At 51.6% G+C, this 101,646-nt stretch overlaps 3 protein-coding genes across 14 annotated transcripts; 2 read left to right on the forward strand and 1 right to left on the reverse strand.

Moving 5' to 3' along the window:
* Positions 1-10,247: 10,247 nt before the first annotated feature.
* Positions 10,248-11,916, forward strand: PPY (pancreatic polypeptide). Of its 2 annotated transcripts, none has more exons than XM_030799721.1 (4): positions 10,248-10,303; positions 11,070-11,260; positions 11,504-11,575; positions 11,766-11,916. In XM_030799721.1, exons 2-4 carry the CDS (start codon positions 11,070-11,072, stop codon positions 11,788-11,790), a joined length of 288 nt encoding a protein of 95 aa, XP_030655581.1. In that variant the 5' UTR covers positions 10,248-10,303; the 3' UTR covers positions 11,791-11,916. The 2 variants fall into 2 exon arrangements, with proteins under 2 accessions (XP_030655581.1, XP_030655580.1); XM_030799720.1 differs by lacking the exon at positions 10,248-10,303 and adding an exon at positions 10,450-10,537.
* Positions 11,917-31,352: 19,436 nt separating this feature from the next.
* On the forward strand, positions 31,353-84,015 carry MPP2 (membrane palmitoylated protein 2). 7 transcript variants are annotated; one of them, XM_003270761.4, is made up of 13 exons: positions 31,367-31,642; positions 34,618-34,681; positions 40,740-40,858; positions 55,842-55,994; positions 56,144-56,293; positions 56,686-56,913; positions 57,611-57,742; positions 57,851-57,956; positions 58,042-58,110; positions 58,348-58,509; positions 59,216-59,418; positions 59,797-59,925; positions 61,225-63,849. In XM_003270761.4, the coding sequence occupies exons 2-13, from the start codon at positions 34,651-34,653 to the stop codon at positions 61,399-61,401; spliced, it is 1,659 nt and encodes a 552-aa protein (XP_003270809.2). In that variant the 5' UTR covers positions 31,367-31,642; positions 34,618-34,650; the 3' UTR covers positions 61,402-63,849. The 7 variants fall into 7 exon arrangements, with proteins under 7 accessions (XP_030655545.1, XP_003270809.2, XP_030655544.1 ...); XM_030799684.1 differs by having other exon boundaries at positions 31,385-31,642; positions 40,740-40,840; positions 61,225-63,850; XM_012497733.2 differs by lacking the exon at positions 31,367-31,642 and adding an exon at positions 31,883-31,981 and having other exon boundaries at positions 61,225-63,850.
* CD300LG (CD300 molecule like family member g) lies at positions 75,620-92,549 on the reverse strand. Of its 5 annotated transcripts, none has more exons than XM_003270764.2 (7): positions 91,935-92,549; positions 90,329-90,664; positions 86,230-86,331; positions 85,197-85,434; positions 83,919-84,031; positions 82,075-82,127; positions 75,620-77,451 (listed from the first exon to the last, which is right to left on the reverse strand). In XM_003270764.2, exons 1-7 carry the CDS (start codon positions 91,975-91,977, stop codon positions 77,338-77,340), a joined length of 999 nt encoding a protein of 332 aa, XP_003270812.1. In that variant the 5' UTR covers positions 91,978-92,549; the 3' UTR covers positions 75,620-77,337. The 5 variants fall into 5 exon arrangements, with proteins under 5 accessions (XP_003270812.1, XP_003270814.1, XP_003270815.1 ...); XM_003270766.2 differs by lacking the exon at positions 75,620-77,451 and adding an exon at positions 80,999-81,441; XM_003270767.2 differs by lacking the exons at positions 75,620-77,451; positions 86,230-86,331 and adding an exon at positions 80,999-81,441.
* Between the last annotated feature and the right edge of the window lie 9,097 nt (positions 92,550-101,646).

Consider the following 101,646-nt stretch of genomic DNA (forward strand, 5'->3'; position numbering starts at 1 on the left):
GTCCCTCCCCCACCCCGTGAAGCCAAAGACGGCTGGGGGACGAGTCGGGCACCAACACCTGGGCGTTTCCCCAGGAGCTGCATTACTAGCGCCCAGGGCTGGAGTGGCTGGAGGTGAAGTGTAATCCAAAATGGGGCTGTGGAGGAAGAGCCATGTGGGGGTGAGATGACTGTATGTGTGCTGGCCGGAGAGACAGGCCATTTCTACCGTCCCCCTTTCCCTGAGTAGAGGAGCAATGGGAGTGTGGAGGCTGCCCTATCCCCAAGAAACCGCCCTTCCCCATCTTGCTGAATTCACACTCAGTGGATAAGTCACGAACTGTTCTTTCTTAGTGACAATGCCACAGGGACACCCTCCATGTACCCCCCTCCCTTGGACTAGCTGCTGAAGCCTAAAGGCTCTGTGGATGTTTAAACTGGAATCCAACTCGAATCCCTCACCACTCTGCACCTATTCCAGAGCCTGCCTGCAGACTGATCTCCCCTGACATCCACCCTTCCCTGCCCCTTTCCTCCAAGAAGCTTGCCTTGATTGCCCAATTGCACTCTTCCTGCCCTCTCTGGCTGCCCAGCTCTCAGGGCCTCTGCTCTGTTCACTGAGAGTTCTGTCTACGTCTCTGTGTCCTGTCTCCCTCCTGGGGCCTCAAGAAGGAAGGGCCTATGTCTCCTTCCTGGGACACAGCCTCCTGTATCTGTGGGCTCTCTTCTGGGACTCCAGTTCAGCAAGACCTGCCCAAATCTGAAGCAGGGCGCGAGGAGATGAGGGGGGAAATCAGGTTGAGGTCAAAGCCTGTGACCCAGAGAGAGGAAAAACGACAGGAAGGCTGGGGGCATCCTTGCAGCGGATCAGGGTATTTTTTGTTTTGTTTTGTTTTTGTGTTTTGTTTTAGAGATGGAGTTTTTGCTTTTGTCGCTCAGGCTGGAGTGCAGTGGTGCGATCTTGATTCACTGCAACCTCCACTTCCTGGGTCCAAGTGATTCTCCTGCCTCAGCCTCCCGAATAGCTGGGACTACAGGTGCTTGCCACCATACCTAGCTAATTTTTGTATTTTTAGTAGACACGGGGTTTCACCATGTTGGCCAGGATGGTCTCGATCTCCTGACCTCATGATCTGCCTGCCTCAGCCTCCCAAAGTGCTGGGATTACAGGCGTGAGCCACTGTGCCCAGCCTGGATCAGGGTTTTTAAGGACTATTTGCAGTTCAATGGTTCTGGAAGGAGAGAAGACTCTAAAGCTGACTCTGCCATAGCTGCAGAGAAGTTCCCTGCTTGGACACAGGGCCCTTGGGGGCCACAGGGCTCTGACACCCACCCTCCCCTGTGCTGCCCTCCAGCCTCCCTGGAGGTACAGCTGAAAGGGTGAGGCAGAGGAGGCAGGTGGAGGTCACTGGCTATGTGGATTCCGATGCTCTGCGCCTTTGCCCAGGCCACTCTACCTCCTTGCAGAGCCCTTTCCCTCTCTTAAGCTTGGAAGATACTCTCAGGATAGTGGTCACCTCCTCCCAGAAGCCTCGCCTGATTTCTTGGGGATGGGGTTAGTTTCTTTGACTCCCTTTCCCCACTCATTATCTTAGACTCACTTTCCATCCTATTTTGCCTCCTGTCTTCTCTCCTGCAACAGGACAGGTGGGACGAGAGCATACAGTGGCTGCCCGGAGTTTTGGTTCATTGTGTGGGTGGGGAGTGGGAGGACATGTCTGTGTGTTGGTGTCCATGATCCCCTGTCTATTGGTCTGCCTGGGAGAGCTATAGTCAGTTTAAGGCAGATGGAAGAGAGACCTGGTATGAATTAGGCATGGCCACAGACAATTTCTGCCCAGCTTGACAGGTCTCATTGACCATCAGTGACATGGGTCCACCTCATGTTCATTTTGAGGAGTGTTGAGCAGTTTAGGGTAATAATATTATTAATAATAATTATTAGTATAATAATAATGACAATAGTAATAATTACCTTTTTCAAAAAGCACTTATTTTTGTGCTAGACACTGAGTTGTTTGTTTTACATATATCATGTTACTAGGATATTGATTTGGCTTAAAAAAAAACAGGTGGAATTAACAGTGGCTTAAACAAGACAGAAATTTATTTCTCTTGCATGAAATGTGAGTGGCACCTGGGGAGTTGGCAGTTGTGCTCCATGAGGGCATCCAAGAGCCCAGGCTCCTCTTTTGTGGCTTCCCCATGCCCTCATCTATGTCATTTACAGGACTGAAGATAGCCCACCATGGCCTCATCTGTGTTCCAGCCAGTGGCAAGAGAGGGAAGGGGAAGGCAGGCACTCTGGTTACTATGTTGTATAATAAGTTACCCTAAAACTTGGCAGCTTCAAGCAACCATTGTACATCACTCAGGATTTTGTGGGTCAGGATCAGGAAGTGCTCCCCCTGGCAGTTCTTGCTTTGAGTCTCACATGGGGATACTACCAGAGGTTGGCAGTGTTGTGGTTAAGGATCCACTGGGCTGATGCCTGAGAAGGCTCATTCGCATGCTAGTGCCGGCTGTTGAGTTCAGCCGGGGCTGTTGACCATTGTACCTACATGTGGCCTCTCCAGCCTGATATTCTTGGGGTAGTTGGACTTACATGGTAACTGGTCTCCTGCTTGGAGTATTTCAAGAGAATCAGATGAAGGTGGCATTGCTGGTTAGTTTGCTAGGGCTGCCATAACAAAGAACCACAGACTGGGTGGTTTAAACAACAGTTCTTGTGGCTAGCAGTCTGATATGAAGGAGTTGGCAGGTTGATTCCTTCTGATCTGTTCCAGGCCTCTCTCTCCTTGCCTTGAAGATGGGTGTCTGAGCTGTGCCTCTTCATATCATCTTCCGTCTTTGCATGTCTGTTTCTGTGTCCAAATTTCCCCCTTTCAAAGGAGACCAGTCCTACAGGATTAGGGGCTCACATACTGTAGTATGACCTCATCTTTTTTTTTTTTTTTTTTTTTTTTAGATGGAGTCTCGCTCTGTTTCTCAGGCTGGAGTGCAGTGGCATGATCTAGGCTCACCACAACCTCCGCCTTGCAGGTTCAAGTGATTCTGCCTCAAGCTCCGGAGTAGCTGAGACTACAGGCACGTGCCACCACACCCGGCTAATTTTTGTATTTTTAGTAGAGATGGGGTTTCGCCATGTTGGCCAGGGTGGTCTCAAACTCCTGACCTTGTGAACCACCTGCCTTGGCCTCCCAAAGTGCTGGGATTTCAGGCATGAGCCACCGTGCCTGGCAACCTCATCTTAACTAATTACATCTGCAATGACCCCATTTCTAAATAAGGTCACATTCTGAAGTACTGGGAGTTAGGACTTCAACATATGAATTTCAGCAGGGACACAATTTAAGTCATGACAATCATTTTTGTGACTCAGCCTCAGAAGATATGGCATCATATCCCATATTCTGTTGGTCAAAGCAGTCACAAGTGCACTCACATTCAAGAAGAGGGGACACAGACCCCACTGTAGAATCACACATGAGATAGGAGATACTTTTGTGTCATCTTTGAAAAATATAATCTGCCATAGTCAGGCATATCCATTCCTAAAAACGGAATGGCAAAAATCACTTTAACTCTCAGTCCATTGGCTAAAGCCTAGTCTCATGGCCCCACTTAGCTGCAAAGACAACCTATGAGATGTCTTTAGCTGAGTGGCTGTGTGCCCATCTCAAGCTCTTTGTTTTTAAAATTTTTTTAAATTTATAAATGGATTATCTTTTTTTTTTTTGAGACAGAGTTTTGCTCTTGTTGCCCAGGCTGGAGTGTAATGGCATGATCTCGGCTCACTGCAACCTCCCCGTCCTAGGTTCAAGTGATTCTCCTGCCTCAGCCTCCCGAGGAGGTTGGATTACAGGTGCACACCACCATGGCCCAGCTAATTTTGTATTTTTAGTAGAGACAGGGTTTCACCATGTTGGGCTGGCTGGTCTTGAACTTTTGACCTCAGGTGATCCACCCGCTTCGGCCGCCCAAAGTGCTGGGATTACAGGTGTGAGCCACCGCTCCCAGCCAGATTATCTTTTTGTTATATAACTAACCTACATATGTACCATCTCAAGGTCTTTGATGATGAAAGGAGAATGTGGATATTTGGGCACCTGACATTATCTGCTAGGAACATGATGTCCTTTGAATGTCATCTAGAAATCATTTGGGCCTATCTCTTCATTGAAGCAATGGGAATCCCAAGGCGGACAGGGAGAGAGGCTTTCAGGAGGCCGTAGAGTGAGGGACAGAGGTAAGATATCTCACCCTGAAGCAGTTCTGTTTCTACTAAACGTGAAATCTGAACTCTCTGCCAGAAACTCAGGCTTTTCGTAACACCCCTTCCTCCTGTGGTGGCATTTCCTGCAGTTTCTCAGTGTGTGCCCCTAAAGTGCTCAGCCTCACTGCCACAGAGCCCTGCTTCTATGAAATAGCATTTCCCCCTGCCCCCAGCCTTCAAGGCCACTTAGGCCTCATTTCCTCCAGGAATCTTCCTGCCCTGCCCTCCCTGTTTACCTCCCCAACACTGTTTTGTTTTGTTTTTTTTGAGACGGAGTCTTGCTCTCGTCACCCAGGCTGGAGTGCAATGGTGCCATCTCGGCTCACTGCAACATCTGCCTCCCAGGTTCAAGCAATTCTCCTGCCTCAGTCTCCTGAGTAGCTGGGATTACAGGCACCTACCACCATGCCCGGCTAATTTTTTGTATTTTCAGTAGAGACGGGGTTTCATCATGTTGGCCAGACTGTTCTCAAACTGTATTATGTAGCTTGGTTTAGTTTCTATTTCAGTAAGAAAGAAGCCTTCCTCTTTGAGAAAAATTTGGAGCGGCAATGATAGGATTTGCTGTTGCAGACACTGGAGACAGAAAGAGAGAAATGCTGAACTCTCCCTGTGTGTCTTCAGGAGGCCCTGGAGGCAGATGGAGTTCCCAGGGCAGAGAGAAGTGGAGGCAGAGCCCAGGCTCCAAATTAGTGGAGTGAGCCCCCACCGGGTCCTGAGTTGGCTCAGAGTGGGTGAGACAAGGGGCTCAAGGTATGTGTGTGCATGTCACAGCTATCCCCAGCCCAAGGGTTTCTCCAGGGCATAGGTCCTGGCATCTGGGGGCAGTTACCCCCCAATCTATCCCTTCCTCTGCTGCTGCCATTTAATTTTGGAATAAGACATTGGCCTAAGAGCTGGGCCAGGCTCTGGCCAGTGGTGGGTTGGGAGTGGGGGGGTCTGCAAACAGGGATGAAGCCAGGCTGGAACCATGTGGACCTGGGTTTAGTCTTGACCCTTCCTGACTCCCCTGTGACCTTAGACGGCCTCAGCTACCTCACTGGGCCTCGGTTTTCTCATCTGATAAGGGCGAGAAGTAATTTCTGCTTCCCTCACAAGGTAGCAAAGAGGCATTTGTAAGATGATCTGTGAGTAAGGTTCTGAAGCTCAGGGCTAGGTGAGGGATGGCTGCCAGCTTGCTGCAGGGCCACAGCCAGTTTCTTCCCCTTTCTGAACTTTCATGTCCTCACTTTCAAAAAAAGCCATTCTGGCCAGGTGCAATGGCTCACAGCTATAAGGTGGGTAGATACTTGAGCCCATCTCTCCAAAAAAAAAAAAAAAAAAAAAAATAGCAGGCCATGGTGGCACACACCTGTGGTCCCAGCTGCTTGGGAAGCTGAGATGGGAGGATCCCTTGAGCCCAGGAGACATCGCTGTAGTGAGCAATGATCATGCCTCTGCACTCCAGCCTGGGTGACAGAGTGAGAGCCCGTCTAAAAAAAAAAAAAAAAAAGCAAGCCATTCCCTGGCTCCTCATGCAGCTTTGACCTCTTTGTAGAACCCTTGCTTCTTCATCACCTCCCACTGCCCCCATGAGGCCCAGAACAGATGTGCGATGAATGACCACTCATTGGTTGATTAACTGAAGGCAGCAGGGATTGCAGTTAGACAGCCAGGATGGGGGGTGGGGCGGGGGAGTGTGTGTGATGGAGGACTCGGTGCGTGCCAAGCTGCTGCCGTGGGGTCATGTATGTGGGGGCCCCCATTCCCTTTGCTCCTTTATCTGCCTTCATTCACTCTGTGACCTCAGGTGTTTCTGGGGTGTTCCTCTCCTAGTCTCATAGCACTTACTCCATCCCCATCACTGCCAGTGGCCATCTGCCTTGTGCCAGAGGGCATGGTGTTGGCAGGGGAAGAGGTACCACTTTCATCTTCATTTAGTGGGTCTGCAGGCCAGGAATTGGTGCTTTCTTTAAGCAGGGCTCTGTGGCAAGCACTATGGGAATATTACTGAAAAGAGGTCCTGCCCCAGACCCCAAAAGAGGGTTCTTGGGGCTCACGCAAGAAAGAATTCAGGGTGATTCCGCAGAGTAGAGTCAAAGTAAGTTTATTAGATAAGTAAGGAAACAAGGGCCAGGTGTGGTGGCTCATGCCTGTAATCCCAGCATTTTGGGAGGCCAAGTCAGGAGGATCGTTTGAGCTTGGGCAAAAAAGTGAGCCTCCATCTCTACAAAATCAATCAATAAATAAAAGCCTATGGCTACTCCATAGGCAGAGCAGCCCCCAGGGCTGCTGTTTGGCTATTTTTATGGTTATGTCTTGATCGTATACTAATAAACAAGGGGTGGATTATTCATGAGTTTTCCAGAAAAGGGATGGGGATTTCCCAGAACTGAGGGTTCCGCCTCCTTTTAGACCATGGAGGGTAACTTCCAGATGTTGCCATGGCATTTGTAAACTGTCTGACGTTGGTGGGAGCATCTCTTAGCATGCTAATGCATTATAATTAGTGTATAATGATCAGCGAGGCCAGGTGCGGTGGCTCACGCCTATAATCCCAGCACTTTGGGAGGCTGATGGGGGCAGATCATTTGAGGTCAGGAGTTTGAGACCAGCCTCACCAACATGGTGGAACGCCATCTCTGCTGAAAAAGAAAAAAAGAAAAATCAGTGAGGGCAATCAGCGGTCACTTTCATCACCCTCTTGGTTTTTGCGTGTTCTTACCAGCTTCTTTACCTCATTCTATCAGCAGAGTCTTGTGACCTGTATCTTGTGCCAGCCTCCTATATGGTCCTGTGACTAAAAATGCCTAACCTCCTGGGAATGCAGCCCAGCAGGTCGCAGTCTCATTTTACCCAGCCCCTGTTCAAGATGGAGTCGCTCTGGTTCAAATGCCTCTGACAGGAACACATGAAGATGAGTGAGAACCATTGCTGTGTTCTAGACATAGTGATGTAGTTAGGCTTTGCATCCCCACCAAATCTCATCTTGAATTGTAATCCCCATAGTCCTCATGTGTCAAGGGAGAGACCAGGTGGAGGTCATTGAATCATGGGGGCAGTTTTCCCCATGCTGTTCTCGTGATAGCGAGTGAGTTGTCACGAGAGCTGATGATTTTGTAAGTTGCTCTTCTCTCCTTTGATCAGCACTTCTCCTTCCTGCTGCCTTGTGAGAAAGGTGCCTTGCTTCCCCTACGCCTTCTGCCATGATTGTAAGTTTCCTGAGGCCTCCCCAGCCATGCTGAACTGTGAGTCAATTAAACCTCTTTCCTTTATAAATTACCCAGTCTCAGGTAGTCCTTTTTGTTTTTTGTGTGTTTTTTGAGACGGAGTCTCACTCTGTTGCCCAGGCTGGAGTGTAGTGGCGCGATCTTGGTTCACTGCAACCTCCATATCCCCTGTTCAAGTGATTCTCCTGCCTCAGCCTCCCAAGTAGCTGGGATTGCAGGCATGTGCCACCATGCCTGGCTAATTTTTGTATTTTTAGTAGTGATGGGGTTTCACAATGTTGGCCAGGCTGGTCTTGAACTCCTGACCTCAGGTGATCCGCCCGCCTCAGCCTCCCAAAGTGCTGGGATTACAGGTGTGAGCCACTGCGCCTGGCCTCGGGCAGTTCTTTTCAAAGCAGTATGAAAACGAACTAATACACATGGCCATGCAGTGTAGAAAGCACATCTACTACCACTTCCTCCTGGATTGTCACCACATCCCTGAGAGGACCCAGAAGAGGAATCTGTTGTTTGCAAAGGAGAAAAATGAAAGCTACAGTTTGGTTGACATTTGTGGAGTACTTGTCATTTCTTAGGCACATAGGTTTACCTCTGCTACAGGATAGAACTATAAGTGGCCCTGGCATCTGAGTCAATCCCTAGATCCACTGTCTGTCGGGTGGGGCTGGGTCCCCACATGAGTAGCAGCCAGAACAGGTCCCTCCAAGGCCATGGTCCTGTGGGAGCGCAGATCCTTTTAACTAGGGTTAGAGCCTGGCGCCCTCTGGCGGCGAGCTGCAACCTCTACCCGCCAAACCCAAGGTCAGGCTGAGATCAGCCACCAGTTCACACCCTTGTTTTGCAAGTGGAAAGCCTCAGTTCAGAGAAAGGCCCGGGCTTGCTGAGATACAACGACTTTCATATTTGCCTTGTGGAATGTAAGTTGTCTGGTGAAGTGTTATTGCTCTTCTTGTTAACAAAAATCAAAATTGAGAGGGTCAAGGCAGAACACTGATGTTTGCTGAGCCTTCCTTTATTCTCCCTATCTTGAGATGCGCGTGATGAGCCCATTTTACAGAGAGGAAAAGTGAAGCTCAGAGAGGCTAAAGAAATTACTTTCCAGCCGGGCGCGGTGGCTCACGCTTGTAATCCCAGCACTTTGGGAGGCCGAGGCGGGTGGCATGAGGTCAGGAGATCGAGACCACGGTGAAACCCCGTCTCTACTAAAAATACAAAAAAAAATTAGCTGGGCGTGGTGGTGGGAGCCTGTAGTCCCAGCTACTCGGAGAGGCTGAGGCAGGAGAATGGCGTGAACCCGGGAGGCGGAGCTTGCAGTGAGCCGAGATTGCGCCACTGCACTCCAGCCTGGGCAACAGAGAGAGACTTCGTCTCAAAAAAAAAAAAAAAAAAAAGAAATTGCTTTCCCAGCCTCACACAGCCAGCCAACGGCAGAGCCAGGATTTGGACCCAGGTCTGTCTGACTCTAAGTCCACCCTGCCAGATCCCTGGAGTTTCACCTCCAGTCCCCTCTTCCCCAATAGTCCCCCCCAACCCCAACTTCTTGGTATACTGATCTGGGACAGCAGAACGTCAGCAGTCAGAAGTCCTTAGCTCCATACTAGGTGTCACCATGCCATTCAGACACAGCCAGTTACCACTCCTTGGCCTAAGCTGGGGAGGGAGACTGGGGGTTGGGAAGAGACGCTGGGCGGGGGAGACTCAGCGGATTCTGGTGGGGATGGATTAGTGGGGTTGAGAATCTAAGCCAGAATTCGGAACCTCGGTAGCTATGAGATCTTGAGCCAGCGTCTTTACCTGTGTGAGCCTCAGGCTTCTCAGCCAAAAAGTGGGAAATTATACCAATACTTTGACAGCCCCACTTGGGAAAAAAAAAACAGTCCAGGTTTGGAGTTAAATTTTGGAGTTAGATTTTGTTTCAAACCCTGGATCGTCCACTGACTGGCTGTGTGGTTTGGGGCCAGTGATTTGACATCTGAGCAGATTTCAGATCCTGAATCTGTAAAATGGGTTGTTGTGGGGATTTAGTGAGGTGACTGAGCTGGCAGCACTTTGGAAAATGTGAGGCTTTACAAATGAAGCTGGTTTTTAGCACTTCCCTGGAATGGGGGCTCTGAGATGGGGAGGGAAGTGGCTACTGGAAACTGGCACCCCCTCAACCTTTCCCCTGAACCCAGGCACATGAGTTCTCATTCTGCATCCTATGCACCCACCAGATGGGTTTCTCCAAGCCTGGCACCCCACTCCTTTCCACCTTGCCTGAGGACCTGAGGCCCCTTCCCTCTTCCCACCTTGTTCTAGTTGCAAGCTGCAGAGGATGGCCTGACTTTCCATTCTTCACCCTGGAGGCTCTGGCTGTAGCCTCAATCTTCCAGCTACAGCCTCAGTCTTCTGCCCCAAGAGAATCCATTGGATGATTTGAGTTGATCTTTGGGAGGCAGGAGAGCTAGTTCCAAGGCCTGTGACCAAAACCTTTCAGTCACTCTCAAGTCCTAGAACCCCATCTTTCTTGAACCAAGCCTGCTCTGGTGCCCAAAGGGAAGGGATGTCAGTGATGGGGGCCCACAGGAGACTTTTACTGTGGTCCAGTTTTATCTGTTATGCTGCTGGTCTGGCACCCACAGCACTGCCCTGTCCGCCTCCCGTCTCTGGCCTCAGTACTGGCGTTGCCAGTATTAGGAGACAGTGAGAGGAGGGGCGAGGGCTTCGGAGCGAGAGAGGCTGACAGGAGGCGGGGATTCTGGGGGGCTGAGGACTATAAAGCGGCCCAGCCGAGGGCAGAGGCCCATCCGGCCTGAGGCAGGTGCTTGCTTGGTCTAGTGCCCGTTTACTCTGGACTCCAGGTAAGTGGGCTCAGCCTGCCTGGGGCTCTGGGGGCCTCCCCCAGGCTGGGGCCTGGGATGGAGAGGAGTTGGTGCTTTGCAGGGCCAGGGGCCTTGGGAGGCCTAAGGTCCTGCTTGGGTCTTGCTTTCTGCATCTGGACAGACCTGTCACGCTAGAAGAGCTGTCTGCTGACTGCACATGTGTGTGCACACTTGTGTGCATGGCTGTGAACTGGAATGTGTGACTGTGACCTTGTGAGTGACTGGGGTCCCTGTGTGCGTGCCTTTGCCGGTCTGTGCAGGACGACATGGACAATAGCGTCTTTTCCAGGACCCGTATCTGTGTCTCTATCGCAGGGTGGAGCGCCAGACCCACAAGGCTATGGATTTCTGTCCTTGGCTTCCCGAGTTCATTCTGTGCCCCCCACCCTGTGGGTGACCTGGCATGCCCTTATTCCCACTAGCTGCTGCCTCCTCGGAGCCATGAGGCCCTGGATGTCATGAGTCCCGTGTCTCCAGGACTCATGTCCCCATTTTCTCTGCTATACTTTTCTAACCTGTGAGGCCCTGGCTTGCTGGGCTGCTCACAGGACAGGCTGTCCGTGCCTTCAGAGCAGTGTCTAGGAGGTGGAGTGGTCAGCTTGGAGTGGCCCTTTGCTCTGCCCCCTTGTCCCCAGGCTTGGAGAAATGGATGATGGGCTAAGGGGCTGGGTAGATGGGCCCAGCTTCCTGGGCACGGGAAAATCTGCAACCCGGGCTCACCACCTCCCCTCTGCTTGCTCCTCAGATGGCTGCCGCACGCCTCTGCCTCTCCCTGCTGCTCCTGTCCACCTGTGTGGCTCTGTTACTACAGCCACTGCTGGGTGCCCAGGGAGCCCCGCTGGAGCCAGTGTACCCAGGGGACAATGCCACGCCAGAGCAGATGGCCCAGTATGCAGCTGATCTCCGTAGATACATCAACATGCTGACCAGGCCTAGGTGTGTGCCACAGTCGGGGAGAGAGATCCCAGCCCCTGGGACCCTGGGCCCACTCCACATTCCTGGCCACACCCTATGCCCAGCCCCAGCCCCTTCCAGGCCTGCTCTTGGGAAAACAGGGCATCTGTGCTGAACAGGCCTAGACCAATGTGCCCTGGGCAAGATGGTGCCTACAGGCAGATATGAAACAGGTGGGCTGGCACCTGGGCACAGTGCTTGCCCCTGCTGCCTCTTCCCTCCCAGGTATGGGAAAAGACACAAAGACGACACGCTGGCCTTCTCAGAGTGGGGGTCCCCGCATGCTGCTGTCCCCAGGTGAGTTTGACTCCCTGCCCTGTCTGTCAAGCTCCTTGGGGCTGAAATGGGGGTGGTGGGACTGAATCAGGGCTTGGAAAGGTGTAGTGGGGGGTGGAAGAGGGAGAACAGGAGCCCAGGGCCAGCCTGAGGCTTCCTGAGGGCACGAGGCCTACCCCCTACACTGCCATGTTCTGCCCTATCCTCACAGGGAGCTCAGCCCGCTGGACTTGTAATGCCACCTTCTGTCTCCTACGACTCCATGAGCCGTGCCAGCCCAGTTCTCCCCTCCGCACCCTTGGCTCTGGCCAAAGCTTGCTCCCTGCTCCCACACAGGCTCAATAAAGCAAGTCAAAGCCACAGCCTGTCCTGTGTCTCTGTGGACCCCTGGTGGGGGCAGCAGGAAGCACCAAATGCATGGGAGAGAAAGGGGAGGACAGGGCAGAGGAAAAAGGGATCATCCAGAACGTTGGAGGGGTCATCAGAGTCACTCAGCTCATCCTCTCCCCTCCACAGAGGGACAAGTGGTGGCCAGAGGAAGGCAGGGACTCCTCTGAGCAGATGGTCCTTCATGGTCCTTCAGCAAGTCTGTGAAGCAGCAGTCTTGAATCTTCCCAGTTCAGCACCCGTAGACCTTCCCGACACAGCCCGATGACAACCCTTCCCCAAGTGCACCCCTCACCAGTGCCTTACTGCAGCCTAGGCAGCAGAATCACCCAAATTTATACTAAAGCGTCCTTGGCATGGGGGCAGGGGCACAGCCCAGCCTGGAAGAACGATTCTGGTGCTACAGCAGTCATGGCTGCATCCAAGGGCCTGAGCTGCCGTCCAGAAATTTGGAGAGAATGGGCTGCCCTGAGAGGTAGTGAAGTCCTGGGCACAGGAGGTATTCAAGCTGCTGTGGAAGGGGAGGAGGCTAGATTAGCTGAGAGTTCCAGCCACCATGAGTCGAATCTGTAGACTGCATACTCCAGCCCTGGGAGGACAAGGACCTGGATCCTGCCCCAGGGAGGACTTCCCAGATTCCCAGAGAACCCATCTTTTCCTGGCCCTTCTCAGGCACCCTGAATAGGTGGGGACAGTGCGCGCGTGAATGCGTGTGTACGTGCGTGTGTACAGGGGAGAAGTGAGGGAACTAGAATGTTTCCAGTTCCTAGAAAGGCTTCTCCTGCCTCCCCCACATGCTTGGCCTGAAGGGATGGGGTTATGGGTTTGGAGGATGAGGGGTCCACTTTCCTGGGCTCAGCACCTTGCACAGAAATGGAAATGACACCACAATTGTGTTTCCCCTCAAGTCCTACTCCATCTGGTGTGTGCAAATGACCTGGAAGTAGAACCAGGTCCTAAAAGGCAAAGAGCTTCTAGAGGATGCAGCTGCTTGGCTCAGATTGATTTTTTGTTTGTTTTTGGAGAAGGTCTTGCTCTGTCACCCAGGCTGGAGTACAGTGGCATGATCACAGCTCACCATAGCTTTGACCTCCTGGGCTCAAGCGATCCTCCTGCCTCAGCCTCCCAAATAGCTGGAACCACAGGCACATGCCACCACACCCAGCAAATTTTTTTATTTTTTAGAGACAGGGTCTTGCTATCTTGCCCAGCGTGGTCTCAAACTCCTGGGCTTAAGCGATCTGCTCACCTCGGCCTCCCAAAATGCTGGGATTACAGGTGTGAGCCACTGTGCCCGGCCTCAGGTTGATTCTTAAATCCAAGGGATGTCTGGATAGAGAGATGGTTTCGTAAGAGAACGGTTTGAGTCTGGGAGAGGGAGCCTGAAGTCCCAGCATTTTCTCTGGCAGCTTAAGGGGATGGGCGGTGAATGGGGAGAGGAGTGGATACTTCTTAGGGCCAGGAGTTCGCACCCTGGATGTGAGGGTAGGATCAGAGCAGGGGGCTCTTCCCCAACCAGGTCTCTCTGACGGCCATAGGAGCCCCCAGAAGAGGGAGCCACCCTCACACCCAGCTTCTCAGGGACAGGCCCTGGCCAGGCTCCACCCTTACTCCTGCTCTGCTCACCCAAGAAGGGCTTAGAAGTCCAGGAGGCAAAGGCGGCCCCCTATACTCTGCATGCTGAGGGGCAAAGGCACCTCTTCTTGTTCCTGTGCCAACTCTGACAGTCCAAGCTGGGCTGTTTGGTAGAAACTTGAGCCAGGTGGGAGTTGGGGTGTGTCTAGCTGAAGCCCCTCCTTTGAGGTTTCTTCTCTCACCTCTGCTCTCCCTCTGGATTAGAGCCCCCTACACTGGTTCCGTCTGTGCAGGACTACAGGGGCAATAAGTGTCTTCTCCAGGACCCGTATCTGTGTCTCTACCACGGGGTGGAGGGCCAGACCCACAAGGCCATGTGTGGGTGGCGTGGGGGAAGGTGGATGGGTTGCCAGGGGAGGCAGGGGAGGACCCCCAACAGCTGAGGTCTTTTTCTCCCACAGCAGAAACTCCAGGGTCCCCCTTCCCCTTCGATGGACTGGTCCCTCCCTGTCCCGAGGCCCACAGAAGTTACTGAAGCAACAGAAATTTGTCTTTATTGTTTTCATTGAGGGGATGAGGAGGGGTCCAGGGCCCTCTCAATATAAAGGGGTTGGTGGGCGGAGAGGCGTCTGGAGGCCAAGGACCAGCCTGGAGAAAGAAGCCCCCCCACAGGGGTGCTGTGTCTCCCGACATGCCGGCCCCCAGGAGCTTCCTCTGGCTACCACCCAAGCTGCCCCCGGCCCCGAGGCCCCCGGCTCGGTGCCCAGCGTCCAGGCTGTCCTACCTGGGGCCCCAGGAGGAGGTCGGTGGTCGGGGTTCCGAGGTGTTCAGCCACTGGGGGTTCGTGGTGGTCCACGGAGGGGGTTTCGTGGCTTTCGATGGGGAGGTGTTCGTGGCATTCACAGTTTTCTTGCGGTTTTTAGATTTCTTGGCGCTGGGAACAAGTCTTTGCAGTCATGAGGCCGCTCCCCGAGCCCAGCTCGGGCCGCGAGTTGCGTGGGGGTGCCTGGGGGCGTCCGTGTCGCCCCCCGGGCCCCCTCACCCCCCCGCTTTCCTCCTTCTCTCCCTCCCTTCCTCACGCCCTCCGCCGGCCCACCTGCTGTTGAAGAGCTTCCCCACGTACTTCTTGATGGAGCCTAAGTTCAGCCAACTGGCGGCCCTGGGCTGCTGCACTTGCAGCTCCTCGCCCAGGGCGCCCTCGGGCTGCTGCACTTGCAGCTCCTCGCCCAGGGCGCCCTCGGGCTGCAGCAGCAGCAACACGAGGCCAGCTATTGCCAGAGCGAATGCGCAGCGCAGAGCAGGCGTCTGGAGGGGGCGGGGCAGACAGCCGCGGGCGGTCACGTGATGCCGGGGCTGGGGTCAGCGCGCGCCCGGACTGGAGCTTGCAGGTGTTCCGCGCCGTGGGCAGGCTGGGGTGTAGGGGCGCTGAGACCGAGGGAGGTGTCTATTTCTGGGACACTCACAGTGCACGGACGCCGTAAGGGACATCCTGGTGCTCGGAGGAATGGTGCACACCTGGACATGCCCGGTGATGCAGGCAGAGCATCGAGGCGCGGTGGCTCACGCCTGTAATCCCAGCACTTTGGGAAGGCGAGGCGGGCGGATCACCTGAGGTCAGGAGTTCAAGAGCAGCCTGGCCAACGTGGTGAAACCCCGTCTGTACTAAAAATATAAAAATTAGCCTCGCGTGGTGGTGGTGGGCGCCTGTAATCCCAGCTACTCTGGGGGCCGAGGCCGGAGAATTGCTGGAACCCGGGAGGTGGAGGTTTTAGTGAGCCGAAATTGCGCCACTGTACTCCACCCTGCCCAACAGAGCCAGACTTCCTCTCAAAAAAAAAAAAAAAAAAAAAAAAAAGAGAAAGAAAAAGAAAAAAAAAGGAACAGGGAGACACACCCTAAGGTGGTTGCATGAGAACGGCATAAAGCCATTGAAAATCAGCTCCCTAAGCCATTGAAAATCAGCTCCCTAACCGCACCGACCTCTCTCCCGCAAACTCCTTTCTTATCCCCCTCCTTTCTCCCTGCTGTTCCCGCAAAAGACTTCCTCCAGGCATCCTCATGGCCAGCTCTGTCTCCCCTTGTAAGCATTAGCTCAAAATCCACCTTTTAAATGGGTCCTACCCTGACACCCCTATTTAAAATTGCAACCCGGCCGGGCACGGTGGCTCATGCCTATAATCCCAGCACTTTGGGAGGCCGAGGTGGGTGGATCATGAGGTCAGGAGATCGAGACCATCCTGACTAACACAGTGAAACTCCGTCTCTACTAAAAGAATACAAAAAAAATTAGTCAGGTGTGGTGGCGGGCACCTGTAATCCCAGCTACTCGGGAGGCTGAGGCAGGAGAATGGTGTGAACCCGGGAGGCGGAGCTTGCAGTGAGCGGAGATTGTGCCACTGCACTCCAGCCTGGACAACAGAGCAAGACTCCATCTCAAAAAAAAAAAAAAAAGTTAAATGTGCCCATGTATACCCTAAGTTAAAAAAAAAAAGGAAAGAAATCTGGAAAAAAAGAAAAATGATAAATTAAAAAAAAAAAGAAGACAATGCTCCCAGCACCCCCATCATTCAGGAGTTTCCAAGGGTTTTAGGAGCTTTGTGTTAGGAACTGGGGGCAGAGACCAAATGTATATTTCTTCTTATGTTCCACTACCCCAGATGGGAAAACAGAAATTACTCGAGATATTTCAAACAAAAAGGGGTTGTATATAGGCAATTAGTGCTTATCATTGGAGGGGCTAGAGGTGGTGAAGGTTGGGGGGGAGGGGGTTGCACCACTGGCTTTCAGGCTACTTTACCACAGCTGATTTCCAGAGGACGGAAGAAGTCAGGAAACTTGGGAAACCGCTGCTGAGGTCCTTGCAGTCCCCACGGTCCCCAGGCTGGTGACTGGTGGGGGAGTATGGAGTCCAGCTGACCACCAGAGCCTGCATGCCTGCTGGTACGGGGGAGGAAAGGATGACTTCTACCTCCTTTCCACATCCCAAATTCCATGTGACTACATTCTATTGGCAGCACCCCGCTGGCAAGGGAGCCTTGATATGTGCTTCCTGGGCTTCTGGCACCTGCACAGAAGGGGCTGAAATTGGTAGGTGTTTGGGTGTCCGAGGCTTTGCAAAAGAAGAAGGCAGGGAGTCTATGGTGGAGTCACATGGTTGAGACCTAGCTAAGTCAGAGGCCTGGAGAGGTGTCATTCTAGCTGGGCAGCAGGTGACACACAATCATCCCAAGTTGATTGGAGAAACATCTGGGATTGACCCGGAGTTTGTTCTGTAATGTTTTCACTGGAATGAAAGCTGAGCAGTCCGTAGGCCATATAGTATTGGAGAAAACATAGCCCTCATTCAAAAAGGCTGCCAAAGACAAGGTGTCCACAGGGAAACTCAGGGGTTTTGTTTGTTTGTTCTGGGGTTTTTTCTGGAGACAGTCTCACTCTGTCACCCAGGCTGGAGTGCAGTAGTGTGATCTCAACCTCCACCTTCCAGGTTCAAGTGATTCTCCTGCCGTAGCCTCCCAAGTAGCTTGGATTACAGTTACCCACCACCACACCTGGCTGATTTTTATTTTTTGTTGAAACAGAATTTCACCATGTTGGCCAGGCTGGTCCTGACCTCAAGTGATCCTCCTGCCTTGGCCTCCCAAAGTGCTGGGATTACGGGCATGAGCCACCACACCTGGCCAGGAAATTCAGTTTCTGTGGATCTCTAGCCTTGAACATCCTTATACGCTGCTTTAAATGGCTGATCCTCAATGCCTCCCTTCCAACTCACATGCTCACTCCCCTACATCAATCTCCCAGAAAAAGGAACCTATTGTATTCACTTTTTTTTTTTTTTTTTTTTTTTTAGAGACAGGCCTCACCTTGTTGCCCAGGCTGGTTTTGAACTCCTGGCCTCAAGTGATCCTCTGGCCTTGGCCTCCCAAGTTACTGAGTTTACAGGCGCAAGCCACCACGACTGGCGAAGCCTGTATTAAGCCCTTTTATGCTCACTCTGCGGTACTGCAGAGAGGACAGGGAGGAAGCAGAGGTGCCCTGGCATCTTCAGCTGGAGGTGAGCAAGGTGCTGAGGGTGGGAGAGGCCGGGCGCCTGGGGATGGGAGTCAGGACCGCACCTTCACAGGGACGCTGCCACCCCTACCCCAGAGGTCAGGGTCTCTCGCCCAGCTCTGGCTCTGAGGTCCTGGAGGGAGGGAGATGCTGTTGCGATTCAGAAGATCAGGGGAGGGCCACCCCCATTCGAGAAGAGTGAAAATCCTGAACCTGAAGCAGAAGTGGAACCGGTCGGAGCCCAGGCTTTAGAGGGTGGCGTTGGGAAGAGGGTCTGGCGCCGCCCTGTGGACTGTTGGGGCTCTCAGGGCTGAAGGCTCCGAAGACCGCGACGTGCGAACCGTGGGGAGGCTCCATGTGGATGGGGGCCACAGCCCCCGCCGGAGCCCCCACACTAGCCCTGGACTTCTCCACCGGCTTACGACATGAGAGCTCAATAAGCTCCTTATTTAACGCACGGTTGTATCAGGTCCCTGTGGGAGCCACTGGCCCTATAGCCTAATAAAGGAGCGGGTGCACGCATTGGATTGGTGAGCTACCGCCACGGCAACGCGTCCTAATCAACCATCCTAAACGGCGGCTGGAACAAGGTTCTCGCAGGCCTGTGCTTGGGCTTGAACGCTGGGCCGGCCGCTGCGCTCTGTGGCTCCCTGCAGGCCTGCGGATCGGCCAGGGGCTCCGCTCCTTCTGGGCCGAGGCTGAAGAAGCAGCGGCTGCACCAGAGAAGGCCTTCTGGGTGAAGGTGGAAGCGCACGGGGCCCGCGGAACCACCTAAGGCAACTTCAGACGTGGGCTCGGAACTGGCAGCCTTTCGTTTCTGCTTCATTCCATGGCCAGAGCAAGCCACGTGGAAAAGCCAGAAGCCGGGGGGCGGTGGTGGGGAAGTACCCTCCACCCACAAGGAAACCATGGCAAGCAGTGGGTGCAGGTAGAGCTGAGGAATTGGGGCCGATAGTTCTATCTATCCCGGTGAGTGACGAGACCTGCTTTGGGGATTGCACAGTCTGGGTCTGCCCTTGCAGTGGTATCTGTCGCTGTGAAGACTCCGCCACGGGTCGTCATCAGGTCAGGGACCCTGACAAAGTAATAGTTGCATCTTCCTCTGCACACAACCCTGTTCCCTTCCCCCTCATGCCTAACACAACACTCCCTTCCCCCACCATGCCTAACAGAGAGAAAGGAGAGAGACAGTTCTTGAGCCGGGTTCTTCCTGCTTGAGCTTGGTGTGTCAACCAAAAGAGTCAAACTCTGTAAAATATTTGAAGGGATTTATTTTGAGCCTGCTATGCATGACCAATGGCCTATGACAGCCTTCAGGAGATCCTGAGAACATGTGCCCAAGGTGATCAGGCCACAACTCAGTTTTATGTGTTTCAGGGAGACATAGGACATCAATAATATATGCGACATGTACAGTGGTTTGGTCTGGAAAGGCTGGACAACTGGAATGGGGTTGGGGAAGTGGAGGACTTCCAGGTCATAAGTAGATCAAAGATTTTGATTGGCAATTGGTGGAAAGAGTTAAATTATTGTCTAAAGACTTAAAATCAACAGAAAGGAATGTTTGGGTTAAGATAAGGGATTGTGGAGACCAAGGTTTTATCATTCAGGTGAAGCCTCCAGGTGGCAGGCATCAGAGAGAATAGACTGTAAATGTTTCATATCAGACTTAAAGAGTCTGTTCTATCAGTAAGTCCAAAATGAGGGATGGTATAATCAGGCATGGCTGGGCTCCCCTTCCCATCATGGCCTGAACTAGTTTTCAGGTTAACTTTGGAATGCCCTTTGCTAAGAGGAGAGGAGGAGTCCATTCAGATGGTTGGGTGAGCTTAGAATTTTATGTTTGGGTTTCAGATGGCATCCAGTACCCCTTCCCCCAAGTTTGGGGCCCCTCCCAAAGGAGATAGTCCTGGGTCTCTCCTCACATCCTTGGGGGTCTCAGAACTGCAGACTCAAACCTTTTGCCTCAAGGAATCCCTTTGATGATTTGCATAAACCCTTGGGAGGCTGAGGGTGCTGCTCTGGAGCTGAGACACAGCGAGTCAATCTCCCTCCATCCCCCTTTTGTCTTGTTCTCACCCTGAGGCTGCAGGCCTCAAGTTTTTTGGCTGGATTCTTCCCAAAGCAAGTTGGGGTAATCACCTGATGGGTTCTTCCTGCCTGCTGCACAGACAAAACCAATCCACTGAGACCATGGCATTGCAGTAAAGAAAGAGTAATTGACACAAGACCGGCCACACAGGAAATAGTTATTACTCAAATTGGTCTCCCCCAAAACTTGAAGATTAGTTTTTCAAAGACAGTTTGGTGGGCAGGGCCTAGGGTAGGGTAGAGGCGCTGCTGATTGGTTGGGCATGCAGATATAGGGGTATGGAAAATGGTCCTTGAGTGCTGAGTCTGCTTCTGGTTGGCAGCCACAGGACTGGTTGAGTCATGAGCCTCGGTGGAGCCAGAAATGCATAAAGAAACATCTTTCCTTATGCAGATGTTTATCAGCTGTGCTTACACATTCCTTTGTAAGGACAGGACAGTCTCCCCTAAGTTAGGGGACAAAAGTGACTCCTACTGATGGCATTAGCTCTGCCCCTACTCTCAGATGCAATGCCAGGGACTGTGAGGACCAGAGACCATGGAGCTGCTGGCTGGGTGTGGTCAGGGGCCAGTGATCAGCCTCTCTGAACTCCAGGTCCTTAGTACTAAACAGAAGCCCCTTTTGCAGGGTGGGCACTGGGAAGCATTGTTGGGGCCATCCCTTGTTGGTGGCCTCTTCTCTTCCATCTCCTCTGGGTTTTCACGGCTTTTTCAGGAGCAGGCCTTGCCACCCTGAGTGCCCTCCACAACCACAGCTACCTTCTGAGGAAAGAGGCCTCGGGGGTCCTCTCTGCATGGAGTTGCCGAGCAGGCCTCGCCTGGCCGTACATGGGAATCACCTGGGGAATGTTACAAACCACTGTTGTGTTGCCCTGCCCCCCAGAGATTCTGCACCTTGTATTAACTGAGCACCTAGAGCCAGGTGTGGTGATGCACACCTGTAGTCCCAGCTACTCAGGAAGCTGAGGTGGGAGGATCCCCTGAGACCAGGAGTTCAAGATTAAGCCTGGGGAACCTATTGAGACCCCATCTCAAAATTAATTAATTAAAAAATACTGAGCACCTACTTGATGGCCAGCACTGAACTACGTGCTGGAGTTACAGTGATCACTAAGATATAATTGTCCTCGAAGAACTTCAGTCAGGTGGGAATAGATATTTATTGAATGGAATAATATTTCAAGAAATATCTACCAAGAGGCCACTTCTTGGAAATCCCTGTTGGAAAGAAGATTTTTATCTTTTTTATGAGCAGAGTGCAAAGTTGTCTCTTTAGATGGATGGATTTGAAAGGGAATTTAGTAATCTAGTTCCTATCCCCCAAACTCCCATTTTACAGATGCAAAAACCAAGGCCAAACAGCTGAGTTTTCTGCCCTGGAGGAGGAAAGTGGTCTCTGAAAGCCAGAAGACTCTCACATTACAGCATTCCTGCCAGCTGCTGTCAAGAGCTGCTAAGCTGTCCTCAAGTCCTGTGTCTGATGTCAAGCTAATAACAGATTTAGGGTGCATTAGTAAAGGTATCTTAATCAAGTCTAGATGCCTTCGAGATTAGACTCAGCCATGATGAGCAGCTAAGGATTAGTAAGAAAGATTACAAATTGTTTCCAGGAATTTATTTCTTTAAACACTGATTATATGTATAGTCTTTTTTTTTTTTTTTTTTTTTTTTTTTGAGACAGAGTCTCGCTGTCGCCCAGGCTGGAGTGCAGTGGTGCGATCTCGGCTCACTGCAGGCTCTGCCCCCCGGGGTTCACGCCATTCTCCTGCCTCAGTCTCCCGAGTAGCTGGGACTACAGGTGCCCACCACCACACCCAGCTAATTTTTTGTATTTTTTGTAGAGATGGGGTTTCACCGTGTTAGCCAGGATGGTCTCGATCTCCTGACCTCGTGATCCGCCCGCCTCGGCCTCCCAAAGTGCTGGGATTACAGGCGTGAGCCACCGCGCCTGGCCTATATGTATAGTCTTAAGTCAAAGTGTTGTTTATGTTCAGCTGTTTTTGTGAGTTATCACAGTTTTGTCAATTGAAAAATAATTGATGGAAAACTAAGTCAATCTCTTTACTAAGCTTTTTTCTAAGCTTACCCACTAAGCGTGCCTCCACCACTCACTTTCTGTGTGATCCTGGGCAAGTCATTGAACTCTTCTGACCTTCAGCTTCTTCATCTATGAAATGAAGGTAATGATAGTACCTGCAAAGCGAGGTGCAACATCTGCAGTGGAGCCTGAGGCCAACTGCCTGGAGTCAAACCCCAGCTCCACACTGACCCGTGTGATGCCTTTGGACAAATTATTTGACCTCTTTGCTTGTTTCTTTATCTGAGGTCTGCTGCCAAGAACCTGCAGATTCCCAGTCTGCCTTGGGTGATGGCGGGTGCTCCTACAGTCTGTACTGTTGAGGGTGGGGACAGTCCCCCACAATGGCTCTGACCTGGAAAAAGGCAATTTTGGGGGAGGGTTAGATGGCAGCTTCTCCCCTTCCCAGGGCTCCACATCTCCCCACACCAGTACCTCAGGGAAGCGAGCTGGAAGTAGAGGTGCCAGAGGGCTTGAAGCCCCTATGGGGTGGCAGGGAATAGGCAGGAGGTCCCATGCTCTGTCCCCAGGCACCTCAGAGAGGAGAGGTGCACAGGGTGAGCCCAGGGTGGGTAAACCCCAATGAGGAGGGCAACAAGAAGATCCCTGTGGGGCTTGGGGGAGGCTGGACCTGGGCAGTTGGTGCCAAGCAGGGCTGGGGACAGAGTCGCTGGGTGGTCAAGGCAGGGGAGGGGCAGAGAATAGCTCTGGGACGGGCTGTCCTGCATTCCTAGGAAGGGATATGGCACCAGGGCACGGCCTGGGTGCCCAGGGCTCCCCCATCATGGCTCACAACGCATTTTTGTCAGGCCACGCAGTGGTCACAGAGCCTGCGAGGTGGATATTATCCTGCCCACTTAACAGCAGGGAAAGCCCAGGACAAATGGCTTGCCTGAGGCCACCCAGTGTTCTCCACAGCCCCGGCCACCTCTTCTGTCTGGGCTCCAATCTACTCGGTAAGCACTGCGGTGGTCCAGGACAAGCAGGGAGGGAAGCAGCATAGGATGTGTGCGTACATGAATGTATGTGTGAGTATGTGTATGTGAGAGTGTGTGTGTCTATGAGTGTGTGTGTATGAGTGTGTATTTGAGTGTGTGTCTGTGTTTGTGAGTGTATGTGTGTGTCCAAGAGTGTCTGCGTGTCCAAGAGTGTCTGTGAGTGTATGTGTATGTGTATGTCAGTGTATGCGTGTATGTATGTGTGTACATATAAGTGTGTGTGTGTATCTGTGTGTGTGTGTACATGAATGGGTAAATGTGAGTGTATGAGTGTTATATATGTATTTGAGTGTGTGTGTCTGAGTGTGTCTGTGTATGTGTGTAGGCGTATGTGTGTACGTGTTTATGTGAGTGTGTGAGTGTATATGTATGTGTGCCTTAGTATGCGTGTAGTGTATGTATATGAGTGTGTGTGTATGTGTGTATTTGAGTGTGTCTGAGTGCCTGTGTCTCTGTGTGTATGTGAGTGTGTGTAGGGATATGTATGTGTGTGTATATGTGAGTGTGTGCGGTGGTGTATGTGTGTGTATTTGAGTGTATCTGAGTGTGTGTGTGATTGTGTGTAGGGTGAGTGTGTGCATATATGTGAGAGTGAGTGTATGTGAGTGTGTGTGTCTGTATATGTGAGTGTGTGCACGCATGCATGGTGTATGTATATGTACAGCTCTCCTCCAGGTCACTAGTTCAAGCGGGGACACTCCTCTGATCTGTCTCCAAAGAGCAACTCAAGTGCCTCGTGTGGTCCCCAGGGCGTCTAACTGCGTCTGCTTTCTGCTTTGATCCCCTCTTCAACTCCTACTGTCCAGAAGCTTCCTGCACTCCCTCACCCACTCCCTCATCAATCTCTGTCCTGTCCAGGGTCTACAGGGACACTTCAAATTATGGTTGGCTTGTAGGGGGGGCTCCAGCAATAGACATTGGGTCATTGGGGTGGTTAGCAGGACTCTCCCTACTCCCAGGGTTTCCACTGACTTTTAAAAATTATTATTATTACTACTATTACTATTATGAGAGATTGGGGTATCACTATGTTGCCCAGGCTGGTCTTGAACTCCTGAGCTTAAGGGGTCCTCCTGCCTCAGCCTCCTGAGTAGCTGGGACTACAGGCATGTACCCCACACCCCGATGCACTGACTTTTGCAAACTCTTCCCCACTTTGGCGATGGGCCATCTGTTACTGGCCCCTCACATGATGCCCATATCAAAGCCCTTGGCACTTCAGTGGAGGCACTGGAGGGAGAGGAGGAAAAGAGAAGTGGATGGCACAAATGGATGTGGGCAAGGTGCCAGTAAAGAGTGTGTGGGCAGCGAGAAGAGGACATGCTATCTGTAACAGATACCTGGGGCTCCAGAAGCCCTGGGGTGGATCCTGCCTTCCGCAGGAGAACCTGAGGTCAGCCAGGACACAGCAGACAGCCAGAGATAAGGACTAACCACCCATGGCCCGCTGGCACCTAGCTAGAACCTGCCTAGACCTACTCCCAGAAGGGAACTGCGTTTATGGAACACCTTCTGTGTGCCTGGCACGTGGCAGCCACTCTACCTTCGTCCTCTCCCAAAGTTGTTATCCCCATTGTACAGATGAGGAAATTGAGGCTTGGCAAGGTTATTTAACTGGCTTAAGACACACACACGAAGTGGCTGAGCCAGGATTTCAACACAAAATTGTCTTTTTCCAGAACTTCCCACCCCAATAGGGAGGTGGGCAGACTAAAATCAGGAGGCAAAGGAAAGTGCAATTGTTGGGCCAGGTGGAGAAACAGATGCTGCTTCCAAGGGAGGTTTTGGGGCTCTGCCCTCTAGAAAGGCAATCTGACATGAACGCAGGCCAGGCTGGTGGTAATGGTAGTGGTAGTGGCAGAGGGGGCTTCAATTTCTGTCTTGAGGTTGTGTGACGAGCAAGAGGCCAGGAAACTTGGTTCTTCACGGAGGCCTTGGTTTAGTCCTGGTGGGAAGGCAAAGCTGCCTGGATCCATTCCTGTCTGGATGCCCTGTTGAGGCGGGGACTAGGGAGGATGGCATAGCTTTTCCTTTAGAACAGTGGTTTCCAAAGTGGGTGTGCACCTAGGGGCGTGCAAGATGATCCTTTTGGGTGTGGGAAGACAAAATTGGAATTTCTATTTATAGTTAAAAAATTAATCCTGGCCTGGTGCAGTGACTCACACCTGTAATCTCAGCACGTTGGGAGGCTGAGGCAAGTGGATCACTTGAGCCCAGGAGTTTAAGGCCAGCCTGGGCAACATGGCAAGACTCTAGCTCTACAAAAAATTTTAAAAAAATTATCCAGGTGTGGTGGCATGCAGCTATGGTCCCAGCTACTCTAGAGGCTGAGGCAGGAGGATGGCTTGAGCCTGGGAGGTCCAGCCTACAGTGAGCTATGATCATGCTACTGCATTCCAGCCTGGGCAACAGAGTAAGACCCTGTCTCAAAACATGTTTATTTATCGGCCGCCCCGTCCGGGAAGAAGTGAGGAGCGCCTCTGCCCGGCCACCCCGTCCGGGAAGAAATGAGGAGTGCCTCTGCCCGGCCGCCCCGTCTGGGAAGTGAGGAGCACCTCTGCCCGGCCGCCCCATCCGGGAAGAAGTGAGGAGCGCCTCTGCCCGGCCGCCCCGTCTGGGAAGTGAGGAGCGCCTCTGCCCGGCCACCCCGTCTGGGAAGTGAGGAGCGCCTCTGCCTGGCCGCCCCGTCTGGGAAGTGAGGAGTGCTTCTGCCCGGCCACCCATCGTCTGGGAAGTGAGGAGCGCCTCTGCCCGGCCGTCCCGTCTGGGAAGTGAGGAGCGCCTCTGCCCGGCCACCCACCGTCTGGGAAGTGAGGAGCGCCTCTGCCCGGCCACCCACCGTCTGGGAAGTGAGGAGCGCCTCTGCCTGGCCACCCCGTCTGGGAAGAAGTGAGGAGCGCCTCTGCCCGGCCGCCCCGTCTGGGAAGTGAGGAGTGCCTCTGCCCGGCCGCCCCGTCCAGGAAGAAGTGAGGAGCACCTCTGCCCGGCTGCCCTGTCCGGGAAGAAGGGAGGAGCCCCTCTGCCCGGCCGCCCCGTCTGGGAAGTGAGGAGCGCCTCTGCCCAGGCACCCATCGTCTGGGAAGTGAGGAGCGCCTCTGCCCGGCCGCCCCGTCTGGGAAGTGAGGAGCGCCTCTGCCCGGCCACCCCGCTGGGAAGTGAGGAGCGCCTCTGCCCGGCTGCCCCATCTGGGAAGTGAGGAGTGCCTCTGCCCGGCGCCCTGTCCGGGAAGAAGTGAGGAGCGCCTCTGCCCGGCTGCCCCATCTGGGAAGTGAGGAGCGCCTCTGCCCGGCTGCCCCATCTGGGAAGTGAGGAGCGCCTCTGCCCGGGCGCCCCGTCCGGGAAGAAATGAGGAGCGCCTCTGCCCGGCCGCCCCGTCCGGGAAGAAGTGAGGAGCGCCTCTGCCCGGCCGCCCCGTCTGGGAAGAGGTGAGGGGTACCTCTGCCCGGCCGCCCCGTCTGGGAAGTGAGGAGCACCTCTGCCCGGCCACCCATCGTCTGGGAAGTGAGGAGCGCCTCTGCCCGGCCGCCCCGCCTGGGAAGTGAGGAGCGCCTCTGCCCGGCCACCCATCGTCTGGGAAGTGAGGAGCGCCTCTGCCCGGCCGCCCCGTCTGGGAAGTGAGGAGCGCCTCTGCCTGCCACCTATCGTCTGGGAGGTGAGGAGCGCCTCTGCCCGGCCGCCCCGCCCGGGAGGAAGTGAGGAGCGCCTCTGCCCGGCCGCCCCGTCTGGGAGGAAGTGAGGAGCGCCTCTGCCCGGCCGCCCCGTCCGGGAGGAAGTGAGGAGCGCCTCTGCCCGGGCGCCCCGTCCGAGAGGAAGTGAGGAGCGCCTCTGCCCGGCCGCCCCGTCCGGGAAGAAGTGAGGAGCGCCTCTGCCCGGCCGCCCCGTCCGGAAGTGAGAGCCCTCTGCCCGGCCACCCACCGTCTGGGAAGTGAGGAGCGCCTCTGCCCGGCCACCCACCGTCTGGGAAGTGAGGAGCGCCTCTGCCCGGCCACCCACCGTCTGGGAAGTGAGGAGCGCCTCTGTCCGGCCACCCACCGTCTGGGAAGTGAGGAGCGCCTCTGCCTGGCGCCCCGTCTGGAGAAGTGAGGAGCGCCTCTGCCCGGCCGCCCCGTCTGGGAAGTGAGGAGCACCTCTGCCCGCCGCCCCGTCGGGAAGTGAGGAGCGCCTCTGCCGCCGCCCCGTCTGGGAAGTGAGGAGCGCCTCTGCCCGGCCACCCACCGTCTGGGAAGTGAGGAGCGCCTGTGCCCGGCCACCCACCGTCTGGGAAGTGAGGAGTGCCTCTGCCCGGCCACCCCGTCTGGGAAGTGAGGAGGCCTCTGCCCGGCCGCCCGTCTGGGAAATGAGGAGTGCCTCTGCCCAGCCACCCACCGTCTGGGAAATGAGGAGCGCCTCTGCCCGGCCCCCGTCCGGGAAGTGAGGAGCGCCTCTGCCCGGCCGCCCCGTCTGGGAAGAAGTGAGGAGCGCCTCTGCCCAGCCGCCCCGTCTGGGAAGTGAGGAGCGCCTCTGCCCGGCCGCCGGGGAAGTGAGGAGCGCCTCTGCCGGCCGTCCGGGAAGAAGTGAGGAGCGCCTCTGCCGGCCGCCCGTCGGGAAGTGAGGAGCGCCTCTGCCCGGCCGCCCCGCCTGGAGTGAGGAGCGCCTCTGCCCGGCCGCCCCGTCCGGGAAGAAGTGAGGAGCGCCTCTGCCCGGCCGCCCCGTCTGGGAAGTGAGGAGCGCCTCGGCCCGGCCGCCCCGTCTGGGAAGTGAGGAGCGCCTCTGCCCGGCCACCCATTGTCTGGGAAGTGAGGGGCGCCTCTGCCCGGCCACCTATCGTCTGGGAAGAAGTGAGGAGCGTCTCTGCCTGGCCGTCCCGTCTGGGAAGTGAGGAGCGCCTCTGCCCGGCCGCCCCATGTCTGGGAAGAAGTGAGGAGCGCCTCTGCCCGGCCGCTCCGTCTGGGAGGTCTACCATGGAGGCCAGAAGCAATGTGGGGGCTGGACGTGGTGGCTCACACCTGTGGTCCCGGCACTCTGGGGGACGAGGCGGGTTGATCACTTCGGGCTAGGAGTTCGAGACCAGTCTGGCCAACTTGGCGAAACATGAAAAATACAACAGACAAACCAACCAACCAACTCAGTGACAACAAAACAGGTCTACCCTGGAGTCATACTCTAATTTTTTCTATTTTCCTCCCTTTCTGATCCTTTATCCCACTTTCTTTTTCTTCCTCTTCCTTCTCCCTCTTCTTTGTCAAATAGAGGATTGAGTTATTATCACTGATCCACATAAAGTCCCTCTCTACCTTATTTTAACTCCCACCCCCCATTTCTATTCCCCGACTTCCCATGTGTAACCTTCCTAATATGTTTGATACGCATCTTTTTGTTTGTATGTATTTTTAGAAAATGTTTATTGTTTTTGTGTGCAAAAAAAATTAATAAAAAAAGAAAAAGGAAAAAAAAAGAAAAACATGTTTATTTATTTATAAATAAATGAAAATAAAAATTCATCCCTATGTGTGTGATTTCTAATATGCATACTAATTAGTTGAATAACACAAATATAGTTTATAGGCAAATATTTATATAATTTTATATAGTCCATTGAAGGCTCTAAATTTTTTTTTTTTTATACGGAGTCTCGCTCTGTCACCCAGGCTGGAGTGCACTGGTGCAGTCATGGCTCACTGCAACCTCTGCCTCCCGGGTTCAAGCGATTCTCCTGCCTCAGCCTCCCAAGTAGCTGGGATTACAGGAGCCCGCCGCCACACCCGGCTAATTTTTGTATTTTTAGTAGAGACAGGGTTTCATCATATTGGCCAGGCTGGTCTTGAACTCCTGACCTCACATGATCTGCCCACCTCGGCCTCCCAAAGTGTTGGGATTACAGGTGTGAGCCATGGCACCTCCCCCAAGTTTTTTTTTTTTTTTTTTAAAGTATAGTCCATAAATAAGGTTTCCAGAACTACGCACTGGCCAGTCATAGGTGTGGAGGCGAAGCACCTCAGAGGGTGGGTGTAGATAGACTGGGAATAGCTGTTGGTGGCCCCTGCTGGTCATTATAGGAAGTGCAACATCACTCAGTGCAAAGCCTTATCTGCTGGAAATTTGTTAACACTCTTGAGTTTTATTTTTCTCTGTGCCTTGACTCCCAAAACTCTGGGCTGAACACCACCATAGGAATACCTTGATTTTGGGGGAAGGAGAGATACTACCTGCGCCCTTATGACCTCTGAGGCTGAGGCAGGGAGGAAGGCAGAGCTAATTACAGACCTCAGAGAAGGAGGACTCATTCCCCTCTTGAGGTAGGGGGCAGCCCTTAACAGCTAGGGGATGCATTGCCGACCCTCAAACCTGCTTGCCTTCCCAGCTACTCCATTGCCAACAATTAGCACCTCTATTCCTTTGGGGAACAGCTTAGGACACACTGCACCTTTATTATGGCATTTAACTGTGCTACCAAGAAGCGCTTTTTGTATCTATGTAACACACTCCTTCCCAACTTCAACCCCAGACTGTGAACTCTAGGAGGTCAGGGCCCTTATCTATCTCAGTATCACAGAAAGTGGTACCTTGCCTGGCACAGAAGAGGAGCATCCTATTCTGCATCAAGAAATGTTTCTTCTCATTCTGTAATTGCACAAGGCTGTTGTGAGAATGAAACAATTTGTCAATTGTAAGGTCCTGAACAGATGTGAGAGGCTGGCATTCTGCAAGGCCTTTATTAGAGAGATACTTGTTGACCGAAGAATGCAGCAGGGCAGCTGCTAAGAATAATGAGTTGGGCTCCACCTCCCCAGGTGGGCCGGAATCTGAGATCCCAGCCTGTCCTGAGGATCCTAAATGGAATGGAAGGTTTGATGTGGGTTGCTATGGAGGTAATAATTGCTTGACTGAGAAGTAATTAATATCTTGTAGAGATTCAAGAGCCTTCCTCTTCCAAAATACAAATAGCTGAGTGATTTCCAGCCCAGAGGTGGACAGGTGAGAGTGGAGGGTAGCCTTTATAATGGAAAGGGGAACTCTTCCTGAATTCAATTAGAAGGATTTTCTAGGCCAGGTGCAGTGGCTCATGCCTGCAATCCCAGCACTTTGGGAGGCTGAGGTGGGCAGATCACCTGAGGTCAGGAGTTCGAGACCAGCCTGACCAACATGGAGAAACCCTGTCTCTACTAAAAATACAAAATTAGCCAGGCATGGTGGCACATGCCTGTAATCCCAGCTACGTGGGAAGCTGAGGCAGTAGAATCGCTTGAACCCGAGAGGCAGATGTTGTGGTGAGCTGAGATCGTGCCATTGCACGCGAGCCTGGGCAACAAGAGTGAAACTCCGTCTCAAAAAATAAAAAAAAAAAAAAGAAGAAGGATTAGAAAATCCTTCTCGCAGATAGAGGAGAGATGCAAGCAATGCGCTCCAGGAACCCTCTTTGTTTAGAGACCAAAGCCTGCAATTCCTGTCAAAGCTATCTGGGTTCGATGACTTTCTTCTCTCAATAAAAGCCTGGGTCACCTAAACAATGTGGTTTTCAGCAGTTTGGCCGCCTCTGTGGCTTTTGCCTATATCCAAACTTATACCCTTGGAACTCAGGGGAGAGCTGAGTCTTGGGACCCAGGGACCAGTCCCCTGCTTTTGGGATAGATGCCAATTTCTGAGATTTCCAAGCAAGTTTCCAGGGTGTAATCCATTTCTTTTCTTTGTTTCTTTTGAGACAGGGTCTCATTCTGTTGCCCAGGCTGGGGTGCGGTGTTGCAATCTCGGCTCACTGCAGCCTCAGCTTCCCAAGTAGCTGGGACTACAGGCGCGCGCTACCACGCCCAGCTAATTTTGTTTATTTTATTTTTTGTAGCGATGGGGTTTCACTATGTTGCTTGGGCTAGTCTCGAACTCCTAGGCTCAACCGATGCTCCCGCCTCTGACTCCCAAAGTGTTGGGATTACAGGAGTGAGCCACCAAGCTCAGCCAAAGATGGAGTCTGTTTATGATCTTAGGAATCCAGTTAGCAAGGAAGAGGGATGACTCCCACATTTTGCTAAGAGCAACTGTACTGGGTGACGGAACGCCGAGGTCGGAGAAGTAGCGTAGCTAGCCCCAAATGCTAGTCGCACTGCACAGAGCCTCCCGTATTTGGAGGCCCAGTATCTTTTACTAGCAGATCTGGGGTGGAGCCGGAGGCTGGGCGAAGGCGGGCCAGTGGGTTTAACCCTTTATTTACTTTTTTGGCTGGGACTCTGAGGAAGGCTAACCAGTTACTTCTTTATTCCATAGACAGGGAAATGGACCAGGCCTCCCTCACCCAGACCTAAAATAGGCTCTTGAATCCTTTCAGGAAGACATTTCCTCTTTTTTGCAAAATTTCTGGAAAGTCTGGAATCCAGATATCCACCCTCCGAGTCCTTAAAAAGCTGCCCCGATCCCGAGGCCTTCTGGGGCTGGTATCCTGCTTCCTGGGAGTCTCTCTAAAGTCCTCCTATTCCTTTTCTCAAAATGGAAGCAGGATAACGAGGAAAAGTGAGGCACGCCTGGAACTAGAACGCGGGTCTAAGCCAAGAGGGGTGGGCGGAGTAATCAAGCCGGTCTCATTAGGCACTTTTACCATCGCCCTTTTAAGGGATCCTTGAGAGCCGAGGGACACCAGCAGGTACTGGTACCAGTCCTGCCTCCCTAACCCTTCCCAGTGGGACGCCAGCAGGGCGTCGTGTTCTGTGCGGTGTCTCCCAAACCACTACCTGGCTGCCCCCCCCACCACCAGCTGCTGGGAAAGACTACTTCCTCCGAGTTGTGCCGGCCTCCGCTTTCTCCTCCCCTCCCCTCTCCTCCGGGCCTCCGCCCCCTCGCGGAGAGGCCTCGCCGCTTTAAGAGCCGGGCTAGCGATTGACAAGCAATAAACGCTGAGCGCCCGGCTGCGCTGGAGCCGCCCGGAGCTAGGGGCTCCCCGGGGCGCAGGTAGGCGTCCCCCGGCCCCCGGGCCAGCACCCACCCCAAGACCTCCGCCTCCTTTTCGTCCTGGCACGGCACTTAGGACCCTATTCACTGGGTTTAAACTCCACAGGCCCCTTTCACCCAGGCCCGTTCCCTCCCTCTCCACCCGCCCCTGGGCCCTCTTTCTGGGGTGCTGGTTGGGAGAACCAAGCCCCGCCGCCCATTGACACTGGTCCCCGCCCCTGCGGTAGGGGCTCCAAAGTGGCTTCAGGCACCAAGGTGGTGAGCTGTGAGGGGCCCGGGTATGCGCGCGGCCTCCCCGGGGGCTGTGCGGGTTGGGGGGACTTAGAAGCCCGGCATTACGTAAGAACCGTGCTGTTAGCGCTTCCGGGGGTTGGGGAGCGAGACAGAGGTTGCGCTGGGTCCCGGTAGCCCCCTGGTCCCCGTAGGCAGCCAACACCACAATTTTCCCTGGGAGGGGGTCCGCAGAAAGGGGCGCGCTGCTTCTCCCGCTTCCCAGGCTGTAGCGGGGCGGGTCGGGAGCCAGGGTTAGGGTCTGGAGACTTGGGAGGGGACCGGTGCCAGAAGCGAAGAGCCAGGGTTAGAAAGTTAGGTCAATTAAGTGGGGGGGAGGCTGCGGATAAAGACGGGGTGGGGGTTGGTGGCCGGGGCAGTCATTTAGTGACCTCATCCCTGGTCTCCGGCGGGCGCGCAAGCAGAGAGCCTTCTTTGATGGCTCACAACACGCCCCTCTCCCCCAGGTCCTAGCGTCCAGGGTGTTAGGGCTGGGTCCGTTAGGGCAGGGGTGATCTGACTGTCCAAGCATGCACGTCCTCCTGGCCTTTCGACCCCATCCTCTGGCCCTCAGTTCTGTCCAGACCTCCCCGCGACCTCTCGCTCTCCAAAGCGCCTTTGTCAGACCTTTCTTCTCCGCACCTCTTTGTATGTGTATGGATGGAGGGATGGGTGGGAGGTTGGAAGAAACCTCTCCCTTTTGCTGTTGGTCCGCTCGCCTACGGACACTTTGGGTGATGTGGATATCTCGGAGGCAAAGCTGAGAGGACATCTGGGCCCAGGCTTTTGGAAGCCAAGGTGCAGGTTCCCAGATGTCTGGGTGCAGGACGTTGGCACGGAGCCAGGCTAGCTTGCCTGGCACTGCCGTTCTCCTGTGGGCACAGCCAGGCCCCGCCCTCTCAGAGGCTTGGACGGGCGTGGGGGAGCAAAGCCAGCCGATGTCGTGGGAACCGACTCCCCGGGAGAAAACCCAGGCAGGCTGGGCAAGACTTCTGAGCGCAGGGATTTCATACAGGATCCTCCCTGCCTTTTCCCACCCTCCACGCTCTAGGGAAGGAGGACTTCTGGAGTCTCTTCTCTGACCCTATGAGGGAGAGCAGCGCCAGCCAAGAGAAGGCTCCAGGTCATCAAGGCCTGGGAGCGGGAGGGAAGGGATCCCTCCTCCCTGCTCTCTGGGAGTAGAGATTGGCACCAGGGGCACAGGCCAGCACAGTGGATCCTGGGCATTTCTTCCAGCCTGGGTGTAGCCTGAATAGGGGTGTCCTTCCTCTCCCTGAAAGCACCTTTCTTCCATGTCCTTAGGGACAGAGCTGGGAGGAAAGGGATCCATCCCCCTCACTTTTGTAATTTCTGTCATCTGAGCTCAGGTGACCGGCTCAGGCCTGAGAAGGGAATGGGAGCAGAGAGGGTTTTATTGAAATCAGGTACTAGTCCTCCGGGAAGAATCTTCTTTGGAGGGAGGTGGAGTTGCTGTGGTTCCCCCATCCCCAGGACTCAGCAGGCATTCAGTCCTAAAGTGGGCACTGCCAGATGCTTCCCCCAACTCCCCACCCCTGCTGTGAGCCACTGCCTCCTGTTGTCATGGCAACTGGGAATTAGGGTTTTATCCAGCAGCACATGCCCAGGAAGGCAAAGGGAAGAAGGGTGGGGGGTAACCCCCTGCCCTCTCCTGGGAGAATGAGGGAGCCACTCCTAGCCTGGGGAGGCCCTGGAATGGAAACTGGGGCTGTAGACTCCATGCTTGGTTCTGCCCAGAGCACTTGGTCTCCTTGTGCCAGCTCTGAGCTAAGAAAGGGAGAGAGGAGAGAGAGCAAGCCAGAGGGGCCATGGAGAGGTAGATATCACTTCTGTCAGCCCCCCAGATAAATGTCTGTGGAACATCGACGCTTTGGTAGGCCTAGGTTCCAGAAGCAAATAAAATCAATGTGATTCTGGCTCTCAGGGAGTCTGGGAGTACTCATGTTTTCTACTTTGGCTCAAATTATGGACTCTTTTATTATTTTTAAAATGACTTTTTTTTTTTTTTTAAAGACAGGTTCTTGCTCTGTTGCCCAGGCTGGAGTGCAGTGGTGCAATCATGGCTCACCATAGCCTCTACCTCCTGGGCTCAAGAGATCCCCCTGCCTCAGCCCCACAAGTAGCTGGGATCATAGGCACGCACCACCACACCCGGATAATTTTTAATTTTTTGTAGAGATGGGGGTCTCACCATGTTGCCCAGGTGGGTCGCAAACTCCTGGGCTCAGGTGACTCTCCTGCCTCAGCCTCCTAAAGTGCTGGGATTATAGGTGTGAGCTACCTTGCTCAGCCAAATTGTGTTCTTACATCTATAAATTCTACCTGTTTCCTCTTCAAAAAAAAAACAAAAAAGACAGCAGGAAGAAACACTTTATTTATATACTTATTTTTGAATCATAAAACCTGGATTTTCATTTTAGCACTCCTTATTAGCTTTGTGATCTTGGGCAAATCAGTTAACCTCCCTTATCCTCCCTGGTCTCCTCCTCCTCAGAGAAATAGGCAAGTAATACCTGCTCTTCCTGCTTCCCAGGACTGTTGGAATCATTGTTGTTCTCCAACCCCCACTGTCTGGGCAGCACCTTCTCCCCTACCTTTCTGGCTGGTCCTGAAGGGGAGGCTCTTCCTATTCCCTTCCCCATTGCTTTGCCCTTGTATCCGCTCATCCTCCTCTCTCCCCTCTCCAGGAGAGACGTTTCAGAGACCTTGCCTCCTTCACCATGCCGGTTGCCGCCACCAACTCTGAGTCTGGTAAGAAGGGGGTGAGGACGTTAGCTTATTTCAGTGGTTCAGAGGGTGCCAGGGGAGGACTGAGGGGTGGGCACTTGCACAGCTCCAGATAAGAACCAACTGGCTCCACTGCTGTCCACCCTACCACTCAGCCATTCCTTCTGGCAGCTGCTGTGACCATCTCCTCTGTGTGGGTTCCTGTGCTGGAACGGAGAAGAGAAGGAATAAGACCCATACCTGCTCCAGTGTAGGGCTGGAGCACAACTCACCTCCATGGAGGGCAGGAGATGCATGCTCCAGAGGTGACCCATACTATTGCTGGAGGGCAGTGACATAGGACCAGGCCTTCAGGTGGTGGCCCTGGAGCTGGGCCTTGGAGAATGGCTTGGGGGTGGAGGGATTACAGCAGCACAGCCTGGGGCTGAGAAGTCCATAATCGCTGCCCACTAGGCCAGCATATGCCAGAGGTGGACAGGGGGTACTGGGGGTCAGGAAGCTGTGAGTGAAGGAACGAGAATACCAGGTCAGGATACCTGGACGTGGCTCTGTAGGAGGCATTAGGACAAGGGAGTGGGCCACTCAGACAAACTAGCAAAGCCTCAGTGGCAAACTGCTTAACCTCTTGGAGCTCGCATTTCTTCTGTAAAGAGGCTGCTGTGAGACGCAAAGGCTATAATGGGAGAGCACATTACTTTTAGGAATAGTCATAATTATTATGCTGCTGTTGCTGCCGCTGCCACCAAGTTGTTGTTGTTGTTTTTGAGACAAGTTCTGGCTCTTTAGCCTAGGCTGGAGTGCAGTGGTGCAAGCTTGGCTCACTGCAACCTCTGCCTACCAGCTTCAAGCCATTCTCCCACCTCAGCCTCCCGAGTAGCTGGGACTACAGGTGTGCATCACCATGGCCAGCTAATTTTTGTATTTTTTGTAAAGACAAAAATGTTGCCCATGCTGGTCTCAAACTCCTGAGCTCAAGCGCTCCACCTGCCTCGACCTCCCAAAGTACTGGGATTACAGGTGTGAGCCACTGTGCCTGGCCTGAGTTGTTATTTTGGCATTAACCCTGTGTCCTTGAAACAGTCACCTCCCTTTGAAGACCTGAGATTTCCCTAAGATGAGATGATGGGACAAGATCAGTGTTCTTAACTTTTTTCTTTTTCTTTTTTTTCTTTTTTTTTTGAGATGGAGTCTCACTCTGTTGCCCAGGCTGGAGGGCAGTGGTGGGATCTCGGCTCACTGCAACCTTCACCTCCCAGGTTCAAGTGATTCTCCTGCCTCAGCCTCCCAAGTAGCTGGGATTACAGGCACCTGCTATCATGCCCGGCTAATTTTTGTATTTTTGTAGAGACTGGGTTTCACCATGTTGGCCAGGCTGTCCTGACCTCAGGTGATCCACCCGCCTTGGCCTCCCAAAGTGCTGGGATTACAGGCATGAGCCACCACACCTGGCCTGTTCTTAACTTTTATTGGTCCTGAGTCACTTAGAATCTGGTGACAGCAGTGAGCCCTCATCGTAGACATATATATCCATGCACAAAAGGTACATTCCACTCTAGGGGCTCATGGATTCCCGTAGTGCACGCAGTACCCCAGAAAGTTAAGTTCCCTGTGCTAGAGGCCCTCAGAGGCCCAGGCAGCTGGGAACTGCTATGGTTCTGCTCTGAGTTGTCTGAACTTCCCCGTGCCTGGATGCCTCCCTCCTATGCAGCTCCTTCCCTTACTCTAGGCCCCGCTACTGCCTCTGCCAGAGGTTCCAGGGCTGCCACTTTGGGTAGAATGATTCCTCTGTCCCTCCTCTCTGAGAAAGTGAAGGGAGTGAGCCAGGGCCTAAACTGTGGTACACTTGTCCAGGAAAGGCCTCTTCTCCTTGCAGTGGAGGGATGGCACTAATGTCCCCAGCTTCTGCAGCATTGGAGGGCTCAGTCCCCCATCTCCTGTCCAGCCTGCTGGGCTCCCTGGGGTCTCCCCGCCTCTTTCAGCCTGCCTAGGCCCCACTGTAAGCTGCTTAGGCATTAATTAAATCCACTCCTGAGCCTGTGCTTAATGGCCTCTCCATCCGGGGCTGTCCAGTAAACCCATCAATAGTACCTGACTGGGGCGTAGGAGGAGGAGGAAGCCCAGCAATTTGGCTTCCTTGTTGCAGACCACTTGATGGGGGCATGGTGAGGGAGGATGGGGGACAGGGAGTAGAGCCTTGGGATGTGGCGGTGGGTTCTGCTTCCTCAAAGGACTCCTGGGGCTCCTGCTCCCCTTCATGTTGTTCGAGGGGCTGCTCCTGGCTTCTCATATTCAAAGGAAGAAGTACAAAGTGTTTCTCTTCCTTCAGGCAGCCTCTGTCCTATCCCGAGCTACATTAGCTCCCAGCTTCAAAAATCTAATAGTGGGTTCTGCCCCTTATTATCTGGTGGTCATTATACTTCCCACAGGATAGAGAAACAGCTGTGTCCCTGCCTCTGAGTTCAGGCTCCCCTTCCCTCCTCCTTCCCTGGCAGATCCCTGCCTTGGACTCTGCAAAGTGCAAAGCTAACAAGGTCCTTTTTCCGCCCTTTCCCAACGGTCAGTATGGTTGAAGGGAGGGAAAGGGTATGGGTGTATTCCTCTTGCAGGGAGACCCCATATCTACTTTGGGTAAAGTCAGGGGCCCTTTTCCTGAGAGTTGGGAGATAAATGGGCAGTGGCACTGGGCTGAGAACTTAGAGATCCTGAACCTGGCATCTCCTGACCTGCAGCCTTGCTCCCTCTTCCCCTGTCACCAGATTCCCTCCCTTTTTGGATCAAGGCTGGGATATGTTGCTGCTTTCAGGTGGAGCTGTCCCTTTAAATCTCTTCTCCATCCCTGGGTTACTGTCCTGGTGTGTAATTCTACTGCCATGGCAACCAGGGGTGCAATGCGACCTGGTGCCACTCCTCAGGGAATGGCTGAGTGGAGGCTGCAGTACCCTGATGGTGGCCTCTTGGGCACAGGATCTCAGAGGAATGGGGTCACCAGGGCGGAGCTGAGTCCCTCCCTTCTGCCCACACTTTTCCCTGTGTGCAAATGTGCCCTCACTTTTCCTTTCTGGGGAACTGAGTTCCAAGATGCCTGACTTGCTTCCTGGGCATCACCCCCTTCATCAAAGGGAAGAGCTCATCAGAGATGGGGGAGGGGAAGAAGCTGCTGTGAGGCGAGGGGTAAGCAGGGCTGGGGCACCGTCCCTACCCACAGCGATGCCATCTCCCCCACGTACCCTGCCTCCCAGTGGCTGACCAAGGGCGGGTAGGGGGAGGCGTCTGAGGCTTGAGGTATTTGCCCCATGCCCAAGTGAGGCTGCCTTCCGGTGGAGGGCTGAGTCGTTCTTGGGGACTTCCTTCGACTGAGGGACCACTGTAAAGGAAACAGGGCCTGGAGAGGGGACTGAGAGCAGAGGTCAGAGGGCATAGGGAGGAGGTGGCATGGGGTGTATTAGAGGAGGGGCTTCTAGAGAAGAGGGTACAGGGACAAGATGGGCTAAGACTTTTCTCCCTCGGGTCTCCTGAAGTTGGCTGTGAGGGGAGGGTCTCGGGGTACCGCGCCAGTCTTGAAGGGGCAGCATGCCTACCCCCTCCCCCAAACCTCCTGTTAGCCCCCTCTTCCCCATCCCCACCGACACTGACATGCTGGGGATCGGGCAATCTGTGGGACTAGGGCTCCCGCCTAACACCCTTCTCCCACCGGGTTACCGCCTGCTCTGCACGGCGCAGCGCCAGTCGGGGCTTTAGCCAATCAGCAAGGCGGTCACGGCGGCTGAGCCTTGCCATTGGCTGGTTCCTCAGAGGGCGCTCCCCGACTCCCGCCTTCCCCAGCCCCGCCAGGCTCTGGCTGGGGAGGTGGCAGACTGCGGCGTATAGGACGCTCGCGGAGTCCCAGAGTCTGGGGGCCGCCATGGCAGGCAGCCCAGGCAGCGGGGTCTCCTTGGAGGGTATATCCCTGGAGTCTTCTGAGGAAGCGGAGCTCCAGAGGGAAGGTAGGGAAGGGCGGGCCAGATAGGGGCGGGGCAGCTGGCCCCTTAGCCTACCTTCCTCCAGCAGAGTCGGGGCATCTGGGGAGGGTGGCCTGGGAGAGGTCATCTGAGGGCACCTTCAGGAGAGCTGTCCTGGGCAGAGGGCACCAACTCCCTTGGCTCAGTCCTCCCCCAGATAACTGACGGAGGGAATCTGGCATACCCTGGCAGGAAGGGAAGGGTCCCTGCCCTGGCCTCTTTCAGAGCCCACTGAGGGCCTCGCAGGTCTCTGACCAATGCCCAGCCCTGGCCTGAGCAAGAGGGGTCTGAAGGGCAAGCTTGGATTTTTTTTCTGGAGAAGGCAGGGAGCAGGAGGAGGAAGGAGATGGGAGTGCAGGAGTCCCTGAACCATCTCTGCCAGCTCCAGTTCCAGTGCCCCCTCCTCCCCACTCCTGTTCCTTCCTGGAGGAGGGGACACTGACAAGAGCATTGAGAGGCGCCAGGGGTGCATCCTCCCCCGTCCTCCGTGGCCTGGGTGCTGTTATGCAGATGTAGGCATGGGCGGCATGGTGGCAGAGTAATGATACCCCTCACCCATCTCTGCCCCCAGCTGGGCACATTCTGCTTCTCACTTCCTTTCCCCGGAACTTGCCACAGCCTGGAACTCCCACCTCTGCCAGTGAGTGAAGGCAGCCCCCACCTCAGGTCTCAGGGGTGTTGTTGCGGCCCAGCTGCAGGTGTCATCGTGTCCTCCGTTATGTTCCATTCCGGGCTGAGAGTTTGCTTATCCCTGTGATGACTTGGTGTGACCTCGGCCTTTGGGTCACACCAAAGCCTCCAGTGCCTGTTTCCCTAGCTCCTGCCAGCATTCCAGGCCTCAGCTTTGACTTCCTATCATCTATGTTAATTTCTCAGTGATTACAGATCATTGTCACTCAGAGCTGAAGGCCTGTAGACATCATCTAGCCCAATCCATCCATTTTACAGGCAGGAAAGACTGAGGCCAGTGAGGGACAGTGACTTGTACAATGTCACACTGAATTAGTGGTGCTTAGACTGGAGGCTCTGCAGGCCCTGGCGCCTGTGTGGCTACTTGCTTGACTCTGGGCCTGTACTCAGGGACTTGCTCCAAGTACTGTCTGTCTCATCCTTGAGCCTGCCAGGTACAGGTGGCTGAGCCCTGGGCTTCAGCCCATCTAGAGGTTGAGTGAGGAGCTTGTGGCTTTCTTTTCTTTTCTTTCTTTTTTTTTTTTTTTTGAGACAGAGTCTTGCTCTGTCGCCCAGGCTGGAGTGCAATGGCAGGATCTCAGCTTACTGCAACCTCCGCCTCCTGGGTTCAAGCGATTTTCCTGCCTCAGCCTCCCGAGTAGCTGGGATTACAGGCGCCTGCCACTATGCCCAGCTAACTTTTTGTATTTTTAGTAGAGATGGGGTTTCCCTATGTTGGCTAGGCTGGTCTCAAACTCTTGACCTCAGGCAATCTACCCGCCTCGGCCTCCCAAAGTGCTGGGATTACAGGTGTGAGCCACCGCGCCCGGCCAGAGACAGTCTTGCTCTGCTACCCAGGCTGGAGTGCAGTGGTGTGATTTCAGCTCACTGCAATCTCTGCCTCACAGGTTCAAGCAGTTCTCCTGCCTCAGCCTCCTGAGTAGCTAGAATTACAGACCTACACCACTATGCCTGGCTAATTTTGGTATTTTTAGTAGAGATGGGGTTTTGCCTTGTTGCCCAGGCTGGTCTCGAACTCCTGGCCTCAAGTGATCCACCCAACAGCTTGTGGTTTTCTGGTACAGGGCAGGACCTGGAACCTGACACCTGCTTCCCTTTCTCCCTTCTCTCCACCTCAGAGTCTCTTCCAGCTGCCTGGAGCCTCCCACCTGCTCAGGCTGGCATTACCTAGGGTGGAGAGAACAGGCCAAGGAAACTGTCCCCTTCCTCCAGGATCCCTGTCCCAGGCATTCAAGGGCCTGGGGTGCCTGTGCTGGGCAGGGAGGGGAATGTTGCCAGGGAGGGGCTGTCTTCTGTGGGACATGGGGGTGGGGAAGTTGCAAGTATTGTGGTGTGATTTGGTCTTCTGTACCCAGCTGGTACCTGTATATCTCACTGCCCATACCTTCCCCCAGCCATGCAGCAAGTCCTGGACAACTTGGGATCCCTCCCCAATGCCACGGGGGCTGCAGAGCTGGACCTGATCTTCCTTCGAGGCATTATGGAAAGTCCCATAGTAAGATCCCTGGCCAAGGTACAGTGCTCCAGGGAGGTGGGCACAAGGGCACTGTGCTTGGGGAGGCACAGTAGGGGATGGGGTATTAGCTACAGAGGGCCCTGGGAATGGGACATGTGGCACAAGAGGCCCCCCTGAAGGGGACTGTAGAAGAAAATCATGCCCAGATGATGACCTGAGTGGCTGCAGGTAGAGGGGGCTGCCCCCACACCTGTCTGGTGAGTGCGTGGGTGGATGTTTAGTGACTGCCAGCTTGTGGAGTGTGTGATTGGTGTGGCCCAGCATGCACATGTTGGAGAATCTCTAGAATTCATCTTGCCTGTCCTTCTGCCTTTGGGCATTTTGTGTGCATGTCTTTCTAAGGTCACCTGCCATGTATCAGGTTGGGGAGAGATTCACTAAAAGAAAATTATAGGACAATTTGGTAATGACAGTGATAGAGGTAGATACACTAGGCATTTTGGGAGCATAAAGGACAGGTGCCTAACCCAGCCTGGGGTGGGCGAGGAGGGCTTCCTGGAGGAAGGACCACTTGAGCTGAGTGGAAGAATGAGGAAGAGGGGGAGGGCATTCTGGGCCACAGAAGAGCTTGAGCAGAAGCACAGAGGTAAGAAAGAGTCAGGAGTGTGCAGGGGATTGGAAGTGCTGGTGTGAGGCTGAGCCTCAAGTGTGAGACAATGCGAGCTGTGCAAAGGTTGGCAGGTCTGGAGGGCACTGGGGGCTGTGTGTGGGTGCTTGGGCGTCCTTCTGTGAGTATCAGGGAGGCTTTATGGTTTTTTTTGTTTGTTTGTTTTGTTTTGTTTTGAGAAGGAGTTTTGCTCTTGTTGCCCAGGCTGGAGTACAATGGCGTGATCTTGGCTCACTGCAACCTCCACCTCCTGAGTTCAAGTGATTCTTCTGCCTCAGCCTCCCGAGTACCTGGGATTACAGGCATGTGCCACCACGCCCAGCTAATTTTGTAGTTTTAGTAGAGATGGGGTTTCTCCATGTTGGTCAGGCTGGTCTCGAATTCCCGACCTCAGGTGATCTGCCTGCCTCAGCCTCCCAAAGTGCTGGGATTACAGGCATGAGCCTCCGTGCCTGGCAGGCTTTACAGTATCTAAGCAGGGATATGATGGCCAAATGTGGGTGTTTTGGCAGCCATGTGGAGGACTGTTGGGGTGTTATATCTGAAGTTGGAGAGGCCAGTTAGCGGCTCTGTAGTGGGTTGAGTATACGATGCTAAGAGCCTGAACTGGAGCTGTGGTCCCAGACCTTAGGGTAAACTGGTGGAACTTGGTGTTTGGCAGTGAGGGCTAGGGGACAGCAATGCACCTGGGATCCTGCCTGAGGGAGTGTGGAAGGATGCCCCCTGTCCTGAGGAGGGGAGGTGGTGATGGTGCCCATGGCTGCGTTGGAGGCAAGGCTGGGAGCTGTGGGAAATCAGACCTAATTGCTCAGATTTCTTGGTGAAGGTGGAGCAGTCCTCTCCTGGGAATTAGGGATCAGAGATGGAGCAGGAAGATTCAGAAGGGAAGGTTTAACTGGTCACTGAAGGGGAGAAGGAATTAAATGGATGGGGACCTCGACTGTCCATGTCAGGTGCCCGATTTCCCAGGGTGGGGGTGACTCTATCCAGAGAGGAAGAGAAAGGAGCGGGGGCTTTGGTCCAGGGCGTGTACTGGCCTGGGGCTGTGGAAGTCGGATGCAGGGAATTGTGAAGGGAGCTGGTGAGAGAGGCTCGGAGAAAAAAGGCCCAGGCTGGAAAGAGGCAGAACAGGGAGAAAATGGAGGTGAAGGCTCGGTGGCTCTCTGAGGTCACAGAGTATTTGAGGGGTGATGGTGGGGATATAGATGGAAGAGAAAAAGACCAAGGTCAGAGGAAGGGAGGTAGGAGGTGAAAGTTTTCCAAGGAGGACAGTTCTAGGGATGCCATGATAATGTAGGATGGGGCTGCAGTGGACAGGTAGGTCATCAGTGTTGAAGACACTCAGAAATGGAAGGCTCAGGAATGGGATGGGCTTGTACACACACCCATTGGCATGTAGGGCTATGGCAAGGCATCAAGATGGGGAGAAGACTGAGGCAGTCCCCAGGGTTTTCAGTGCATGGTGGTGGAGGTGACCAGGAAGTCGGCAATGACATCAAGGGTGGGGAGAAAGAAGGTATAGCCAGGTGGTGGGTTTTCTATAGAGCGGGGACTCTGTCACAGGCTGGCTATGGCCGGCCCTGGCATGGGATGTGGAGGACCACGTCCCACTGGAGTGGGGATTGCTGCTGCAGGGGACACCGTGTCCTTGGGATGTAGCCTGTTCACGTTATCTGTGAAATGGTTGAAGACTTGGGAAGATTGTTAACAGCGAAAGATGAAAAGTTGCAGAGGTTTAATAGTGGGAAGTTCTGGGGAAGAGAAAACTGAGCAGAATGGAGGAGATTGGAGAATGGCAGGGTGCTTTTCATTCAGCAATAGAAGATCCTACTCATTTACTAAAAATAAAGACAAGAAGCCAGGAGTAGGGGCACACACCTGTAGTCCCAGCTACTCTGGAGGCTGAGGTGAGAGCATTGCTTGAGGCCAAGAAGTTCAAGTGCAGTTCGTGTAACATAGTGAGAGCTTGTCTTCGATAAATAAGTAAATAAATAATCACAAGGAATTATACACATTTCAGACATAGAGACGTTCCATGAAGGCAGGAATGTTTGTCTTTTTGATTCACTGCAGTATCCCCAGAGCCTACAGAATGCCTGACACATAGTAGGTGCTCACTGAATATTTGTTGAATGAATAAATACAAAAGAGTATAAAAAAATAACATAACAAACTCCTGAGTACCCATCTCCAAAATGTTAATAATGTTTGTTTTGACTCTTGCCATTTCTTAAGAAATAAAAAGTATGAGGCACACAGCACGGTGTGTCTTACAGCTTTAGTCCCAGCACTTTGGGAGACCAAGGTGGGTGGATCACTTGAGCTCAGGATTTCAAGACCAGCCTGATGAACGTGGTGAAATCCTGTCTCCATAAAAAAATAGAATTAGCCAAGCATGGTGGCATTCACCTGTAGTCCCAACTACTCAAGAGGCTGAGGCGGGAGAGTTGCTTGAGCTGGGTAGGTCGAGGCTGCAATGAGCCATGATCACGCCACTGCAGTCCAGCCTGGGTGAGAGTGAGACACTGTCTCAAAAAATAATAATAAATAAATAAAAAGTTTGACACAGTTAATGCCTCTCGCCTTCCTCATTTTCACTGCATTCCCTTCCCACAGGTAACCACTGCCTAGAGATTGATGTCATTTCATTGAATGTTGGCTTATGTTGCCTACATATGTGTTTAGCTGTAAACAATATACCTTTGTGGGAATTTTTTTTTTCTGTCTCCCAGGTTGGAGTACAGTGGAACAATTATAGCTCACTGCAGCCTGGAACTCCTGGGCTCAAATGATCCTCCTGCCTTAGCCTCCTGAGTAACTGGGACTACAAAGATGTACTACCATGCCTGGCTAATTTGTAATTTTTTTTGTGGAGGCAGGGTCTTGCTATGTTGTCCAGGCTAGTCTCAAACTCCTGGCCTCAAGTGATCCTCTCAGCCTCCCAAAGCACTGGGATCATAGGCATGAGCCACCATGCCTGGCTCTACCTTTGTTATGTGTGCTTTTTTTTTTCCTCTGGAGTCTCACTCTGTTGCCCAGGCTAGAGTGCAGTGGCGCAATCTCAGCTCACTGCAACCTCCGCCTCCCAAGTTGAAGCAATTCTTCTGCCTCAGCCTCCCGAGTAGCTGGGACTACAGGCATGCACCACCATGCCTGGCTAATTTTTGTAATTTTTTTTTTTTTGAGATGGAGTCTCACTTTGTCACCAGGCTGGAGTGCAGTGGCACAATCTCAGCTCGCTGCAACCTCCGCCTCCTGGGTTCAAGTGATTCTCCTGCCTTAGCCTCCCAAGTAGCTATGCCTACAGGCACTCGCTACCATGCCCAGCTAATTTTTGTATTTTTATTAGAGATGGGGTTTTACCATGTTGGCCAGGATGGTCTCAATCTCAGGATGGTCAAGAGATCCGCCTGCCTCGGCCTCCCAAAGTGCTGGGATTATAGGCGTGAGCCACCTCACCCGGCCATTTTTGTATTTTTTTAGTAGAGACAGGGTTTCCCATATTGGCCAGGCTGGTCTCGAACTCCTGACCCCATGATTCGCCTGCCTCCAAGCCTCCCAAAGTGCTGGGATTACAGGCGTGAGCCACCATGCCTGGCCATTACGTGTGCTTTTAAATTTTATATAAATGAAATGATAGTGTAAGATGCTTCTGTTCTTGAGATTTCTATTTCATACAAGTAGTACAGCTATCGACCTAAGTATAGATATAGATAGAGTTAGGGAGATTCATTTGAACTGTGGTGTGGTGTTCGGATACAGCAGTTCCCAACCTTTTTGGCACCAGGGACCAGTTTTGTGGAAGACAATTTTTCCACGGATCAGGGTGAGGGGGGTGGTTTTGGTATGCAACTGTTCCACTCAGATCATCAGGCATTCGTTAGACTTCTCATAAGGAGAACACAACCTAGATCCCTGGCATGTGCAGTTCACTGTAGGGTTGGCACCCCTATGAGAATCTAATGCCACCACTGATCTGACAGGAGGTGGAGCTCAGGCAGTAATGCTTGCTCACCTCCTGCTGTTCACCTACTTCCTAACAGGCCACGGACCAGTACTGGTCCATGGCCTGGGGGTTGGGAACTCCTGTTCTAATATATGAATAGAGCTGTTTGTTTATTGGTTCCCCTCCTGAGAGAGGTGTATGTCACTGCTGATTTTGCTCTCTTAAAAACAGTGCTGCAGTGAACATCCTCATATCCATCTGCTTCTGCACGCATGTGGGGGTTTCTCTAGAATGGACACTTGGCAGTGAAATTGATGAATATGTGCAGTTTTGAACCTCAACATCTGTAACTTTCCAAAATTCATTTCAGAGTTGGGTTTATGAGCCCATATCACCTCTGGGTACTTTAGCTATTGTCTCCACAGTGAGACAGTGAGACTCTGCTTTGGGATGGCAGATTCTCAGAGTGAGACAGCCCTCTTGCCAATACCCTTCAAAGCAGGGTCCCCCTTGATAGCATTCCTCTCTGGTCCAGTCCACTCGACAGTCTGCTTGACAGCTCTCTAATGATGGGTTTGCTGGCTGGCTGGCTATGTCATTCACTCATTCGTCCGTCCATCCATCCATCCATCCATCCATCCATCCATCCATCCATCCAACAAATATCTATTTTGCACTCACCACATAGCAGGCACAGTGCTGGGGTTATGGCAGTGAACTGCCAGATAGTTTGTTTTCCTGATGAAGCCCAAGTCTGTCTTCCTTTCACTGGACCCCACAATGCCCCAGTCCTGGGACCTCACAGTAAAGCCTAATTGAGAATGAACCAATGTGCTGTGTCACATTGTAAGTAAACTCCCTTCTCTAGAAACGTTTTTGGCGAGAAGCTGGTCAGGATTTTTTCCAAGAAATTCCTGGTATGGTTCCGGATTCATAGAGCACAATAGAAGAGAGTATGGACGTTTCTTCCCCTCTGAGACCCCCAGTACGAGGCTAATGGGCTAAGGCAATCCAGTGACTTCTCTCTCCCTGTAGTTGTGAAACAAACAGGAAGTGAATCTCCATAAAGGAGCCTGAGCTCATTGAAAAAAAAAAAAGCCATACATTTCTTCTGTCCTTGTATGGGTGATCCTTTGCAATGTAAATTTGCCACTCCTCTCATCAAAGACATGTCTCTCAGAGCTCCCTGCATTGGACAATGGGACCTACTTCCTCCTTCTCACCAATTTTAATCATTATGTATACACAGACAAATTTCTAACCTAATAGACAAAGCACTGTGATCAAAGATCCAGCTGCAAAAACTTGGTGAAGTGGCCCAGAAACCCACAGGAATGAAATCAGATTGGAGCCACATGTGGTAGCTGTTGGCCTCCCACCCTTACGCTGTGGAGCTGGGCTTGACACTCTCTGGGGATGTGGCAGACAGTGTGGGAGGGGCCAGGCTAGGTAGATCTGGGACCAGGGAGGGGCAGGGCCTGAGGATACAAACCCAGAGGGTTAAAGGCCCTAAGGGAAGTCAAGTCTGGCAGAGAGATCAGAAGTCCAGGCGGTTGGCTGCACACAGCAAGTGGTGGCCCCGGCAGGTGGCTGGCATCTGGGAGGGCTGACATGGATCCAGCAGCAGGTGTTCCAGCTGCAGACAAGGCCAAGGTGAGGAATCCAAGGCAGGGAACATTCAGAAATTCAGAAAAATTGTTATTAATGGGGACAGCCTGAGAAGCATGTGAAGGCTGGTGTGAACTAATTCACATGAGATGAAGAAGAAAGAACACAGGGCTTGGAGTCAGAAGATTCCACTGACTGGCTTTGTGAGTTTGGTGTATCTGTCAACCTCTCTGAACTTCAGTTATTTCTTATGGGGGAATTTTTTAAAAATTAATATTTATTTATGTATTTATTTTAAAAGAAAGGTGAGGTCTCACTATGTTGCCCAGGCTGGTCTTGAACTCCTGAGCTCAAGTGATCTTCCCACCTTGGCTTCCTAAAGTGCTAGGATTATAGGCGTGAGCCACCATGCCCAGCCCAGTTATTTCTTTTGAGAAGTGGGGAGAATGATACCTATCCCTCAGAGTCGTGGTGGGGCTAGGTGGAGGTTATGGAAGTGGAGGTGCTTTTTTTTTTTTTGAGACAGAGTCTTGCTCTGTTTCCCAGGCTGGAGTGCAATGGTGCAATCTCGGCTCACTGCAACCTCCACCTCCCAGGTTCAAGCGATTCTCCTGCCTCAGCCTCCCGGGTAGCTGGGATTACAGGCCCATCATCCCCAGCTAATTTGTGTATTTTTAGTAGAGACAGGGTTTCACCATGTTGGCCAGGCTGGCCTCGAACTCCTGACCTCAGGTGATCCACCCGCCTCGGCCTCCCAAAGTGCAGGGATTACAGGCGTGAGCCACCACACCCGGCCAGAAGTGCTTTTTGAATCAGAAAGAGTTGTTATAATCTTAGCTTCAGACTGGAGTTCACAGGGAGGCCTCTTGTTCTGTGGGGAGGCTAGGGTGGAAGACCTGGGAAAGCAAGACAGGGCCCTAGAAGAATAAAGGTCTAGGGAGGTCACTAAGATGGGGGCTCTGACAAGGGGACATGACAAGCAGAGGGTATAGTGGTGAGGCCAGTGTATCAGTTCACTTTTGCTGTGTAACAAACCATCCTGCTGTGTCATGGCTTAAAACAACTGTGATTTAATTCCCCGATTTTGTGGGTTGGTTGGGTTGTTCTTCTGGCCTGGTTGTTCTTGCTTAGCTGGGGCTGGGTGGTCCGGGATGGCCTCACTCACATATCTGGTGTCTTAGCTGGGAAAACTGCAATGTCTGGGATGGCCAGACCCCTTCCCATGTGGTCTGTCATCCTCTAGGAGGGTCTCTCATCCTCTAGGAGGGTCTCTCATCCTCAGCCACCTTCACGTGGTGGTCTCACAAGCAAGGAAGGACAAGCCCCCAGTCACGAGCACTTTCTAAGCCTCTGCTCACATTTGATAATGGCCCATTGGCTAAAGCAAGTCACATCTGTCAAACCCAGATTAAAGAGTTCCTTTACTTTCTGACACACTACTCTCTGGGACATCTTTCAGCTTTTAATTTCACTATTTAATTATGAACCAGGGCTTCAAATAGGAATTCCCTGTCTTTTGCCATGATCGGGGGGTTGGAATGGAGGGCAGAGGGAAAACTTTTCAGTGAAATGACTGTGTAGTGTTTGCATTTGCAGCCTGCTACAGCTCTGGATTGGGAGCAAACAGAACAGAGTGCAGGCTGGCCCCACTACGAGCTAGCTGTGTCTCCCACCCAAGCTTCTGGTTTACCATGAGCTTGAGCCCCCTGCTTTGCTGAGGATGATTTTCAGAGCAGAATGAAATGAATGGCTACCACAGAAATTCAAATCACTCTTCTAGTTCTGGGCCATGTGTCACTTAACATGAAAAAGAAGAATAAGTCTTAGCAAAATAATAGTGAGTAAAAAAGTAAGGGAAATAATTGTACACTTAATGTTAAGTGAAAAAAAATCAGACCCCAGGGATGGATAAAGTCATGATTTCCCCCTTTTTTATGTCATAGAAAATATGGCCGGGCGCGGTGGCTCACACCTGTAATCCCAGCACTTTGGCATGCTGAGGTGGGTGGACCACCAGGTCAGATCAAGACCATCCTGGCTAACACGGTGAAACCCCGTGTCTACTAAAAATACAAACAATTAGCCGGGCGTGGTGGTGCACGCCTGTAGTCCCAGCTACTCGGGAGGCTGAGGCAGGAGAATGGCGTGAACCCGGGAGACGGAGGTTGCAGTGAGCCAAGATTGCGCCACTGCACTCCAGCCTGGGCAACAGAGCGAGACGCCATCTCAAAAAATAAAAAAATAAATAAATGCATTTGGACAGACACGATTCCCTTTTTATTAACTATATTCATTTCAGAAGTATGTAGAATACATACAGACACATTAAAACTCTTTAACTGGGAAGCCAGGGAATGACAAACACACTAAATCAAGATGGTGCTTTCAGCTGGGCATGGTGGCTCATGCCTGTAATCCCAGCACTTTGGGAGGCTGAGCCGGGCAGATCACCTGAGGTCGGGAGTTCAAGGCCAGCCTGACCAACATGGAGAAACCCCATCTCTACTAAAAATACAAAATTAGCTGGGTGTGTTGGTGCATGCTGTAATCCCAGCTACTCGAGAGGCTGAGGCAGGAGAATCGCTTGAACCTGGGAGGTGTAGGTTGCAGTGAGCCGAGATTGTGCCATTGCACTCCAGCCTGGGCGATAGAGCGAGACTCTGTCTAAAAAAAAAAAAAAAAAAAAAAGATGGTGATTTCTGCAAGTGGGAAGGGTGAGTGGGGCATGTGGTTAGATGTAGGATATTGACAAGAGCTTTGTTTTTTAGTTTGGGTGGTGGGTTCTCTTAGATCCTTGTTATATCGTTTAAAAAATCTAATTTAGGCCAGGTGTGGTGGCTCACGCCTGTAATCCCAGCACTTTGGGAGGCCGAGGCAGGCAGATCACCTGAGCTCAGGAGTTTGTGACTATCCTGGGCAACATGGTGAAACCTCGTCTCTACTAAAATATAAAAAGTTAGCCAGGGGTGGTGGCGCATGCCTGTAGTCCCAGCTACTCGGGAGCCTGAAGCGCAAGAATTGCTTGAGCCCGGGAAGTGGAGGTTGCAGTGAGCCAAGATTGTGCCACTGCCTTCCAATTTGGGCTACAGAGTGAGACTCCATCTAAAAAAAAAAAATTATTTGTTTAGTTCAGCCCACTGAGTTGTTGGTTTTGTATTTGAATGATTAAATGTTTAGTTTCCTTTGGGCTGTGAGGTTGAGCTTGGAGAGCTGTGCTTTCATATCTGTGAGTATAAAACGTCCAGGGGTGGCCACAGGAGGAGGAATGGATTAGCCCATGGTGGGAATGTCATTAAGTCAAAGATAGGAGGTAAGCAGCTTAGGAGGCACCCTGGCTTCCCCCTTGGTCAAGCACATCTCCTCGGAAAACTTGTCCTCCATGCGTGGACCAGATAGTGCTAAAGTCAAAATGAGTGACCTTTCTAATGCTCACATCAGGACACCTGTGCCAGAGCTGGCTCCTGTTAACCCAAAAGAGCCATGCAAGAGTTGCCATGGTGAGATTATTGCTGCCTGAGTGCCTTTGTTTATTCTTGACACTCAGTTATTAGGGCTTTGATTCCCAACATTGTCCTAAGCATAGGGTAATAGAGCCAGAGCTGGGACGCCTCCTTCACTCTGGGGCTCCATAGGCTGGGCCGAGCTAAATGACTGAAAATCACATAGGGCTCTGTGGAAGACCAACCCTCTGGGGCTTGTTCGTTTCCCCAGATGCTACTCCTTTGCCCCATCAGCTGTCTGTTTCCCCAGTAGGTTGTGGGTGTCAGTCTAAAATGCTGCCCACCTGGCAAAGGATGGTTTAGGAGGCTGTGGGGCCATGTGGGGTGCTGTTCCCTGGCCTGTTTGGGAAAAGAGAAGGCAGAAAGCATCTAGCCTTTATTGAGCACCTGCTGTCTGCCAGGCACTGTGTCCATCTCACCAAATCCTCACAGCAGTCCTATGAGGTATTACTCAAATCTCACCATCTCATGGCTAAACAAATTTTCTATTATGAAAACATTTAAAAATATATCCTGAACCTCCATCACCTAGCACCCCACTTCAACATTCAATAGTCATGCATAATCTTGTTTCATTCACACCTTTACCCACTTCCCTCTCTCCTCATTGTTTTGGAGTACATCTCAGCCATAATAGATGTATCTGCAAGTGTTTCATTGTGTATATAAACTCCTGGGCTCAACTGAAAAGGATTCTTTAAAGTTACACTACTATTCTCACATCTAAAAAAATCGAACAATAGTTTTCTTTTGAATTTTTTTAATTAAAAAAATTTTTAAAAATAGAGATGGGGTCTTGCTGTCTTGAACTCCTGGGCTTGAGTGATCCTCCTGCCTTGGCCTCCCAAAGTGCTGGGATTACAGGTGTGAGCCATTGTGCCCTGCCATGAATTTTTAATAAATGGTATTGGAACATCTGGATAGTCATTTTGAAATATATCAAAGTATATTTATTCCTCACATCATATATCAGAATGAACTCCAAGTGGATCAGAGATCTCTATGTGAGAATATAAATCATACACGTCCTAGAAGAAAACAAGGCTCTGTATATGGGAAAAGCCCTCCCTTAAAAAAAACAAAAAAACAAAAAACTATGCCTCAAAATTCAAATGCATGAAAGATTATTAAATTCACCCACATTAAAAAAAAATTGTTTTTTGAGCCAGGGTCTTGCTCTGTCACTCAGGCTGGAGTGCAGTGGTGCAAACAGTGCTCACTGCAGCCTCAATCTCCTGGGTTCAAGCGATCCTTCCACCTCAGCCTCCCAAGTAAGAGTAGCAGGGACCTCAGGTGCATGTCACCATGCATTAAAATGAGCATTAAAAATGCTCAGGTGCATCTTAAAAATATTTTGTAGCAACAGGGGCTTGCCGTCTTACCCAGGCTGGTCTTGAACTCCTGGGCTCAAGCAGTCTTCCCTCCTCGACCTCCTAAAGTGTTGGGATTGCAGGTGTGAACCACACTGCACCTGACCTAATTTTTTTTTTTTGCATGCAAAAACACCACAAGCAGAGTCAAAAGACAAGTGGCAAACTGGGGGAAATTATTTGCAAGAGATATCACAAAGGGCTAATTTTCCCAATAGCGAGAAAACATTTTTTAAAATAGGGAAAAGAATAAAAACCAAGAGCTGACAGAAAAATTGGGAAAGACATGAGTAGACAATTCACAGAAAAAGATATACAGATGGCCCTTAAACATATGGAGAGATGTTTGACGTTACTCATAATAAGCAAAATGCAAAGTAAGCCCCACTGAGAGATCATTTCTCCTCCATGTGATTGGCAGACATGCAAATGTTTGATCAACACTCTGGTGGTGAGCTTAAAGAAAATCCCTCATACAGTGCTAGCAGGAGGGCAAACTGGCCAAAGTCCCATGGAGGGAAATTTGTCAATATCTAAGAAAATTACGTATGTATTTGCTGCTTGACCCAGCAAGATTTCTAGGAATTTACATGGAAGATCTTCTCCACAGATATAGAATACTATGCCAGAGTCATTTACTGTAACATTATTTGCAATAGCAAAGTATTAGAAACAAACTAAATACCCATGGAGACTGGTTGAATAAATTACAGGAATCCAGTCCTGCAATGGAGTCAAATGCAGTAATTAAAATAATAAGATGGGCATGGTGGTTCATGCCTGTAATCCCAACCTAGGGAGGCAGAGGTTGCAGTGAGCCGAGATCACGCCACTGCACTCCATCCTGGGTGACACAGCAAGACTCCATCTCAAACAAACTAATAATAATAATTAATAAAGGAAGATCTCCATGCAGTTTCATAGAGTGATTTCTATGACCTATTTTTAAATAAAAAGCCAGAAAACAAACCAAACCAGTTAAATAAAAGCCCTAGAGTATCAAAGGGTATATACAGTGTTCTATGTTTTATGTAAGGAAGGGCAATATATTTATTTAATTCATTTTTTTTGAAACAGAGTCTTGCTCTGTTGCCCAGGCTGGAGTGCAGTGGCGTGATCTCAGCTCCCTGCAAACTCTGCCTCCTGGGTCCAAGTGATTCTCATGTCTCAGCCTCCTGAGTAGCTGGGATTACAGGCGTGTGCCACCATGCCCAGCTAATTTTGTATTTTTGGTAGAGATGGGGTTTCACCATGTTGGTCAGGCTGGTCTCGAACTCCTGACCTCAGGTGATCCTCCTGCCTCGGCTTCCCAAAGTGCGGGATTACAGGCGTGAACCACCTCATCTGGCCTTTGGTGGTGATTTCTGAGATTTTGATGCACCCATCACCCAAGCAGTGTACACTGTACCCAGTGTGTAGTCTTTTATCCCTTAAGCCCCTACTACCCTTTCCCGCTGATTTTTACTTAATAGATTTGTGATAGGTAGTAGCAGTTGTATAGCAATTCTGAAACTGCTTTGACTATTGAAGGACAGAACAAATAAGTAAATATATTGATGTTATTGGGAAATAAGTTCTCACTGAAGGAGAAGGGAGACACAAATATGGAATGGGGGAAGATGAGAAAAATCCTTTAGAGTTTAGAGTCCTTTAGAGTATCTACTAATGACTGCCAAAGAAATGATGCCCAGAAACAATGGGTACTGAGTGCCCACATCTTGGTTTCTAAATACTATCTCCTGCTAAAAGAAATCAGGGTTCCTTGGAGAAATTGCTGATTCCAGACCTGGGGTAGGGAACGCATCAGATGAGCCTGTGCCAGAAGGGAAGAAGATGCTCAAGGACTGATGGGAAAATGTCAACAGGACAGAGATGTGAATGGGGCTCCCACTGGACAAATTTGGGATAAACTGGGTCAACGAAGATAGTGATCGTAATGGATTAGAACACACGGAATAAAAAAAAATTCATAGTGATATCATGAGAGAGAGAAGGAGAGAAAGAGGAGTAAGGTGGTAGGGAGAAAAGAAGAGCTCATTCTTTTTTTTTTTTTTTTTTTTTTTTGAGACGGAGTTTCGCTCCTGTTGCCCGGGCTGGAGTGCAATGGCATGATCTCGGCTCATTGCAACCTCCACCTCCCAGGTTCAAGCGATTCTCCTGCCTCAGCCTCCTGAGTAGCTGGGATTACAGGCGCCCACCACTATGCCAGGCTAATTTTTTTTTTTTTTTTTTGAGACGGAGTCTCGCTCTGTCACCCAGGCTGGAGTGCAGTGGCGCGATCTCGGCTCACTGCAAGCTCCGCCTCCCGGGTTCACGGCCAGGCTAATTTTTTATATTTGTAGTAGAAACGGGGTTTCACCATGTTGGCCAGGCTGTTTTGCAAACTCCTGACCTCAGGTGATCCACCTGCCTTGGCCTCCCAAAGTGCAGGGATTACAGGCGTGAGCCACTGTGCCTGGCTGAAAAGCTCATTCTTACAGTAGAATGCCAATAAATGTAGAAGGAATGATGGGAATTAGGTAATCACTGTTTTGCAACCTCCAGTATAATAATTCATTTAGGCAAGGGTCATAAATTGACACTAAATCCATTGGTGAAGGATTTTGGGGGAACAGAATAGTCACATAGTCTCAAAGTATGGGAAAGACACAAAGACACAAGATCAGCTATGTAGAACTCTTGTCAAAAGGATTAACGTAAGTCTAATCATGAGGAAACAGTCAACTAAATCTAGTGGTAGAGCATCCTAAAAACTACTGGCCTGGAGTCTAAAAATGTCTAGGCTGGGTGCAGTGGCTCATGCCTGTAATCCCAGGCTTTGGGAGCCTGAAGCGGGAGGATCGCTTGAAGCCAAGAGTTTGAGACTAGCCTGGGCAACATAGTGAGACCCTGTCCCTACAAAACAAAAACAGAAACAAAAAAAACAAAACAACAAATGTTCTGAAAATCTAAAAGTTATTGGGATCTGTTCTAGATTAGAAGAGAATAAAAAGATGTGTCAACCAAATACAACATATGATCATCAATTAGATCCTGAATCAGAAAAAATATAAAATTATAAAGGATACTTTTGGGACAAGAGTGAACATTTGAATGTGGACTGTCTTACATAATATATTAATGAATCGATGTTAAATTTCTTGCAGGTGATAATGGTATTGTGGTTTATGCAGCAGAATGTCTTTGTTCCTATGAAATACATGTTGAAATACTTTGGGGTAAAGTGGCTTGTGTTGTCTGCAATGATCTTTCAAAGATTCAGAGGGGAAAAAAGGTCTTCATACATATTCTTGAAATGGAATTCCTTTCTTCCTGACCCATCTAACCTAACCCTCCCCACTGGGCTGGTCACTGGCAAAGGATTCCTTTTCCGTTTTCAGCGCACCTTGGTATGGAGCCCAGAGCCAGCAGAGCAACAAATAGGTGCAGGGCCTGCTCCTGGCACCATGCGCTGATTTCCTGTCCCCTCATTCACTGGGAACACGGAGTTGAGGGCCTGGAGATGCAAGTTCAAGTCCCATTGACCCTGGGAAAGTTATTCTACCTCCCTAATTTCCTCATCCTGGGCTTCAGGGTCTTCAAGGCCCCACCCAACCATAATGTCCGGTGGAAGAAGCTGTCTTTGAATGCCAATGTGTATAGGGTCCTGGGAGCTGGAGACAATTTGGTAACTTCTAATGACCTTCTGTGGCAAGGGGATGGAAAGGAAGGTTTGTCCTTTGGTTTCTTCCTTCCCTAAACTAGGTCCTTGTCATTTTGGGGAAGAAAGGAGACAGCAAGGAATGCATGCGCACGTGTGGGTGTGATTGTGTGTCAGTGAGTGAGGAGCTGAAGCTGGGGGCCGGGGTTGGGGTGGGGAAAATGCCTGGGGGCTGAGGGAGGACCCTGCTTGGTGTCCCAGGGCTCCTGGGGAAGCTCCTAGCCCCACCTGTTCTGCTTCCACCCCCAGGCCCATGAGAGGCTGGAGGAGACGAAGCTGGAGGCCGTGAGAGACAACAACCTGGAGCTGGTGCAGGAGATCCTGCGGGACCTGGCGCAGCTGGCTGAGCAGAGCAGCACAGCCGCCGAGCTGGCCCACATCCTCCAGGAGCCCCACTTCCAGGTTCCTGGCTGCTGGGGCTGGGGTTGAGGGAGCAGGAGGCGGGTGGACGGGGGCATACTGCTGTTGGAGGGCCCAGCAGGAAGTTGGAGCTGGGATGGGAAGAGACCCAGGGCACTGCCCCATTGTCCCTTCTCTTCCCACCCCCCCAGTCCCTCCTGGAGACGCATGACTCTGTGGCCTCAAAGACCTATGAGACACCACCCCCCAGCCCTGGCCTGGACCCTACATTCAGCAACCAGCCTGTACCTCCTGATGCCGTGCGCATGGTGGGCATCCGCAAGACAGCCGGAGAACATCTGGTGAGGACTGGGCAGGGCCAGAGGCGGGGCTGGTGAGGGTGGGGGATTGAGAATAACCAATGAGCGGACAAAAAAGGCCAAGCGTGGTCTGAAGATGAAGATGGGGCCAGCTTTGTGCAGGGAAGGGCCATGCAGCAAAGGGTCGGGGAAGACCCAGGAGACCATAGACACTGCACACGCACCTGTGTCCACACCTCTCCAGTCTGCCTGCTCCCCCCCCCCCCCATTAGTACCCGCTGTAAGTGAAGAATTTAGGCAGAAGGATGGAGGAGGACTTTGTGAGGGTGGGGGTGGGTGGGTAGGGACAGGAATGGAGGAGCTATTAGGAGACTATTTGAAGATTCTGACTTGGAGCAATTGTGGCCTCAACTTACACTCCCTCTGACCTCCAGGGTGTAACGTTCCGCGTGGAGGGCGGCGAGCTGGTGATCGCGCGCATTCTGCATGGGGGCATGGTGGCTCAGCAAGGCCTGCTGCATGTGGGTGACATCATCAAGGAGGTGAACGGGCAGCCAGTGGGCAGTGACCCCCGTGCACTGCAGGAGCTCCTGCGCAACGCCAGTGGCAGTGTCATCCTCAAGATCCTGCCCAGCTACCAGGAGCCCCATCTGCCCCGCCAGGTGGGCCCCTCACCCAGCACAAGGCCCAAGGGATGGCTGAGCCTCCTGGCTGTCAGGGTTGCAGGTCTCACTGAGGCCCTCCTCTCCTACTGGTTTCCTCCAGGGAAGATGGGGGTGGGACGTGCAGCCCAGAGGCAGCTGACCGCAGCCGTGGACAGGCCTCTGCCTCTGCTGCACCTGCATGTGCTCCCACATTGGCCGGCATTATGCACGCAGCCACAGCCTGGGGTACCAGAGTGTATGAGAGAGTGCCTGCATCGTGGTCAGCGTTCTTCACGTTTGTGCGCGTGCACAGGGTGGGGTGGTCATATGTCCTGGACAGCTGTCTCCTGGTTGGTCAATTCTGGGGGTCTGGCTGCTCTGTCTACCTATCCTATTGGCTCTCTTGCCCTCCACCAGAGCCCTTCTCCAAGGGGAGAGAGTGAGTGGATGGAGGGATCCAGGATTAGGTGCCAGGGTCCTGTCCCCTACTTGGTGGTCCCACATCCTTGGTCCTGAGATCTGAATCCTGTAGTACTAGATGCGAAGAGAGGTTGGCACCAGGGAGGTGCATGGGCAGGCCTGGAGGCATCACTCCTGCAGGGGGACAGTTCCATTGCCTCTTACGTCTTTGTGAAAAGAGGGGGCATGGGGTAGACCTCCACCTGCAGCCTTCTGCTGACCCTTCCCCCAACCCTTTGCTGATTCCTGGGCCCAGGTATTTGTGAAATGTCACTTTGACTATGACCCGGCCCGAGACAGCCTCATCCCCTGCAAGGAAGCAGGCCTGCGCTTCAACGCAGGGGACTTGCTCCAGATCGTAAACCAGGATGATGCCAACTGGTGGCAGGTGAGCTGCGGGCACCCCTGCATCTCTCCAGGTATGGTGCATGGGAGGGCGAGGGCACAGGGAGGGGTCTTCTTGCTCAGGCAGATCTTGGTCTCATGTCCGTTTCAGGCATGCCATGTCGAAGGGGGCAGTGCTGGGCTCATCCCCAGCCAGCTGCTGGAGGAGAAGCGGAAAGCATTTGTCAAGAGGGACCTGGAGCTGACACCAAACTCAGGTAGGAGGTCCCTCCTACCCCACACCTCCAATCTGAGATCCGACAGGGCCCTGTCTGCCTCACTCACCCATCTCCCTATGGCCAGGGACCCTGTGCGGCAGCCTTTCAGGAAAGAAAAAGAAGCGAATGATGTATTTGACCACCAAGAATGCAGGTGGGTATCAGAGCACCCCCTCCCTTGCCCTTCTCTAACATGGCATGCCTTTCCCTGTCCCCACCCATCACCTGTGAAGATGCGTGCCTGGCTCAGATGCTGCCAGCCGTGTCCCTAGGCCCTGCCCGACTCCCTCCTGCTCCCCTGTTCCAAGCCCTCTTGCCCTCAGCCTCCCTGAGAGCTCCGCCCCTCCCTCACCGTGCAGCCTGGTGAGCAGCGCCATCTCCCTGTGTCCAGAGTTTGACCGTCATGAGCTGCTCATTTATGAGGAGGTGGCCCGCATGCCCCCGTTCCGCCGGAAAACCCTGGTACTGATTGGGGCTCAGGGCGTGGGACGGCGCAGCCTGAAGAACAAGCTCATCATGTGGGATCCAGATCGCTATGGCACCACGGTGCCCTGTGAGTGGGAGCTGGGCCCTGCTGAGTCAGGGACAGGGAGCAGGGCTCCCCTTGGGGCCAGGGCTGGGCCCACCGAATGGGCATCTTCATGGGCACGAGGCCAGGTGGTACCTTTGGGTACACGGGTTGGGGTGCACGCCCTCTGTGGGTGAGTAGGGGAACTTCAGGCTCAGGAAGGGTGAGGGAGGTGTCCAGCCAACAGGTGGCCTAGTGGGCTGGGCTGGCGTCCCCTTTCCTTCTCTTGTTTCACTTGCTAAAAGCCATGAAGAAAGTGAGTGCCCAGCCGTGCACCCGGGTGAAACAGGCTATGAGCTGCCTATGTGTAGCCTTGTGGAAGACAGGGCTTCTTAGTGGCAGAACCAGCGGGGGTGGTGGAAACTCCTGGCTGCCAGAGGCAGGACTAAGAGCACTGCCCTGGTCTGCTTGGCCCTTGCTGTGTGGCTTTGGGCTGTACATTGCCCTTTCTGGACCTCAGCCTCTCATCTGTGGGCTCTGGGTTGGACCATGATTACCACCTCATGTCTGTGTGTGCGCACTGGGGAGAGTGGGGGGCAGGTGTGTACAAAGGCAGCAGTGCTGGCATGATGGGGAGCAGACTGCACCCCCAAGGCTGGGAAACGGGGGCCTGGGTAGGGGTGCATATATGTGTCTGAGGCACTGTGACCTGCCCATGCCCATTCGGTCCAACCTACCCCCATCCCCCTAGACACCTCCCGGCGGCCCAAAGACTCAGAGCGGGAAGGTCAGGGTTACAGCTTTGTGTCCCGTGGGGAGATGGAGGCTGACATCCGTGCTGGGCGCTACCTGGAACATGGCGAATACGAGAGCAACCTGTATGGCACACGTATTGACTCCATCCGGGGCGTGGTCGCTGCTGGGAAGGTGTGCGTGCTGGATGTCAACCCCCAGGTACCACCACTCTGCTCCTTCCCAGCCCGCCATGTGTCCTCTCTGCTGCCTCAGTGCTCTCCCATATAGTTCCAGACACCTGTCACCTGAGCACGCCCATGTACCCCCTTTGCCCTCAACTACTGCTAGAAACCCAGCCCACCTGGAACCTTTCTCAGCCTTCCAGAGCCCCCACTCCTCCTCTAGTCTCCTCCAGTCACCCCAGCCACCTGCCAGCTGTTTGTCATTTGTCCCAGGACTCATGTCCCAGACCCCCAGGCCCCCTTTTCTCATCTACTCCCAAGTGCCCATCCCAACCCCGGTCACCCTCACAGCCTTTCTCTGGTTCCTAGGACAGACATGGGGATATGCTCCCTACCCTGCCTTCTCCTTCTGCAGGCGGTGAAGGTGCTACGAACGGCTGAGTTTGTCCCTTACGTGGTGTTCATTGAGGCCCCGGACTTCGAGACCCTGCGGGCCATGAACAGGGCTGCGCTGGAGAGTGGAGTATCCACCAAGCAGCTCACGGTGAGGGCTCTGAGGTGTGGGGGAGGGGTCTGATAGCTGCCTATCGTGGTGGGGGACAGGCCTGAGCTGACAGAGAGAAGGAGGTGGTGTTGGGGAGGGACAGGGGCCTGCTCCAGTTATCAGTGAGGTAGGACGTGGTCCCCCCTGCATAGATGTGGAAGGGGAGGTCTGAGAGAGGAAGTCCAAAGTCTCAGAGTGAGCCAGGCACACACCTAGCCTGGGATACATGTGCTTCTGACTCCAGGCCCCCGGCTCAGCCCACTCTGCAGAGACAGAGTGCTGGCCAGAGAGAGTTCCAGAGGGCCACTGGGAGAGGTGGGCAGGAGGTGGGCCCGGTGAGCTTGGGTTGCTTACAGCTGGGGGAAAGCTGAAGGGTAGGAGAAAGCCAGAGGCGGGAAGGCTGGCTGGAGGGCTGAGTCAGCGTCAGGGAGCAGGCAGCGCCTGGAGGAGAGGCTTCAAGGCCGCATTGCAGGACTCCAGCCCCATCCGCCTTCCTCCCTATGTCTTGCTGCGCCTTCCCAGGAGGTGGAGAGTTTGCGGCGCTCTGAGTGCAGGGGTCCCTCTGCTGGCCATGCCTGGTGCTGCAGCACTCAGGCCCCAGGTCAGAGCGTGCCTGGGGCCCAGGAGGGGCTGTCTAGGCTGGCACCCTTCTGCCAATGACCGCCTTAAGGAGCTCTGGACCTTTGCCTGATCCCCATTCTGGGCACCTCCTCCTTGGCAACAGGTGTGGCCAACTGGAGCTGTTGGGATGCGGCTAGCTTCCGCTTATTTAAGTCAGTTGTTAAGTACCCTTCCCCACCCCTGCCCATCCAGCTTCCACTGGGTCGAGGGTGGGGTTGTCCTGGATACTTGTGGATTGCCCTGGTACCAGCCTGTCTAGCTGCATAGGTAAGGCAGCCTAGTCAGACTTGAGGGAGCACTGGCTTGAGAGTCAGGCAGACCCTGTTTAGCCACTGACTGGCTATGTGACCTTTTTGTATCTTCATTTTCTCTGTTATAAATGGGAAAGAATTAATCCTACCTTGCAGAGCTGTAGTGAAGATTATGTGGCATGCAAAGCATTTAGGGATGTGATTGGCAGTTATTAAAGCTTATTTCCTCCCTTTCACTCACCATCTGTTTGTGGTTGATGGTGAGCCACTTTGAGGCACGCAGAGAGGGGCCCCTGCCTCCCTAGCCAGGGAGTCCACGCCAGGGTTGGGCTTTGGGGAGGGGGAGTGGGGGCAGCTGTAGCTCCTTCTGACAGTGGGGGTGAGTTGTGGGCACTGACTGTAGGGAGGTCCCCTTGTGCCTGGGCAGGAGGCGGACCTGAGACGGACAGTGGAGGAGAGCAGCCGCATCCAGAGGGGCTACGGGCACTACTTTGACCTCTGCCTGGTCAATAGCAACCTGGAGAGGACCTTCCGCGAGCTCCAGGCAGCCATGGAGAAGCTACGGACAGAGCCCCAGTGGGTGCCTGTCAGCTGGGTGTACTGAGCCTGTTCACCTGGTCCTTGGCCCACTCTGTGTTGAAACCCACAACCTGAATCCATCTCCTTCCTGACCTGTGATCCCCTGCCACAATCCTTAGCCCCCATATCTGGCTCTCCTTGGGTAACAGCTCCCAGCAGGCCCTAAGTCTGGCTTCAGCACAGAGGCGTGCACTGCCAGGGAGGTGGGCATTCATGGGGTACCCTGTGCCCAGGTGCTGCCCACTCCCAATGCCCATTGGCCACCAGATATCTCTGAGGGCCAAGCTATGCCCAGGAATGTGTCAGAGTCACCTCCATATAATGGTCAGTATAGAGAAGATAAAAGCTGCTTTGGGACCACATGGTCAGTAGGCATACTGCCCCCTGCCACCCCTCCCCAGTTGCCAGTTCTCCTCTGGACTGGTCACACCCACCCCATTCCTGGACGCCTCCCACCTCTCACCCCTGTGTCGCAGGAACAGGCCTTGGGCTGTTTCTGTGTGGTCAGGGGAATGTGTGGCCCGCTGGCAGCCAGGCAGGCCTGGGTGGTTGTGCCATCCTGGTGCCATCTTGAAGGCTGGAGGAGTCAGAGTGAGAGCCAGTGGCCACAGCTGCAGAGCACTGCAGCTCCCAGCTCCCTCGGAAAGGGACAGGGTCGCAGGGCAGATGCAGCTCGGTCCTTCCCTCATCCACAGCTTCTCACTGCCCGAGTTTCTCCATATTTCTCCAATGCGTCCTGACAGGTCAGCCCTGCTCCCCACAAGGCCAGGCTAGCAGGGGCCAGTGGGCTCAGCCCAGGTAAGGGCGGGATGGAGGGCTGAGCCCTGTGAGAACCTGCTGCTACCAACTGAAGAGCCCCAAGCTCTCCATGGCCCACAGCAGGCACAGGTCTGAGCTCTATGTCCTTGACCTTGGTCCATTTTGGTTTTCTCTCTAGCCAGGTCCAGGTAGCCCACTTGCATCAGGGCTGCCGGGGTGGAAGGGCTAAGGAGGAGTGCAGAGGGGACCTTGGGAGCCTGGGCTTGAAGGACAGTTGTCCTCCAGGAGGTTCCTCACACACAACTCCAGAGGTGCCATTTACACGGTAGTCTGCACAGCCTGTGGTTCCACGTGCATGCTCAGCACCTGTCTATGCCTCTGGCACTGGGGTGTATGTGTGTGTGCGTGTGCGCGCGCGTGTGTGTGTCAGGTTTAGTTTGGGGAGGAAGCAAAGGGTTGTTTTGTTTTGGAGGTCACTCTTTGGGGCCCCTTTCTGGGGGTTCCCCATCAGCCCTCATTTCTTATAATACCCTGATCCCGGACTCCAAAGCCCTGGTCCTTTCCTGATGTCTCCTCCCTTGTCCTATTGTCCCCCTACCCTAAATGCCCCCCAGCCGTAACTTGAGGAGGCCAGTTTTGTAAAATAGGAGACTCCCTTTAAGAAAGAATGCTGTCCTAGATGTACTTGGGCATCTCATCCTTCATTGTTCTCTGCATTCCTTCCAGGGTGAGCCTGTCCTCAGAGGGGACAACCTGTGACACCCCGAGTCCAAACCCCTGTGCCTCCCAGTTCTTCCGAGTGTCTAACTAGTCTTCGCTGCAGTGTCAGCCAAAGCTGGCCCCTGAACCACTGTGTGCCCATTTCCTAGGGAAGGGGAAGGAGAATAAACAGAATATTTATTACAAATGTTAGAATATATTTCTTATACTAGGAATCTCATTTGCATTTGTATAGAGTATACACATGAGGTGGGAAGGCCAGGCCTGCCCCCATCTCGGTGTGGCTCTGCGTATACTACACACTCATCCTCCTGCTCCTCTTTTCCCTTAGTCAGTGTCCTTTCATCCTGATTCAGCTCTCCCTTGCATCACCCTCAGCCTAAGGGAGTGGGAAGGAAATGGGGTGTTTTCTTGCTGACCTAACGCTATGGGGTCACTTGCCATTTCCTACCTTCCCTGGGGGATTTAAGGGTAGAGGCAGGGGAAGATCTGTTGTTATAGCTGCCTCTGTCTCCTTGGTCCAAGTGACCATCATCTCTGATGGAGATGGGTTAGGTACCTGGCCCTCATGGCACCTTTACTGCTAGTGATGCCCAAGGGGCAGGCCTGGGCCCTTCCCTCCTGTCTCTTCTCAGTCTTTCCTCTCTGAACAGCCTCCTACCTCCCCTGCCTGAGCCTCACTCCACAGCTCTTCCCAGGTACCTATCAGGTGGGAGCAGAGGCTGTCAGTCCTTGGCTCACCCAGGACGGGGCTGGGTTGGAACAGGTGTGTGTGCCCACCACATTAGCTCAATGACTGTGTTCTCCCTCCCTGCCACTGTGGACTCTTGTATTTGAGGGACCTCAAGAGAGTGAGGACCCTACCATCCACTGTCCATATTCAGTCCCAGCCCCAGTGCCCTTCCTCTGTCGCCTGCCTCAGCCATCCAATTCTTGAGTTTTCTCACTGATTGGTTTTCTTTCTTTTTCCTTGGATTAAATGTGAAAGCAAAGGCTTCTGGCTCTACTTGTCTTTGGTTGGGGTTGGGTGGATGGCTTTGGGAGAGAGTGAGAGCTGGGGAGCACAGCACAGATGACTCTAGAATGGAAGTCAGAGCGACATATCTTGTTTTCTGCGATGTCTTCCTTTCCTCTGTCTTGCCCCTGCACACTCCCCCATCCCCAGAAGATGCTCCTTCTAAGTGCTTGTACCCAAGGACATGAACAGACATTTCTCAGAAGACATACAAGTGACAATGTATGAAAAAGTGCTTTATGTCACTAATCATCAGAGAAATGCAAACCAAAACCACCATGAGTTACCATCTTACACCAGTCAGAATGGCTATTATTAAAAAGTCAAAAAATAAGAGATGCTGGTGAAGTTGCAGACAAGAGGGAGTGCTTATACACTATTGGTGGGAACGTACATTAGTTCAGCCCCCGTGGAAAGCTGTTTGGGGAGTTCTCATAGAACTACCATTCATTCCAGCAATCCCATCACTGGGCATCTACCCAAAGGAGAAGAAATCATTCCACCAAAAAGATACCTGCACTTGTGTGACTGTCACTACGGGACTGAACGAAGGAGGACGAACGCCACTTGTGACAGTTACTACGGGACTGAACAAAAGAGGACGAACTCAGAAATGAAAACTTAAGACAAAAGAATCTACTTTAAAGAAGGGGTCCTTGCTTTTGCTTCTAGTGAGCAAGGGCCTTGAGCTTCCACAGCCCTCCATATTTATTGGGTAGAAAGAGCAGGGAGGAGCAGGTAACCTTTGGTCAGCTGCTTGATTTATCACAGGTTCACATAATTGCTGACAGGCTTCAGGTGTGCCTGTAGATAATCACAAACACTGCACCTGGGGTGTGACTGCCCTCAGCATTCCTTCTGGGTGGCAGACGCAGTTTGTCAGTTTGCCAACATTCTGCATTTATGAAAACAGTTTGCTGTTTGCTCATATAGCCTCCAGTGGTATACTGAGTTGATCCTGACCCTCATTCTTTTGGCCTCCAATATCTCCCCCTTTTTGTTTTTACATTAATTGAACAAAATCTGTCATGTTATGGGGGTTGATGTCAGTGTGACTCTGGTCAGTCCTCATTCTGTCTTTGCACTCAGGTTCAACTGGCTCATGGCTCATACCAGGGGAACCAGGCCCATGGTTGGGATCCATGGGTCCCTCCAGTCTCCTGTTCCATGTTTGCACACACCTTGAGGGCACCCACACGGTTTGTCCATCTCCTATAAAAACATAAGCATACCCTCATCCCCACGTTAGTAAATCTATAGGCAGTGGGAAACATATTCTGAGGTTCCTTAATGCTTTTCCTACAAAATGCTGACATAACGTAGGACTGCTGAGCATGCCTTGAGGTAAAACTTTCCATTGATAATGAGAAACAGGCTTTCTCCAATCAACAGAAGGCACAGAAAACAAATCGAGGCTTATCCTTCTCGTGTAAGGGTATAGTAAAAAAAATCTCCAAGATCCATTACTGCCAGAGGCCAGTCTCTTGCTCCCGTATCCATAAGCCCACAAAACTTTTAATTTGCACTGCACAAGTGGGTCTACTAGATGCTATTGGTTGTGATAGATAAATGTCCCTCTGAGTTGTACTTCCAAATCCTTGATTCCCTTGTTTCTTCTTTCGTGGAGAAGGGTGTAATTTGCAGGGGATAAGCAACAGTTGAGCAATATATTCTCCCAGTTCAAAACCCAAAGATCTTGTAACATTACCACTACTTGAATTTCTCCTTCATAATCCGAGTCAACAACTCCTGGGACTACAGTAATGTCCTGTAAGTTAAGACAGCTTTTGCCTAAAATTAATCCCATGTATCCTGTTGGCAAAGGTCCACAAATACCAGTGGGAATCTTGGTGGATTTGTCTCCTCCAACTAACGTAACCCATTCGCTGACTGGGAGACCCAATCCTGTGCTTCCAGGTGTTCCTGGGGAGAGGGAATCAATGTGCCTCCGGAAACCCGCCCCTAAATGAGTTGTGGCCTGAACTGGGAATGCCGTCATTGTTTGAGGTGCCCGGGTCCAGGCCCCCTTCTCATTTCCCCACAGGGGGGTGCTGTTTTGTTGAAATTCTGAATGGCATTGATTAGCCCAATGATTTCCTTTATTGCAAGGAGGGCAAAGTCCTGGTGTTTTTTCCATTGTGGGGGAGGGAACGGTATTATAAGATCCCTTCTTTCCAGAGATCTGACGGCATTCTTTTTTGAAATGTCCAATTTTTCCACAATTATAACATTTTCCCACTTTAGGGTTTGAACCTTGGCTCCTTTTAGGTTTATCAACTACTAAATTAGCTATTGCTTGAGCCAACATTGCAGAGCGATGAAGCTCAATTCACACATCTTGACAAGCTCTGAGAAAATTTCGTAAGCTTCTTGTACATCTCACAGGTGCCAGTGCACGTTTGCAATCCAAGCCAAAGTCAAAGTTAGTATTTCTGCAGCCACAAAAGAAGACGGTACAGGCCAATCTTCACCCTCCCTCTCGTGTTCACCACCCTTGATAGGTGCTGTGGGTGGGGCAAAAAATTCTTTCAAATTTTGAAATAATGACAAAAGGACAGTACGGACCAAACTCCAAACAGAAAAAATGGACAAATTCTGCCCCATGTTACCCTGATTCAGAAACTTCCCGCTCCCAGTACCTCTTTAGGGCGCTGACATTATATCCCAGTACTTCTTTAGGGCACTGACCTTATATCCACTGCCAGCAGACTGGTTCCGGGGTTTCTCGTTCGTCTGGTCAGTTTCACTTTCTCTGCTCCAGCAGACCTTCCTCGTTCATGTCCCTGTCTGTCTCTGCTAGTCTCTACTAGTCCCTGCAAGTCCCTGCTTATCTCTGTCTGTCCCTGTCTGTCCCTGTCCCTGTTCTTCCCTGTTTGGGCACCGCTTGTGACAGTTACTACGGGACTGAACAAAAGAGGACGAACGCAGAAATGAAAACTTAAGACAAAAGAATCTGTTTTAAAGAAGGGGTCAGGGGGCTCTTTGCTTCTAGTGAGCAAGGGCCCTAAGCTTCCACAGCCCTTCATATTTATTGGGTAGAAAGAGTAGGGAAGAGCAGGTAACCATTGGTCAGCTGCTTGATTTATCACAGGTTCACATAATTGCTAACAGGCTTCAGGTGTGCCTGTAGATAATCACAAACACTGTGCCTGGGGCGTGACTGCCTTCAGCATTCCTTCTGGGTGGCAGATGCAGTTTGTCAGTTTGCCAACATTCTGCATTTATGAGAACAGTTTGCTGTTTGATCATATAGCCTCCAGTGGTATACTGAGTTGGTCACGACCCTCATTCTTTTGGCCTCCAACACACTTGTATGCTTATCGTAGCACTATTCACCATAGCAAAGATATGGAATCAACTTAGGTGTCCATCAGTGGTGGATTGGATAAAGAAAATATGGTACATGTACACCATGGGATATAATGCAGCCATAAAAATAATGAAATCGGCTGGGCATGGTGGCTCACTTCTGTACTCCCAGCACTTTGGGAGGCAAAGGCGGGTGGATCACCTGAGGTCAGGAGTTGGAGACCAGGCTGGCCAACATAGTGAAACCCTGCGTCTACCAAAAATACAAAAATTAGCCAGGCATGGTGGTGCGCGCCTGTAGTCCCAGCTACTCAGGAGGCTGAGGCAGGAGAATTGCTTGTATTGCAACCTGGGAGGCAGAGGTTACAGTGAGCCAAGATCATGCCACTGCACTCCAGCCTGGGTGACAGAGTGAGACTCTGTCTCAAAAAACAAAAAACAAAACATGTCCTTTGCAGTAACACGAATACAGTTGGAGGCCATTATCTTAAGCAAATTAACATAGAAACAGAAAATCAAATACCATATGTCTTCACTTATAAGCGGGAGCTAAACATTGGGTACACATGGACATAAAGATGGCAACAATAGACACTGAGGACGATGAGAGGAGGGAGGGAGGGAGGGAAGGAGGGAGACAAGGGTTGAAAAATGACATATTGGCCGGGCACAGTGGCTCACGCCTATAATCCCAGCACTTTGGGAGGCAGAGGCAGGCGGATCACCTGAGGTCAGGAGTTCAAGACCAGCCTGGCCAACATGGTGAAACCCTGTCTCTACTAAAAATACAAAAATTAGCCAGGTGTGGTGGCACGCACCTGTAATCCCATCTACTTGGGAGGCTGAGGCAGGACAATCACTTGAACCTGGAAGGTGGAGATTGCAGTGAGCCAAGATCGTGCCATTGCACTCCAGCCTGGGGGACACAGCAAGACTCTGTCTCAAAAAGAAAAGAAAAGAAAAGAAAAACTACATATTGACGACATATTGGGTTCTCTGTACACTATTTGGGTGACAGGTTCAATAGAAACCCAAACCTCAGCATCACACAATATGCCTATGTAACAAACCTGCACGTGTACCCCCTAAAAATCTAAAATTAAAAAAAAAAATGCCTGCACCCAGGTGTCTGCGAGCATTCATGGGGCTAGAGGACTCAGACATGCTGTGGCTAATCCACTTAGCTCCACCTGGAACTTGTGTAGCCCCCAGCAGATCCCTCTACCTCTCTGGGCTTCAGGTTCATCTTCTGTAAAAGTGTCATGGGCCCTCCCAGTGGTAACACTAGGATTGCTTCCAGATGCTCAAAAACAGGGGCCATATGTGACATCAAAAGACCACCCAAGGGCAATGTTTGGCAAATCCTTCAGGGTTAAGGGATCATCTTTCTTCCTACCTGAGTTATTCAGCGGAGCTGTGTGCCACTCCTTCGGGATCATTGAGGATTCTCAGGAGCTTTGGCGGTTCCCTTCTCCCTGCAATGGCCAGATGAGCAACCACCCTTCCTTTGATTTCCCCAAAGCATCCATGGGGGTTCATATCACCTCATAGTTCTGATGGGAATTTGCCATTGATTATTAAACATCTCTATTCCAAAGAGCCTCTGACCATTCCTAGCACAAAGAATGTCTTTCTGGTAAACTTCTTCTCTTTTGGTCCCTTGCCTCCACCATGTTGCTGGGTCCTCTCTGTCCGCTCTTTTTTTTCTCTCATTTCTGGAGAACTTTCTTCCCATTTCCTGGGGCATTCCTGGAAACTCAGTATTTCTCTACTAAGCAACTCTGCACTTGTATTTCTGTCCCAATCCAGTGGTTCTCAATTCTGGCTGCCCGTTAGGATCACCTGGGGGGTTAAAAAAACAATTGTCCAGGCCCTTCTCCAGGTCAATTAGATCAGAAGTTCAGGAGGGGCCAACCCTTGTAACAACCACCACATCTCAGCAACTTAATAACTTTGTTACTCATTTCTTGCTCACATGACATCTCATGTATGTTGAGTAGTGCTACTAGCATTGATTCAGGGATCTAGCCTCTTTCCATCTTGTGACTTCATTTTTTTTTTTTTTTTTTGAGATGGAGTCTCACTCTGTTGCCCAGGCTGGAGTGCAGTGGCACAATCTTAGCTCACTGCAACCTCCGCCTGCCGGGTTCAAGCAATTCTGCTGCTTCAGCCTCCCGAGTAGCTGGGACTATAGGCGTGCACCACCATGCCTGACTAATTTTTTGTATTTTTAGTAGAGACGGGGTTTCACCATGCCAGCCAGGCTGGTCTCGAACTCCTGACCTCGTGATCTGCCCGCCTCAGCCTCCCAAAGTGCTCAAAGTGCTGAGATTGCAAGCGTGAGCCACTGCGCCCAGCCAACACTTTATCTTTAATGAGTGGACTCCATAGGTGTCATTGAAGAGGAAGATAGTTTTTTGTTTTTTTTTTGAGATAGGGTCTTTGCTCTGTCACCCAGGCTGGAGTGCAGTGGTGCAATCATGGCTCACTGCAGCCTCAACCTCCCTGACTCAAGCAAACCTCCTGCCTCAGCCACTTGAGTAGTTGGGACTACAGGTGCATGCCACTGCGCCTGGCTAATTTTTTTATTTTTTGCAGAGTTGGGGTCTTCTTTGCTTCCCAGGCTGGTTTCGAACCTTGAGCTCAAACAGTTCTCCCGCCTTGGCCTCCCAAAGCTCTGGGATTACAGGCATCAGCCATCACGCCTGGCCCATGGTTTCTTTTAATTTGGTCTTGAGGTCTCTCTTGACAGTGGCCATAACCTGAGACAGCAATTTTCTTTCTTCCTTTTCTTATCTTTTTTTTTTTTTTTTTTGAGACCGAGTCTTGCTCTGTCACCCAGGCTAGAGTGCAGTGGTGTGATTTCAACTCACTGCAGCCTCCACCTCCTGGGTTCAAGTGATTCTCCTGCCTCAGCCTCCTGAGTAGCTGGGATTACAGGCATGTACCACCATGCCCGGCTAATTTTATATTTTTAGTAGAGACGGGGTTTCACCATATTGGCCAGGCTAGTCTCAAATTCCTGGCCTCAAGTGATCCACTGGATTCAGCCTCCCAGAGTGCTGGCATTACAGGTGTGAGCTACTGCACCCAGTCTGAGATAGCAATTTTCTAGGAGAGCCCCAATCAGGGGAAAGTTAAGTTACAGTGTGTAGGTCAGGTGAGACCCAATGAGAAAGTGAAACCCAAATGCATGAAACAGAAGAAATTTATTACTTACAGGTCCCAGAGACATTAGGGGCATCTACCGGTTGCCAATGGGAAGTCTGGAGGTGGAAAGGAGCTCAACCAGTGGGTGGGAGCAGGAGAGAGAGGGTGACGGACCTTGGGCCAAAGCCTTTATCAGAGTCCAAGGGTTTACCCAAGCGAGTTTCCCGTAGAGAGTTCTAATTGATGGGTTTAGAGCAAGCAGGCACGAGTTCCATGGAGTCATGCTGTGACTGTGAGGTAGTCACTGTGGCATATTTGCACAGTCCCTGTGTAAGAGGGTTAGTAGGGGAAGTCAGGTCGTATCTAGCTGTCTCATAGAGAGGTGGTCACCAAGAAGTGGTTGTATGAAGCAGGAAATGGGATCGACCATATTGAGGAACTGTGAGAACTGGAAACTGTGGCTGGAAGGGTGAGTAAGCCCTGCTTCTGATATGAGAAAGTCCAGCTTATATGTAAAATGGATGCCAAGGCAACATAAAATTATAAGAATTCACTACACCAAAAGAGGGCTTTCACCAAAACCTGATCATGCTGGCACCCTGACCTACAGAACTGTGAGAAATCGATTTCTGTTGTTGAGAAGCCACCAACACTATGACACTTTGTTATAGCAGCCCAAATTAAGATAAAGACCTAAATAAATAGAGTTATACTATACTCATGGGTTGGAATCAATGTTGTTCAGGGGTCAATTCTCCCCAAATTGATCTATGTAATCAATGTAATCCCAATCAAAATCCCAGCAAGCTTTTTTTGGTATAAATTGATAAGCTGCTGCTAAAATCCACATGCAAATACTAGAAATCTAAAAGAGCAAAAACAACTTTGATAAAGAACAAAGTTGGAGAATTTATACTACTTGATTTTGAGACATATTATAAAGCTACAGCAATTAAGACAGTGTGGTATTGGCATAAAGATAGATAAATAGGTCAGTAGAACAGAAAAGGCCAGAAACAGACCCACACAAATATATTTAACTGATTTCAACATAGTGCAATGTCAATGCAGTAGAGAAAGGACAAGGTAGCCTTTTCAACAAATGGTGCTGGAATAGTTGGATATATCCATACACAAAAAAAGGAAGAAGATGAAGTAAGAAAGGAGGAGGAGGAGGAGAGAAGAAGAAGAAGAAGAAGAGGAAGCAGAAGCAGAAGAAGAAGAAGAAGAGGAAGAGGAAGAGGAAGAAGAAGAGGAAGCAGAAGCAGAAGAAGAAGAAGAAGAGGAAGAGGAAGAGGAAGAAGAAGAGGAAGAGGAAGAAAAGTTGTTTAACTCTTACTCACACATATATGAAAATTAACTCAAGTTCAATCATATCATAAGTCTGAATGTAAACCCTAAAACTATAACACTTCTGGAAGAAAACACAGGAGAAAATCCTTGTGACCCTGGGTTAGGCAAAGATTTTTTAGATACAACACCAAAAAGCATGGTCCATAAAAGAAAAAGTTGACACACTGAACTTCATCAAAATGTCAAACTTCTGCTCTGTGAAAAACTTCTTTTTTTCCCTTTTTCAGTGCAGCAAGCTAAGAAGACCTTTTTAAGAGAATGAAAAGACAAGTCACACACTGGGAGAAGATAACTGTAAATCACATATTTGATGAAGGATTTATTTCTAGAATATATGAAGAGCTCTCTAAACTCAATAAAAATAGATGAAATATTTGAACAGAAATTTCACCCAAGAAGATAAATGGATGGCAAATTAGCACACAAAAAGATGCTCAAAGTCATTAGTTATCAGGGAGATACAAATTAAAGCTACAATTTTGGTGCAGTTTATACAATTATTAGAATGGTTAAAATGAAAAAGGCTGATAGCAGCAAGTGTCAGTGGAGGAACTGGAATTCTCCTACATGGCTGGTGGGAATGCAAAATGTTATGACCACTTTGGAAAACATGAGCATATACCTACCATATGGCCCAGATGTTCCACTCCGAGGTATTTACCCAAGAGAAGTGATAGCACGCAAAGACTTGTACATGAATATTCATAGCAGCTCAATTTGTAATAGCCCCAGACTGGAAAGAACCCAAATACCCATCGACTGGTGAATGAGGATGGGAGTGAGGCAGGATTACAAAGGGGCAGAAGAAAACTTTTGGGGGTGATGGATATATTCATTATCTTGATTGTGGTGACTGTTTCACAGGTATATACATAATACAAAACTTATCCAATAGTATACTCTAAACACGTGCAATTTATTGAATGCCAACTATACTTTTTTTTTTTTTTTGAGACAGAGTTTCACTCTTGTTGCCCAGGCTGGAGTGCAATGGTGTGAGCTTGGCTCACTGCAGCCTCCACCTCCCGGTTTCAAGCAATTCTCCTGCCTCAGCCTCCTGAGTAGCTGGGATTACAGGCACGCGCCACCATGCCCGGCTAAGTTTGTATTTTTGGTGGAGACAGGGTTTCACCATACTGGTCAGGCTGGTCTCAAACTCCTGACCTCAGGTGATCCGCCAGCCTCAGCCTCCCAAAGTGCTGGGATTACAGGCATGACTCAATGTGCCTGTCCCCAGTTATACCTTAATAAAGCTGTTAAAAATAGTAATTAACAATGATGTCCAGTTTGTTGGAAAAAAAAAAAGAGAGAGAGAGAGAAAGGACAGAATTAAAAACTAGAAGAAAATGGTCTGCAAGATAGGAGCGAGTGATGGGAGTTAAAGGGTTTGGGGATCCTATATTATTCAAGGAAAAATTAAGGATTGTGAGGATATTAACTGTAGTCTTTGTTGAAAATCTATGTATAATACAAAGTTCAAGATTCAAAATAGAGGATATAACCTCCATACTGTAGAAGGAAAAAGAATGGCATAAGAAAACAAAAATAGAACTTAGTCAATCCAAAAAAAGGCCAGAAAGACAACAAGGAAAGGGCCACTGGTTTTGTCCCTTCTGTCCCAGCCCATGTGTGATTGCAGATGGGCAGATCTGCTGCTTTGCATCAGACTCAGGGCCTCAGCACTCACATCCAGCCCCATGGTGCCATCCCAGCTGTCAGCCCCCGGTGCTTGCTTGCCACACCTTGAAGTGATACTGGTGGAGAGCTCTTCCCTGCTCCTGGGAAGACTCCCCCAAAGCACATCACAGCCTCTTGCATGTCTTAGGCACTTTCCACCTTCTCTGTTTCTGTTTTCTTTCCCCTATATGCCCCTCCCTTACCCACTTCCTGGATGAATTTACAAATTTCTCATCAATAGACCTCAATGGATTAGAATCATAATCTCCAATTCTTTCTCAAGAGTAAGGTGGGGAAGAGAGGCCTTAAATAATCCATTTTGGTGTTAAAATGTTTCTTTTTGGCCGCCCGCATGGTGGCTCACACCTGTAATCCCAGCACTCTGGGAGGCTGTAGGGGGTGGATCACCTGATGTCAAGAGTTTGAGACCAGCCTGGTCAACATGGTGAAACCTCGTCTCTACTAAAAATACAAAAATTAGCCGGGCGTAGTGGTGTGCACCTGTAGACCCAGCTACTTGGGAGGCAAGAGAATCGCTTGAACCCGGGAGGCGGAGGTTGCAGTGAGCGAGATTGTGCCATTGTACCCTAGCCTGGGCGACAGAGCAAAAACTCCATCTCAAAAAAAAAAAAAAAAGAAGTTTCTTTTAAGGAAATAGCTGGACTGGTAAGTGACAGTTTGTTATTTTTGTTATATTTACTGTCCTAATTTGGCAAAACTAAATGTTTGCAATTCTTCGATGTTCCTTCAATTGTTTCTGAAGTTTTACCTCCCAGCAAAAGTCCCTCATTCTCAGGATAGGTGAGCAGTGACTTGTTGCTTCTTTTTGTTTAAGGGGATTGAATAAAATCTCACGTAAACACCAAAGACTGCAGATCTGAGTATTCAAGTACAAACAAAAAACCAAGGTGTATCAAAATGGGGGATTGCAAAGTGGCAACTGGTAAGGGAGTGGTCTTTCTCCCCTACCTGTCAGGAGGGAGCTGGGCCCTTTTGGTGGTACTGTGGGAATAAGAGAGTGTCTCTGCGTAATATTTGCATGTCTCATAAATGCACTGAAACTTGGAATTCCATGGATGCCAATCCTAGGTTGCCTGGGAGAGAGCTCTGCCTCTCAAAATATGCCAACTTATTTAGCCTAGTCTGCGAATGGGCAAGGGATGGGAGTGGGATGGCCGAGCTGACCGCCTCCTGGTTCCCAGGAAGCCCCGGCTCCAGTAGTTGAGGAGAGATTCAGAGCACAGGAGGGTTCTTTCCTTCCAGGGAAACTCCAGCCAAGGGATTTTTCAGGGGGGAAGCCTGCTTTTGATGCACTTCTCGGGTGCATTCTGACAGTGTGTGTGCCCAGGTCCCAGCAGAAGATTTGGGACCATCTGAAACTTGCTGCTCCCTATGTCCCAAACACCTTGGCACACACAGTGCCTGGAGCCTGGGTGCAGCACACAGAGCTCAGGCCTGGGAGCTCACGCTCCACCTGGAGAAGGTACTTGGTGCAACCCCAGCCCAGGGGCCTTGGGCACAGGCTGCACCTTCTGGTGAGCTGCTCTAGCTTCATCAGACCAGTTCCTCCCAGTCCCGCCAGGCCCTCGAGGTTCTGACCACAGGGCCATTATTGAACTGTTTCTCCTGCCTTTCCAGCAGGGACAGGTGCAGAGGACTTCAAGAAACATTGATTGCAAGGGTCTGGCGGGAGTGAAATTGGTGCTGCCACTCCAGAAAGCTGTTTAGCAAGAGGCATCAGTAATTTCAAAAATGTTCACTCCCTATGACCTGGCACTTCTATGCATGCAAATCCTTCTTTAAGAAATCTCCCGGCCAGGTGCAGTGGCTCATGCCTGTAATCCCAGCACTTTGGGAGGCTGAGGCAGGTGGATCACTTGAGGTCAGGAGTTCAAGACCTGGCCAACATGGTGAAATCCCGGCTCTACTAAAAATTCGAAAATTAGCGGGGCTTGGCGGCAGATGCCTGTGGTCTCAGCTACTTGGGAGGTTGAGGCAGGAGAATGGCTTGAGTCAGGGAGGTGGAGGTTGCAGTGAGTTGAGATTGTGTCACTCAACTCCAACCTGGGCGACAGAGCAAGACTCTGTCTCCAAGAAAAAAAAAAAAAAAAAAGAAAAAGGAAAAGAAATCTCCCAATGCAGATAACCCCCCAGGCAAAGATTCACACACACTTATCTACAATAGCAAAAATGGAAGCAAATTAAATATCGAGTGATAGACAATTGGTTAAATAAATTGAGACACACTGATAGGATGGAATATGCAGCTGATGAACATTTTATTTATAAAAAGTTCTGTAAAACACAGAGAAGTGCTGGAATAAAGTGATGGAACGATAAAGTTGAAAAGGCAGGATACAAAGTTGTATATACAAGATAATTGCTCTGTAAAAAGAACACCGGCAAATTATGTGGAGAAGAAAAGAGTGGAAGGAAGTACAACAAAACGAAATAATGATAGTCTCTGGTGAGACTATGGGCGACATTTTTTCTTCCTTTTCTTTTTCCCCTCCATCTTTCCAAGTTTTGCATACTGAACAACTCTTAATTTCACTTTTTAAAGGAAATAGGGCTAGGCGCGGTGGCTCATGCCTGTAATCCCGGCAATTTGGGAGACGGAAGCAGGAGGATCATTTGAGGTCAGGAGTTCGGGACCAGCCTGGCCAACATGGTGAAACCCCGTCTCTACTAAAAATACAAAAATCGGCCAGGTGTAGTGGTGCGTGCCTGTAATCCCAGCTACTCGGGAGGCTGAGGCAGGAGAATCGCTTGAACCCAGGAGGCGGAGTTTGCAGATCGTGCCACTGCACTCCAGCCTGGGTGGCAGCGTGAGATTCTGTCTTAAAAAACAATAATAATAGAAAAAGAAAAAAATAGTAGTTGTGCTACTTTACCCCCACCTCCGACCCCTTCTCCAGGGGGCTGGACTCGGAGTCACCTTCAGGTATCTGCCCTGTTCCTACACTCCTCCGTGTTAGACACCCACGTGCACTCTGGTTTTCTACTCCTCTCTCTAGCCACCAGAACCCATAGGCAAGTAACCCTTTCCAGACAAGGAAGGAGCCAAGGTTTTCTTCATCATTTTTCCAAAGGGAAGAAGGCATGGCCAGGGAGGGCAAATGGAAAGGCAACCACTCTCTGCCAGTCCTGGGCTTATCCCTGCAATGTGCACCTGACCTGACCCAGGCCTGGACTTAGGCAGGCCTCAGGGGAGTCCCCAGCTGGGTCGTGGTGTCGTGGACAGAGCAGATCTCATGGGGGTAGGTGGGAGACGTCACAGCCCAAATGCAGACTCCAAGCTGGAGGGGTCTGCGCGTTCATCAGGCCCACCGGCCCTCAAACTCAAGTGCAACAGTCACTGGGCATTGTTAGAAATTCAGAGTCCTGCACCAAGCCCCAGAGATGGTTTTGGTGGGTCTTGGTGGGGCCCAGGAATCACATTTTTCACAGGCTTCCTGAAGGGCTGGGATGCAGGTGGCTCAAAGAGAAGCCGGAATCCCAGTCTCACCCCAGCATGCTCCTCTTCATCACCAGCTGATGCAGGAGACCGTGGGACTGAGTCTGAGGACGCCAGGGAGGGAGGACAAGGTGGGGTCTGGAGCGGGAGGAAGGCAGGGTCCGACACTGGGCATGAGGCCCAGGAGAGTTCCTGGCAGATAGAAACTCAGACCAGATCCACTGAGCCTTGCCTGGCCCTGCTGAGGGTCAGCAGCCTGGTACCCTGCCCAGGGATGTGAACCTATCAGGGATGTCCCAGTCTCCAGCCGGAAGGGCAAGGCCACCGCTCTGGGCTTCAGGGCTGACAAACGCTTCTAGGTCAGGCTGGAACACGCAGGAGGAGAGCCTGGGGAGGGTGGGGAGAGCCCTGGAGTCCGGGCAGCTGGACTGTGAGGCTGAGGTGGAAAGCTTTCGGGAATCGGTGCTGATCCAGCCAGCCACACTGCTTCACGGCTGGCCTGGCCAGGAGGGCCTCCTGCCCTACACTGAGACAAACTTCGAGAAGCCCAGCTCCTCCTCAGATGTGTGGAGGGGAGGCATCGAGATCACGTCCCCCTCAGGGGCCTGGGAAGGGGCTTCCTTTTCCTCTGTAGTCTGTAAAGACAACAGTGGGGTTTGGAGAGCAGAACCCAAATGAAGGGGTGGGGGGTGTGAGGGGTGGTCCCCAGGTAGCTGCTGTGTCCACCCAGCCTTTTCCACAAGTTCCAGCCCTCCATCCATCTGCAGGGGCACAGGACCTAACAACTTCTCCTCCCAGAACTCCCAGGCTTTGATTCATGGCCTCTCATGACCCCAATCTATCCCTCCCCCAGGGTGCCCTCAAGGCCCCAGGCTGGGTTCTGGCGCAGTTGTGGCCTCCTGCCAGCCCACAGCACTGTCAGCCGTGACTCCCAACAAGCTATTCAGGAATTTTCTGGACTGGAAAAAAAGAGGATATGAGGTCAAAAGCTCTGGCTTCCCGGGTGAAATGGGCTAGGCCTATGGCTGTGATGGGGAAGGTAGGTAGATGCGGGGGTGTGGGGTTTGGGGAGCAGATGCTGAGGAAAAGGCCTTCTTCCACTTCCTCTAATTGTCAGAGCGGAGGCAGGCAAAGTGGCTCTGCAGCCCCTCCCCTCCCAGGGCCCTTCTGCCCATACCTGGCTTAGATACTGGATGTCTGTGTCGAGGCTGGGAGAGGGCTCGGGGATGGTGAGAGACCCCATGGGCCCTGCAAGGTTGATCACGGCGTCCTCTGGGTCCCGGCCATTCCCCAGCGGCTATAACAGAGACTTGGTCAGAACAGCCTGTTCTTGGCAGCGGGGATGGTCTGCGAGCCCAGCCAAGCCCAAGCAAGAGGAGGGAAATGTGGGAGGGGTGGGCAAGGCAGGGAGGTGCCAGGAGGGGAGAATACTAAGCTCCTGGATACCTCTGTCACTTCCTTCTTTCCTGCCTTGTCCAAGGAAGGACAAGCTGTCTCACCTCTCTGAAGCTCAGTTTCCTCAGCTGTAAAACTAGGTAAAAATTTGTCCTTTGGGATCATAATATTCATAATAGCATCCTACCACTCAACCAATGAGAACTTCTGGAATGACTGATTTGCTTTCATTATTTTCTATCCTTTAAAGCAGAAAGATCATGCAGGCTGCAGGTTCTTTGTAACAGGCCAAGAGAAAGCAAAGCTGGACACGCCAAAGATTCATCGAATAACAAGGGACACATGAAAAATTCTTGAGATGATGGGTCTGAGCAATCCATTATCCATCAGATGAGGAGACCACGGCCCAGGGAAGACAGCAGGTAGTCCAGAGTCAGTCGGGAAGCCCATATTCTGACCTGGGCCTGGCTGCTCCCATGGGTCCTCAGAAGAGGAACGCCAGGCCCATCCATCTCAGGCCTTGCCCTAGCAGGTGGGCAGAGCAGAGGCTGGAGCCACCCAGGGTCCCCAGCCAAGATTCCCAAGGCCACAGGCTGCCCTAAGGTTTCCTGGACAATGAATCCCATTGTCAAATGGGCACTGATGCCAGAGAAAGAAGCTCCCACTTTCTGGGCATCTATGGGGTATATCATCTCACTCTTTCCTATTTACAACCATGTGAGCTACGGCAACAGGGGCTCAGAGAGGTGATGCAACCTGCTTGACATCACACAGCTGGCAAATGGCTGAGCTGGGATGCATACTGGAGACTGTCTGACCGCAGACCCAAACTCTCTCCCTATACCCTGCTGCCATCCTGGCAGGGCGTGTGACACATTCCTCTTGGGCTCGATGTCCATGGTCTACCAACCGGGCCCCAACTTCTCTCAATACCTGGCTGCTGTGGATGGGGGCAGAGGTAGATGTTTAAGCCATCTCTTGTTAGAAATGCTAAGATGAAGCCTGGGTGTGGTGGCTCTTGCCTGTAATCCCAACACTTTGGGAGGCTGAGGCTAGAGGACCACTTGAGCCCAGCAATTTGAGACCAACCTGGGCAACACAGTGAGACCCCGTTTCTCTAAAACCTTAAATTAAAAAGATAAAATATATACCAAAGAAAAGAAGCACAGGGATGACATCTTCAGCCTTCTGGGGACAAGGTAGGAATTAGAGCAGAATTCCTTGGGGGAAGTGTGGGTGGTGGATGAGGGCACTGGGAGGGGTAAGGCAATTCCCAAATGCTGCCACTCAGGGCCCTTGTCCCTCCTAGCCCTGCCCATGGTGAGGACAGAGGGGGCCTTGGTGCAGGGCAGACCTGGGGCTACCCCAGAGGACTCCTGACATCGGACCCATGAGTCCATATTTACAGCTTTGCAATTTGGTTATAACCCAGCCACTGCTGGCCCTGGACCACCAGCAGCTGCAGAAGTGTCACCTGTTCCAGGGTGACCGAGTTTGAGGAAAGAGCCTTGCAGTGCAGAAGCCAAATCGCACACCCAGGCAGCAGCCAGGCCCGCTACTGCAAGTCTGGTGTGATTTGCAACCTCTCCCCTGCCTCTCTGCCTCCACTGTGGACGATCGGCCCTGTTCCGGCAAGCATGGAGGCATTTTCTGGGTTGCTAAATATGCAGGATATGTATCAGAGCCCCTGCTTCTAGGTACTAGTAATAAACGTAGTAAAGAAAGAGGGAAGTCTTGGGAAGCCAGGGCTGAGTTCTGATCGGAGCTTAGCAGGCTATTCGTTTCCAGGAGTGAGGGTCTGCAGCTGTCCCAGGGTCTTTCTCCTGAGTCTGGGGGAGGAGTCTTGGCTCCATTCCTCAAACCCCTTGTACTTCAGTGCAGCGGGGTGGAGGACGCAGAGGGCTCTGCAGCCGGCCCCATAGACCTGTCAGCCTCCCCAGTTCTGCCTCTTTCAGGCTGGGTCACTGGGCAATTTCCCTTTTCTCTCTGAGCCTGTATTTTTTCATCTGCAAAATGAAGGGGATACTAAACTTTACCTCGTGTGGGAATGATGAGGATTCAATGATATATAAAGCCCCTGACATGTAGTAGGTGTTCAATAAAAGATGAGGCAGATGAATGGATGGATGGCAATCCTTCTAGCAAGATCTCTTTGGGAAAGAAAATGCTGGTCTGACCCCTAACACTTCCCTCAGGGTTTTTACACCCCTGTAAGGCTCTCTCAAAGTATAAGTAATGCATCCCCCTCCCCCTTTGACCTGAATGTGGGCAAAGAAAGCCCCAAACCCCTTCAATTCCATCTGCAGACTCTGCTAAAACCTATGGAGAAGCCACAAGGGAAATAATCAAGGAAAAGCAGAAGCACCCACCTGATCGTGTTTACAGGGTTCTTGCCTGTGACCCTCTTGGGAGGCCCTGTTCCATCTTTCCCTCAACAAGGGGCCACCCCCTAGAGCCCCTCTGCCTGCTGGCCCTGTGCCCCTTCCTGTCCCCTCCCTCTTCAGCAGAGCCAGGGTCAGGTGCCTCAGGCAGGAAAAAGCCCAAAGCAGCCCTTCCAGGGTTGCCAGAAGGCAGTAGCACGGGAGCTGTGGCTGGTACCGGCGCTCTCAGCCTCCTTGGACCCCAGCCCCTCTCCTGGAGCTAGGTGGGGTGAGACCCAGGCCCCAGCCTGCAGAGCCAGGAGGCCGGGCTTGGAGGCGGCCAGTGGCACCCACCGTCCATCCATCCATGTGTCTCCATGACTTTTCCCTTACTCTCCTCCGCTACCTTTGGCCCTGTTGAGCTTCCTGAGACAACAACAGCTGCTTCCTAAGCCACAACCCAAAGTCCCATTTCCACCCCAGACTCTCCTTGGGGTGACCAGGCCTGAGTCTTTTGTCCTCACTGGCGCCAGGAAAGAAGGCAATGGTAGCCCTGCTTTCCTGCCCTTGTGTTTAAAGGAATGGAGTGGAGGCATCTCAGTAAACAGCGGAGGGAGGAGGGGCCAGGAGGGCTTCTGTTTCCTGAAGGGCGATGCTGCAGCCCCCTCCATTGGAGTGCTGGCCTCGGAGGGCACAGTCTCCTCTTGCAGCAGTAGCCTTGGGGCAGGTTCCCTGCTCCAGACAATGGGCACAGGGACACTTATTCTCTTGCCCCTGGTCCCCAGAGCACCACCCTCAGCCTGGGTCCTAGGCAGCCATGCCACCTTGGTCTCAGAGCCAAGGAAGCCTCAGAGAAAACATCAGGGAGTTCTGGAAAGAGAAGAGCAGGGAGTCAAGAAATCTGGGTCCTGTTCTCTATTTGGGCCACCACCTGCTGTGTGACCATGGGCAAGACCTTTCCCCTCTCTGGGCCTCAGTTTCATCTTTTGTAAAAGTACACTAGAGTTTGTAGCACTGCCAGAGTCCCTGGACCCCACCCCTGGAGGGTTCAGCTGGGTCTGGGGCCCTGGAGAGTGCATCTCTAACAGCTCCCTGACCCCTGGGCGTTCTGAAAGGCGATTTGCTTCAAACTGAGATAAAAGTCAGGCTAGAGATCTCAAAGGCTTCATCTGGATGCAGCTCTGATGTTCTGTGATTCTAAAAGGGGGGATGGAAAAAAGGTGCCTGGAGAAGATGCTCACATGGCTCCTGGAGCCCACCTGCCTGGCACCTGGCGGGAAATCAGGTTCCCACCTGTGAGTCCCCCATGGGCAGTCTGTCTGGCTCACACCCTGCAGGGCTGATCTTGGGGCTCACACAGATTCCTTCAAGGTGGGGAGCAAGTGCTGCCTCTAGGTCAGGCAAGGAGGACCAGGTAGGAAGTAACAGAGGCAAAGCCCAGGAATCTTGACTTCCAGCCCCAAGGGGATCCGAGCTTGGGCTTCCATATGCCTCTGTCCTTACCAAGTGTGAGAGGCAGACCTTCTCGTTCCTCTGTGTCTCCGTGGCCTGTTGAGCTGAAAGAGATGTAGAAGGAGGAGCCCCTTGAAGCCAGGAGTAGCCGGGAATGGCCTGTAGCTGCTCCCAGAAAGGTGGACTGGCCCCCTTGCACACGGGACCAGGGGCTTCCCAGAGGGAGGAGGCAGCCAGATGGGCAGAGGAGCCCCTTCCAGCTTAGCCCCTTGGGAATGACCCGGTCTTCTGAGATCAGTGCATGGAAATTATCTCATGAGGGTCAGAAACTGGCTGGGAAAATAAATCTGTGTGCTAAGGTCACTGCTACTTAAGCCTTAGTGTGCACATAGGACCCCCTGGACGTTTTTGTACAGTGCAGAGTCTAATTCAGTAGGCTGGGGTGAGGGTCTGAGGGTCTGCATTTCTAACAGACTACCAAGGGTTGCCACCGCTGCTAGCTGGCAATCAAAGTTTGAGAGGCAAGGTGCTAAGTGGCTTTGAGGTTGTGACCAGGAATGCTCCCACCCTGGCTTCTTCAGAGGGGACCCGGACAAAGCCCACATTTCCTCCTAGGAGCCACACATGGAAGAGACAGAAAGCGGGCCCAGGGTTCCCCCGTGGCCGCCTCCATGGGGACGACATTGTGATTATCTTCCTGGCTCCACCACTGCTTAGCTATGCAAACAAAGGGCAAGCTGCTTAACCACTCTGTGCCTCAGTTTCTCCCCCTGGAAAATGGGTGTACTCCACAGTGCGGAGGAGATTAAAGGGGATAAGCAAGATAAGCTGGGGATGGTGGCTGGCACATGGTAGCTCTTATTACTGAGATTTTGGTTAATCCTTTTAGTCTTTGCTACCCAGCACAGGAGCCGGGAGCTGCACATGGCCATCAGGCACTGAAATGTGACTACTTCACGTTAGACTGGGTTTTGATGGCTCAATATGAAAAACATGAAAGTAGAATATGTATCATTGATATTTTCATATTGATTCCATATCAAAATGATAACGTTTTGGATATATTGGGTTAAATAAAGTATATTATTAAAATTAACTTCACTAGATTAGGTGTAGTGGCTCATGCCTGTAGTCCTGGTTACTTGGGAGGCTGAGGCAGGAGGATCGCTTGAGCCCTGGAGTTCGAGGCTGCAGTGAGCCATGATCACACCACTGCACTCCAGCCTTTTAGAGATAGAGAGTGAGACCCTATCTCTAAAAAATAAGTAATTAAAATAAAATAAAATACACTTAACTGCACTCATTTCTTTTTACTTTTTTTCATGTGGCTATTCAAAAGTTTTAAATTACATTGGTGGCTTGTATTCTATTTCTGTTTGATGTATATCTGTGATTGGAGGTAAATGAGGCTTAGGGCAGTTAGGTGACTTGCCTGAGGTCACACAGCTAAAAAGTGGCAGAGCTGGGATTTGAGCCCCAGCCTATGGAAGGGGCTGAGCAGCTCTAGAGACCCAGTGGCAGGAGTGGGGTTACAATGTGTGTCCTGCTCAAATTCAAGTGCTTGGTCCTGCATTGCCTCTGGCAGTTGGTTCCCGCACAAGGAGCTGGCAATGAATTCCCTGGGATCAATAGGTAGAGAGGTGCTTGATCAGTTCAGACAGGCAGGAAGAAGCTGAGAACCCTTCATTCTCCCATTTCCCCTTGTGAATTGCTTTCCTAATGTTGACTACCTCGTGGCTCCTTCAGAAGGGAGGCCACAGCTCCTGATGCTCATACCTCAGACAGACACGCTGAGACCCACAGGGTCTTTCCAGGGCTGGATGGGGAGCTGCAGGTCTCAGTGAGGTCCCTGGCCCAGTGAGCCTCCCGCCTTCCTGCCATCCACATTTGCTCACCTTCCTTTCTCCACAGGAGCAGGTGGCTGCCGAAGGCGATCAGGCCTGCGGCTGACAGAAGGCTCAGCAGCACCAGGACTGGGGCCAGTATGCGGACCGTTGGGATGGACACCCTGGAGACAAGACGCAAGGAGCCTAGTGGCTGTTACCAGATAAGCCAGAGTCTATGTCCTTTGGGGGTCCCAGGCACAGGCTGAGAAAGCCAATCCCTAGTGTGGAATCCAATTCAATGCAGCAGAGACTTGTAGTGGGTTGTGGTGCCAGGGGGTGGTATTTAGTGCTATTGGCTCTTGACAAACATTACTTAATTAGTGCAGACCCTGAAGCCAGGCTGTCTGGGTTCAAACTCAAGCTCCACCACCTTTCTATACCTTGGATAAGTGACTAAACCACCCAGGGTGTCAATTTCCTCCTTTGTAAAATGGCTGTGGTGAGGATCAAATGGGTCAGGATGTGTAAAGCGCATAATTCAGTGCCAGACACACATGCCAGGCACCATATCAATGTTAGCTGTTAAATTCCACAATCCCTGTGTAACTAGGTAGGAGTGGCCCAATTTCACACAGGAGAAACTGACACCTGAAGCAATGAGCGACTCGCTAGGTCACACAGTGGTGTGCGGGGAAGTTCTCGGTGGCCTGTATCTGGGCTGGTGTCACTGGCACAGGCATGTGGGGCATCCTGGCATTCTTACTGTGAGCTATGTCCTTTCTCTCTCCCAAGGAGATCAGAGGGCACTAGGGACCACGATGTCCCATCAGCCCTGTCTGGTGTGGAAGGGATCCCTGCCCCCATTGCCAACCCAGGATTCACTTTCAGCAGGGCCTGAACCTGCCAGCAGCTGCCTGGATGTCGGTAGCCAAGTACATTTACAACCCCCAAGAACCAATCCTTCAGGCTGGGACTCCAGTTGTAAGGAAAAAAATTGTTTTCTTTTGGATTCTGAATTGTCATGCTTGGCACAGGGCTTAGTGCAAAGTATACAGGCAAAAGCCCCAGAACTGGCGTGGCCATCCCTGAGGCTGGGGCAGCGAGAGAGGTCGGGACTGGGACCCTGGTGGACCCTTCACACTGGACAGGCAGCAGAGCTGCTGGCTCCTATAGTACAAGCTGTCCACTGCTCAAGGGCCCCTGTGAGGGACCCTCTGTGCTGCAGGCTGTGGCCATGACAAGAGGATGTGTCCGCGTAGAGGAAAGAGCGTTGAGTTCCTATTTTCTCAAAGGCACCCTATGGTTTAGTGATGGCCTGAAAGGGGATGTTGGTCACCTGGGGCTCACCTGGGCTTAGAGCTGCCACTGCTGAGAGCTGGACTGGCGTCCTCTGCTGATGTGGAGTCCAGCTGCATGGGGGGGCGGGAGCTCCCTGCAGGAGGAGAGGTCGCTGCCTGAGGAGAGGTTCCTGTGTACTGAGAAGTCCTTTCGTGCCCATACTGGGACGTCCCTGAGAATGGAGTGGCCTCAGCCCCTGTCTTCCCCTGCTTGGCTGTGGTGATGGCCGGGTAGAGCCCAGGAGAAGCTACAAGTCCAAAAGCAATGCCTCAGCATCCTTCCTGACCCTTGCATCCCAGCATCCCTGACTTCTGACCCTTGACCCCTGAACCCTAGCCTCCCTGGGACCCATTTCTCAGAACATCCCCAGCTAAAGGATACTCCAGTAAGCAAACAGATCTAGATGAAGGCATTTTGAGGAAGGAGACCGTAGATCAGGCACACCCCACAGCTGTGCATGATGTTCAGTCTCTTTCTGTGCCCATAGCCTGTTCCCTCTGTGAGGAGGTATAAGCACTCCCCTTCCCTGCTTCCATGACCCTTACCAGTGACCATTCAGTGGACACCCTCCTGCCCTCCCCCTACAGTGCCAGTCAATTGTCACCTCTTTCCTCACCAGAAGGACAGGTCCTCCCCTCACCACCATGTGCCCCTCCCTAACCACCCGTGCCACCTCAGTAAGGCCTTGACTTCCTTCTGCAGCCATGAGACCAGGAAGGGCAGGGTGGCAGAGATGAGTCCAGAGGTCAGGGCCCAAGGCCTGGCCTTTCTGGCTTGCCCCTGAGACTCTTGATGGCACAGACAGAATACGAGCTTTGGGATCAGGCTGTGACCACGTCCGGCCTCTGGCACTTCCTGCGTGACCCTAAGCGAGTGACCTAACCATGCTGAGCCTCCACTTCCACAGCTGGACAACCCAGCTCCCAGGCTTGTGGGACACCTAGGTGGCCATAAACTATCGTGTCTGGTACCAGGCAGGCACTCACTGGCTGCTTCTGTAAGAAGGGTGGCAAGGGATGGGGCAGAATCACCATTCACTCACTCAATCCTGGGGGCTGGGCTTGCTGAGCTTTTGCCTTGGGCTGCAGGCGTGTTGTAGCCAGAGGCTGGAAGGTGGGAGAAGGGGAGGGAGGACAGCAGGGTCCTAGAGGAAAGGAAGAGGCTGCTTTCAGGGGCGGCACTGCTCTGAACCCCTTTTCCTTCCTAAGGAGCAGCTGGCAGCTTTCCTACCCCCCACCTCAGCACAGAGCACTGCCATCTTTCACCTCGGCCAACCAGGAGCCACGTGGCGGGTTCCAGCAGATCTCTGGTCTTCTCCTTCTGCAGCCCCCTGGCCTCCCGCCTAGCTCAGACCCTCAGCTTCCCCACCTGCCTCTCTGCCTGCTTCTTCCCTGCCATCCTTCACACTACTCCAGTTTTGTCTCAAAAGTCTGTGTTGGATCCCATCCCTCTCTGCCTTAGAACAGTCAGTGGCTCTCCATTGCCTAAAAGCCAAAGCTCAAACTTTTTAGTATGCCTTTTGAGGCCTCTTAAACTCAGGCTTCAGGCTGGGCCTGGTGGCTCACACATAATCTCAGCATTTTGGGAGGCCAAGGCTGGTGGATCACCTGAGGTCAGGAGTTCGAGACCAGCCTGGCCAACATGGTGAAACCCCCTCTCTACTAAAAATACAAAATTAGCTGGAGATGGTGGTGTATGCCTGCAACCCCAGCTACTTGGGAGGCTGAGGCAGGAGGATTGCTTGAACCCAGGAGGGAGAAGTTGCAGTGAGCCAAGATTGCACCACTGCACTCCAGCCTGGGCAACAAGAGCAAAACTTCGTCTCTAAAAAAAAAAAAAAAAAAAAGCAAAGAACAAAACTCAGGCTTTGAGGCTTTGAACCACCTTGTCAGCCTCGCCTCTTTCCCTGTTCGGTGCTCCAGCCATACAGTCATCCTCTATTCCCGACTAAGCCAGCCTCCTGCCCACCTCCGTGCCTTGGACATGCTGTACCTCTGTGTGCGATGCATTTCCTTTCCATCTCTGCCTAAAGCACTTCTTTCTGTCCTTCAGCACAAGCTCAAGGTCAACTCCTCTGTAATGTCTTCCCCGGAAGCAGTGAATCTCTTTTTCCTCTGTGCACTCACAGTCCCCTGTGCGTGCCTCCAGTTGTGCTAATGCTCACTTACACTGCAATTTCTTGTGTACTGGGTCTCCCTGCTAGGCTGAGATTCCTTAAGGGCAAGATGCCTATCCTATTGGGAGGCCAAGGCAGGTGGATCACGAGGTCAGGAGATCAAGACCATCCTGGCTAACATGGTGAAACCCCGTCCCTACTAAAAATACAAAAAATTAGCCAAGATCGCACCACTGCACTCCAGTCTGGGCGACAGAGCAAAACTCCGTCTCAAAAAAAAAAAAAAAAAAGCCTATCCTCTGTGCCCAGCACAGTGGGCAGGAGCCTGATGCAACCAACCCCCCAGGAGCTACTCCGGTCCCCACTTCCCCAAGTCCATCTGTCACCTCCCCAGTCCTTGCTGACTGTGTGCCATCCTGGACTCTCCCTCTTTCTCCACCACTTTCTCTTCTACAGATTGAGTATCCACTATCCAAAATGCTTGGGAACAGAATTCAGATTTCAGAATATTTGCATTATATCTGCTGATTCAGCATCCCTAATCCAGAAATCTGAAATCCAAAATGCCCCAATGAGCATTTCCTTTGTGTGTGTGATGCTGGCACACAAAAAATTTCGAACTTTGGAGTATTTTGCATTTTTGGGTTAGGAATACTCAATCTGTAACACTAGGTCAGTTTATTCTTGGATTTTTCTAAGTAGATGATCAAATCTTTTGCAAATACAGAGTATTTATCTTTTCCTTTCCAACATTTATACTTCTTCTTCTTCTTTTTTTTTTTTTTTTTTTTTTTTTTTGAGACTGAGTCTCGCTCTGTCAACCAGGCTGGAGTGCAGTGGCACGATCTTGGCTCACTGCAAATTCCGCCTCCCAGGTTCAAGCAATTCTCTGCCTCAGCCTCCTGAGTAGCTGGGATTACATGCACCTGCCACTACACCTGGCTAATTTTTGTATTTTTAGTAGAGACAGGGTTTCACCATTTTGGCCAGGCTGGTCTTGAACTCCTGACCTCGTGATCCACCCGCCTTGACCTCCCAAAATGTTGGGATTACAGGCGTGAGCCACCACGCCTGGCCTTATACTTCTTAATCTTACATATTTCATTGCCTAGGGCCTTCAGGCAAATATGAATAAAAGAAAATGATAGTAGGCTTGCTGGGCACAGTGGCTTATGCCAGTAGTCTCAGCACTTTGAGAGGCTGAGGTGGGCAGATGGCTTGAGTCCAGGAGTTTGAGACCAGACAGGCCAATATGGCAAAACCACATCTAAAAAAACCAAAAAAACAAAATGTAGCTAGGCATAGTGACTTGTGCCTGTGGTCCCAGCTACTCTGGAGGCTGAAGTGGGAGGATTACTTGAGCCTGGGAGGCAGAGGTTGTAATGAGCCAAGATTGTGTCACTGTACTCCAGTCTGGATGACAGAGTGAGACCGCATCTCAGAAAAATGAATGAATGAATAATAAATAAATAAAAAGAAAAGAAATGATAGTGGGTACATTTGTCTCTTTCTGACTTTCTTAGAAATTTTTCTCATGGTTCACCATACTCAATGGTGTGCTGGAGATGGCGCGCACTGGCTCACAAGAGCTCACTGTTAACTTTTCAGGAGTTGGTGAGATTGTTGTTGAACTGTCGATGGCTGGAAATTGGCCATGGGAATTGGACCACAGAAATGGACACCACAGAAACTGGAAAACACCACAGAATGAGAGCATCCCCAGCCTGTTAAACATTTACCAGCACACCACTGTCGTGAGTCTTCTTCATTTCAACATCCCAACTGCCATCAGAGAGAGGCCAACAGAGTCTGATATAGGAGGATAATATAGCAATACACGTGTCATACGCAAATAAAGAATTACAAATGAGGGTAAATCTAAAACACAGCGAACTTGATCATAACTGGTAGAAATGACATGTGAACACGGATAAGAATTGGAAGAGATAAGAGAATCTTGTAAATAATGAAGAACAGATTCAATGTGGTTCGATGCTGCTGCTATTTGGCAAGTTTAACTTTATTTCCCCAAATTAAAGATCCGTGGATAAAGGAATAAAAAAAAAAATAGGGGCTATGGTGGTAGGGATGGGCCTGGGATTGGGATACGTCCCAGCTATGGGGCTAGGAGAGGAATTAAAGCAGACATCAAAGCTGGAAACGACTTGGGTTTGAATCCCAGTTCCACCACTTCCTGCCGTGAGATCTTGGGCAAATCACTTAGTCTCTTGGAGCCTCAGTCCCTCATCTGTGAAATGGGGGATACAAAGACGTACCTCACCCACACTGGCCAGCAGACCAAGGCTCTCACTCCCCTGGGCCCTCTCTGGCTTCTTTCTCCTTAGCTCAGCAGGTCCACTTGGGGTTCTGGGCTCCCAGAGAGGTGCTCTATCCCCTACCCAGGCCCCATAGCTCCAGCCCCGGCCCCCTAGTGTCCCTGCATTTAACGATCCCTCCTTCAGGCACCCTATCCAGAGACCGGTTCCCAGGCACTCTAGCACCTGTGGCTGGACTTCAATATCTGGGGAGGTGGAGGCCAGGAGGGGAGAGTTGAGGGCACAAGCAAGGTGAGGCCAGCATGGCCAGGGCTCAGGTGATGCTGTGGGCTGGGTCTGGAATGCAGCAATGGTCGGCCCAGCCTCGGGAGGCCTCAGGAATATCTCTGACACCAGGCGAGGAGTCTTCTTTATCCCCTGATATGTCTATCTTGTACCCAGCCTATGGAAATCTCCCTCCAGCACACCCGGGCAGAAAGGAAAGGCGCCGAGCCCAGCCCTGGACAGATCTGGGTCCAGTCCTGCTCTGACATCTACTACTGGTGTGACCTTGGGCAGCAAGAGTGAAACAAGGGCCAAGGCTCACACGGCTCCTTCTGTGCCCCAAGCCTTGCTCAGCGCTTGACGTGCAAGATCTCCCTGAGGACTTAGTGCCCATAAGGTTGGTACCAGGATTACGCCCCACCACCCCTCCCTCTTCCCTCTGCAGCTACTGGCCCCAGCCTGGGGAAGGAGGAGATATTTGTTACCTGGAAAGACGAACAGAGAGATCAGTAAAGACTCATCGGGGCCCCGTTTTTCGACCCCACACCAGTACTTCCCAGCGTCTTGCAGGGTGAGATTCCACAGGGTCACAATGAGCGAGAGCTCCTGGCGGCTGTCACGGATGGACACCCTGCCCTCCGTTGTCTCCTGGCCTTCCTCTCCTGCATAGATGGTGCCAGAGCAGCGAGCGAACAGGATCCCACCCTTCCTGCACCAGTACTTCCGGTGGTCCCTCAGCTCTTCCCTGTAGATGCACTGCAGGGACACAGTGTCCCCTTCGAACCCGCTGATTTCCTTTGGGCCCTCCAAGGCTTCATAACCTAAAATCAGAGCAGGAGTGGAGGTTGGAATAACCAGGCTCCATGTATCAAGGTCAAGGCCAGAGCTTCCATTTTAGGAGGAGGAAGGAAGGCTTTTCTCAGTCATCCCTTCTGGGGACAGCCTTGGAAGAGCCATTACTTCCCTCCGACTCTGGGGGAACTTGGGGCAGGGCTGTTGCTGTTTCCCTAACCCTGGCCCATTGAGGAACTGGGGTGGGGGGTTGGCGTTCTAGATTCAGATAGAATCTGACAGCCAGATAGCCAGCAGGGTTTCTGGGTGTTTTGTTTTGTTTGTTTGTTTTTGAGATGGAGTCTCACTTTGCCACCTAGGCTGGAGTGCAGTGGCCTGATGTCTGCTCACTGAAACTTCTGCCTCCCGGGATCAAGTGATTCTCCTGCCTCAGCCTCTTGAGTAGCTGGGACTACAGCCACGTGCTACCATGCCTGGCTAATTTTTTGTATTTTTAGTAGAGATGGGGTTTCACCGTGTTAGCCAGGATGGTCTTGATCTCCTGACCTTGTGATCTGCCCGCCTCAGCCTCCCAAAGAGCTGGGATTACAGGCGTGAGCCACCGCGCCTGGCTTTGTTTTGTTTTTAGACAGGATCTCACTCTGTTGCCCAGGCTGGAGGGCAGTGGTGCTCATGGCTCACTGTAGCCTTGACCTCTGGGGATCCTCCCACCTTAGCCTCCCACTAGCTAGGACTACAGGTGTGCACCACCATGCCTGGCTAATTTTTTTATTTGTTTGTTTGTAGAGATGGGGTCTCACTATCGCCAACTAAACAACTGACATCAGTTGTAGGATGCATCCTGATTTTAAGTGTTAGAAGGTAAAGAAAAAGAAAGCAAAAGAATTGATGAAACGTGATTAATTCTCATCTCTCAGGGTTGTGGGGAGAGGCATAGCCGAGATTCAACAAATATTTGCTGAGTTCAACAGGGCAACCAGACGGGGTGTCTTGTTCGCCTCCAGGCTTGGCACAGGGTAGAAAAATTAAGATTAGAGAGGCAAAGCAACTCTTACAGCCAGTTGCCATGAGGGGAAACCCGCAGGTCTGGAGAAAACCTGGCTGTAGGTTCCAGAAACAGCAAGTGCGGCCCCAGCGCCGCCCCCACCTCCCCCCACCCCCACCCCGCCCCGCTCCCCTAGGGCTGAGGAGGCTGAGGATAGGTGGGGTGGGGCTATCAGGCAGTCAGGAGGTCCTTTCCCTGCAGACCCCAAGGGTGAGCAGCCCCACATCCCTCCCAAGAGCCCCTCCCCATCTCACCTGGGAGCAGCAGGCAACCCCATAGCAGGACCAGAAGCTGCATTCTGGGCGCTGGACACCGCGGGAGCAGACGCTGGGAACTGTGAGCTCCTCTTCAGTCACACGGGTCTTTAACTTCCTCTAGTCGCGTGAAACCAGGCCAAAGAAGTCAGGGGAGGGGAGTGTGGGTCATCCCTCCGCAGGCGCAGCCGGGGAGGCGCCTCTGTCTTCCCTTTTCTGAGCGCCCATGCGTGCCTACCCCGCGGCTCACCTTCAGGACTGAAAACCCACAACGGAGCTTCTCCTAAACTCGTGCCCCTTCAAGGGGGCCTTAACCTGTGGTCCGTGCGCCCTAAGGGGTCTGTAAGTCGAATTCACATGGGAAAAAGTTACATATTGACTTTCATCAACTTCTAATATTTAGTTTTTCCTCTTATTAAGAGTGTACTGTTAGCAGTACCTGCAACTTTGTTACGAATTACAATCACAGACACTGGCACATCAGGTTGTGGATATCTCGAAACGTCGTGTATACCCCTCACTGCTTGGAAAATAATGAGTTCCTGGACCTGCCCCTAGAGCTGGTTATTTACAACAATGAAACGGCTATTATTATATTACACATTTATAAAGAGTTTTAAGAATCATCTCACCAGTATTAGTTTTCTTTCCAGCATATGTATTTTATTTACATATTTACCCGCCATTATACTGAGAGAGGGGTCCATAAACTTCCCTAGACTGCCGTGTGGACAGCGGGACAGAAAGAAGCTTGCCCCTGGGGCAAGGCCCCTGGCCCCTCCTCCGCCCTTGCCTTTTGGAGGGCGCAGTACTGTCCTTGGCCACGGGGCGGCGGTGCAGACGAGGCTGAGCAAAGCCGTAGGGCTGAGCTGAGCCGGATTCCCTGGCGCCTTGGGCCGGCCGCGCTGCAAGATAGGTCTCCTCCGCGCCTGCGGAGTTGTTTTGGCGTTTGAAAAAGTGAATTGGTGGTTTCTCCATCGCAGACTTGCATACTCCTTGAAAGGACCAAAACAAACATGCACACTATTGGGAGCCCTGACACATTGGCTTCAAAAATGACTCTTTTTTTTTTGTCTGGTTGCAAAGTTCATACAAGTTGTAAGGAAATTTTACACAATACAGAACGTAAAAAGGAAAGAAAGAAAAAAGGGAGTGCTTCTTGTAATTCCCCTTCTGCTTTAGAAAAGCACCATTAATATTTTGGCATATATCCTTCCAAATGTTCAGCTGGAATTTTACTGACTTGTCAGGTTAATATTTGAAGCATTAACTCAGTGGTTCTGGGAGGGGAGATTAGGTGTGTGGGAATCTAGTAACGTGGGGAGAAGTGTTTTAATTTCACAGTGACTGCGAAGCACTGCTGCCATTTAGTGGGCAGGGACAGCTGTTCACGTTGGTGAAAACTGTATTACCATGATCTCAGCCCCTGATTCCCTTTTACATGTACAGACTACAAAAGGTGATCTGTTTTTGCAGTTTAAAAAAAACACAGATTAAAAATATTTATGGCCCAGCACGGTGGCTCACGCCTGTCATCCCAGCACTTTGGGAGGCCGAGGCGGGTGGATCACCTGAAGTCGGGAGTTCAAGACCAGCCTGACCAACATGGAGAAACCCAGTCTCTACTAAAAATATAAAATTAGCCAGGTGTGGTGGCACATGCTTGTAATTCCAGCTACTCAGGGAGGCTGAGGCAGGAGAATCGCTTGAACCCAGAAGGTGGAGGTTGCGGTGAGCTGAGATCACGCCATTGCACTCCAGCCTAGGCAACGAGAGCGAAACTCCATCTAAAAAAAGAAAAAAAAAATATTTGTTTATTTACTTATTTTTGAGACAGGTCTCACTCTTGTTGCCCAAACTGGAGTGCAGTGGCGTCATCACAGCTCACTGCAGCCTCGAACTCCCAGGCTCAAGTGATCCTCCCACCTCAGCCTCCCAGGTAGCTGGCACTACAGGCGTGCACCACCATGCCTGGCTAATTTTTTATTTTTAGTAGAGATAGGGTCTTGTTATGTTGTCCAAGCTTTTCTCAAACTCCTGGCTTCATGCGATCCTCCCATGTTGGCCTCCCAAAGTGCTGGGATTACAGGCACGAGCCACCATGCCTGGCCTTAAAATAATACTTATTCTAGCATTTGATAGTGTATCTTTGCTCTTTTATTTATTTTTGTCGTTACACAGAATAATTTCTGATCCTCTACATTTCTTAAACTCAGACTTATTTATTATATGCAAGGAGAAGCATCTGACACTTCATTATGCTTTCTAGTGTCATGGGACCTGAGCACTGACAGATGGAAATATGTGTTATTTGGTTATAAATTGCTTTCCTTTTATTTTTTCTCCCTAGTATAGCTCAGGCACTATAGTGTGATTTTAAAGAAGTAAGTGCATGAGAAGGCATATTATTTATGATTGCCATTTTAGGAGAGTAAGCGAGGTGTTATCAAATGTTTATTTATATAAAGAGGGTGTTGAGTGGGTCCCTACCCTCTTCCTGCATATTTGAAGGTCCTTCCCCTCCATTTCCCAGCCCCACACCTAGCCCAGAAGGCTGGCTCGAGAACTCCATTAGAAACAGATTCACCAGACTGGGAAGTGGAGCAGGAGCTGGGGAGAAGGGTGAAAGTGAGGTGCTGGCATGAACCTCGCACCTAGTTCTACCCTTAGGCCACACTCTGGGGTACATGGGGCCAACAGACAGACCTCCGTGGTGGGCTGGGGATCTAAGAAGAGAGGACACTTTTGTCCTGCTTCCCACCAGAAGCACGGGGAGGTGCCCCACCATCACCGCACCTGGGAGAGGCAACGGGGCACAAGGGCTCCTGGACAGATCACTGGGCTCGTGGCAGCCTCATCGCATCCTCAGGAAGGGCTCTGTGTGCCCAAGAGGTGCAGTGACAGGGATGAGGGGACTGAGCTGCTTGGTCTTCGATGGCCACCCTGGTCCAATTCCTCTCGGTTTAGACTTGGACTAAATCACTTCAGCTGCTCCAAGAGGGTCACTTGCTCCTCTTAGATCAAGGTTTCCCTAATCTCAGTACTGTTGACATTTTGGGTTAGATAATTCTTTGTTGTGGGAGACTGTCCTGTGAATTATAGGATATTTAGCAGCATCTCCAGCTGTACCCCCTAGATGCCAGTAGTCCCTTCCCAGCTGTGACAATCAAGAATGTCTCCAGGCTGGGTGAGGTGGCTCATGCTTATAATCCCAGCACTTTGGGAGGCCAAGGTGAGTGGATCACTTGAGCCCAGGAGTTTGAGACCAGCAACATGACAAAACCCCGTCTCTGCAAAAAATACAGAAAATTAGCCAGGCATGGCAGTGTGTACCTGTGGTCCCAGCTACTCAGGAGGCTGAGGTGACAGAATCACCTGAGCCTGGGAGGTCGAGGCTGTAGTGAGTCGAGATCCTACCACTGCACTCCAGCCTGGGCGATAGGAGTGAGACCTTGTCTCAAAAAAAAAAAAAAAAAAAAAAAAAAAAAAAAAAAAAAAAAAAAAGGCCGGGCGTGGTGGCTCATACCTGTAATCCCAGCACTTTGGGAGGCCGAGGTGGGCGGATCACAAGGTCAGGAGATCGACACCATCCTGGCTAACACGGTGAAACCCCGTCTCTAAAAAAAAAATACAAAAAAAAATTAGCCGGGCATGGTGGCAGGCACCTGTAGTCCCAGCTACTCGGGAGGCTGAGGCAGGAGAATGGCGTGAACCCGGGAGGCAGAGCTTGCAGTGAGCCGAGATCGTGCCACTGCACTCCAGCCTGGGTGACAGAGCAAGACTCCGTCTCAAAAAAAAGGAAAAAAAAAAGCCTCCAGGCATCGTCAAACATCCCACTGAGAGGCAAAAATACCCTGGGTTGAGAACTGCTGTCTTAGATGATGAATAACTCTGTGGAACAAATAAGTGCACTTTTGTGTCAGTTATGTTTATTATTTATGTAGGTCAGGGTGTTCTATCTTTTGGCTTCCCTGGGCCACATTGGAAGAAGAAGAATTGCCTTGGACCACACATAAAATACAGTATCACCAATGATAGCTGATGAGTTAAAAAAAAACTCAATGTTTTAAGAAAGCTTACGAGTTTGTTTTGGGCTGCATTTAAAGCCATGCTGGGCTGCATGCAGCCCGGGGGCTGCTGGTGGATAAGCTTGATGTAGGCATAGTAACAAAGTTTTGGAAACAGGACAGTGGGCAGAACCTAATGCTGAACCCCAGAATTAGGTAAAACTTCATCCCTCTTCCCTCAGTGGAGCTGGGCCATCCTCGTAGTACTCAGGGTGAGGTGTGGTGTATCAGTTTAGAACACACATTTTTGCAGGTGGGCCAGCTCACCAGAGAAAAGGAAGAAGAGGGCCGGGTTACACACGCCTTGTTCCTCCTTCAACATTCATCAATCAAATCAGCAGAGGCATGGAGAAAGGCATGGAGAGGCATAGAGAGAGGCGTAGACAGGCGTGGGGAGGCGTGGAGACAGACGTGGAGAGGCGTGGAGAGGCGTGGAGAGGCATGGAGAGTGGCGTGGAGAGAGGCGTGGAGAGGCGTGGAGAGAGAAGTGGAGAGACGTGGAGAGAGGCGTGGAAAGGCATGGAGAGAGGCGTGGAGAGGCGTGGAGAGAGGCGTGGAGAGGCGTGGAGAGAGACGTGGAGAGGCGTAGAGAGGAGTGGAGAGGCGTAGAGAGAGGCATGGAGAGGCGTAGAAAAGAGGCGTGGAGAGGCATGGAGAGGCGTAGAGAGAGGCGTGGGAGAGGAGAGGCGTGAGAGAGGCGTGGAGAGGCATGGAGAGGCTAGAGAGGCGTGGAGAGGCGTAGGAGAGAGGCGTGGAGAGGCGTGGAGAGGCATGGAGAGGCGTGGAGAGGCGTGGAGAGAGGCGTGGAGAGGCGTGGAGAGAGGCATGGAGAGGCGTGGAGAGAGGCATAGAGAGGCGTAGGGGAGAGAGGCGTGGAGGGCTGGAGAGAGGCGTGGAGAGGCGTGGAGAGGGGGGGGGGGAGAGGCGTGGAGAGGCGTGGAGAGGCGTGGAGAGAGGCGTGGAGAGGCGTGGAGAGAGGCGTGGAGAGGCGTGGAGAGGGTGGAGAGGCGTGGAGAGGCTGGAGAGGCGTGGAGGGGGAGAGGCGTGGAGAGGCGTGGAGAGGCGTGGAGAGAGGCGTGGAGAGGCGTGGAGAGAGGCGTGGAGAGGCGTGGAGAGGCGTGGAGAGAGGCGTGGAGGGGGAGAGGGTGGAGAGGGTGGAGAGGCGTGGAGAGAGGCGTGGAGAGGCGTGGAGAGAGGCGTGGAGAGGCGTGGAGAGAGGCGTGGAGAGGCGTGGAGAGAGGCGTGGAGAGGGGGGAGAGGCGTGGAGAGGGGGGGGGGGGGGGGGGGGGGGAGAGGCGTGGAGAGGCGTGGAGAGAGGCGTGGAGAGGCGTGGAGAGAGGCGTGGAGAGGCGTGGAGAGAGGCGTGGAGAGGCGTGGAGGGCGTGGAGGGGGGGGGGGGAGAGGCGTGGAGAGAGGCGTGGAGAGGCGTGGAGAGAGGCGTGGAGAGAGGCGTGGAGAGGCGTGGAGAGGCGTGGAGAGGCGTGGAGAGGCGTGGAGAGAGGCGTGAGAGGCGTGGAGAGAGGCGTGGAGAGGCGTGGAGAGGCGTAGAGAGAGGCGTGGAGAGGCGTGGAGAGAGGCGTGAGAGGCGTGGAGAGGCGTGGAGAGAGGCGTGGAGAGCGTGGAGAGAGGCGTGGAGAGGCGTGGAGAGAGGCGTGGAGAGGCGTGGAGAGCGTGGAGAGAGGCGTGGAGAGGCGTGGAGAGAGGCGTGGAGAGGCGTGGAGAGAGGCGTGGAGAGGCGTGGAGAGAGGCGTGGAGAGAGGCGTGGAGAGAGGCGTGGAGAGGCGTGGAGAGGCGTGGAGAGGCGTGGAGAGAGGCGTGGAGAGCGTGGAGGAGGCGTGGAGAGGCGTGGAGAGAGGCGTGGAGAGGCGTGGAGAGAGGCGTGGAGAGGGCGTAGAGAGAGGCATGGAAGAGGCGTGGAGAGGCATAGAGAGAGGCGTGGAGAGAGGCGTGGAGAGGCGTAGAGAGAGGCGTGGAGGGAGACTAAGAGTTTTATGCCAGTGGGGTTCTCTGCTCATGGAAGGAAACATCAGGAGTGGGAAGGACATGTCCCCGGCAAAGACAAATGAGCCACAAGACAGGAAGATTTGGATTCCTGAGCTACCACTTGGAAGACAGCTGCCCTGGACAGCCACCAAGCGTGCGGCAGACTTGGAGTGAGCAAGAGATAGACTTTTCTGTGTTTAGCCGCGGAGATCTTGCAGTTTGCTCGTTGCTGCAGCACGGTGTAGACCACCACCACGCTTTTTGTTTTCTGTCATACATTCATCCTCTAGTCTCCTCGCAGCTTCCCTACCCTAGCTGGTTGCAAACTCGATTTTTCAACTTTCTCCATCAAACAAATCTGAAAACTCCCTTTTAATTTCTTTTTTTTTTTTTTTGAGACAGCAGGGTCTCACTCTGTCACCCAGGTTGGAGTGCAGTGGCGCCATCTTGGCTCACTGCAACCTCCGCCTCCTGGGTCCAAGCGATTCTCGTGCCTCAGTCTCCTGAGTAGCTGGGATTACAGGCGCCCGCCACCATGCCCAGCTTATTTTCTGGTATTTTTAGTAGAGGCAGGGCTTCACCGTGTTGGCCAAGCTGGACTCAAACTCCTGATCTCAAATTGATCTGCCTGCTTCGGTCTCCCCAAGTGTTGGGATTACAGGTGTGAGCCACCGCACCCAGCCCCTTTCAAATTTTTTATGTTGACTAATTACTTCTGGCAATGACAGAAAATGATGGAGGAGGGCAGTAATGGGAGACTGGTCATGCCTCGGAAGCTGAATCAGTAAATGCCCATGTTTACTGATAGGTAAATTTCAAATCTTCTCAGAAACTTTGAAGGCTAACTGCAATGTGTTATCTTGGACTGGATCCCAGAACAGAGAAAGGATAGATATTAGTGGAAAAACTAGTGAAAGATTAATAAAGTCTGGAATTTCCTTAATAATAACATTCCAATGTTCATGTCTTAGTTTTGACAAATGTATCATGATTATGTAAGATGTTAACATTAGAGAAAACAGGGGGAAGGGTGTTCAGGAACTCTCTGTACTATCTTTGCAACTTTTCTGTAAATCTAAAATTATTCCAAAATATAAAGTTTATTAAGAAAAAAGAAAGTATACTGGGGAGGCTGAGGTGGGAGGATCACTTGAGCCTGAGAGGTCGAGGCTGCAGTCAGCCGTGAGCATGTCACCGCACTCCAGCCTGGGTGACAGAGCAAGACTGTCTCAAAAAAAAAAAAAAAAAAAAAAAAAAGCAGTGAAAAGCTAAAAAGAGCATGGGGGTTCCCAGGCATAAGTCTGCATGCAAGTAGACAGGAAGCCAGAAAGATAAGCTCAGTGTATGTGCTTGTTTTCCCTGTGGGCATTTACTGATTCCAAAGCAGCAGCTAAGAGAATGAACTAGGAGTCTAGGGCCCTCTGGGGGCAGGGAATGGAATGTGGCATATTTTTGGTCACATTAGGCTGGGACCCCAAAAGCCTGTACAAACCAGGCCACCGTGGACTTCCACCCAGCTTTCTGTCATTTAGGTGTCCCAGGAAACTTCAAGCTTTGAACTTGAATTAAAAGTGGCTGTTGTCTGGCAGCACCTTCCCCATCCCTTCCCTCAGGTACCTTAAAGATATCAGTGAAAAATCCTTTCTGGAGGAAAATAGCATCAGCCTAAGCTGATTATTTTTACAAGCAGTTTTTTCAAATACCATCTAATATATAATCAAAGATAACCAAATCTATGAGAAGACTCAATAAGCAAGAATATGCAGAAACAACAAAACAGACCCGTGGGGACTCCATATACTGTAAATAGCAGGATCAGCCTTAACACAACTATTCTTACTGTGCTCAAGGAAGTAAAAGTCAAGCTTGACATTTTTGGCAGGGAACTGAAAAGAACAAAAAGTGACAGCAGATTTGAAAAAAGAACAACATAAGAATTCTAGGACTGGCTGGGAATGGTGGCGCATGCCTGTAATCCCAGCAACTTGGGAGGCTGAGGCTGGAGGATCACTTGAACCCAGGAGGCGGAGGTTGCAATGAGCCGAGATCACACCATTGCATTCCAGCCTGGGTGACACAGCAAGACTCTGTCTCAAAAAAATAAAATAAAAATAAAAATAAGAGAAATAGGTAACAAAAGCCACAAACAATAGGAAAAGTTACCAGAAATCTCAAAAAACAAAACAAAAACAAAACCAAAACCCCAGTACAGTAATTTCTCTTCTCATTGAGAAGTAAATGGAGCTGAGCGTGCCCTTTCTCCACCCGCTTCTGACTTGCCCTCTTGCTGCATGCCTGGGCACCAGCCCATTGCTCCTTTTGGAATTATTTCTGGTTCCCTATGGTGTCTGGGCTGAATGCCAAATGCAATGACAATGCACACCTGTAGCCTGAAGCAGATTCTCTCTGTCACCTTTTCAAGGATTGTTGGCATTCTCTTTTTTTCCAGAGCGTGCTTGGTAAACTCTCTTCTCCCTGTCCAGATGGGCCCGAAGTCATTCATTCCTCTGGCATTGAGCTCATCTTCCTGTTCCCTCTGCAACTGCTCTAAACGAGCACCTTGACCGAGCTCTGGCTGGGTGAGGTGACTCCTGCCCTGAGCTTCCGGCCATCTGGGCCAACTCTGCCCTCACTGCACCTGCCCTGTCCTAGGATGCAGCCTCTCCCAGCACTCCTGCTCCAAGCTCTCATCCACCCAAACATCTCTCTCTGCTTCTCTTTTCTTCCATTCTGCTTGCCCAAATATCCTCTGGACTAAAGGACATGTACATATAATATTTGAACAAATATTACCAGATCGTGTTCCAGAAAGTTTGCACCAAATAATATTCCTTCCAAATGTGTAAATGTGTTTTTTTCCCCACATCCTTGACAGCACTGGATGTCAACAGACTTAAACATTTTTGTCTTAACAAGGGACATCACCTCCTATTTTGGCTTAGAATTCTTTGATTATGAGTGAGGTTGTGCATCTTTTGGATGTTTTTTTTCCTTTTTTTTTTTTTCTTTAATGGGAGATCTAGCATCAGTTTTCTGTGTTTATTTGCTATATATTTTTTATGTTAGACTATTTTCTTTGACCGTTTTAAATTTTTTCATCTTTTCTCATTTATTTATGTAAACTCTTTTAAATTGAGGAATTTAACTTTATCATATTGCATATAATATCATATGTTGCAAATAATATTTTTACCTATAAAAATGTTTACCCTTTTTTTAGTCACACATATCCACCTTTTCCTTTATAGATTTGGATTTGGAATTTACTTAGAAATGTTTCCCTCACTGCGGCCGGGCACAGTGGCTCACGCCTGTAATCCCAGCACTTTGGGAGGCCAAAGCGGGCAGATCACGAGGTCAAGAGATCGAGACCATCCTGGCTAACACGCTGAAACCCCGTCTCTACTAAAAATACAAAAAATTAGCCAGGCGTGGTGGCGGGCACCTGTAGTCCCAGCTACTCGAGAGGCTAAGGCAGGAGAATGGACCCGGGAGGCGGAGCTTGCAGTGAGCCGAGATCGCACCACTGCACTGCAGCCTGGGTGACAGAGCGAGACTCCGTCTCAAACAACAACAACAAAATTAGCTGGGCATGGTGGCGGGCGCCTGTAATCCCAGCTACTCAGGAGGCTGAGGCAGGAGAATCACTTGAACCCGGGAGG

Source organism: Nomascus leucogenys, chromosome 19, assembly GCF_006542625.1.
Source record: "Nomascus leucogenys isolate Asia chromosome 19, Asia_NLE_v1, whole genome shotgun sequence".
NCBI lineage: Eukaryota > Metazoa > Chordata > Mammalia > Primates > Hylobatidae > Nomascus > Nomascus leucogenys.

Bases quoted from the DNA above. Each gene is read 5' to 3' on its own strand.
- MPP2 (XM_012497731.2), top strand. From the start codon at position 38,559: ATGGCAGGCAGCCCAGGCAGCGGGGTCTCCTTGGAGGGTATATCCCTG. The intron at 57,957-58,041 runs GTAGGAGGTCCC...CCCTATGGCCAG, and splicing joins GGAGCTGACACCAAACTCAG to GGACCCTGTGCGGCAGCCTT. The intron at 58,111-58,347 runs GTGGGTATCAGA...CCCTGTGTCCAG, and splicing joins TTTGACCACCAAGAATGCAG to AGTTTGACCGTCATGAGCTG.
- CD300LG (XM_003270764.2), bottom strand. From the start codon at position 91,977: ATGCAGCTTCTGGTCCTGCTATGGGGTTGCCTGCTGCTCCCAG. The intron at 85,435-86,229 runs GTGAGTGAATGG...TTGGACTTGTAG, and splicing joins AGCCCAGCCCCCAGGATTGA to CTTCTCCTGGGCTCTACCCG. The intron at 77,452-82,074 runs GTAAGGACAGAG...TTGTCTTTACAG, and splicing joins AGGTCTGCCTCTCACACTTG to ACTACAGAGGAAAAGGAAGC.
- PPY (XM_030799720.1), top strand. The intron at 11,261-11,503 runs GTGTGTGCCACA...CTTCCCTCCCAG, and splicing joins AACATGCTGACCAGGCCTAG to GTATGGGAAAAGACACAAAG. The intron at 11,576-11,765 runs GTGAGTTTGACT...CTATCCTCACAG, and splicing joins CCGCATGCTGCTGTCCCCAG to GGAGCTCAGCCCGCTGGACT.